Source organism: Adiantum capillus-veneris, chromosome 7, assembly GCF_014529385.1.
Source record: "Adiantum capillus-veneris isolate H3 chromosome 7, ASM1452938v2, whole genome shotgun sequence".
Taxonomy (NCBI): Eukaryota; Viridiplantae; Streptophyta; class Polypodiopsida; order Polypodiales; family Pteridaceae; genus Adiantum; species Adiantum capillus-veneris.
This window is the reverse complement of record NC_140937.1, coordinates 13,573,908-13,718,086: the sequence shown is the minus strand read 5'-3', so window position 1 is coordinate 13,718,086 and position 144,179 is coordinate 13,573,908. Positions and strand designations below refer to the sequence as shown.

General features: G+C 43.5%; 2 protein-coding genes across 4 annotated transcripts; both read right to left on the bottom strand.

Annotated features, from left to right (window-relative positions):
* Nucleotides 1-42,614: 42,614 nt before the first annotated feature.
* On the bottom strand, nucleotides 42,615-137,757 carry LOC147453460 (uncharacterized). Of its 3 annotated transcripts, XM_086515647.1 has the most exons (13): nucleotides 137,550-137,637; nucleotides 137,266-137,299; nucleotides 136,688-136,877; nucleotides 74,892-75,019; nucleotides 74,407-74,550; nucleotides 74,181-74,288; nucleotides 66,398-66,508; nucleotides 65,604-65,712; nucleotides 65,467-65,519; nucleotides 65,349-65,392; nucleotides 62,452-62,749; nucleotides 44,472-44,908; nucleotides 42,615-43,599 (listed from the first exon to the last, which is right to left on the bottom strand). In XM_086515647.1, exons 4-13 carry the CDS (start codon nucleotides 75,009-75,011, stop codon nucleotides 43,287-43,289), a joined length of 1,737 nt encoding a protein of 578 aa, XP_086371773.1. In that variant the 5' UTR covers nucleotides 75,012-75,019; nucleotides 136,688-136,877; nucleotides 137,266-137,299; nucleotides 137,550-137,637; the 3' UTR covers nucleotides 42,615-43,286. The 3 variants fall into 3 exon arrangements, with proteins under 3 accessions (XP_086371773.1, XP_086371772.1, XP_086371774.1); XM_086515646.1 differs by lacking the exon at nucleotides 136,688-136,877 and having other exon boundaries at nucleotides 137,550-137,757; XM_086515648.1 differs by lacking the exons at nucleotides 136,688-136,877; nucleotides 137,266-137,299; nucleotides 137,550-137,637 and having other exon boundaries at nucleotides 74,407-74,546.
* LOC147453461 (uncharacterized) lies at nucleotides 122,705-123,895 on the bottom strand. Its single transcript, XM_086516900.1, has one exon. The coding sequence runs from the start codon at nucleotides 123,893-123,895 to the stop codon at nucleotides 122,705-122,707; it is 1,191 nt and encodes a 396-aa protein (XP_086373026.1).
* Nucleotides 137,758-144,179: the final 6,422 nt, after the last annotated feature.

Sequence of the window (144,179 nt, the reverse complement as noted above, 5' to 3'; positions counted from 1 at the left end):
CGTAGTAGACCTCAATGGGATGTTTCTAGCCATGCCCTGCCTACTGCCAATAGCCCTTTTGTTCACTACATATCTATAGGAGCTGCTAACGTTTGACAAAAAAGGGTGAGCAACATCAACAATAACGAGATGGCCAGCCATGCAATCGTTCTAGCAAAATTGTCGAGCGGGGAGTAGGAACCAATGGTCACATCAGCAAACTTAAGGCTAGTGAGGGTCAGGGATGATGGCCTGCAAGACTAGTTGTTTCTTGGCTCATGTCGGGGCTAGCTAGATTGCAAATGGATACACAAGGCTTAAGTTGTGGTGAACAACAAGGTGACACACTATCTACCTGTTTATGGGTGATCCCAGGCAATGCAGGGCCGTGGAAAGGCATATGCCATAGGGGTATAGCCACGGCAGTTGAAGGAGGACTAGGGACCACAACGGGTAGTGGAGTTGAGATAGTGGTAGCAAAGAGCATGGCACAATACACACATGCAAAAGTGATGGTGTCAAGTTCGACCCCTAAAGCAATACCTCTTCCTCCGCACCATTAGCTTGATCAATGTACCTCTATCTATGGACTCTTTAAAGGCACAAGGGTCGACTCTAGATATGAAGCATGGGCTAATGAGGTGGGTAGTGCACGAGTTGATGAATAGTCGATCTTCAAGCATCCAATTCAAAGAGAGAGAGAAAGAGAGATTTTATTATCGTCCTCGGAGAGAGAATGCCATCATCCTCAATCATCAATCTAGGAGATTCCTCTTGTAGTGCAACTCCCCAAAAAATTGTAGGCTCGCACCTCACAACTCTCTGACTAAGGAATCTCTCTCTCTCTCTCTCTCTCTCTCTCTCTCTCTCTCTCTCTCTCTCTCTCTCTCTCTCTCTCTCTCTCTCTCTCTCTCTCTCTCTCTCTCTCTCTCTCTCTCTCTCTCTCTCTCTCTCTCTCTCTCTCTCTCTCGTGTGGGCAGGTAGTCCCCAACATGGCTACAACATGTCAATGAAAAACCTACACCTTATCTTTCTGAGGTGCTTCAACTAGATCTCACAAAGTTGTGGTGTGTTTCCATCACAACATGATATGTGCGCAACGACAAGGATGATGCTCTCTCTCTCTCTCTCTCTCTCTCTCTCTCTCTCTCTCTCTCTCTCTCTCTCTCTCTCTCTCTCTCTCTCTCTCTCTCTCTCTCTCTCTCTCTCTCTCTCTCTCTCTCTCTCTCTCTCTCTCTCTCTCTCTCTCTCTCCGCCTCTGCATGGCACCTATGAATAGCCGAATGCCAAGGCATTAAGTTAAACAAACAAGTGCTCTCACTGTGCCACACTAACAAGGGGAGGCTATTCATAAAATTAGGTGCAACTTTGAAATTGTGATGTTACAAGTCGCATGACGTCAAAGATGTGGTTGCAATAAAAAAGGAAGAGAGTGCAACCAGTCCAAATCATACAACATCAAATACTGACTAAGTGCCTTGGGTGCTTATGAACTGAACATCAACCTTGCAGGTGGCGGTTATGTTGAGCTTTCTCCATGACCATAACCTACGATGGCAAGTTGAGAGTGTACCACCCATAGTAGCACCACCAATAAATGTTGCTATGAGAGTTAAAGTTGAGTGTGAGCAGTGGTTTTTGCGTGGGAGTGTTGCAAAAATGGGGGTTGACTCAACCCATGAAAAACCTCTCTCTCTCTCTCTCTCTCTCTCTCTCTCTCTCTCTCTCTCTCTCTCTCTCTCTCTCTCTCTCTCTCTCTCTCTCTCTCTCTCTCTTCTCCCCCTCTTACATTGTGGTTGCTTTAGTGCTCCCAACTAAGAGAGCATTCACGTGGCAGAGTTTTAACTCTGCTCAATGAGCTCTGTAACAAACTTGAATAAAGCTTTCACTTCCTAACGCCACCAAAATTGGCACAATTTCCTCAATGAAGTCATTCTCTTTCTTCTTGGATGTTGAAGCTGCCTCTACATGACAACCTCACTCTCCTCAAATTGCTGTTATTTTTTATTTGAAGTAAAAATGATGAATTATATAATGTCCCCATCAACTCTGCCTTCCTCACGTGTGAAACGTACTTAAGAAATTATAGGGACCAATTATCAACAAACATAACAGGCTTTGTAGATGAGTAGTGGATGATCGCAAAGCGAGAACACAAATTGGGGGCATTGAGTAGCAGCTTGATGCCACTGTTATTGGGGAGGGAAGGTGATGCAGCGAGGTACGTAGCTCCAAACATGAATCATACAATAGAGACAAAAACTTGGAGTTTTGATTATCAATGAGATGAGTAGCAACTAATGGGGTCACACTTGAAAACTTCAATTATAGAGGGGGATCAATCGAGTTTAATTTGGCACTCACCTTTTTATAGTACTATATTACATAGAATGAAATTCAAGCACGCCACATGGCTCTACAAGAGAATTTTAGGCTCTCCTTCTCTCTCCACCTTTTCAACCCAATGAAACTAAAGCGGCATTGATACATGCTAGAGGAGGCCAAGAAGCCGTGTGTGTGTGTGTGTGTGTGTGTGTGTGTGTGTGTGTGTGTGTGTGTGTGTGTGTGTGTGTGTGGCAGTTCTAAATATATATACCTAAATATATACGCAAACGAACACTACAGTTCACAGACCACTAATTCTAGGACAATACAATGGATTTGTACAATAATTTATTTGCAGTTGAAAATAAATTTTGTACAAGGAAGTAAAGATATCAAAGAAAATCATGGGAAGCAGTCGTCCCCAATTTTGGAGTAATGTTGCTTCAAGGTAAGCGAACATCTACGAGTCATCCATAACTAAGAACTGAATGAAGAAGGTAGCCCTCACCTGCACCCATAGCCACAAGAAAACACTTCGTTAGCACGTGACTGTACACAGGTGATGCTGGGCATCTCAGGTGTTATCCATGTCACTTTAAAAAAAACACACAGTTCTGAACTAGTATCTTGTTTTTAATGAAAAAAGATTCTTGGATCAATGCCAATCCAATAAGGAAAGTGAAATCCCCATACTGCAGCTGTTTAATTTTCGGATTAAAACTTTTAAATTTTTCTTTGCATAACCTTAGTAGGTTTTATAGGCAGATTATCAAAGCCAAAAAAGAACTACTTTCTTAATCAGACAAGAGAGAACTACATTCTATATGCCATCACGGGCCAGCTTTCTGTTACGGACAACTCCTCCTTCGAAATTAGAAGTATAGAAAAATCAGACTTTCGGACCAGTTCCTAATCCAAAAAAGTTTCCCTTTATTTATTTTTTTAAACTTGAGATATCCCATTACCTACTTTTCAGACCAAAGCCCTTTCTAGTTATATTCACAATCTTTATCAAAAACTGCCTCTGTCATTATGCAATGACTGACATACTTTTGTCCAAGCTGGTAATAAACCTAGATATCATACCATAGTATCTTAGACAACTCCGTCAATAGAGCAAGTCCAGACATCTTCTGAGATAGAATCGAAGTAAACGTATCAAGCCAAGAACACCTATAAACTTTCCGTAGTATATATTGCATACTAGTAGGCAAAGAAAAGTTCAAATATATAAGAGAGAGAATACGAAGCAAGTCAGATGCTGTAAAGTTTATCTTATTTGTATTACTCAATGTCAAACCAGCCACAACCAGAAGAAATCAGTCGATAAGCTGAATCAGTGATTAGCAAACAGACCCTCCACTAAATTACCCATCTTGTGATGTAATATTGTAAAAACAAGCGAGAGAAAAAAACCAATTTCCAGCAAAATAGGGTATGTGATGCCATTTACTGCCTTCCGAGCATCATCCAATTTGGCAACACCTCAGAAAAAGGTTTCCAGTTTAGTCAAAGTCTCTTTAGACTATTCAAAACATTAGGTATATGTACTAAGGACCGAGTCAGTCTGAGGTCAGCAAATGTACCCAGCGTAAACCGAACCATTAGTTTTACAACTTATCAAGGAATCCGACAATCTCTGCTCACAGTTTTGAGCATTATATATTATTTTTTTGAATCATCAGCCCGATTCAAATCCCTGCAGTATCAGATTCATACTTACCTTCTTCTAAAAAATAAGCATCATCAGCCAGTCATACCTACCTTTTCCTATTAGACATAATGCCTTCCAAAACACAATACAGCCATATAGATAGATCAACAAGAGACCTGGAATTTCTAATCCAACAGGGTCAGATTTATCACATCACAAAAACAACCAGATTATAGAACCTGGAATTTGTTCCCACAATCTGTTTATTATACGGAAACCTTCATCTTTAGTCAAAGAGAATCATATCTTCCAACACTCCAGAAGTAAACATATATCTCCATTCCCTTTTTATCAAATATACCAGATAAATCAATTCCGGAACAGGTTTTTTAATAATAAAAAATTCTACTTACCTTCAGTCTATATAGTAAGCTGGAGAGAGTAAAAAATTTTATATATTCCTGGTGGGAAGCACCCATACTCCCAAGTACAGATCAAAGAGAGAAGGAATATGTCAACATTGAAATAACCATCTTTAGGGTTTCTTACCGTTGGTGAATTACTACTTTTTCTAAAAAAAAGTTGCATTTAGCCTCCAAATTACAACCAGTAAGCAACAACCCCGGCAAAAACCATGTCAGCAGAAACTTTCAAGTTTTATAAGCCTCAAATCAAAAAACCGTTTATTGATATGCATATCTTCAATATCCTCAACACATTAAATCCAACTTGGCTGCCCTAAAGTCATCAGCCCGAGACACATTATTTTAGTCTCTAAATCTGGTAGCAATATGCCCCAGGCATGATACCCAAAATGACATCAAGTAACCAGTCGAATCAATTCCTCAAGCCATAGAAAAAACAGTTAAATTAACCAATGTTAACAAATACCGCCAATCAGTTATTTGAAGCATAATTTCCCATTAAGAAAAAGGCAAATTCAGATTCACAATTTCCCCCTTTTTTTTATAATTTTAGAAACCTGAAGAAATAGATAACCTATAAATTTGATGCAGAAGCCTCCATCACAGCTTTCTCACTTTTTTCCGGCATGATGAAGTCACCACAGCAAAGCAGAATTGAATGCAAAAACAGAGGTCACAGATCACAGTGTTAAGTGAGCATAGGCGCTCACCTTATGAGGTATTTATAGGCCAGATACTGTCACGCTTCAGAAGGGCCACAAAATTTGCACGCTTCCCCCCCCATCGAGGCCGGCCTTCAAGACCTTCCACTCTGGGATTACACTCAGCAAGAGATCAGGGAATTTGAAGCAAATATAGAGCTCAAATAAGTATCAGCACAAGCAAGCTAAGGCATACCTTACAAGCGGCAGAACGCTAGCGTGCGATATAAACAACAGAGACAGTACTGCAGCGAGTTAAAAATACGAAACCTAAAACAGGTAAAAGGTTTTTTAAAAATTAGTCTTTAGTTGAGCTTTAGGTGAAAGGCAGTCCCCCTTTTTTAAAAAATAAAAAAACTTCAAAATAACAAAACACATTATGTGTTTAATTGAAAGTGGCAGTAGACATCCAATGTTTATTTGCCATTAGTCGTAATACCGATACTCGTTCATCATACGAGCCAATGCTCCCGACCTAGGGTGGATACAAACTGACGGTAAACCATAAAACCTGCATCACACCTGATGAAGTCGCGGAGCGGAGCGTGGGTCGACTCTCTCTCTCTCACACACACACACACACACACACACACAGTGAGCTTACACAGTACAGTACGCAGAGAACTGTTAGAAGGATTATCTCTCAATACCTTAGTATTCACAAAGTATATGTGAGTATATACAAAGAGTTAGAGGTAAGTGAGTTAGGCGGGCGGGCGGCCATATCTGCATAAGAGGCCACTTGGGCTTTAATCCCAACAACCTCCCACTTAAAGTCCAATGTGGCACTTTAAGTAACTGTAAATCTATGAACATAAATGTACAAAGATTTACATGGCTGCCATCTATCCAATGCCCAATAACTCACGACAATGCACAAAGCCCTCTCCTGGAAGTCCCTTTGTGAGTAGATCAGCAGAATTGTCCTTGGTGTGGATCTTCAGCAGTTGTATCTGCTTGTCTTCAAGTACTTCCCTAATGAACTGATATTTGACATCAATATGCTTAGTCTTCGAATGGAACACTGGATTCTTTGCCAATTGTATAGCACTTTGACTATCACAATATAACTCTGGCATATCTACTTTGATTCCCAAGTCTGCAACCAATCTACCAAGCCAAATAGCTTCTTTGCATGCCTCATTTGCTGCAACATACTCAGCTTCTGTAGTAGACTGTGTAACACAATCTTGTAATCAAGATCGCCATGATATGGCACCTCCAGCCAATGTAAAGACATAGCCTGATGTAGATCTCCTCTTATCCAAGTCTCCTGCATAATCTGAGTCAGTGTATCCTCTGACACTCAAATCCTGACTACCATAGCATATGCGCATACTCTTTGTATGTTTTAAGTATCTCATGATACCTTTCACTGCCTCCCAATGTTTCTTGCCGGGATTTGACATATATCTGCTAACCACTCCCACTGCAAATGCAATATCCGGACGTGTAGCAATCATTGCATACATCAAACTACCCACTGTAGACGCATATGGAATCTTATCCATTTCAGCCTTTTCTTCCTCAGACACAGGACAATCTTGTTTGCTAAGTTTCACATATGGTGGCAATGGAACACTCAATGCCTTTCCCTTCTCCATATTGAAACGTTGCAAAACCTTGTCAATATACTCTGTTTGAGATAACCAAATCAACTTCTTTGATCTGTCTCTCTCAATGCGCATACCAAGTATATGACTTGCCTCACCCATGTCTTTCATGTCAAACGATTTTGCCATCTTTGACTTCAAAGCTGAAATTTCTTCCAAGTGTTTGCCAGCAATCAACATGTCATCCACATACAAAATAAGGATCAGCCAACTGCCATCCTTAGCCTTCTTTGTATATAGACAATGATCGAACTCACTACGTTTGTAGCCTTGAGAAAGCATAAACTGGTGGAACTTATGGTACCATGCCCTCGGTGATTGTTTTAAGCCATAAAGACTCTTTAACAACTGGCATACCAAATGTTCCATGCCTTTCTCAACAAACCCTTCTGGCTGCTGCATGTAAATTTCCACATCTAAATCACCATGCAAGAACGATGTCTTGACATCCATTTGGTGCAACACCAAATCCAATATAGCAACCAATGCAAGAAAGCATCTCAATGTAGTCATCTTGACCACTGGAGAGAAGACTTCATCAAAGTCAATGCCTTGTTCTTGCTTAAAGCCCTTGGCAACAAGCCTTGCTTTGTACTTTGGCTGACTATCATGAGCGGTGATCTTATACCTGTAAACCCATTTACAAGGTAGAGCCTTTTTGCCCTGTGGTAATTTAACCAACTTCCATGTCTGGTTTTTATGCAGAGCTGTCATCTCTGTCTGCATGGCCAACTGCCATTTTTTCGAGTCAACCACTTGTAATGCTTCCTTGTAACAAGATGGTTCTCCGCAATCTGTGAGCATGACATAATTTAGAGATGGCACATAACGATCAGGTGGTTTGGAGACACGCTCAGAACGTCTCACCACAACTGATTCTGCCTCTCTAGCCACTATAGGCTGTTCCTGAGCCTGACCATGCTGTCTTGATGTGCTAGCACTAGGTCCATCTTCCCTGAAGACAACTCTTTTGATCTCCTCTGTCTTCTCTGGCTTAGCGTGAAACTTGGCTTCATTGAAATGCACATCATTGCTACGAATAAGCTTTCTGGATTCAAGATCCCAAAGCCGGTAACCCATCTCGCCCGATTCTCCGTAGCCAAGAAATATACACTTCTTGCTCTTTGGTTCTAACTTTTTCCTGAACTCCTTAGGAATATGGCTATAAGCTTCACAACCAAAGACTCTAAGATGCTTATATGAAGGTGCCTTGCCTGTCCATAGCATCTCGGCCACTCCACTCTTATCCAGAACCCTACTAGGAGACCTGTTGATCAAATGGACTGCTGTAGCCACTGCTTCCGCCCAAAATCCATCAGGCAACTCAGCATCTGACAACATGCTTCTGACCTTCTCTTGTATGGTCCTATTCATACGTTCTGCAACCCCATTATGTGAAGGATTATATGGTGCAGTAAGTTCCCGCTTAATCCCTTTTGCTTCACAAAAGTCTTGAAAAGCTTTGGAAACGTACTCTCCACCATTGTCAGTTCTCAAGCACTTCAGCTTCTGACCACTGTGATTCTCCACCAGCTGCAAGAATGTCTTAAAGACCTTGAGCACCTCATCCTTGTGCTTCAAGAAGTAAACCCATACTTTGCGAAAATAGTCATCTATGAATGTACAAAAGTACGCTGCTCCCCCTAGTGACAAACTAGGCATTGGTCCGCATAGATCACTGTGTACAAGAGCTAACCGTTCGTCCCTACGATTCCTCTTTGATCTGTGCGGTTCCTGTGTTTGCTTACCATAAACACAATGCTCACAAAACTCGAAATCTTGAAATGAAAAGCCAGGCAAATAACCATAATGAGAAAGTATTTCCATTCCTCTTTTTGACATATGTCCCAACCTACGATGCCACAGTGACACACTTGGCTGCTCAATCACATTAATTACATGGTTTTTAACCTCTGAAACATGTAAAGTGTACAAAGTTCCTGACTTGCTGCCATGTGCTACAGTCATCAAATCTTTGGAGATCTTCCAAGCGCTGTTCCCAAAAACTGTCACATAACCCGCATCATCCAACTTCCCTGTACTAATCAAGCTCTTTCGGATTGCTGGAACATGTCTGACATTCTTGAGCCATAAAGAAGAGCCATTCTGAAACTTCAACTGTACATCTCCCACTCCAAGTATGTCACAAACCTGCTCATTGCCAAGTCTGACATAATCTTTAGTAGCCACATATGATGTATACCACTCTTTGTGCGGAGAAACATGTAAAGATGCCCCTGAGTCGATAATCCAATCACTCATAGCATGTCCATCCTCTGCAGTCAAGAAAACAGAATCAAGATTGCTTGTAAGGAAGATGTCACCAGCTGCTATACCAGAATCATTGTCTGAACCAGATCCTGTGACATTCACCTCTTCAATCTTCACTGAACTCTTCTTTTCATCTTGCTCATAACTCTTTGTTTTTCCTTTTTCTTGTTTCCACTTTGTACAGTCTCGCTTCATGTGACCCTTCTTGCCACAATGGTAGCATTCTATGTCATCCTTTGACTTCGAATCACGAGACTTACTTCGGTTTTGTGCCTTCTTACCCTTCTTCTCTTTAAACTGTTGTCTCCCTCGAACGACCAAAGCACTATTGCCTTTGCCTTTGTCAATGTTCTTCCTGTTCACTTCCTCTGTGAGCAAGCTGCCTTCTACATTGGCACTTGTAAGACCTTCTGGCGCGACAGAATTACTTAACGTTGTACAAAAAGTATCCCAACTGTCTGGCAAAGTGATTAAGAGAAACATAGCCTTCACTGAATCTGGAAAGACTATCTCCTGTGCTGTTAACTGGCTGAAAATTGTGTGAAATTCATTCAGATGATTTGACATGGCTGTCCCTTCCTTCATCTTCAAATCCACCAATTTCTTGAGCCAGTAAATCTGAGAAGCAGCACTTTGTTTCTCGTACATACCACATAGCTTTTGCCATACGCCATACGCTGTAGTCTCTTCTACTACGTTGAAGTAAACATTTTTTGCCAGTGTCAGCATGATTGTGGAACAAGCTAACTCGTCAAGCTCTTCCCACTCATCTTCAGCCATACCTTCTGGTCTCTCCCCTTTGAGCTTCAGTGGCTTCACTTGTTTTTTCTGCACCAAAACCTGCCAAATCTGCTTCTTCCAGAATGGAAAGTTTGTGCCATCCAGCTTCTTTATGTTGTAAAGAGTCTCACTTTGAGAAGATGCCATATCTGCCAAACTGCTTACTCCTGAGAAAAATCCGGCAGAGTTTCCCCTGTAAACTGGCCTCTGTACACAGTAAACAAGCTGTAATCAACAAGCTGAACACCTCTCCTCAGGAACTGTCAGTATTTTGAAAATTTTTGACAGAGTCTCCCCTGTAAACTGAGCTCTGGGAACCAAAAGATAGCTCAAAAAACAATCATAAATAGCTGACCAGTGACAAATCTAAAAAATCTCTGTAATATGCTGTCCTGTAAGCATACACTGTCTCCTCTCTGGGCGATGACAGAACCTGTATCTGTCTCAAGACTGAACCCTGAACAATGCCTCAACGGCCTGACGCATAAGATGCAATCCAGTGTCTACACAAAGTCATACATCCTAAGGGATAAAAGTCGCCGAAGAGGATGCGTGTAGAGGGGAACTCCAGCAACCTAATCCACCTCACACTGGGTAACCCAGCCCCCAGTGCTTGGCTTCAAAAAACCTCACACACGACCCTCTCAGATGGCTCAGCAAACTGCCTAGAACTAGCATACATCCTATAATAGACCAATCACTGTCCTATGACCGCTGCGGCAGTCTGTCTGCTAGCGTGACTCACAACTAGCAGACCCACAATCACAGTACATCAATCTACAATACATGCCAGTGGTGTCAAGCCGTCGTATGGCCACACCTCCCCTGGAACCTGGCAAGCACAAGAAGTATCAATGCAGACTGCAATATATATATCTGATTATATATATGTGTACGTGGTCTATAGATGATGCTCTGAAGACTAATAAGTGATGTATGTCGATGCCGATATTGATGTCGACCACCTCCTGCTTGCCAATCTACACAAGACGGATTTCTTTGCGGCTGAAATCTATATTCTGCTGTAGTGCTCAGAACGAAATTCTGAGGGCATAAACGGCTTCGAAAGGGGGGTAAAACTGCAGGGCACCTGCTGGAAACGCTCCCGGAACGCCGAGTGTGAATTTTCGAACTCCGGATCCAGAATCTGCCAGAAAAGTGCGCGCGCGCGATTGTGCAAAACCGCACTGAACCAAGGCTCTGATACCAATTGAAGTCGCGGAGCGGAGCGTGGGTCGACTCTCTCACACACACACACAGTGAGCTTACATAGTACAGTACGCAGAGAACTGTTAGAAGGGTTATCTCTCAATACCTTAGTATTCACAAAGTATATGTGAGTATATACAAAGAGTTAGAGGTAAGTGAGTTAGGCGGGCGGCCAGCCATATCTGCATAAGAGGCCACTTGGGCTTTAATCCCAACACCTGAGTCTATGGTAAAAGATCAATCTACTAGGACAAATTTAGAGACAGATGCTAAAGCTTACTAGATGAGGCATACGAAGTAAAGTGCTTTAAAAAAAATAACCATTGGGTTCAGGCACCAATATGTCTATAAAAGACGAGAATCTTTTTATCAAACCAGTGCATAGCAACTGTCAAGAGTAGCTATTGGAGAGTTAATAACAAACATCTCAATTTGTCATCAGGTGTATTCTACATATTTATCTGCTATGATTCATAATGGGGATCAGGTTTTAGCTATATCTATTGCACACCTTCAGCAGTCGAGTGAGTCTACTAAGCGAGCCACACTCCTCCGTTATGAATGTCTTTTATTTCCGCAATTAGGCACATCTGTTACTCAGACGAAGTGGTGGACATATCAGAACCGAGTGACAAGGGTGACTCTTTGGGGTCGAGAGCATTTTAGGAACAACATTCGTCTGGCGATGGTAACTGAAGCAATGGGCATAGGGCCACGATACTATTATGTAGAATATTCAATGAAGCGAGGTTTTTCAGAACGATTATATCTGCTAGCGCAGTTTCTTCCATCGCAAAAGATTTTTTTGTATCGCAGCTATGGCCAGCCACTCAGAGGGTATTTCAACAACACGCCACGTACCATGGAGTATGGTGTAATCTTAGCAACCCGTATCCTACCTTTGTCAGATCGTCCAAACACCTGTTTTTACTGTGACAGCTATTTGTGCAATCATGTAATGGATGGTCTACTCGACATGTAAAGGTGAAGAGCAGGGAGGGTTTTTTTTGTAAAAAACCAAGTTTTTTTCAAACTAAATAAAGTGGTGAATCTTGAGTAATGACTCGTGTATTTTAGTGTGTGTGTGTGTGTGTGTGTGTGTGTGTGTGTGTGTGTGTGTGTGAGAGAGAGAGAGAGAGAGAGAGGGAGAATGAGGGAGAGAGGCAGGCCCTTATTCAAGCAAGCTGAAGTGGAGTGTCGGGGACGGTGAGCCAGGAAGTCGATGCAGGACGTGAGCTAGGAGACCAAACATGCACATTTATGGAAGGCAAGGGGTCGCTACACATGTGACCAAGGGAGAATGAATAATCAAGAAAGAGAGAGTCAATAGGCAATACTATGGGACACACACACACACACACACACAGAGCTACTCCTTCCCATGGCCACCTGAGTAAATGGAAGGGGTAGCTTGCAGCATCAGTGAGCAATGAATACGGAGCGAGCAAGGGTTTCTCTTCAAATGATCAAATATATGAATACACCTTGAAGGCAAGTTGCCTTATGCAAGAAGTTGACATGGGCAAAAAAAATTCAGGGTGAGAAAGAGATCCTAGGGTGCTTTTAAAAAACGAACATGTATGCAAAGAATCATAGTGTAGGTATATATGTCTAAATGTTTTGGGATGTGTGTATGCACATGCCTCTCTGTCTATTTCTTTATCCATAACTTACTGGCAATGGAAGACGGGAGGTGGGATAGATCGTATTAGTCGAGTTCATTGCAAACAAAGTACTATATCAAAAATGCCAAAAGCAAACATTGTTTTGTCATCAAAGTCTACCTTGATCAATGACCAAGTCAATAATTGAAAGATAGGGCTAGACACCACCATTGACACTCTCTCTCTCTCTCTCTCTCTCTCTCTCTCAATGGGTTTTTAGCACACACTTGAAACTTTCATCATGTTTTTGAAAAAAATTAGAGAGAACTTGTTCCAAGTTTTCTTTCTGTGACAGAAAGAGAGAGATATAAAACTCTCTTTTGTGTGAAAGAAAGAGATACCAAACGAGCAAGATTTTGTAGAGTAGATAATGTTGTGAACAAAAATTTACATTCAAGTCCCTAAAATTTTATAGAGTAGATAATGGTGTGAACTAAAATTTACACTCAAACCCCTATGGTTTATCAATTAAAGTGAGACAAACGTATGGATATGAGAGGGAATAAGAAGAAGAATTTTAATGGTATAGGAACCAATTCCTCTAGAACTTCAAGGTTTATATGATGAGCGCACGCGCACACAGAGCCTCAAGGCTACTCTTATTAAGATTTGTTTCCTTTTGTTTGTATCAAGTATTGGCTTCTCCCAAGACACATGACCAACATAGGAAATGTCTAAAAATATTACGAACGAAGGATGGATACATACACAATTAGGTACATACACTCATATATATACTTACATGCATACATAGAGACATTTGAAAGTGAGAATAGAGACATGGAGAGATAAAGTATGAATGTTTTTAAGTGTGCTCATGAGAAAGCTTGAGAAGATGTATAGGATTGGACAGTTGGTAAGAACGAGTTAGACCCGCCGTAGGCAGGTGCAAGCTCGTTGCCTTAAAAAAGGTGCACCATCTCTATCGACGCCTATATAAAGGCATGGATGTTTTTAATTTTTTAAAATTTTCAAAAAGTTATTCGTGATGATCACTAGCGAATAGAAGGTACACTCTCTCACCTTCTCCATCTCGTTCCCTCTCTATATTTGGGTGCTAGTGCTTCCTCTCCATCTCTCTCTCTCTCTCTCTCTCTCTTAAGGCACTAGCGGTAAGGCACCAACTGTAGCTCTATTTTTGGGCGCTAGCGCTTAGGCACTGCCTGCATGAGGAAGAAGATAAGCACCAACACATGGCCAGTGTTGAGCATCGGCGCCTGGCCATTAAGTAGCCTTTATTTTTTTTGTTCTTATAACCTTCCAGTAAAGTGTGAGAGAGCTATATGGACTTTATGTATGCCAGAGAGAGAAATAGATAGCGAGAGAGAGAGAGAGAGAGAGAGGGGGGGGGGGGGGGGAGGGACAGAGAGGGAGATAGAGAGGGAATATAGCGAGAGAGAGAGAGAGAGAGAGAGAGAGAGAGAGGAGAGAGGGGGGGGGGGGGGGGGGGAGGGAGAGAGAGGGAGATAGAGAGGGAATATAGAGAAAGACTAGTTTCATCTTGAAGTCACTTATCTTATCCTTTGTTGATACTTGAACTTACCACTCATAAGTTTCCAATTCTCTCAACTTGATTCATTCTCTAGCCTCTGGTATCTCTCTCTCTCTCTCTCTCTCTCTCTCTCTCTCTCTCTCTCTCTCTCTCTCTCTCTCTCTCTCTCTCTCTCTCTCTCTCTGATTCTCTATCTCTCTCTCCAGGTGCATTGAGGACATAATGCTTGCTCTTTCTTTCTGGTGATCAACATTTTTTGTTTGTGGATTGCTTTGAACTCTCGTGTCAGCTGTTACGGGTGGTCTTAGTAAATGTTGGATGTTCTCTATGCTCTTTTTTTTATCTAATACTGTCCAACAAGAGACCTCCAATCACCCAACCACCATTATATAGCGATCTTTATTAATGTGATGGCACAAATTTGGGTAACAAGAGACCTTCAACCACACAACCAATTCTCTAGAGTGTCAGTAGATTTTTGGGTGATGGCCTGTGACATTCAGCAGCACCTGGCGGAGGGAGCTTTTGCATCAGAGAGAGCAATCCAACACAAAGTTAGTAAAAAGAACTTTTTCAATAAATTTGCAAGCTTCCTATAAAAAGTGTTGTAACTTGAGCTAGGGCGGGTGGAGCCGGAGGATAACCATGGTGTGGTGCTGAGCAGCAGATGAGAGAGAGAGAGAGAGAGAGAGAGAGAGCAGAGATTCGACAATGTGCGCTCCTTGCTGCACTGTCGAAGCAAGGGACTTGCCAATACACCGTATGCGAGCCACAAACGGCTCCAAGCACACAACAAGCCTAAACTAGCAAGCTCAAGAGAACAAAGGGTGTGTCACTCACCGCTCTACGCTCGCCTTCGTGGTGGATTCCTCGCCGTGATGAAGAAGAAGCTGCAGTCGTGCCGCGCTCAACCGCTTCGCCGCCGTCGTGGCTTTGTAATGCTCGATCGCACACACACTCTCCCTCTCTCTCTCTCTCTCTCACACACACACAAGGAGGTGAAGAAGAAGAAGATGGAGATGGGGCAAGAGTACTCTTCTATTGCACAAATGAGAGAATGAGTAAAAATTAGGTTTAGTTGGCTTTTATAGGAGCTCACCCCATTCACACTTGCGCGCCCATGCTTAGCCAACTAATCCCTTGAATGTCCCAGTTAGGGTGCGCCTCTCATCGGCGATCACTCTACCTTTCCCTATTGGTCCGACAAGCCCGGTACCTGACTCTACCAAATACATAATACACGTCCGTCGTAGGTGATGGGGTGTCCGTGAGCCGTGAGGGTTAACATGCCCCCCTTCCTGATGTAGATTCCATCCTCGGAAGCTATTGAGTTGAAGCTGGTTCGTCGAGGTGGAAGAGCATTTGAGATGAATGTCCTTAGCCTTCTTCAGTCACTGCAAAATCAAACAACATTGCCACAGTAATTGCATTCTCTTAAAAAGCATATGCAGTTTTAGGTAGAAAAATTGATTGGTCAAAGAATTTCAAACAATTTGTTAGCAATGAACATTAAATTGCAATGTAATCAAATGCATAAATAGATGTAAAGGTAAAAAATTAAACAAGTCCAGGGTCGCTAATTTGACGGTTGAAAGGCACTAGAGATCGAATATTAATACCATGGGTAAGCTTCTTAATTTTCTGTGGTCAATTAAGTTGTTTAATCGCGAGAGCCAAGTATTCATGTTCGAGGGCTGACTAGAGGCTATATCTAGAAAACCTTGTAGTTAAGCTACCATAAAAGGAATTTCTCATGAAATCATCGCCTGACTGATTACTTTTTCTTTGACCCCCCAAAGTCTTTTCACATTGATTCAATTATGATGTGTGTGCTTATTTTGTATGCCTTGGGTTTTTTGCTTTTCAAGGAAAATCGCCCACGCTGGGAACCTCTAGGGCTCTAGTACCATAGGCGATACATGTGAGTGAAGTACCAATTCAAGCAGGGATTTCTCTTCCAGCTTAAAATTTTACATTGTGGCACTTTGGTTTTTTGTTTGTTCATTTTCAGCATTTAAATTTTGTAACTTTGGGGGGTCATATAACACTGTTACCCTCCCCAGGCTCATCACATTAGTAAACTCCCTTTATAATACTTAAGCTAAAGGTCACTAGGGTTAAGCCCACTAGAAAGCCCTAGTACATTTCATACAATGCTGCCTAAATCGGATTAAGAACCTAAGTAACCATTAGGAAGGCATTCCCCATGGTATTAAGAGAAGATTTCTAATACCTAGCTTGGTCAAACTAGCTTAGTCGGACTGCTTGATTTTTAAACCTAAACAACTGATTATGACAAAACATTACATTGAATTAAATGTTTGATAGTAAGCAAATGCGCTGAATATTATGCTACCAATCACAATCAAAGCAGACAATCATAGATTGCAAAAAGATAAGGGCAATGCTAATGGACAAGAAACACCTGTTTGTGTCGATGGTCGCGCTTGATTTGAAGTGTGAACGAGAGAAAGGTTCCATGAAGGTCCAAATCCTATCAATAGCAACACGCTCCTGTACACACTAGGAAACAAAAAGAATACCTCCAGGAGGCACATCAGTGGGAAAAGAGAACTTCGCTAATCTCTCAACTCTAAAACAGAAACACTCCTATCGTACTAATCTTACCTACCCTCCATCACTCAAGTGATGAGGATCAAAGGTGTTTTATGGCATAGGTTTCTGTTTCACTGTACCAGATGTGACATGTGTAGGTCGAGTCAATGTTTTGACTTTTAAGGTGCATACTCGTTTGCTAATTGCTCTTGCTCTTTATTTTTATTTTTTTGTGAGTATAAAGCTTTATATGTACATTCCCTAAGATCGGAGATTAAGAGGTCAGGGAGAAAGGTTGAGAGGGAAACAAATGAATGATGGATGTCCACAAACAGTCCCCCCTTCCTTGGGTAGATCATACCGTTTGAAATGAGCTTATCACCCTTTGAAACCAATTGTTCCAGTTGGTAATAGGTGAGGATTTTTGCCAGTAGTTTTCTATTACCCTAGGTGCCTCGTCAAGTTGCAAGGGTGGTAAGGTACTCTCCCAGGATCGAACTTGAAGTGGTTCATTAGGTGATTCTTGAACACTGGGAGGTGTGGATTCTTTTGTAGCTTCATGGAGGTCCACTACTATAGATGGAGGCTGTGTAGAAGCTTTTACCTCTATGGATGTATTACATGAGGAGCTAGAAGCTTCATGGGACTCCCCCCTTCCTGAGCTAGGTGGAACAAATCGTTCTTTCTTTGGTACCCAAACTAGCTCGGGAGCAGGTGTGTAGCATTCTGTGATTTTTTTCTTTCCACGATCATTGATTCATTTTGGAGCTACGGGATTGGGCTCACTTGGGTCAAGTGATAGGTAAGAGCACAATCTACGTTTTGGCACCCAGATTTGATCATTTCCTTGATAGTAGCCTTGGGCTTCCAATAGTCGTTTAGGGATCCAACGTAGCGTTTCTTTACATTTCTTGGAGCGAGTGGTACGTTTCTTACAAGGCTTCTGTTTTTTAGCACTAGCTATGGTCACTAAAGAAGCTTTAGGGACCCACTTGTATGTTTTCTTCCTTACCTTAGGATGAGTCTTGTCAGAAGCGATATGCATTGCTTGTAGCATATTTAAGGGTACATGCATTTCATCCCCCTCAGGTGTTACCCAGGTCGTCCCCCTATTTCCCCAAGTGTCTATGGTTGATGCTAGGTGGACCCAATCCACATTGTCCGACTCAGTCATCCCAGGTAGGATATCCATATAAGGAGAATCTTGGCCAATGTCTGTATCCTTCTTACAAGTGTAACAATATTGTAGTGGGGCCGAGTGAACTGTGGTATCAGAGCGATGATCAATAATGGTTTTACTCCCTAAGGGGTGTACCTTACCAGTCACCAAATCCACTCTAAGGACAGAGTCTTGGAATTGCAAATAGACATGATTTTTAGACCAATCGTGAACCATTTGTGCTTCCCTCATGAATGGTCGTCCTAAAATCATTTCATATGACATAAGGTGTTTAGAGAAATCCATTACAATGAACGTATGTTGTACCTTGTGTCCTAGAACTTTGATCTTAAGATCCTTGAGCATCCCCATAGGTTTGGCTATGGTACCATTTGCCATCTTCACCACAATGTTAGTAACACTGAGGCGGGGTTTTCCCATGGATTCCCAACAATCTTTTGTAACGATGCTAACTCCCGCACCACCATCAAGAATTCCCTTTATAGTTAATCCCTTGGTAGTGATGGGTAGGGTCGCATTAGACTCGTCGCCTTCAACATACTGCCCTAATTCGTTAATGGGTACCTCAATCACAGACTCGTGTCCATCTAAGTCAAGTGATTGCACATGATTTTCCTCATCAATCATAATCGAGTCAGGCCTATTTGGTTGCGCAAACTGCGGTTATCCCATTCGTAGCTCTCCGTTAAGGAATGCTCGAAGTGCAAGGAATAACTCAGGATCTCCATATAGCTTTGCTATGATCGTGGTTCGGACCTCAGAAGACATGAAGTCCACTAGTTTGGCAACATTCATTGGCGTTTTGCAGGGTGTAGGTCCTTGACTAGGAACTGGTGAGGATGGAATCTCAGATTCCTCAATGGGATCAGGTATTCCTTCGTTAAACATCCTTTCCAACAAGAAGGGTGTATGCTCACTTTCTGATGTCCCGTCCTCACTCCCTTCTTGGATGATACTAGATATGGCTAACGGTCTATGGTTCATGTGGGGTGGATGAACTTGCGTGGGAAACACTCTGTCATGAATTTTGACCTGCATGGGTTCTGGTTCTAGTTTCCTTTGAGTCTCCTCCACTAAACCTCTTAGATGTTTCACCTGCTTAATCTCGTCTACTGGGTTTGGGTACGTCCCAATCTTCTTTTTACGATTTTTCCCTTTTTGCCCCTGCGGTTTATCTTGGGGGTCTTGGATTGGATTTGGAAACACTTGTGGTGTTTTCAGAGGCTCTTTATGATTTTCTCTTATTCGGTTTTCATTTGGTTCCATGTTACGGTTTTCTTTGTCGGTCTTTCTCTTTGTGGTATTGGTTCTAGTCTCCATTGTCTCGACTGAATCTGAATCATCCTCGAGGTCATTCATATACACGGGGTCATCTCCTGTTCCTATGTTTGTTTTGGAACTTGGCTTTGAATTTCCCGTATTCTGCGATTTCTTCCTTCGTGTCTTCTTTTTCTTTGCTTGGATAACTGAAATGGTATCTCTCTCTTCGAGGATATGGCCTGGCCCTTGAAGCATGGACCGTGTAATCGCATAAGCGGGTGCGACGGGTGGTATTGGCGATGTCACACTAGCAATTTCGACCAAATTCAAGGGTGTGATTTTAGGCGCATTTGGGTTATAAGGGCATTGGGCAATCAAGTGATCTATGCCACAACGATTACATGTGAGTATTGGCATTGCAGACGTGCTCCCTTGATTCATTTGCATCTGTGCAGCATTCTTTTGCTGCCTAATAGGGCACTCCGCTACTCGATGTGGTCCACCACACTCGTAGCATTGAAGAGGTGGCCTCCTAGCCTGGGTGTTGATATTTTGACCTCTGGGTGCGAGAGCAGCAGCTTGATAAACCGGCTTGACTTGCCCCCAACAATCTTCCATGTAGTATATAGGACACTCTTCCAATGTATCAAGACCGTAGGCAATACTAGTGTCTATTTCCTCCTCACAGCCATTTGGATAAGCATTTGATGGCTCGCAACCCACTTGGTTCATAGGGGCGACCCTTGGATGCGGGGGCTGTGGTCCTATCACAGGAGGTGGTAGCGGTGTAGCTTGTACAACATTTTGAGATCTAGGGACCATGTGTTGCGGTAGTTGCTCAACAGGTGGAGCAGGCATCAGTACAGGAGCTCGAGGTGCATCCGTCCAGGCTACAGGTGGTCTATTTGCCATCATACGTTTGATCATTAAACAATCCTTAGCTTGGTGACCATACCTACCACATGCGTTGCAAGTTCCATTAAATTTTACTCTAAACGTAGGGCACTCACTAGTGCTATGTGGATCTAAGCAAATGGAACACCATTGTTGCTCCCTTCTTGGATACATGTGACTATTTTGAGGGGGTCGATTATCCTTAAGAGACTCTTGGATTGCCTTGGTGAGGTCTGTCAAGAATGTCTCAAATACCTTTGGCTCATTGGCAATGGGCTTTGCAGTCATGGGTTCATACTCAATGGCTTGTGAGCTAGTGGATCTCGTGTCAGTAGACACCCTCATGCTTGCTATCATCAAGTTGTCCTCTAATTGGATTGCATTGGCAGTGACATCTTCCCAGGTTGTGATACCTCTAATTACTAGTCCATTATAGATTCCTTCATTCCTCAACCCTCGAATGAATTGATCAAGCAGTTGGTTATTGTTGAAGCACTCATTTACAGGGCAACGAGAGTTTAAGTGCTTTAGACGACTAATGAAGTCCCTTACTGACTCTCCTTCCTTACGTTCGGCCTTCTGTAGCTGAGATGCTACACCCCAAAGCACACCTTCTCGTATGTACTCCTTTAGAAACAACCTTCGAAGGGTAGGGTAGATTGTTTTCTCGTCCACCCTTAGGGTCCTATACCAATCTCCAGCCTTCCCACTTAATGTCAAGCTTAAGGCATTGCACTTATGTAGTTCGTTGCGTTCCCCTAAGGAATCACATACTTGTTCAAACACTTCAATGTGTTTCCTAGCATCTTCATCCCCATTGAATTTTTGCGTGAGTTTGGCAATTTGTACTGCCTTACTTCTAGGCTCTCTATCAGATGCGTGACGCATATTTTCCGCGATAGATCGACCTATGGTTTGAGCAAACGCTGCCAAGTCACCTATGTGAGGAGGCAGGGCCGGTGGAGGTACTCTTGGAATCATATGTGGGAGAGGAACGGGTGCCGGTCTTGGCATATGTGTGGATGATGTAGGATATGGAACATAACCGGGCATAGGTCCACTCGGATAAGAGCTAGGAAGCGGCACTCGAGGAGCATAAGCAAGTGGTACAATTGGAGGTGTGGGGACCATGTGTGCATAAGGGGCTAGAGGCACATACGGTCGAGGCCCCATATTAGGTACTACGACACTAGGTAGTGGCACTGCGCTAACCGTAGATGTCATCGGTACATTCTCTGTCAGGCTTATCCCTGGAGTGAGCACTGTGTTTTCCTTGATAGAGGGTTGAGCCAAGTAGGGAAGCTAAAGTTTTCGCTCGGAGGCTCAGATTGCATAGAGACCCCAGGTGAAATGACGTAAGATGGGTCCATGGGGCTCATTAGAGGAGTCTCCATTTGTGATAGAGTAGGCTGTTGAGCGTTGCTCGTATCCAGAAATCTCATGGGGCCAGTTGAGAGTATATTTACCCCTCGGTTTTGCCTTTCTGATTGAATAATGCCATGGATAACATTACAGATCATTTTCTGTTGATCTTCGATGCTCGTGGCACTAGAGGTGGATTGTACAATCTCTATCCATCCTACATGGTAGGCGTGGCCAGAGTGTAGATCCGTCAACACCTCAGTGTGGAGGTCGTATGTCCAATGATCATTAATGAACAATCCTTCTAGAGTCGACGTGTTAACGGTTTCTTGTGAGGTAGAAGCAATGGTGCTCCCCGTGGTTTTACTTGTCACCAACGGTACTCTAGAGGAAACTTCTAAAGGAGGCAGCTCAACAGGGCCTTCTTGGTAAGAAGTTGGTAGGATATCCACATGGACACTCTTTGGGGGTGTGGGGTCCACTTGCGATGTGAAAGGAGAGTCCACTTCCCCACCCCCTTCGTGTGCTTCATTTGCATCAGGTTCCGAGCGAGTAGCTCTACCTAATGTTTCCATGAAACGGCTAAACATACTAGTACTAGGCTGTGGAGCTTCGGGAGGTGCATGGCCTTCTCTCTCAATGTTTTGGGTAGGGTATGCTTCCATGATTTCTGAGTCGGAGGAGGAATCACTAGCGGCTATTTTAGGGTCTTGGGTGGTGCTACCTTGTGTCCCCGCTGAGGGTCTAGAGCTTATCGTGGATGGGTAATGGGTGTCTGTATGAACAGAGGCACCCTCAATATGCTCGTGTTCTAGCACCCGCCCAGAGCGTAAGTGCATGTGCTTTTGATACCCTAAGGTGACAAAAAGCTGCTCTAGGAGGCCTTGTGACTAGTTTTTAGCATGTTTTTTGTTTGTTTTTTTGCTAGATTTTTTAGAGCGTGTCGTGGAATGGGCCGTGTGATAGCTCGAAACGAGCGTATCGGTCAGAGGGTCGTGCCGTGCTTTACAGCCCTCCGTTTGGTCACTCTATGCCCTCGGAATCCCTAAAACTGTCAATTTTCAGTAGAGAACTAGGCCCAAACTAGAAAGTCTAAGGGTGCAAGTGGGAAGAGAAAGGAGGAGAGTGGAGGACTTGTCCCACATGCTCTCATTCTCTCTTGAGGGAGTAGGGTATATATATAAGAGTGAGTCTAGTATATATCATAAGACTGAGGACTGAGGCATGGGCCTGGGCTTGGGCTTGGGCTTGGGCTTGGGCTTGGGAAACCGATCCCGATCTATCTTTTATACAAACCAACCCGTCCGTTTTAAGAGACACGTTTTTTATTTTCGAAAAAATTCGCCGCCCGCTTACTCGCGTTTTTATTTTCCGATTTTTTTTTTTAGTTTATTTCAGAAATTGAAAATACAGAAATTGAAAATGCAAAAAAGCAGAAAATTGCAGAAATTGAAAACGCCGAACTTGAAAATGCAGAAATTGCAGAAATTGAAAAAACGCAGACAATAACAGAAATTGAAACTTGACAGAAAATGCAGAAAACGCAAAAAACAGAAATCTCCACACACTCCTTCCCTGCCTTTCCTATGATAGAAATTGCACCACAAGGAAGCGTAAAGTGCTAACCGAGCTTAGTGTAGGGCATATCCCCGGCAGCGGTGCCAAAAATGTGCGCTCCTTGCCGCACTGTCGAAGCAAGGGACTTGCCAATACACCGTATGCGAGCCACAAACGGCTCCAAGCACACAACAAGCCTAAACTAGCAAGCTCAAGAGAACAAAGGGTGTGTCACTCACCGCTCTACGCTCGCCTTCGTGGTGGATTCCTCGCCGCGATGAAGAAGAAGCTGCAGTCGTGCCGCGCTCAACCGCTTCGCCGCCGTCGTGCCTTCGTAATGCTCGATCGCACACACACTCTCCCTCTCTCTCTCTCTCTCACACGCACACACACACAAGGAGGTGAAGAAGAAGAAGATGGAGATGGGGCAAGAGCACTCTTCTATTGCACAAATGAGAGAATGAGTAAAAATTAGGTTTAGTTGGCTTTTATAGGAGCTCACCCCATTCACACTTGGGCGCCCATGCTTAGCCAACTAATCCCTTGAATGTCCCAGTTAGAGTGCGCCTCTCATCGGCGATCACTCTACCTTTCCCTATTGGTCCGACAAGCCCGGTACCTGACTCTACCAAATACATAATACACGTCCGTCGTAGGTGATGGGGTGTCCGTGAGCCGTGAGGGTTAACAGACACAGTAAAAATAACGCTTCTTGTGTATTACTTGTAAAAACTAACCTTACATATAAAGGGTAGCCTTGCCATGCATAACTTGGAGTCCAAGTGAAGTCACCTGCATGCTTCATAAAGGGAATTTCCCATAGGCTAGACACTCAAGATAACTGACCGAGGGCTTGAACCCAACAATCCCCCCCTCAAGCCCAAACTGGACAGACCCTCTCATGAAATACCTCGAGTTTTTGGTGTACTCGTCAACCGTGAGTTTTAGGTTTTCTCACAACCAAGGATTTTTGGTTTATCCATAACCTGGTGCTAGGTGAGTAACCCCCCCTTGAATAGATAGGGTGTAGGTCAAAAAGTTAGCTACCAAAAATGGAGTTTTTGGTTCACTGCCAAACCTTGGGTTTATGGTGTACCCAGTAACCACATGAGAAGTGGGACAAAAATGGGACTTGAGAACAAAAACTGATAATTTGGGAGGTCTTACCATTTATGGATAGCAGAGTCTATATCCCGTACAAATTTTTTGATATGATGAAAGCTGACAAGCATGACAATGACTGAAAACAAGGCTTTGACTGAAAAATGTATGTTTGTTTGAACAATAGACAAAAGCTGGCAAATCTATGACACTAAAGTGGTAAAATAATTTGTGAAAACTTGTAGTGCAATCTCGAAGGAGATCTTGATGTTCATCATCTGTTGAAGTACCTCTTGGTTCTCGAAGCAAACTGTTGGTTTATGGATGTTTTTCATCTTCTCCAAATCAACATGTAGTATTGGATCAATCTCCATCGAGCTATTCTCTGTCCGATCTAGTTCTCCGGTACCATATAGCTCTTGATAACCACCGTGGTTGACAAGGCCCAAAGCTTTGTTTAACTTCTTCGTTGTCATCAACAAAATCTCCAATAGCTGCATTTTTTTAATACGCAGGTAGCTTGCCTTCCACAATTTGGAAATTCGATCTGCTAAGAGACTATGAGCATTGACGAGCATCCGGTTATTAATGCTGAGTGCCGTATTGCAGGGTCGAGGATGCTCGAGGTGGGAATAGTGCCTTGCTTAAAATAGTAATTGGGTGGCCACTTTGTTTTCAGTGTGAAAATCACAATAAAACATTACCAAAAAAGAAGCACATTGTCTGTAGCAGCCGAAACAGACGATGGCGAGCAAGGCAGTTTTACTCACAGCGGGATGAGGAGGCTGAACCAGGGCTTGCTCATGTGTCGAGAAAGCCTTACAATAGCAGGGCGATCAGGTTGATGCCGTTTTTGATCGTTTTGGTGCAGTTCGACAGCTTGCTTTCCCTTCTGCAGGCAGTCGTTCCCGCGCGCCGACTCGAACCGAGAAGCACTAGCTTTGATACCAGTTGTTGTAACTTGAGCTAGGGCGGGTGGAGCCGGAGGATAACCATGGTGTGGTGCTGAGCAGCAGATGAGAGAGAGAGAGAGAGAGAGAGAGAGAGCAGAGATTCGACACAGTAAAAATAACGCTTCTTGTGTATTACTTGTAAAAACTAACCTTACATATAAAGGGTAGCCTTGCCATGCATAACTTGGAGTCCAAGTGAAGTCACCTGCATGCTTCATAAAGGGAATTTCCCATAGGCTAGACACTCAAGATAACTGACCGAGGGCTTGAACCCAACAAAAAGCTCCCTCCAAAAGCTCTTGACCTCGCCGCGGTAGAAATAAGTTGCTCATTAATATCCTTGACACCATCAAGGAAAATGTCCATCTCATTTTCCTAATGCATAATCTTTGGCTCTAGCTCTTTACACACCAATGAAATTTTAGCCTCAATGCGAATATAATAAAGACCATCCAAAATATCCCAACCCTGTTTGTAAATCTTACTGAAGGAATGTGAGGAGTAATAGTGTGTTTCACAGACAACGCAATCAATGCATGAGCGTGCACTCAGCTGTAGGAAAAACAGCTTTGACAGAAGCAACCCCGCCACCAAAACGTGCAACATCCTCAACATCACCTACATACTCAGAACTAGGACGCACATCAATGCCTTGCACAATATTCCAAATTCCCTTTGACACAAGGACATGTTACATCATGTAATCCCACATAGGGTAATTGTCTTCATCCAATCTGTCCTCGGCAACAAACACCTTGAACACATCTGTGTTGTTGTCAACCATGGAAAATGCCTGCACCAGATGTGAAAATTGCTCGAAAAGAGGAGAAAAGGAGCGAGACCAACATGTGCTATATAGCACAGCCCATAAAGGACTATAAGGGACTTGTTATGCAAAAAATAGCATTGACAAAAATTATGCACAAAATGACAAAATTGCCTATGCAGCACTGCATGCAGTGGAAACGGAGGGTGAAATAGCCGAATAAAAAATCTGAACAAACTAAGCTCTACAGTCTATCCCAACGTATTTGTCAATCTGCTACAAAGCTCACAAAAATCGGAGAAAGTGAAAAGGCATGTGCTAGAGCTATTGGTGACTAAGCGCAGGAGGACGCAAGCTGCTCTAATACCAATTGTTGGAATTAGGGCTGGAGGGAAACACACACAACTTGGAGAAGACAAAGGAAGCTCAAGGAACACAATAAAGAGTGTATACTTAGTGTGCAATGGAAAGATAAGATAGCCCTAGAGTGATGGGCGTATATACAATCACGTGAAAAAATCCTCCTAGTGAGGGGAAAAATGCCCCGGTGGTCCTAAGTGTGTTCACACACATCACTAACACATGTATATGGTAGCACTTTTTTGGCTAATTTTATTGCATAGCCAATCTGACTATCACTAAGTTTTTCCTTGCGGTGTGATCTATGCATAAGTTTTTGATAGGTCCATTGATGTAGCTCCTCAAAGCTATTGGTTTTTTTGCACCACCTCTATGGTGGGTGTGGCCAAAATAACAAGTGCGAGCTTGGTAGTGAGTTTTCTCCATACTTGTAGAGACCAAATAGCCAAGCTTCCATATTGCTTAGCAAACCAAGGCATATGAGTTCATATAATGTGCTTCACAAAACACCACCGCAAACTTTATATTAAAAAAGAAGATTTTGATAATATCAATAAATTGTTAAAATTATCATGTAATGAGTAATGTGTTAATCTATTCATGCGAATATGAAAGATTTGTGGATGGTCTCCAAAGCATTGGTCCATCTGTTGAGGTCATAAAACTTGAATATTGTATCCAAGCTTTTTCACACCTTTGCCTTGTAAATCCTCATTGCACCATTTCATGGTCAACCATTGCATTGTGCAATTTTTTTCACCTATTTTTATCCTAGGGTTTACCTTTCTTGTGCTTTTTTACTTTTACATTGTCTTCCAATTGTGGTTATTGATAGGAAGAGTCGAGCTTTCACACTACCAATTGAGAGCTTCTTCAAAATGTCCCGACCATTATCAGACCTCTTCTCATCCTTCTCCATGCAAGCCCATATTTGAGAAAACTATTTCCAAGTCCGAGGTAGCCCTCTGCTTTGCAAAGGCGGGTCGAGTGGTACAAGCAAAACATATGTAGAGAAACGCAAAGTGCATGCATTGTGCATATGTGAACCCTAGCTAGTGGGACATCCAAAACAGGCTAGAAGTCTAGGTCTTGTAGATTTTAGTCTCACGCTCTCCTCCAATACCATTTTTCAAGACCGTGGAGCCCTCTATGTAATACAAGCAAGGGATTTTCTTGTAGTTCATGGACCCCTCCATGCAATACAAGTAAGGGATTTTTCTTGTTGGTGCTTTGAAGACGTTGTCATCTTGAATGTGGCACAAGTTAAAATATGTTGTTCTCAAATTTCAAGTTGAGGTTTCTAGGTTGGTCGATTGCAATGCTTGTGTTCATGAGTGTTAATACTATGTTCATGAGTGTTTTGTGTTCACCTTTAGTCTCTTTGACAAGCTCACACTGATTTGATCTAATAACAAACTTGAGAACACCATTTCACTCTTCAGGAGTAACTTCAAATAATTGCACAATGTATGTCTGCAAAATTATCAAATCATAGAATATATTGTTGTACTTGTCATGTACCACTTCGTTCATTGAGGGAAATCTATATGTCAATTCAATGTGAAAAGGGCTCCCTAGTGTTTACAACACCTATTCGATGACCTGTTGTTTTGTTTTTTTTAATATAGAAAGGGTTTGGCAGTAGCGTGTGCTTGAGGTGAACTTCTTGACGTGTTTTTGCATCGACTTTAAAGGAGACTTTAGTTGAGGCCTTTTGTAGTGATGCGCACTACATTACACTACATACCTGTAAATTGTAGTATATTCTCTATTCAATGTACCACCTTCATCTAAAATAGATTGAACATCTTGTGGTTCTCTTTCAAAAGATTTTCAAGTTTTTTTGGCAAAGATCTTGCTGTTGGACGGAGAGACTCACACACCCATGAAGTGGATGCAAACACTACCTAGATCAACATAATGTCAATTGAGGACACAGATGACACGATAGGCACACGGAGGAAATCTCTTTAGCTTGTCAGGCTGAGACCATCCTACACATACAACACTCTAGAAGGCCAACTAAACCACAATCAAGAACCTCACTGCTCTCAACTACACCACCTAGCCACATACACACATACGGAAGGTAACTCACCTAATCATGCCAAATTTGTACGAAACTTAAGGAACACCATCCCCTCACTAGGATACACCTCTCCCTAAGCTTCTACACTCAAAACCCTCACTCTAAACCCATCTGCGGAAAACGCGTAGGATGACAGAGCAGAATTTTGAAAGTGCCCGAAACTGAAATTTATGAGTACCTATGCGTAGCTTATGTCGCCACGATTCTATAGACTACTAGCACGCAGAAAACAGACATCGTTTGATACACTTACGACCACAAATAGCTCGTAGATGCGTCGGCGTGTGCGCTTCGTCTCGCATGGAATGCTTGGCGTTGTCGCGTAGCTCTCCTCGAGCCTACAGCAATGGTGCAGTCGGATCTCCAATGTGTTGAGCGAGCCGGGCGTAGCGAGAGGATGAAGCTCACGCTCACTCTCTTTCTCTCTCACACACAGTAGACGGCAGCGCTCAAAGTTTTGATTATGAATAAAGTCCTCTTTTACAAAATGACCTAGGTACCTTATATACTAAGGCTACCTTAGGTTTAACCAAAAATGGGGTTGAAAGGGTCAAATGGCTTTGTATTTACAATCTGGAAGTGCCATTGCACCCCGGCTTCTGAAACTAGAATAACTACTCATTACAAATGACGTTTATAGCCATAATCCGCAGCATTTCATAACTCGCAAAAGATCAGACTTTGGTATGAAACTTGAGTTATGTTGTGTTGTTGACCCAGCGGTCAACATTCCCCCCTTCCGCGTTCGTGTCGTCCCCGACATGACCTGATTGTCGATGGCGATGTGGTCTTTGCTGTCGTTTTGTTGTTGGAAAGAAAGTATAGACTATAGCCTTTGTAGTAGCTTGTCTTGTTCGTCCAATCCGATGTACATAGTCTTCACATGATTCAGGAAAATCATAATTGATGACGAACTTTATGTCTTTCACATCCACGCTCCGAGCTGCAGCATCTATTTCTGTCATTATAGGTCTACTGCCAGATCTAAATTCAAAAATAACTCAATGTCGTTTAACTTGACTCTTATCATCATGGATAGAGAAAGCTCCATCCATCATTTGCTCCAGCAAATCTGTCAATTCGGAGTATTTGTGATTCTCATAAACAACTTCTACAATTTGTAGAATTGAGTGATTGGCTTTCTGATCTTGTGAGCCAATGACAACTTTGTAAGGATTTTGTAGAAATTGTATGGCTAAACCCTGAACTTCTTTAGGCCAAGTTGCTCTCCAATGCAAATTCTGTATGTCAGGCCGAATCCAGGACTTAATTATTCTAATTTGAGGTTCAAAACCCTGCTGAGCATTCGATACGCATTATCAAGGACAAGCTTTTGAGATCCTCTGATTACCCTTATGTCTGCTCTTTGTCATTGAGGACTTCTTTGTTCCTGTGCAATCATGTTGTTAGTGTTGTCTGCAGCTTCGTCATTGTAGGCCATTCTTCGACTCGCCATTGAGGAGAAGTATGCTATGATCAGAAATTGGTGCTCCAATTCATTTGTCAATTGATTTGAGTAGCATTTCCTTATTGTTGATGTAGAAGGAATATGTACAAGAGGATGGTGATAGGTGTCTTTAGATTAGGGTCTAAAACCTGGATGACCAAAGGGAAAAAACCCGGTGGGAAAAAAATGCCTTTGGTATACGCCCTTAGTGGAGTTGAGTAGTTGAACGTGAAGTACATGTTCATGAAAGGTGAGTGCTTGGGTGAAACATGGAAAGAGTGCCTGATGCAAGTGCCAATTATGGGACACTCTATATGCATATGAGAAATTTGTCACCAAAAGCATGCAATGTGACAGAAGGAGATGATGGGTGTTTTGAGGAATAAATGTAGCACATGTGACATCAAAAGATGTCTCAATAGCTTCCACTTTTCCAAGAAGGGTTTTCGATGTAGAAGTTTCTCCACTCGTATCTCACTGTGCTCAGTACGTGAGTGTCTTTTGGACCTTCTCCTTCACTTCACCAGACTTAAGTACTTAGACTTCGACTCTTTTGCTCACCTATACTAGCATGAGCGACACAACGTAAATATGCTCAACTCTTCCTACTTGAGCAATACCTAGAATAGCTGAGATGCTTAGACCACAGAGAATATTACTTGAAGCTTTGGGACTAACACCTCACTCATTTTGTGGCTTAGCTACTCGACTCTGACTTGTATGACTTGTCGGTTGCATGTTGACACTGCTTTGTGACAAGTTCTTCGGCTGTTGTAGTGGCTGCTGAGACATACTTCATGAAGTTTCATCGTTTTCCTGTACCTTCTTCTCTTTGTAGTGCTCAGGGCTCTCGACAGTCTTTTCTTCATATGGATTATGGATTTTTTATTTATTTTTTTCTTAATAATAAACAAAGAAAATCTTAAAACAACTCAACAAAAGAAAAATCATTCAAATAGAAATCTAAGTGCTATGTACACTATACACATGTCCCTAGGGGCTCATATATGGATTTTGTCCCCATACTCCTCTATAACACTACTATGAGGGCATATACTCTAAATTTCGTCAAAAAATTAACACAATAAAACGCAAAAATTCAATGCATCTCACAAAACATTGCCCTCTAATAGTCATAATGTTAGGTCCGCATTCAGAATGCCTCCCCCCTTCCTATTTGGAGTCATCCTTTACGACAGGGTATCGCAAAGGGTATGTGTTGTGCTTGGGCAATTAAAAGTTGTGCCTATGCAGGCCTTGTAATGTAGCCCTATTATGCATACACAGTCAATGCATGGAAAAGATTTATGGTGTGCAAGATGTGGGTATAAGCAATTTTCTTATTGGCATTTGTTAGCGAGGCTTCCTATTCTAAGCAATGTAATGGTCTTTGAAGATCCTGTATCGTTGCTTGATTGAAGCGACTTGCTCTCTTCTAACTGTACTGTAATCGTAGGAAGAATTGTAAGAATTCAAGCGGCGATGCACTGACAGCAGTTTTGTTGTTCTTCTTTGGGACCCATTTCTTTGCGATTATTGGTTGTTTTGTTGCTGACGCTCGTTTGGGAACCCATACTTGCCCGTGCTTTGTTTGTGTTTGAAGAGACTTTTTTGGGATCCACCTTTTTGTTGTGTGAGTCGACAGTGGTCTTTGCTTCAACCCTTGTATGCTTGGTTGGGGACGGGATTTAGGCTTTGAAAGTTGATACTGTGGTTGTTTTGGAATCCAAATGAATTCCTGACTTTTTTGTGCTTGAATCAACTTATTGGAGCCCAAACTTGAGTTGTGAAAGCTTGCGACTTTGTGATATTCTTACCCGTTCGTGCACGCTTTCCTTGTTTTTGTTTTGGTGTTGGATCTTGTGATTTGTCATTAGAGATCTTTGTCTTCTTGATCCGTATCTGTTTTTGGACGATCTGGCTTTTTGGTATCCAGATTTGTTGAGCTTTTTGGCTTTGACTTGTTGTCCTGTTCTTTTGACCTGTCATGGTTGTTGCTGAAGGGGTTGGTGATAGTGATGGCCTGAGTTGATGATAGGGGATGTCGTAAGATTCATCACTATCGCTACTATCCTCAGCAAGGTTGACTTCTTGTACTTTCTCTTAATTTTTTGGCTGGTAGTGGAAAGTTACTGTCTGTTTGCTCGTGGGTGGTAGTTTCTTGGAGGACTTTTCTAGCCCATTGATTAGAGCATTGTTAGTTCGTTGCTCTGGTCATATTCCTCCTAGCTGAGTCTTTACATCCTTATTAGGAGCCATGTATGAGGATGCTTGTGGTGGCTGTGTCTTCACTGAGGACTTTGGAATCCACTTTTGATGCACTTTATTCGTGTAGCAATGACATTGATTCCCGGGTCGTTGATCTTCTGGAAGCTCGAAGTGTTCTACAGAGTCATAGAACTCATCGTCTTCTTCATCTTTTGATTCTCCACATTTCTTTGTTTGCTCCTTATTTCGAGAGCTTGTTGATGTCTGGTTTTCTTTGTTTTCCTGGATTACACTCACTGCAAAATAAGGAACGACATCATAGCCATTTTCATCACAAAACTTTGTTGTGGGAGCATCCTCCACGGCGCACACGTCCAAAGTAGCCAAGATGCGTTCCCATCCAAAAGGCTCTAACTCTTCTTCAGGAAATGGTTCTGGGATATAGTTGCTATCCTCTATAACCCGCTCTAGGATACATTCCTCACGTTTCAAGCTACCACATTGTGAAGCTCCATACATCCACAGTTCTTTAGGCTTACCTAACCAAGCTGGAAGTTGTGATCGTGCTACTGTGGCGGAATCAAACTCCTCAATCGGTGTTCTCGTCACATCCCTATAGCTATGGTCCCTCAAGTTTATCTTTGTTATGGTTTCCATATGTCTCAGGTATATATGGTCATAACCCCAATCTTGAACCATTTTCAATTGTCGCATGAATGGTCTTCTCAGAATGATGTCATAGTTGTTCTTCTTCCCAAAGTCAACAATAGCAAAAGTGTGTTCATATTCAATGCCACAAGAAGTAACAAGTACTTTTTCTAGCAGTCCTAGGGGCTTTTCCTTGTGACCGTCTGCAAGTTGCAGGGACATTCGTGTGGATATCAAGGCAGGTTTTCCCCATTTTTTCCAAACCTCTTTGGTTGCAATGGCCACACCAGCTCCACTGTCAAGGATTGCCATGGTTTTTACATTATTGAATTCCATAGGAAGGGTGGTGTTTCCATCTTCTCCCTCGTAATACTCGCCTACCTTGTTTAATGGCACTGGCCTAGTATTTAGTTGAGGCATTTCAAGCTCTTTGATGCCTTCCTCGATTTGAGTCATTGGGGTTTTTACACCAAATTTCTCTAGACATTTACCCACATTAGCCCACATGTTTGGTCTTATTCTGAGCAACTCGGCTAACATTATTGTACAGGTGACTAGGGTAGATAGAATATCTACTAGGCCCTTTGAATCGATGGCCTTGTTGGGAGACAGTCTCTTTGATGGGACTGCAACCAGATCTGACTTGGTCTCGTACTCTCCCATGTAGAACGGTAGTGTTCTTAGCGAATGGGGTTGACTATCCATAGATTGTACAGATCCTTTGTCGCCCCAACACGATTGCACGTCTAGATTCATTTGAGATCCACTCTCAAATTCCTCTATTGGTGGTAGAAACACTCCTCGTTCATCACCAGTCTTGTCTACTCGTCTTCTTGGGTCATCGGCTTCATTGGCCTCTCTGACTTGTTTCCACAATTCATCAAAACCATCTATCTCTGTAAAATCCTTAGGTATAGCTTGGTGAAATCCCTCAAAAGAGTTATCCGTGGTATTAGGTACTATCCTTGGTTCTAATGTTGGGTCTTTGAGGTTTGGTCTGTGCTTATGACTAGAATCTGGCTCTTTTAGTTCCTGGTTTGGTGGGATTACATGTGTAGGCATGACACGGATCACATCCTCAGGTTTTGCAACTGGTGGTTCTAGTAAAGACTGGGCTGTTTGAATCATTTTCTGGCACATTTCAAACCTTTGCTTTTCTAGTTCCGCATAGGGATATGTCATCCACCTGTGTTCTTGGGTTTGGTTGTTTTTGAGTCTCACATCATAGGCTTTCAAGAGGGCATCTAATGTCTCATTAACCTTCTCTGCCAACACAGATCCTCTTGAACTAGCACTTCTCGGTTTCTCATCCGTGGATGGTTCTTCTAGAGGTTTAACCATCTGTGTAAGAGAAGGTGCCTCCTTTTCCTCATATTGTTTATCTTCTCCTCGGCTTCCGTAAGCTTCTCAGCTAGGGATTTTTTCTCTCGTTCCCTGCGTGCTTTCGTCCTAGTCTTTCTAGCTTTCCAACTATTTCGTTTGCTCTTGGTTTTCTGACTAGGTGCGTCTGTCTTTGGTCCATCATCTGTCTTTGGACTCGTGTCACTTTCCGTGTTCTTTGTCTCTGGATTCTCATCGGCTTTCTTTTGAGCTTGTGCTCTCATAAACACTTGAATTGGTACGACATTTTCATTTTCTGAGCTACTAGGTAGCTGAACAAATCCTAATACATTTGTCGTGCTTTTCCTGATTTGGTTTGGGTTTTTCGGGGAATCGGGGATCAAGTGAGTGATGCCACACTCAAGACAATAGGCATTTACTTCAGTGATCTCCGTATGAGGACATTGTTTGAACAAGTGGTTGTCACGACTTTTGTGACAATCTGTCTCTAGTTGAGGAGATTCTTTTAGCATTTCCTCTTGGCTATAGGCAAGCTTTGACCTAGATAAGCCGCTATTTGCAATGAATCGCAATGTCCTTTCGTCCATTTCATACCTTCTTTCTTTCGACTGAAACCCAGGAGGTGGAGGTTGTACCCACCTCACCACTCCATGTGTTTCTCTTACATTTTGTTGCTCCGAAGGGTAGTACTCACTTTGGTTGCAATACCACATTGTAGCGGGTACTGGCGTTGGTTTATTTAATGCTTCCATCATTGGCATGTATCTCATGTCTACCGACATTCTAGCACCTGGCAGCGGAGGTTGTTATCCTAAGACAAGTTGTGGTCTTAAAACTCCTACTGGTCCTGGCGCATTCCCCGTAATGTATCTAGGTGGAGTAGGTGCTTCTGGAACAGGTTGTACATACCTCTCCCTAGCATTTTCCATGCTATAATAGCACTCTTCCCCTGTATGGTTCGTCCATTTTCTCTCAATTTCACACCACTTCGGCTCTCCCGAATCAGACCTTACAAGAGGAATCAACCTCTTGACCAAGTCGTCGACAAGCTTTTCTTGATCAATAGGTGCCATTGGCTTGGCAATGGACTCACTTATCTCTGAAACGCTATGCTGAGAGGATGTGTCATCTCCTTGACTCTTTAAGTCCTTTTCTTTGTATGCCTCACAGTTATCCACTGGATAAAGAGCTTCTTTGATCAACTCGTTTAGCGTCATCCTCCTTATCATATGCAGATCCTTCTCAAGGCCCGCATGTCTCATTCCCTGGATAATCATCAGCATCAGTCGTGCTTGCGTAGGTAATTCCGCGCTCGAACAGAGCTTAACATATCTCTTGAGCCGTAATGATGCTTTGCGTACTGATTCATCCTCTTTCTGTTTGAATCTATGGATTTGCGAGACCGTGTTGTGAGCAATGCCTTTTGGTGAGAATTCTTCAATAAACTCCTCAAACGGCTCATCTAGGGTCTCAAAATCCCATTTTTCCACCGAGTCGAACCATGTAGCTGCATCATCTTCTAGAGTCAATCCAAATCCCGCAAACTGTGTCGCAAAATCTGAAACTTCCTCTGCTCTAATCACTCTTCTAAAAGCCGTTACGTGATCTCTCGGATCTTTATCTCCGGAGTATTTTCTGTTTACCCATTTCTGGACTTGGGATGGTCTAACTCGTCGATTGTCTACAAGTCTAACCAGAGACTCTCCCAATCCTTCTCTCGTTATCGCTCTTGAAGGGAATCCTGGTGGCTCTCTTCTTGGAATTCCTATAGGAATTCTCGTGTTTGGTGGAGGCATTTGTGGTCCTTCATTGACCAAATATCCACCTCTTTCTAGTACAGTCTGTGGATTTGTGCTTTCTACAACTCTATATTCTCGTCCATACTTGTCGACAACTATAGATCTCCATTGACAGTCGACTCCGTATGTGTAGACATATAAGAGCTTGTAATCCGTTATCTCTTCTAGGTATGGATCTGAGCACCTGTAAAGATTGACCTTATTGTCGTCAATGTATCTATATAGTCATTCACTCTCATGACCAATCATCCAAACTCTCTCAACAAGATGGATCTTTATCAATTGCAAGTATGGAAGATCCATTGTGGGAGGACATTCCTCTATCATCCGGATCTCCAAGCTTGTGTAAGCTGCATTTGAATCTAGGGTAGACATGATTTCTGGGCTTAAGAGCTTTTGCTTGGTTCAAGTAGACTTAGTCCACTGTGTTCAAGTGCTTTGGTTAGGGAAAAGTCGAAACTATGTCCAAAACCGCAACCGTTTCGTCACAATTCTCGCAAATTGTCGCTTTCAGACACCCCTAACTTGCGGATGAATTTTGAGGCCTCAAACGATGTTTTTTTTCAAAGTTGAACTAAATGGTTGCGTTTTGATATAAAAACTTTTCCGATCCGATACCGTTTGTGAAAGTTATGGCCAAAATAGTGAAATGCAGTTTAGAATGGTCAAAATGAGTCCAAATTCAATTTTAAAAGAAGATTTGGGATCTCTGTGACACTGTGAACACTCCTGTATGGTCAAAAGTACATTTGGACCCTAAAACTGGCCTAGAGACATCCTACGCGTAGGATGTCTATATGCTCAGAATTTAACAAAATTTGGTCCAGAGACTCCCCTTAAGTCCAGCAACACAATGGTATGCTCAGAATTTCATTTGGACCTAAAAATGGCCTTGAGACATCCTACGCGTAGGATGTCTTTTTGCTCAGAATGACTTGAAATTTTCACCCCAGCTTCTCCTTGATGTGCTGATCACAGTGGTGTGCTCATAGGTTGGTTTGGAGTCCTAAATCAAGCTGGAGACATCCTACCATAGGATGTCTTTTTGCTCTGTTTCAGCTCAAACTTGCACTGTAGCTTCCCCTTGATGTGCTAAACTCACAGCTATTTTTACTTTTTGATTCTGACACCTATAGGTTGGTCAAATGATCAAGAATCTGTTCCAAAAGCCTGATGTCTGTTCTGATGAATTCCCAAGTCAAATCAGCTCCAAATTGGACCAAATTTGCCTATGAGGCTTGCCTAAGGCTATATGACAGCATGGTATGGTCACAGTAGAATTTTGGTTTCAGAATTATGCCTTAGACATCCTACGCGTAGGATGTCTAACTACTCAGAATTGCCCCAAATTTAAACCACAGACTCTCCTTAAGGTGCTGATCACTGTGGTATGCTCAGAATTTTGTTTAGAGTCCAAAATCACATAGAAGACATCCTACGCGTAGGATGTCTTTTTGGCATGTTTGACCCCAGACTTGTCCCACAGCTTCCCCTTGATGTCAGCAACCCAGTGGTATGCTTAGATTTTGGTTTGGATTTCAAAAGTCCCCCAAAACTAGCTATTCTTGCCTTTTTCAGTCAAAAATGCTAAAGTCTGTTCAATCTTCACTTTCACTGACCCAAATGAGATGAAATTTATCACATGCACTCAATACAACATTTAGAACATGCCTGTGGAGTCATCCTATGGTTTGGTCTCAACATTAGGCCTTGGACACAATTTGGGTAGGATGTCTGGCAATTCTCATCTTTTGGCTTTGATCTGTCAAAATTTGGTCAAATTTCCACTTTCCAGGTGAAAATAGGGTACCTACCTTCTAAACACACTGGTAGCCTCAGATTTTCAAAATTTCCACCAGATCACCCTGTAGACATCCTACGCGTAGGATGTCTCCTGCTGGTTTTTTGAGACTGAAGTGTCCCTGATGCTTCCTTATGCTCTCAGCAAGTGCAAGTATGCTTCACAATTGCAAAAAAATGCAAAAATCACTCAATTAAAGCCTTTTCTGAAATTTTACGTTTTCTGACTCCGCCTTTTGGCTTTTGGTCAACAAAAATAGGGAAAAACACCCAAGTCAATATGAAAATAGGGTAAAACCTACCCTCTGAACCCACTGGTGCAGTCAGAATTTTCAAATTTGGTCTCCAGAACCCCCTTGAGACATCCTACGCGTAGGATGTCTATGTTTACAGAATTGCAGGTTTTCTTCACAGAACCCTTACAAATGCTCTTTTATATGCACAGCATCAGTCAGTCATACAAAAATATCCACAAAAGCTTGTTTAATGTATTTTTACCCTCAAAAGCACACTTTTTCGTGATTTAAAATTTAATCAAGTACTTTAGCAAATAATTCATTGTTGAATAGCTCTAGATCAGAACCGGATCACTTACCTAAAGCTACCCCTACAAATCATATGGGGTTTTGCATCTATGAGTAGAAAAATGCTTCACTGCTACATACGGACTAGTAAACGCTTTTATCACCTCACAAATCACTCGACCACCAACAACTACTCTAATCCACAGATCCTAACTAAACCTATCTAGTCGCAGACCCTCGGCAAGACACACGCTTCCTGGCTATCCACTTGATCGCGGAATATCCTATTTCGGATCCACTTAAGAAAAACGCTTTCTTTAGCGGAAACTAAATCAAGCAACCATCACACGAGTGTTAGTAGGAAACCTACTTAGGTCCTTGTGTCCCCGGCAACGGCGCCAATGTTGGACGGGAGCGACTCACACACCCATGAAGTGCATGCAAACACTACCTAGATCAACATAATGTCAATCGAGGACACAGATGACACGATAGGCACACGGAGGAAATCTCTTTAGCTTGTCAAGCTGAGACCATCCTACACATACAACACTCTAAAAGGCCAACTAAACCACAATCAAGAACCTCACTGCTCTCAACTACACCACCTAGCCACATACACACATACAGAAGGTAACTCACCTAATCATGCCAGATTCGTACGAAACTTAAGGAACACCATCCCCTCACTAGGATACACCTCTCCCTAAGCTTCTACACTCAAAACCCTCACTCTAAACCCATCTGCGGAAAACGCGTAGGATGACAAAGCAGAATTTTGAAAGTGCCCGAAATTGAAATTTATGAGTACCTATGCGTAGCTTATGTTTCCACGATTCTATAGACTACTAGCACGTAGAAAACAGACATCGTTTGATACACTTACGACCACAAATAGCTCGTAGATACGTCGGCGTGTGCGCTTCGTCTCGCATGGAATGCTTGGCGTTGTCGCGTAGCTCTCCTCGAGCCTACAGCAATGGTGCAGTCGGATCTCCAATGTGTTGAGCGAGCCGGGCGAAGCGAGAGGATGAAGCTCACGCTCACTCTCTTTCTCTCTCACACACAGTAGACGACAGGGCTCAAAGTTTTGATTATGAATAAAGTCCTCTTTTACAAAATGACCTAGGTACCTTATATACTAAGGCTACCTTAGGTTTAACCAAAACTGGGGTTGAAAGGGTCAAATGGCTTTGTATTTACAATCTAGAAGTGCCATTGCACCCCGTCTTCTGAAACTAGAATAACTACTCATTACAAATGACATTTATATCCATAATCCACAGCATTTCATAACTCGCAGAAGATCAGACTTTGGTACGAAACTTGAGTTATGTTGTGTTGTTGACCCAGCGGTCAACACTTGCCATATCGCTTGTCATCCCTCGATATTTTTTTGATTCAAGATGAGACATAAGGAGCATAGGAAGTGATTTTGCTATGCTCGACATCTTTCTCAGAGTGAAACAACGATTTAGACATGTAAGTTTAAGCTAATAAACATGTTTGAGAGCCTATGCGATTCAAAGAACTTACTTGATGGATTGCACTCTTTTCTTAATTCCTCGTTGCAAGACAACCTTAATCTCCTTAATGTGTCATAGTGTCTCTTTTTATCGAGTACTTAGTTCAGTTTTTTCCCTCTAAGCTTCTATGTAAGCTCCTTGATGTTATGATTCTTGCCTTTGAGTGGTTGAGCATAGCGTGCCACATTCTGGTTCAACACAAATCCTATTTGCATACATTCTCTCTGAGTTGTGAAACAACATTACGAGCAGCTAAGTGCTTGGTGTAGCTATACAAACCGTTATGGCATCTCCCACATAGTTCACCAATCAAGTTAAAAGGTGGAATGAATTTTGTGAGGGGGTTCTTAGAATACATCCCACCCAAGGGTCCACATTTTTCATGCTCTCTACCCGTAAAATTCTCCTTCAAAACTTCAAAAATGGTGTGTTGTTTATTCTTATTGTTCAAGGGCTCATACTCTTGAGAGATCCCTAAATGCAGATGATACACCTCTCCACCTCCCTGTAGAATTTCTTTGTAGGGAAAATACCAACATTGCTTGAGACATGACAACTAAAAACTATTAACACAGTGAAGCAAATCCAATGAAGGTGAGAACTATCAAGATGCGCACCTCGGAGCACGGAGGGAAACTTGAAAGGGGGGAGAGAAAACATACGATGCAGGATGACTAGTGACTCTCACAAAAAAGAGCTTACTTTTGAAAAAAGAAAAAGATTAAGATATGTGGCATCCAAGTTCAAGCCGCCTCAGAACTAACACATTATCATTACCTACATTTTTTCTTTGTCGTTTTTATAAACATACCTTGTAATATGAGAATTTTCATATTTTTGAAAGAAGGGGTTTGAAAAGGAAAAAATGGATTTTCTATTCTCTCTCTCTGTGGTGACATGGTATTTCTTACAAGGCTCGAATTTGAGTCCAAATTTTTCCTAATGAACAAGCTACGTATGGCCTAGGAGATAGCGACAGGCATTATTGCATTATGCTATGGATCCAGGGTGATTAATTGCTTCTTGAAGTTGAGACACACGATAAGCATGTGCCTTGAACCAATTACAAGGTGAAGCATTTACAATATCTCTTCTCTTTTACTCGCTAGGTAGTCTTGTAGCCGTAGCGTATGAGGATTCACAATCATGTGAGGACCACAAAAGAAAAAGAAAATGGCATTCATGCAAGGCATTATAACACTCAAAATAGACACCAACCCTAAGGTGGTCATGAAACTATAGACTAACATAGTAATCTTGAGCTAGAAACGGAGTCCATAGATAAGCTAATTTGGACATCATTTCAACAAGAACACTATTGCTACCACATCCATAGAATGTGTGCCTATAATTTGCATAGCCAACCACTATTGGAATGGCCTAATAGTGATTTGTGACTTACAGATGGATCCATTTCAACATGGTTCATATATGGATTTTCTTCATTCTTTATAGACCTTCACCGGAAAAGCTTGTACATGGTACATGGAATCTATATAAGTGGAACTTGGTACATGGAATCTATATAGGTGAAATTTGATATTTATTGGCCCATTCAACCAATGCTCGCAACATATGACATTGGGTTGTAGTTTCTATTCATCCAACTTTTCACCAGTTAATGAGATAGCATCCAAACATTGGCTTCACACAATTTTTCTCCAGGGATATGGTCCAAATAAGTAAGAGTTAAGAGTCATAGATGGCTAGAAGCCACAAATTCTTGAAAAAGGTATAGGGGGGCATCATGGGGTTCTTGAAACTTGTTGTAATTTAAGCTTGCTATATATGTAGCATTCAAAGTTTGATTTGCTTTTTTTGATGCATGCATGACTTAGATCTTATTACATTAAGAATCTTTTCCGTTCTAACATCTAGACATTAGTTGTGATTAGTTTAACACAAGTACCACATAGGCTACCTTTTAGCCATCATACCCACATATGGTTCAGACTTACAGTATTAGGTAGACTTATATTAGTACGAGCATTCTTCAATAATACATGAGGCTCTCATTGGCACCTAGTAGGATGGTAGTGTTGTTGGTTATATTGAAATGGCTACATCTTTGTTCTCTTTTACCAAGCTTTGATTTCACAAACTTTATTGTATGCTAGTTGCCATGGACTCTTCCTTGTCCATCACTTGGGCGGGCGGGCGGGCGGGCTTCGTTACAATATTTCAAGAAAGAAGAAAGAATAATGGTTTCAATCATCGTTCTCTAAGTGAGGTATTTCACTCTTATATTCGAGAATGAAAACTCTTCAATAAAAGGGAAAGTGATGTCAAGAAAAAGTTCTTACCCCAAGAAAGTAGATTGCATATAGGACGAGCTTATATTTAAAATGGTTGGATGGTGATTCGCTAGAATCTAGCCTATAGTTTAAGGTTTAGAGACAAAGGCTCAAGGAAGCCGCTCGAAGACCATGACCATGGAGATGCATAGATGGCGGTCTCGTGCTTCCAAGACTTATTTGTATTTAAGAAGATATGGCCACATGTCTGCTAAGATCACAATAGGTCTGCTCTCTATCACAAGTTCCCACGTTAAGACAAAAGTGTAAGAGTCTAGTAGTGCATCGAGATCTTATTGTACAAGTGAATTGTGAAGAATGAGCTCAGAAATCAATTGGCTCTTGACGTCTTTAATCTCTAGACGATAGAATGCCAGATGGGCTTTGCTCTCTTAAGTCATTCTCAAGTGGGGCTCATGCACAGGAAATAAATGGACATCGTCCCAAAATTTTCGAAGTTGGATTTTTTCGAAGTTGGATAACAGGCCCTTTTTGTGATATGTTTTTGACAATGTGCCCTTACCCCACAATCTATGTGGTTGGGAAGCCTATGACTCCTCCAAGAAAGCAACAAGATTCTTTCAAACACAACTTCTCAATACCAACAAGCCAGGATGAACAATCGGCTTAATACAAATTACTGGAGCAATTGATTTAAAAGATGATTCTCAAGAATGTTTTTTTTTGGAGGGCAGGCGGGCGGGCGGGCTATGTCGCATTTCAAAAAGCTTTCTCAAATTATACCAGAGAGCTCCAGTGACCACACAACCTGCAAACCTTGATAATTTATCGCATTAAGAAATAGTGACAAGGCCTTATTAGGTCAAAAATTGAAATGAATAATTTGGCTCTCTTTTGATGCTATCACACAACATGGGACAATGCCGCCCCTTGACTACAATTAGCTTGGCCATTGGTCTCACCCTTTTCCACCCCAAAGTTCGTTTATCCAGCCATACAAGCAATTGAGCTGCCTTGGCCAATTCAAAAAAATTATATACATATACAGCCCTTTTTAAGAGAGTATCAGCTTGTTTGTACATTGACATCACTAAAGTACAGGAGAGTTACCCTCCCAACATCGAGAGGGAGTTCCATTATCTGTGTAAGGGGGTAAACTCTTCAATATGGCATCTGTCTCTGCCTGCGTTATCAGAAAACGTGTAACCTGGAATCTCTCTGTTGTCTGACCTTTCTATACCTCCTTGCAAGACCAGCATCCCAAAAGCTCAAATCTTATACCCATCCATGTTCTGCTACACTGCAACATAGTTAAGTTCTGCACTTCTTTGATTGCCTATTCTTTTTAAGCAATGGTATCCCATCTCCAGAAACTCTCGTGTTTGAATCCTACATGAGAATATTCCTTGATCTCCAATCTCCAGAATAGTCAGCTACCGCTGTTGAACAAGAAAAAGGCCTGCAACCATAGCTGCACAATCCAGTTCTCCATGCTTAAGGGGGTATTTCCTCTTTCAGAGGATTCGATCAGGCGAGCGAAGATAATATCAATCGCCACCATTAACGCTCCGCAGGTTAGAGCTTTCTACACTGATCGATTCTGGTTTTGGGTGATTGTTCGCATTGCCTACTGGTGAAGAAACTGCATTTGCTAGACGCATTACCTGTGCATATAGGGCAGAATCGTCATCCTTGACAGTGTAATCTGAGGTAGAGCTTTTCCTATTCAAGCACTGGAGTGAGTGCACTGCCTCTGCCAACAACTTCTGTGTTTCCAACAGCGGAGCTAAAGCAGCCTTATCTTTCACTGCCACAGCTTCGAGAGCCTTTGCTGCCTCTTGTGCTTGAGATATAAGTGCCCTTTCAAGAAAAGGAATTTTAGTCAAGCTAAAGCCGATATATAATATATTGACCTTTGTGAGGTCAGAAAAAGATCTAATTGCAAATCACGACAATGAAAACCAGAAACTTTAGGCAGAAAAAGGGATAACCAAGGTTAACCAAAAAAATAAAACCAACTCGAAGGAAAAACCAATAGGACCAAAGAAACCTGAAGCAGACGAGTTCAGAAGACACACACAAATTACACAGAAGATGGTAATTCTTGTTCTGGAAGTTAGGAGGTAATATTACAAATAGGGAAAATTACCAAAATACCCTTGAAATTTGTTGATTCCATCAAATTTTAAAATTCTAACATACCCTTGCATCCTTTAGCGGTGGATTTGCACCAGTTTTTGCATAGTCTAATGTTTACAACGTTGGAGATCTATCTTTGAGTGTCTTAGACAAAACTATTCACCAATGAGCTCACAAGTAGAGGCATCTATGTCTAAAAATGATCAATGATTTCATCTTAAGAGCCCACAATACCATCTAAAATCCTACTTCTGTCATCTTCTATTGAGGGAGAACCAATCTTCCTATGAAGAGTTGCAAAAAAAATTGCTTTTGGAGATGTTTGTGAGGTTACTGAGGGATATTTTGAAAAGTTTGGAGAAATTGAAGGGCATTTTGGGAATTTTGGGCCAAATATGAGGAGAATTTCCACAAATTTAAGGGATTTTGAGAATTTTGGGCCAAATATGAGGAGTATACTGAGAATTTTTAGGGGTGTGGGGTATTTTGAGAATTTCCACAAATTTAAGGGATATTTTGGTAATTTCCCTATTAAAAATAGCACAACCCCTGAATAAAAAAACTGCATATTCCAAATGAATCAAATTCATTACCTTGCTCGTGCAGTTATTTCCTTCTGTTTCTGTGCTTCCAAGTGCATTCGACGAGACCGCATTGACTTGAGCTTCTCAAGTTTCTTCTCAGCCTCTGGATCTTTGTAACAAGGCACGTCAGCATTTGGTGAAGGGGAACCTACCTCCATGATGTCTGCTCTCAAGTCACCCTTCACACTGTGCACAGCATGCCTCACAATAGCAGGGTTCTCGATGTTGTCAGAACTTGATAATCTTTTCCTTGGTGTGCATCCCTTGGGAGCACTCTTTTGAGTGGCCTTCTCTCCACTAATGTGTGACGTATGCGGTGTGGTGGACCTCTGTAATGCTCTAGAGAAAGTCCGACGAGGTTGGGTCCTGGTTCTTCCTTGGCTGGAGATTGGAATTCGTTTGGACACGGCATTCCTGATGCCCTTCTCCACACTTATCCTGTAATCCTGCCGGCACAAAGAAAGAGGATATTCGATATTGTCCATAAACTTACAAGTAAAATTCGCTTGCCTAGCCAATTCAGTGAAGAGTGCAGAATCGCTCATGCAGCATTGTCCACGTCTGACAGGGACGGGCTGTCCAGTCAAAAGGGAATGTTGTGCGCACTTGATTGCCCTTGACTGGCAGTTTCTAGCCGTATGGGGCAACCTTTGTGCCCGTTTCCAGCACCCTTTTGGGCCTGTTTTGAGCCATCCTTCCACATGCTTTGGCCCTTGGGGCTTATCACTTTGGGCCCTAGGGCTTTGACCATGTGTCCCCTTGGCTTCTATACACTTGCCCTACTTTGCTACACTCAAAACCTCAAGTGCTCAAGAGTCAAGCTCTCAACCTTCAGGAGCTCAAGGCTCACACTCCCATCCACACTCCCAACCTCTCCCACTCTATTCCCACCTTTCAAGCTCTAAATACACAACCCACTGCCACCCCTATCTAGCCTCTTCATCTCTAGCTTTGCTCCAGTAAATTCCTCTCTCAAGTAAACCAATATCCGTTCACTACCTCCCCTCTATCTAGATTCTACTCCATCTCCTCTCTAGCGGTCAAGACCCATCACCCAAGCTGCTTGTCTTGAGTCTTGAAAGTCCATGCTCTATTCACTCCCTAGTCTCGACTCTCTGCACGTAATGCCAAGACTAGAGCAACTTGTCTTGAGTTTCGACTCTTTAGTCTTCTCTGTCTTATGATCTTCTATGTTTTGTCATTAAGGTGAAGGCTAATACTTACAGATGAGTACAATCAATTTTCTGAATAATAACAGGATATGATCAAACGTGTCAACCCTGGCCATTACCTATTGTTGTCAAGCATACACATCTCACATTCTGCTTTGATAATAGCACACAGCATACACACACACAACCCACATGCACACCTCATAGCACCATATACTTCACACAAGATCTCTCTGATGTCTAATCCCACCATGCATATGAGTGCATCTACCGCTGGACACCTCAGCACCATTAGAAAGTCAAGACGTCCACCACTCAGCTATCCTCCTCCTTACACACCAGCTAATAGCAGCTTCCCCTACCCCACACACAGAAAGCAGTGCACCTTCTGCAACATTGCCCCAAAACAAATGGTTTGATGATGAATGCAGAGAGCTATACAGACAGCTCACTACATGATGTGCATTGGGAGAAATCATAGAGTGCCACAACCACACCCACCGTAAAAAGCAGGAGTTTGAGGAGGCTCACGAGCTACAGTTGTACCACTTACTCATGTAGCCATAGCCTATGTTGGGAATTCGGCGATCTTCTGTCCATGTCCCATGAAGAGATTCCCCTAGAATGAAGTATGCCCTGTACATGTATGCCTATGAAGACTTTACTTCTATATAAAGGCCCAGCCTTTGTACGCAATAGAGTGATGTATCTTGATGTTATGGAATAATGAGACACTCTGCTTTGCTATCCATCTTTGCACTCTTAGCTAGATCATTAAGAACTCTCTTCTTATCCTAATGATTTTCATTAGTTGCTATTCAATGGAACAATAGTAATTTAACATAAAGAATAATCTCATTGCTTTCAAAAAGGTCAATTTCTCCTCCTCCATTCTAGAAAAAGTAGATACAGCCCACCTTGGATTCTCTAGCTCAATCTATGGCAAGCCTTGTAGTGGAGTACAAAGAAGAAGGGTGCAGTCACGCTAGGCGAACCATCCTGCACCATCGATTGCTCAATTCAGGTATCATTAACCCAATTTTCTCTAATTAAGGAAAATAAAGCCTGCTGCACGAGTTTGATGACTTGTTCTTCTGAAAAAGAAGGAATTGGGTCAAGCGCTCCTATCTCGACTTGCACTGTCTTACAGAAAAAGCTGTAGCCAATGGTCCACTGAGCCGTTCTCATTCAGGTCTCTATTCTCTGGATACCACTAAGTTTTTCTCATTGAGGTCTACATTCTCTGGAGTCTGCACTCTAGTATGGAAAGAAGCTGTGAGTGCTTCACAATGTGGATGATGCCACCATAGCTAGGGAAGCATGGTAACGACTTGCAAGACCCTTTGGAGCCAGAACCAAGAACTCTAGAATTTCCTTAAAAATGTCTTTCTTTGGTTGAAGGAGAGCCAGAACCAAGAACTCTAAAATCTCTTGTAGAATGTCTTTCTTTGGTTTAATATTGCACGAAGGAGAAAATCTTGATAGCCTAGTCAGTAGGCTCAAGTCTATACGTACACAATTGGTCTACATAGGGTGTATAATTTGAAAAGATAACAAGGTGGTTGTTTTGTTGAAGGCACTTACAGATTATGAAGATTTACAACAAATTGTCATAAAGCTGGAGAAGGGTCTGTGCCTAGCTTGGAGGACACCATCCACTAATTATTACAAGAGGAAGAAAAGAAGAGGACGAAGAAGACCACCACCACCAAGAAGACCAATGAATCAAGTGGGGCCTATGTTCACCTCAAAGGTGAAGAAGCGCCATGAATGTGGCAAGTTCATCATTTTGCAAAAGAATCCAGTGCTCTCATTGTAGCAAGACAATTCATCTACCATCCAAATGTCACTTCAAGGACAAAAAACAAGAGGGTAATGGAAAACTCCATATTGTTGAAGAGTCCAGTTCCAACTAGGGAATGATCTGATGAATGAAGAAGAGCTCTCGACATTTTAGATCTACCTCTCATTGTTGTCAAGGTAGCATGGATAGCCTTGTTATTGTTGTAGGCTGGTTCATTTGTTTGTTGGCCTTTTGTTTGAGGGGAGGCACGTTGTGTCAAAAAATCGTACTGTTGTTGTTGTGAACATACCCAAAAGCCCTCTTTTGCTCATGTCCCATGGAGACAACCACCTAAAATAGATGTATCTCCCGTGTGAGTAATATGTATGCCCATGGGAGCCTACCCCCCTAAACCATACCGCGGGCCAAGATGCCCTTAACCAAATGTAGTGAAGCCAAAAGCTTCCTCATTTCTGAGTTTCCAGCCCCTATCCCACAACCTGTACCTCCAAGCTTTGATGGCTCCAATTTTCCCTCTCAATCCCTCTATATAGGCCCAGCCGTTGTACACAATAGAGTGATGATGATCAGCCACATTTTGCATGCCCTATGGGGCAATCCTTGAGGCAGATTTGACATCATATGCATTAGGACCAGCGTGCCCGCGAGAGGTTTCAACCTGAAACGCTGTGTTTCAATGCAAAATTTTTCATGCTCTCATCCAACACTCAACAAAACAGGGACCCGAATCGCCTATTTGAAATATTGTACATTTATTAAAAGTGCAAGCATGTACGAGGATCCGAAGCGCCTATATAAAATATCATACATACATATGAGGTACGAACATGTTTAGTATGAGATGGATCATGTAAACATCTACACCCTGCACTTGACCTGTTTCACAACATGTGTTTCACCGACTACCAAAGCGTTTCAAAAGTTTCATCGTTTCGTGTTTCAGCGATGCAGAAATTGTAACAAACTTGGACACCCCAAGTCAAGATTCTACCGCGACACGACAGAGAGTCACTTCAAAACAGTTCCCAAAATTGACACTTTGAAGTTCCCAAGATTGACACGGCTCGGCGTAGTTCCGTGCCCAGAGGTATTGGCCCCAAAGACTGGCGCCCATTTCGGTATTTCTTTTTGTATTAATCTGTGTTCAAAGTACAAGAGAGCGGGTAGGTGCTCACTCTCAGCCTCTGCGTCCAGATGCCCTCAGAAGTGAGGCCCTGCCCACTTATTTAAAGGTACAAAGGATGCCCAAAAGCATTAGACTCAAAAGCTTTTAATTCAAAAGCAACTGTCTCAAAAGTTGCTCACTAATTCAGCCAGCACAATTAACGGAAATCTGTACAGAAATGCCACGTCAGCACTGCCAGCGTATTCTGCGCTGCAATTTCCGGAATTCCGTACAGTTGGCCACGTCAGCCTGCCAGCGCATTATGCGGGGGTCTGTACTGCTGCCACGTGGCATTTCTGCCGCAGTCACCGTGTGTGCGTGTGTCTGGAAGCCTGCCACGTCACTAGTTTGTGATAGAAATACCTTTTCCGGTTATGCTAGTTAAGACAACACATACCTTGAGAAAGACCCTAAGCGCAAGAGCTTGTAATTCGAGTGTTCCAGCCCCAAAGGTTTCCCAATAGTTCACCCCCTCTTGCAATCTTTTTTCATCATTTGCTATGGGGCAAGCAAAGTTACCACTTTTGGCTTTGTACTTATCCAACCAATCAATAAGCTCACCTTGCAGCTCTAAATCACCATGTATATAACTTTCCAAGAATGTCATCCAACCCTCGGGGGCATTGCCACAAACTGTTGACCTATCAAGCCACTCAAGAACAGAGCCAACCTTTAGATCCCGGCCAAGGGGCCAAAACCCTAAGAAGAAGCAGCAAAAGAAGAAGAAGGAGTTTTACAGACTTACAAAGTCTCGACGAGTGGCCTATTTTTAAAGAAGAGTTCCCACCAACTTACGGGACCCCGTTTGATAGGGCCCAAGTGACATAAAGGCATTAAAAATAAAGCAAAACACACTCAGAAGTAGCAAAAGAAGAAGAAGTTTTACAGACTTACAAAGTCTCGACGAGTGGCCTATTTTTAAAGAAGAGTTCCCACCAACTTACGTGACCCCGTTTGATAGGACCCAAGTGACATAAAGGCATTAAAAATAAAGCAGAACACACTCAGAGGACTTTACACATCAAAATATGATGACGTGGCACATGTACGGATGTTCCGCAATTTACAACGGATTTTTAGGAAAATCCTGAAATTTTAGGGAAGTGTGTTTTTGGGTTCAGCTTTTCATATTTGATGTTTTTAGGCTTTGGGCATTTAAATATGAGCCTTGGGGGCCCTCTCTGGCACTCTTTAGTGAGCACATTGCAGAGGAGGTGCTCCCCGGCTGTTGTACTTTGCGAATCAGTATTAATAAAGAAATACCAAAAGGGGCGCCAGCCTTTGGGGCCAGTACTCTCTTGGGGTGAAACTTCGCCAATCCCATCTCGTGTCGTGCTCTCTCTCCCCCTCTTTCCGTTCGGTTGTTATTGAAGTGCTAAAAGTCTGTTCAATCTGATCTTTTCTATTGGCACGTGATGCTCATCTTGTGACAGTGGTATCAAAGCATCAGGTGTGTGCTTTTCTGAAAGCATACCGGTCCTACAAAAGAGGAGACAGAGCAAACCGGCACTTCCAAAGTCTATTAGAATCTTATTTGAAGTATCTTTAGGTCCAGACCCCGGAGTTATTAGCAACTCCCACCCTTACTTCATCGCGCATCGGGCGCGCTCCCGTCTTCACCGCTCATGTCTTACAGGGCATAAGCGATTAAGATCACCTGCAATAGAAGGATCAAGATTTGTTTCAAGTTGTTTTCTTAGATACAGTGGTGGATGTCTATAGCTACCAAGCCGCTCACTCCAAAGACTTGGCAAGCTTTCAAGAAAATTTTTGCCCGAAGTTATATGGTTTCTGGCACCTTCTGGCAAAGTGGGATATCTTGAAATGCTTGCCACGAAAACCCTAGCGGATTACGACTTGAAATTTTTGGACATCTCTCACCATGTGTGTCTTCACAAGCTGATAACCTTGGAGGTCCAATGTGATTGGTATATCTTGTCACTGCCATAGAAACACTATCTGTTGAGGCTTGTTTCGACTATTCAAGCGCTTATGGACCATGCTACAATCGGCTACGACCTTATGGAAAGAACCTAACACTAATTTTTGGTGCAAGTTTCAAGATGGAAAGTCAGTCGACTTTTCGAGCTCAATGATGTCGAGATTGCTTTTCAAGTTTGAATTTTGTTTGAGAATCTATTTGAGAACTTGTTTGGTGATCCTGATTGGAATTTGTTTGAAATGGATGGTGTCTGTTTTGAACCTGTCTTGGTGCCGATTTGAAATGGTTGACTTTGGTTTCAATGATTGGTGATTTTACTCCCGAGTGGAGTAGTGAGTAATGCTGTTTTGGTATTGTTTGAAGCTCGGAATGACGCAGACCGGATGTCTAGGGAGCGTTTCGTTGTATGCTTGAAAACCTCAAAACGACCCAGATGGGATGTCTGGGGAGCGTTTCATTGTATACTAGAAAATCTCCGAACGACGCAAACGCGATGTCTGGGGAGCATTTGGAGTTTGCTTCAATCTCCAAGCGATGCAGACTGCGGTCTGGGGAGCGTTTGGTTGTACAGTCCTCTGAGCTTATGGCCTGGACCTTTTTAGGTTATTTGCGGGGGGAGTGACGAGGTAGTCGTTGAGTAGCTTCATATCGCAGATCGTTTGTCTCGAGGGAGTGCTTAGCGGCACTGTTCGTTGTGTCTTGTAAGATGCATATGTGAGCATTTGTGTTGCATTGTGATGTGCCAACCACTGAATTGGATGAGATTGCCTGGGTATGTAATTTTAGTGCATCAAGACACCCGTGGAAGATCAATGCGATCTGGGTGTGATGGCTAATTTTACTACGCCGGAATATCAAGAGTTCCGATCTCGACGAAAGGAGAAGCCAACTCCTTGATCAAAAGAGCCGAAAGGAGAAGCCAACTCCTTATTTTTAAAAAAAGAGCAAATTGATTGTCGCTCGGAATGACCCTTGGAAATTTTTGAGCTAACTTGAGTTGTTTTGCAGATATGTTGTAACCGCGGACGATTACTTTCTTTCAAGAAGGGGGGATATCACAAACTGTTGACGTATCAAGCCACTGAAGAACGGAGCCAACCTTCAGATCCCGGCCAAGGAGCCAAAACCCGAAGAAGAAGCGGTAGAAGAAGAAGTTTTACAGACTTACAAAGTCTCAACGAGTGGCCTATTTTTAAAGAAGAGTTCCCATCAACCTACGGGACACCATTCGATTGGGCCCAAGTGACATAAAGGCATTAAAAATAAAGCAGAACACACTCAGAAAACTTTGCACATCAAAATATGATGACGTGGCACCTGTACGAATGTTCTGCAATTCGCGGCGGATTTTTGGAAAAATCCCGAATTTTAGGGAAGTGTTTTTTTTGGGGTCAGCTTTTCATATTTGATGTTTTTTTAGGCTTTGGGCCTTTAAATATGAACCTTGGGGACCCTCTCTCGCACTCTTTAGTGAGCAGATTGCAAAGGAGGTGCTGCCCGGCTATTGTACTTCGCGAATCAGTAATAATAAAGAAATACCAAAAGGGGCGCCAGCGTTTGGGGCCAGTACTCTCTTGGGGTGGAACTTCGCCACTCCCCGCCTCATGTCGAGCTCTCCCTCTCTCTGTCTCTTTCAGTTCGGTTGTTATTGAAGTGCTAAAAGTCTGTCCAGTCTGTTCTTTTCTATTGGCGCGTGGTGCCCGTCTTGTGACAGGCACCTCCAACACAAGATGCAAGATATATCCTACACCATGCAAGGGTTTGTGCATCATGTCCCATCTACCAATGCATTACCTAGATGACGGCTATTTTAGTGGGCTCAACACTTTCGCATCTTTTGTACATACTCCACTATATGATCTACAAAAGGCCCTTCGTAGAAAATTCCTTGTCAAACAGACGAAGATCTTCAAGATGGCTCCTTTTCACCGTATGGTCATATGGTGAAGTACAAAACGGTTTCGCATGGAAAAATACAATGTGTTTCAATTTATATCGAATGGTTAGGGTAAGTACCCTCTGTTTTCTGAAAGACAAACAAGATCTTCAAGATGGCTCCTTGTCACTATATGGTCACATGGTGAAGTACAGTACGGTTTTGTATGGAAAAATACAACTTGTTTCAATTTATATCGTATGGTTTGGATAAGTACCCAGTGTTTTAAGAAAGATCTTTTAAAAGCCATCAAAAATGTGTATGAATTACCTCATGACTTAGGGCTATGCCTAGGTCTAAGGTTAAAGGGCCTAAAAACTTATGAAAATGACCTAGGGAGTGGGTACCAAGACCAAAGACACAAGGCACAACCTGCAAAATTGTTTTTTGAATTTAAAAAGGTGGACCGCATTTGTATCTGGCTTGTACAATGTACAAAAACTTCCATAATAGGAGCACCTATCTATCCTTGCCTCTTGCCAAAGCGAGCGAGAGAGTCGATGCCTTTGTTGTCACAAACTTTTCATTAACCAAAAGTTTGCGAAGGCCTTGCATATATCTATTATCCAAGAGATTGAATGCATAATGAAATAGTATGCAAAACAGGTTGTTGCAGATTTCATCAAGTCCTTGCTAAGATTTCTAAACAACCGAAGAAGTGTAGACTTTCCTGTGACAATAATTGATGCTTGGTTCTATAACAAACTTAGGTCTAGAATCTGTCGCGACACGAGAGATAGATTCACTTTAAACACTTCAAAACTTTAAAATCACAGTTCAATTCGAGACGACACGGCACGGGGGGGGGACTAGTGCCCCTTTCTTTTTGTATTAAAAAAAAATGAGCAAGTACACTTGCCCTGGGCTCTCCTCTGCTCACCAGCTTGTCAGCTCTATATGAGCCAGAGAGAGGCCCAAGGGACTTATTTGAAGGCCCATGGCCTTGGAAAAGCAATTTACTTGAAAAGCTTCAGTTCAAAAATCATCTGGTGCCAGAAGCTGCCGCCCAAAGCAATCAACAAAATTCACGGAATTTCGTATGGCCTGCCACGTCAGCAGCGCGACTCGCGGGCATTCATACAGCAACACGTCAACAATCTCTACGCGATTTTTTTATGGCTAGTGTCATTTTAGGCCCCGTCGACAATAGTCCATAAGTTGGAACAACTTTATTAATCTAAAGAGTCCTTAATTTATGTCCTCAAGTCCTGCCACGTCATCAGTTTGTGACATACCCCCCTCTTGAAAGAATGGTAATTGCCCTCGATTACCCCTGCAAAACAGACAAAGGCCATAAACTAGTTCAGTCGACACTGACTCTACGTACCGACGCACTAGACCCACACAAATCTAGCACTTGCACATAGTTGACAGTCACATCACATGAACTCAAATCAATCACATAAAAGTTCATTCTTAATCTCAGACCCATGACTGCCAGCAACGTATTTAGTAATCGCATCTAGATCCATCCTGGATCTCACTGATGTCGGATTAACTAATCCTTATTGCGATCATGTCTATAGAGATTGTCGAGACAGAAATGCTGCACTCATTTCGTCTTTCAGTTCCTGCACTCAAACAAATCACATGAGAGAGTACAAATTATTCAATGTTCAATTTCGGGAATTCCATTTCATAAAGTCATACAACAGAATACTATCAACAGGGCAGTATCCCTGAAACCCAAAGGGATATCAGTGACTCTATTCAATCCAGGTAGTCTGTGACAAAGGAGCGGAGTGACTACCCTCTTGTGCAATCCCTCTGCACTAGATTCAACCCTGCTAATCTGCGAGATCTCTCGGAGTAGACACATTTAAACCGAATGCCTCGAGGTGAAGTTCCAAAATTTGAGGAGTATCTACTAGATCCTCCTCCTCCATCCACTTTGCATCCAATGCCAGATAGTTTAATTATCTCAAATGGTGCTTTCCTCGTCAAAGAGTGAATTGTGTTATTGTAGGCAAATTTCACCAAAGGAAAATATTTTTCCCATTGAGTCTTCTAATCAGAGATGTAAGACTTCAACAAATCCAAACCAACTGAATTTGCGATCTCAAATTGTCCATCTGTCTACGGGTGGAAAGATGACGAGAACTGCAGCCGTGTGCCAATATCCTTCCAAATAGCCCTCCAAAACAAACTCATGAATCGGGGATCTCTGTCGGAGACGATTGTCTCAAGCATGGCATGTAACCAAAATATTTGTGCAATAAACAGTCTCGCTAAATGGTCCGGCTTGACTGTTTTCTTCACAGTCCAAATGCCATCGTGCCCACTTTGAGTCTTCGGGAGATCAAAGATGAAATCCATTGCAATACTTTCCCAGGGGTGGGTGGGAATGGGTAAAGGCTGTAGTAATCCCTGTGCCTTATGCCTATCAAACTTGACCTTTTGGCATACTAAAAAGCTACAAACAAAGTCGTCCACATCCTTCTTGAGTCTCGGCCAAAAGAAATAACGCTCCCACCCCTTCAAGGTGGTATCGATGCCGCGGTGACCCGTAAATGGTGGACAGTGGCACTCTATCAAGACCTTCTCCCTCAAAGGCTGTGTGACACACAACATCGTTTTCTTCATCAAGTAGCCATCCCGTATGGAATATCTTGGAACTGTCTCCCCATTCTGTATCCAAGTAAAAACATCGGTAAAGTCCGGATCTGTGGTGTACTGGTCAACCATATCCTCGAAGCTCCTCCGATGTATCGCGGAAATAGCCAAGACGAGGGGCTTCCAAGACAATGCATTTGTCACTAAATTTTATGTCCCTGAACATGGACAATCTGGAAGTGAAACTGTGACAAGATGTTAGCCCACCGCATCTGCTTTTCCGATAACTGCTTCTATGACAGGTAGCGCACACTCGGATGCTCTGTAAAAACTGTGAAATCGGCTCTGAGTAGATTATGTCGCCACTGTGTAAGAGCATGGATCACTGCAATAGCTCTTTTTCTCATAAATTTGGGCTACCACTTCTGGCCTTGAAAAACATTATGCTTTCATAAGCAATCACATGGCCTTCTTGCATCAATACCACTCCCAGACTACAACCACAAGCGTCACAATAAACTTCGAATGGCCTTTGCAATCTGGCAAAGCCAACACTAGTCCAGTAGTCAATTTTTCCTTAAGTGTCTGAAAAGCAGTCACCTCTGTCAGACTCCTTTCTGAGTCTATAAGTGCAATGGCGAGGCTATCTCTGCAAACTTCCGAATGAACCGCCGATAATAAGAGCACAAACCCAGAAAGCTTCGGACTTCATGAACATTCTTTAAGTCACAGTCCAATTGCGGATAGTCTCAATTTTGGCCGGTCCCATCTGTACTCCTGCTGCTGAGACGGTGTGTCTCAAGAAATGTATCTCCGGCAAGAAAAACTCGCTCTTTTTGGCATTAATAACCAATCTATGATCGCGCAATGCCTGAAAGACCTATAGCAGATGTGTCGGTGCTCTGCTTCATTCTTGGAGAAAAACTATAATGTCATCAAAGAAAGTGCCCACAAAAGATCGATGCTCTCGGTAAATCCTAAGCATCATTTGGTTGAAAGTTGCTGGAGCATTTGTAAGTCCAAAGGACATCATCAAAAATTTGTACAAACCAAAACTTGTCCGAACCATAGTTACCCGGAACGGGAACGGGGAGGAGAAGGGGGGGCCGGCGAAACGGGAACGAGGCTGGATCGGTCCACCTAAATTGAATTACCTCCATTCAGCTTAGTCCCAAATAAACTCCTAAAACAGCCCCAAATCTGCCCCCTAACCTGCTCTCAAACTGCACCAAATATGTTCCCCGAACAGCCCCAAATCTGCCCCCAAAAGCCCACTTTTTTTCCCCCAAATACCTACTTTTGCTCGTTCTGCCCCACGTTTCGTTGTTCCGCCTTATGTTCCACCCATTCCGGATACACCCCGTTCCGGAACGGCGTTCCGTTCAATTGTCCGTTTCGGGAACGGGACTCGTCCGGAACACTGTTTCAGAACGTTTGGGGTGTGTTCCCCCGTTCCCTGTTAAAGAGGTCCGAAAGGCTGTATTGTAGACATCTCTCGGAGCGATTTTGATCTGATGATATCCGCTTTTCAAATCAATCTTGCTGAAACAAGAGGATCTTTGATCCTCGGAATAGGGAATCGATTCTTGATGGTGATTTTATTGAGAGCTTTGTAATCAATACACATTCTCCAAGATCCATCTTTCTTTAGTACTAAAAAAACCGGAGAACAATAAGGTGATATACTAGGTTGGGTAAGACCCTTTTCTAACAGTTCTTTGACTTGGTGCATGATCTCTTCATTCTAGGCTCGGCTAACTCGGTAAGGTGGCTGGTCCGGTGGTGTGCTTCCAGGAATCAAATCAATGGTATGGTCCTCGGGACGAGGTGGAGGTAACTCGCATGGTAGGCCTTCTCAGAAACAATCAGCATGGGTGTGCAGAAAGTTTGGTCGTTCTTTATCCAATTCAGACATATTGGTTCTTTGTTCATCATTCAATTCTTTCGAATAAACAAAAAGACTGGATTTCATTAATTTTGAAATGGCCGAAGCCGATACAATAGGGACGGACTCTCCCTTCAATTTTACATCAAGTACAATTATCCTGCCCTTCTCATCAAAGTCGCTTTCTTGGCCCGATAGTCGACCACGGCATTGTTCTTGTGGTACCAAGGGATTCCTAGGAGGATGTCACACCCTTCCAAAGGCATGATGTAAAAGTCCTCGTGTCCTAAATACCCCTGACAATGCAAACGAAGTTTGCCAATGATAGGTGTAATGGCAACATCCCGTCCGGGCGCCACTAGAACTGCCTCCGCCGGGGCCCAATCCTGTCGAGCGTAATCTCAAGTCAAGCCGCCAATTCAGATGAAATGAAGTTGGCCTTGGCTCCTCCATCAAAAAAAATGAAGGCTTCCTGATCCTTTACTTTGTCCCAAGTGCGGCAAAGTTATGTACTTTTGTCCATCTGACTTGGGTCGGTCCCCATGCAATCGGTACCAATCTTGCTTTCATCTTGCATTTTCTGCCACGTTCTTCCGCTACACTAGAACTCTCAAGCCTTTCTTCAGTTTGTCCTCATTGTGCCTTTTTGGGGCACTTGACGGAAATGTTTCCTTGTTCCCCGCAACCAAAACACTTCCCCTCTTTGAGATAGTCAGCTCTCTGTTCCATAGTCAATCGGGGTTGTGCATCCTTCTTTTTCTAGTTCTTCTTTCTATTCTGGTCCTTTGTGTCAAAACTTCATCAGTGGGGTAGGTCAAGTTACATGAATGTATCGAGAATCCCCGCTTAGCATGTCCCATCAGTTGTTGTATGGACTCAGACTTTTGCTCAAGGTAGTAATCTTGGATCTCTTTAGGGAGTCCGCAGCAAAACCACTCAGTCTATACCTTTTAGGGACCTTCTTAAACGAAGAGGTCAGTAGAAAAGAATCCCAGAACCTTTCACAATATGCGTCCAAAGTGTCACCCTTGGTCATCCAAAGATAGTTCCAAGCTGTTCTCACATCTCGTTCATACTCCTGGGTCAACCAAGAAGAAATAAAGAGCTATTTGAACGTCAGTCATTTGGTCAGGCCTTCTCTCCTTAGAAGAAGAGTGGACCACCACGTTCGTGCGTTTCCCTTCAAAAACATGCTGCCCTCTTGATCTTGGAGTGCTCTGAGTAGTGCCCTCCAGAGAAGGCTATATCAAACTGTTGAATGAAAGCCAAAGCCTTCGAAGAATCTCGGAATCCGGAAAAGGATTCAAATTTCACTGACCGTCCACCCTCTTTAAATTCCTTTGTCTTTTTGTTCTTATCTTGGAGGAAATCATACTGGTTGGCTCTGTAAAAGTGTTTCTTCTTTGCATAAAACATGTGATCGTCGGAGTCCGAACTGCCAAAGGATGACTCCTCCGTTGAACTGTCAGAAACTGGTCGGAATCTGATCTTCTTTGCCTTTTTCTTGTTCTTTCCAAGTTTATGTCCCCGGGTCATGCCACGTCATCAGTTTGTGACAATTGAGCACTATTGCAACCCATTCAAGTTCTCCTATATTCTCAAACAAGAGGTCAAAGCAATGGCATGCAAGACTAGTGTAGAAAAAGATTGACCACTCTTGCTCAACCAACTCCCCAATTGAACGCACCTAATTTTTCTTCGCCACAAGAGTCCTGCAAGAAAATCGATGATAGGTTTGATTCTAGTTTCAAGTCATCCATCAACAAACTAAAATGCATCCATGTATCTTCCACTTGTTGTGCACACCCATGATCTCACAATCAATACATTTAACTCATCATCCAAATGCTTGATGCGCAAGGCATCATAAGATGGAGGCATATAATAATCTCTTGCGTGTCCAATTGCCTTCACCTTCTCCAAAAAGTAAGGACTACTTACTTTCCAATGAGCAATGTCGTCTACATATAATAACTTGTGTAGAGCAATGTCTGCTTGCTTGTGTGCTTGCAGGTCCCAAGTACGTGCCAAACCCTCTTGCCCTCCTTACTCTTACATGACGACACCACATTTACATTGTCAATTGCATGTAAATGCTTCCCAATATGCCCATGGATGCAAACCCGTCAACCCACACCTTGAGATACATATGCACCCAAATCATCACCTAAAAAGATTGTAAAACGATGCAACAATACCACAATCAATGGAACGGACTAGCCCTTTGATTTTATATCTAGAATGATTCTCTGTCTTTCTCATTCTTCAATGTTGCCTTCCTTGCCCAATAATCGACCACGACACGGTTCGTGTGGAGCTAGGGTACCCTCAAGAGTACATCACACCCCTCCAATGGCATGATATAGAAGTCATCATGCCCCTAGATACCCCTAACATTGCAACTGTAGTTTGCCGAATCTCCATTGATTTTCTCCGCTAGAATCAAAGTTCTCTTCATCGCACTGAAGTCGGGTTGTCAGTGGAACACTTTCCTCTTTGTCGGATTCACTGCTAGAACCCATGTGTGCTGCAGGAAAAAGGAACAGATCCTCCGTAGGAGAGGAATCGTATGGGCTCTAATACCATTGTAACAGGCTTGGACACTCCAAGCGAGAAATCTACAGCAACACGTGAGAAGTACAATTGAACTTGGAGAGAGAGAGAGAGAGAGAGAGAGAGAGAGAGAGAGAGAGAGAGAGAGAGAGAGAGAGAGAGAGAGATGAAATGAAATGAAATGTGATATTAACGTCTTTAAAGGCCAAAATGACCTATGAGACCAAAAGGTTACATGTGGTGAATCTAATACCAGGTCTGGATAGAAAAAGTACAAAAGACTGAAAAGAAAATAGTGGGTAGGGGTGGGGTGAAAGCTGATACAAAGGGGAATACAAAGGGTGAGCTGATACAATGGAGCTCTCTGACAGTCGAGGCATCATATACATATACATCAGTATCCAGGACGGCTCCTATGTCGCGCCAGTATGGTATGGATCCTTTGTCGAAATCTGCGTCAATGTCGAGAGGGCCCCCTCATCCATGGGTGACGGGACCGCCCCAACTCTATCGATCAAGCAGTATGCCTCTGGTGCCTCTGGTGTTGTTATGCTATGGGGGCTGCTCAAACTCCTCTATCTGTGACTGAAAGAAATCTATAATCTTCCGCTGTCTCTAGATCTCTCTCAGTGTGCCCCTCTTCAAGAGATCCTCTCTGTGTTTGCGAATCTCCAGTAAGTATAATCCGAGGCATCTCTGATCCTGGTATCTCATGACTCTAGAAAGTGGCCCAAAACCCTCTTTGAATACACACTGAAAGCGGCCTCGTATCTCATAGTATACTGGGCAGTGACATATGTAATGTAGCTCTGTCTCTGGCTCTATTTGGCACACCTGACAAATCTTGGACTCAGCGGGTACTACTCTAAATCTGCCGGTTTAGAAGAAGAAGAAGAAGAAGAGAGTTTTAACGTCGTAGGAAACTATCCCAAGAGACCTTAAAGATCTAGCCGACGAGGAGTTGAACTCAAGACCTATTATTCAAGAGGGAAATGGCATAACCAATCTACCACACTTGGGTGATAGAAAGGTTATACCATTTTCCTCTTTTTATTAGCGTGCACACACACACACACCCGAGAAGAAGAGAGTTTTAACGTCGTAGGAAACTATCCCAAGAGACCTTAAAGATCTAGCCGACGAGGAGTTGAACTCAAGACCTGTTATTCAAGAGGGAAATGGCATAACCAATCTACCACACTTGGGTGATAGAAAGGTTATACCATTTTCCTCTTTTTATTAGCGCGCACACACACACGAGAAGAAGAGAGTTTTAACGTCGTAGGAAACTATCCCCAAGAGACCTTAAAGATCTAGCCGACGAGGAGTTGAACTCAAGACCTATTATTCATGAGGGAAATGGCATAACCAATCTACCACACTTGGGTGATAGAAAGGTTATACCATTTTCCAAGCGCGCACACACACGCCCACACACACACAGGAGAAGAAGAGAGTTTTAACGTCGTAGGAAACTATCCCAAGAGACCTTAAAGATCTAGCCGACGAGGAGTTGAACTCAAGACCTGTTATTCAAGAGGGAAATGGCATAACCAATCTACCACACTTGGGTGATAGAAAGGTTATACCATTTTCCTCTTTTTATTAGAGAGAGAGAGAGAGAGAGTCGACATGGTATGGCGGAGTTCCATTCCCCAATGCACTCACCCCAAAGTGTAGCGCCCCTTTTGGTATCTTCACAAAGCCACAATAGCCGGAAGGGCTCTCGCTTTGCTTCCGCAAACTCGAAGTGCTAGAACGAGCCCCCCAAGGCCTAAAAGCATACAACATGAAAAGCTCCTGCCCAAAAAGCTTTCAAGCCAAAACCTGGCGCCCCAAAAGGTGGTGTGGATCGCCGATTTCCGTACAGCTGCCATGTCAGCAAGCGGCCCACAATTTGCGGATGTCCGTACGACTGGCCACATCAGCAGGGGATCCGCATTGCTTTATTTTTTAAGGTTTAGTCCCCCTCTGGAGAGAATTGCCCCTCAATAGGAACCCCTTGCGGCATTTTGTTTTATTTTAATGAATTGTCACAGTTGCGACTGTACATGTCATCGCACTCGCACAATCTATGTACAATGGACACCCTGGCCTCTTACTTATAGGCCCCTGGCCCCCAAAAGCACTTTAAATCACCTGCTATTTATAATGGTTCCCTTATCTGCTATTACAATAGTTCGCGCCCAAAAGCTCTCCAGCGGAAAAATTGCCACATTGGCAGCCATCCCAAGTCATCTTTTGTGGCATCCCATCACAATTTCCTCTCAACTCATTTGAGGCATGTGAGAGTGGTGTTACGGTCATCTGGAATAGTGGGAGTCAATCCATTCTCAGCTCATGTGAGCTAGCAAACAACCCCTCGACTGAAGCATATCATGTTGCCTCCTGCTCTGTGCAGCCAAACCTAGTGAAGCCTCTGTGCTCTATCAGTGATCCTGTCCCTGCTTGTCTCTCGAAACTTGTGTATGGAACAAACTGTTTAGAAGAATCTTTCAAGCACTGTAGGATGTGCAATCGTAGGACAAGTCAAAATAACCAAAGGTGGACATTGAAATGGTCTTTATCTGTGGAAGATACGTGTTCAGGATAAGGTAAAAAATCGCCAGTGAAAACAACCGTTGAACCAAAACATTCCAAAACTCTTAAAAGGGCCCCAAAAATGGGCGTCCTTCCATGATCTTTGGAACTACGAACCAAATGCTCAATAATACCTTCCTGTTAGCAGCTCAAAATGTCAAAGATACGTCAGTTCATATGCTAAAGGGAAACAAGCTCAACAACTACATCTCATGCACAAGAGCATCACAACATAATTAATATCACTTTTAAGTAGGAGCGGCCATATGAGTGCTGTGAGAGGAATAAGACTTACAGGATTCAACAACTACATCTCATGCACAAGAGCATCACAACATAATTAATATCACTTTTAAGTAGGAGAGGCCATATGAGTGCTGTGAGAGGAATAAGACTTACAGGATTGGACCACTTTGCTTTGATTGCAGCAGATATACGCAGCCTATGTTCTGCTGATAAATTATCAGGCCTGGGATTGGGCTCCCTTTTTTCCCTTGGGACAGCTTCACGTGGTTGTTTTCTTAGCATAGAAAAACTATTCCATTGATACTCCAGATCCCCGTCACTTCCTCTTCTAGCAGTTTCAGCAATCACCTCCCTCCATTCTAGTAAACAAAGCTCCTGTTTGACTCTTAGTTTTTTCTTTGCGACCCAAGCCTTTATGATTCCAGTCCTGATTTTCATCTTTACTTCTGGGCTGGACACAGTCATATAACATTCGACCATGAGAAACGAAAAATGACAAAGTTTTACAAATGGAATAGAACAGTCATGTTGTGAGGGTTCAATGAGACTGTCAACATACAACATTTTACCAACAAAGTATCTCTCAGTATTGCTAGAATGAGGCAGATAAGAAGCTATATTAATTTGAGAGGGCATAAATGTAGAATCATAACCAAAATGAAAAGTTCTTCAAAGGTGACACATATGGAAAACCATTCCAATAATAGAAAGGACCAGTCAAACTTTTTGTCACATTCCATGCACAGGTTGTCTATGAATGTAAAACCACTCCTTGTAAAAGTGGCCTCATAGCCAATTGCTTACAAAGCTCTGCAGCAACTGCTGCAATACTTTCTCACACAACACCAGGCATCCATCGGCCTTGACGATGTTGAAGATGATTTTTCTAGTCTTTTACTTTACTTCATTTTATTTTTGTACCTCGGAATTGGATTAGATCCACAAGGATTGTAATTTTGGCCTTTTGAAGACTGTTAATATAACCTTTCATTTCATTTCTCTCTCTCTTTCCCCCCTCTCCCCCTTCCCTTTTAGTCAATGGTCGATGGCATGAAAGCCTATTGGCTGCTAGCCGACCGTCTGATGCCTCCATGAGTACCACATCTTAAGAAACCCATAAAGTAGCAGAACCACAGGGCTTGATCCAAACTCCGCAACGTGCATGTTGATGCCATTTGTATGCACCCATTGCTGACACATTTGCATTCATAGCAAGCTGATGTTGGCCGTCATTAGCAATAACTTCTTGCAATGTGATGGCCTTATACCGAACCTTTGAAAATGGTAGCATCCACATTCAGGGTGCTACCTCATGATCCACGATGCACATGATGCTGTGTAGGTATATTTAGAATTACAAACCATGAGACATTGAATTATTTCAGATTATTTAAGACATTTGAAGCACAATGCACAAAAAATTTCGCAAGTATAATTCCATTTTACAAATGGAATAGAACAGTCATGTTGTGAGGGTTCAATGAGACTGTCAACATACAACATTTTACCAACAAAGTATCTCTCAGTATTGCTAGAATGAGGCAGATAAGAAGCTATATTAATTTGAGAGGGCATAAATGTAGAATCATAACCAAAATGAAAGGTTCTTCAAAGGTGGCACATATGGAAAACCATTCCAATAATAGAAAGGACCAGTCAAACTTTTTGTCACATTCCATGCGCAGGTTGTCTATGAATGTAAAACCACTCCTTGTAAAAGTGGCCTCATAGCCAATTGCTTACAAAGCTCTGCAGCGACTGCTGCAATACTTTCTCACACAACGCCAGGCATCCATTGGCCTTGACGATGTTGAAGATGATTTTTCTAGTCTTTTACTTTACTTCATTTTATTTTTGTACCTCGGAATTGGATTAGATCCACAAGGATTGTAATTTTGGCCTTTTGAAGACTGTTAATATAACCTTTCATTTCATTTCTCTTTCTCTTTCCCCCCTCTCCCCCTTCCCTTTTAGTCAATGGTCGATGGCATGAAAGCCTATTGACTGCTAGCCGACCGTCTGATGCCTCCATGAGTACCACATCTTAAGAAACCCGTAAAGTAGGGCTTGATCCAAACTCCGCAACGTGCATGTTGATGCCATTTGTGTGCACCCATTGCTGACACATTTGCATTCATAGCAAGCTGATGTTGGCCATCATTAGCAATAACTTCTTGCAATGTGATGGCCTTATACCGAACCTTTGAAAATGGTAGCATCCACATTCAGGTGCTACCTCATGATCCACGATGCACATGATGCTGTGTAGGTATGTTTAGAATTACAAACCATGAGACATTGAATTATTTCAGATTATTTAAGACATTTAAAGCACAATGCACAAAAAAAATTTGCGAGTATAATTAGAATTATGGTCGACTACTAATGCATTTCTAAATCTTATGTTGGACTATTTTAGGACACTGAAAGCTTCTGTAAAATACATGTAAGCTACAAATCCATATGATCTTGACACAGGAACACTGCAGGAACAAAAGCCATAGCACATAAAACCCTCTTTTTCTATATTTGACTCACACAGTAAAGATGAAACAGGACACAGCAGTCAATGATAAAAAATAATTAGCAAGAAACATATAACCAATTTGCAGCATGATATATGAATCAGAGTAAAACTCAACAATGAATCCAAAAACCAGCGTGCTTCTCAAGTGCTCTTACAACACCAAAACGCTTTTGGGGGTGATAAATTTCTCACTCATAAAATTAGGAAACTTTGAGAAGGATGAAGCTATCCTAGAAAGAAAAAAGCAATCATGCTTGTAAGAAAAGAAGAATAGAACAAAATAAGTTACCAGGGATAAGCAATGAGCCTAGATAAACTGAAGTACAGGGCAATTTTGACGTTCTTGTTGTAGCAAAAATTAGGTTGACATCCACATGCATAGCCTTAATAAGAAGCTATAAAACCCATTCTCAGAATGATCGAATGCCAACGCAACCATAAATGACAACCTGAGTATCTTTGATTGTAATAACAAGGCAAAAAAACAAACAAGCTCAAAAATTGTGCAATTTACTTTACCAACCTTAACTGGACCGCCTCAGCTTGCAACCGAAGCTTCTCCCTGATCTATTCAGACCCATGAAAGAGGTTTAACTCCGTATCACTTTGAAAATATCATTAAATTTTACAAGTTCCCTCACCTTTGGATCTTTCATGCGTTCAATTACCCCCGCTCGAATTCGCTTCTTTGTCTCTGATAAATTGGGGGACATCTGAAGCAAATAAGCATACAAAAAACAACAAAATGACGTGAAAGTCTTAAGAGTGCATCAATTACCAGAAGAATGTTTGCCTCCCTTGTTCCAAGGAACTTTCCCTTTATTTGCTTGACTGATTCGCTGCCTTCTCAAATTCTCTTTTTCTTCGTCAGTAATAAATGCTTTGACCTGTAAACACCAAGCAAATGTCTCCAGCTAAATTTCTTAGAATAATCAAACGTTACTGGGCTCCTCGCGTGAGCGCAGAGAAAAACTTACACAGAAAACATCAAAGCGATGTCACACGAACTTAGAGAGGAGTATTGTCTACTTAAGACCCATGGGAAAATTTGTGCTCTGACATCTTTAGAGAGTAGGAATGTCTATTCAAGACATTAATGACCCGTGGGACAAAATTTGTGCTGCTGAACAAGATGTATCCTAACACTTAAGACTCCTAGAGAGGGAGAGAGAGGGATCTCATGGCTGACGTATGATTTATCTGAAAAAAAGTCAAGATACTAGGATCACTTTTTCAGCGATAAAGCCAACCAAGCTTTTCCTGGCTCTTCCCCTCGTCAACCACCTTAATTTCCTGATGTAATGACATAGGTTAATGGGCATTAATCCTTTGAAAACAGCCATTCTTAATCATAATTTACCCCATGTATCCTACTCCTCTGGGAGCACACATTTGCTTACCCCATTATCATAATAAGCATTTGAGACATATGTCCCTAGTCTTCTCTTATCCTCTATGCTCAGCATTGAAACAGGTTGATTAAATTGCTAATGTATTGGTAAATAAGCCTCAAATGGCTGTGTCATTACTGTGTTGAGCACCTGCCTAGAGATAATCGTTTAGAATGCTCACTTGTTTCTTTCCATTGCCTCCCTTGTTCCAAGGAATTCTCCCCTTATTTGCTAGACTGATTCGCTGCCGTCTCAAAATTTCTTTTTCTTCATCAGTGATCAATGCATTGACCTGCAAAACCAAGCAAATGTCTTGAGCAAACAGGGCTTAAAATACTGACAATACAAGCGCAACATTTGGGAATCGCATGCGAATGCAAGAAAAAAAGAAAAGAACTCATACACAAACACACGAACCTAAAAAGAGTACTACACAGTTTTTGGATCGGGGTACTGTGACAATCTTCAGAGAGGAAATTATGTCTATTAAAGGCAACAATGACCCATGGGTTGTGCCCAAACATTGTGGAGTTGTTTAGACTATTTCTTAAAGAATGAGGTAGCTCAAGACTGAAAATCTGTTTAATAGAGAAAGTCTCAATGCTACGGGCTCCTCTCTATGCTCGACGAATTGCTTAATTTGATAATCCAACTTCATTTGGCTTCACTATGAATGGATCTTGAGATAGTTGTTCAGCATGCTCACCTTCTTTCTTTCAATTGAACACTTCGACGAAAAATCTATTTCTAAGCATACCCTTGCCAAAAAACATGATAAAGGCCTTGAGTACAACAAGGTGATGCATGTAAGTCCAACATTTCTTCTCATCACGTATGAGCTAACCTTAAACTCTTCTAGAATAAGTTCTACATTGCTTAGCTTTTCTACGACTGCAACACGTCACCGTGAGCCAGCAGCAAGGGTAGACGGGTTCTTGCAGTCGAATGCTTAAGCATTGTCAGGAGCAAAGGATAATAAATGTGACAAATACTTCTTGCTTGGTTGCTTAGCTACAGGGTTCTTTTCCCACTTATTCTTATTCCAAAGATGGAGAGAGACATACAAAGAGAGGTACAAGTCATCTTAGGGAGAATGCGAGAAAACAAGAAAATGACCAACACCACCATAAGGTCCAACCCACCCTCTTAAGCCATATCAAAATGATACTTTCTTCTTCATTCCATAAATCATGTGTTCAAGACATCATACCTGATACTCGTGGGAGAGTACTCGATTAAGATTCTACCGATAGATGGCTTGACACAACTGGAGAGATAGTTGCAGGTTATACTATCAAGGAAGGTTATATAATGCAAAAGACCTTGTTATGCGTCACTAAGGATTTGCGGATAAAGGTGTTGACAGAGTGCCATAATCCACCTTTTGCTGGGCATAAGGGCATCAAGAGTACCTTGAAAGGAGTGGAAAAATATTTCTACTGGCCTCAGCTCAAAAAGGATGTGGATATTTTTGTACGCACTTGTTTGGCATGTCAAAAGGTCAAGTTTGACAAACATAAAGCACCAGGAGTCCTACAGCCTTTACCCATTCCAAACCGACCTTGGGAGAGTATAGAAATGGACTGTATCTTCGATCTTCCTAAGATTCAGAGTGGGCACGATGCAATTTGGACAGCCATCAACAGATTCAGAAGCCAGCTCACTTCATCCCGGTAAAGAAGACAAAGAAAACCGATCACTTTGCTGTTTGTCTCTCAGATTTTCCGATTACATGGCATGCCATCTATAGTGTCGGATAGAGACCCCAGATTTAAGAGCTTGTTCTGGAGAGCAATATGAAAGAATATAGGCACTCGCCTTGACTTCTCGTCCTCGTTTCATCCACAAAAAAATGGGCAAGAGGAGATAGCCAACTCAGTGGTTTTGGACTTATTGAAGTCTTATATCTCTGATCACAAAACTCAATGGGAGGAGTGCTTGCCTCTGGTGGAGTTTGCTTACAATAACACAGTTCACACGTCTACGGCAAAGGCGCATTTGAGTTCATCGAGGATGTCAGAAAGGTTCCACCGATTCCAAGCACCAAGCACAAGATTTTTGAAGTAGATCAGTTAATATACACAAGATCTAAACACTGCTTTTGCCAAGGTAAGGGATGCTTTGCAGAAGTCTCAAGCACGGCACAAGAAGGCAGTAAACAAGCATCTATGTGACTTGCACTTGAAGGAATATAATTGGGTGCTACTCCGGTTTGAGAAAGCACGCCTACAAAAGCGGAAGGGTAAGGAGAGGCTTTTTCCAAAGCTTAGTATGCGATACTATGGGCCCTTCCACGTACAAGAAAAAATTAATGATGTATCCTTCAGGCTAATGTTACCAAATAGATGGAAGATTCACAATGCGTTCCATGTGAGTCTCTTGAGACCTTTCAAAGGTGAAGTACCACCGGACAAGGAGCCAGACAAGCAACCAGAAGTGGAAGAGATAAAAGAGATTCTCATTCTAGAACAAGTACTAGCATACAAGGAAAGTGAAAGGTAAGCTGGTCCGCAGATATTTGGTCAAGTTCAGGAATTATCCGGCTCTTGATGCCAAGTGGATGGAGGAGGAGCACTTAGCAAATTCTCCTCAAATACCGGAGCTTTACCTTGAAGCTTTCTGTTTGGCATCAAACTATTCTGATGAATCAGCAGGTTGAATCTAATGCGTTGCGGATTGCACAAGAGGGGAGCCACTCCACTCCTTTGTCACGAGTTACCTCAATGGGAATAAAGTCAGTGATTTCTCTTTGAGACTTCAGAGATACAGATAGGCTCACAGTGTTCCGCTAAATGACTTTATGAAAAGATGTACATTGAAATCGGAATTCCTAAAATGAATTTGTTACATGTGCTTTCTCATGTGTGTATTGTTTGAGTACGTGACAAAAAGATGAAATGATTGAAGCATTTTATCTAGTCACCTGACGGTGATGTGAATGTGATAGTAACGAGATTTAGTAGATCAAGACATCTGTGAAAAGATCAACGCGGTCTAGATGTGATTGCTAAATAAGTTACAACAATTATGATTCACATTTGAGATGTCGATGGGGATAATGATGTGACTTTTCAGTGTTGCGTCTTCGTGCAAGTGTTGGATGTGTGCAGCCTAGTACGTGTGTACTTAGAGCCAATGTCTACTGACTAGTTTTTTTCCTATGTCTGTCTTGCAGGCGTGATCTGTCACGTGCGCATTGCACTTGAGCCACGTGGACAAGCTACTGCTATAGGTCAGCATCCGTTTTAGTTAGCACCTTGTGAGCCTCTTGAAGGACGTGCATGATCAGGCACGTCATAGTGGCATACCCTCACTTGCACAGTAGAGTCAATTAAGCCATATGGACAATCACAAATCATTTATTAATAAATCACTTTGACATGACATTTATAAAGAGTAGGAAGTAAGAAGGACAAATAGCAAATAAAGCTATAAGAGAGTGCCTTCAGTTTTTAAGCATCTCAGAACCTCAAGCTAGACCCATCGCCAGCACCCCTTGGGCAATGTTTTGCAAAGAACCAACGTTTCTAGCAACGGCTTGGCGTTGGGCAGCTGATCAGCCCCTCGCCTACAAGTGGCCAACAATGGCCCTCCTACTTGCGTTTTCCAAGAAGTACCATCAGCAGTAGCAGATCAGCACCTTGGCACCCTAGTGTTTGCAGATTCCATCAGTCCAGCCTAGCGTTTTTCCATGAATTCAGCCCCACATTTTTGCACAAGATCAGCCAAGAATTTTGTTACCATATATGTAGTAGTGATGAGTGTGAACACACTTAGGACCGCCGAGAGGGGTCCTGTAAGTTGGTGGGAACTCTTCTTTAAAAATAGGCCACTCGTCAAAACTTTGTAAGTCTGTAAAACTTCTTCTTCTTCTTCTGTTGCTTCTTCTTAGGGTTTTGGCCCATTGGCCGGGATCTGAAGGTTGGCTCCGTTCTTCAGTGGCTTGACACGTCAGCAGTTGGTGACATCCCCCCTTTTTGAAAGAAAGTAATCGTCCGCGATCACAACATATCTGCAAAACAACTCGAGTTAGCTCAAAAATTTCTGAGGGACAATCAGTTTGCTCTTTTTTTTTTTGTTAAGGAGTTAGCTTCTCCTTTCGGCTCGTTTGTTAAGGAGTTGGCTTCTCCTTTCGGCTCTTTTGTTAAGGAGCTGGCTTCTCCTTTCGTCCAGATCGGAACTCTTGATATTCCGGTGTAGTAAAATTAGCCATCACACCCAGACCGCACTAATTTTCCACGGGTGTCTTGATGCACTAAAATTACATACCCAGGCAATCTCATCCAATTAGGAATATTCAATGGTTGGCACATCACAATGCAACACAAATTCTCACATATACATGTTACAAGACACAACGAACAGCGCCACTGAGCACTCCCCCAAGACGAACGGTCTGCAGTATGAAGCTACTCAATGACTACCTCGTCACTACCCCCGCAAATAACCTAAAAAGGTGAGCTCAGATGATTGTACAACCAAACGCTCCCCAAACAGTCTGCGTCGCTTGGAGGTTCAAGCATACAACCAAACGCTCCCTAGACATCGGTCTACGTCGTTCGGAGGTTTTCTAGCATACAACGAAACGCTCCCCAGACATCGGCCTGCGTCGCTCCGAGGTTTTCAAACATACAACGAAATTTCTCCAGACATAGGCCTACGTCGTTTTGAGGTTCAAACAATACTAAAAAAGTATTTCTCACTTCTCCACCCGGGAGTACAATTACCAATCAATGAAACCAGTATTGAAACCAGAGTCAAACAATTCAAATCGGCACCAAGACAGGTTCAAAACACATACTATCCATTTCAAACAAATTTCAAACAGGATCACCAAACAAGTTCTTAAACAGAACTTAAACTTAGCAATCTCGACATCAGTCGAGCTCGAAAAGTCCAGTGACTTTCCATCCTGAAACCTACACCAAAAATTAGGGTTAGATTCCTTTCATAAGGTCAAAGCCGATCGCAGCATGATCCACAAACTCTTGAATAGTCGAAACAAGCCTCAACAAGCAATGTTCCTGTGGCGGCGATGGTAGTCCCAAGACCTGGCAATCACACTGGACCTCCAGGGTTATCCTTGAAAAAAGACACCTCGTGAGAGATGTCCAAAAACTTCAAGTCGTATTCTGCTAGGGTTTCCGTGGCAAGCATTTCAAGATATTCCACTCTGCCAGAAGTTGCACTCCAAAGGAAGATGTAAAAAACCATATAACTTCAGGAAAGAATTTTCTTGAAAGCTTGCAAAGTCCTTGGAGTGTGCGGCTTGGTAGCTATAGACTTCCACCACTGCATGGCACTACATCTGAGAAAAACAACAACTCGAAACAAATCTTGGATCCTTCTCTTCCAAGTGATCTTTATAATTTATGCTTTGTTAGACAGAGCGATGAAGACGGGAACGCGCCCAATGCGCGATGAAGTAAGGGTGGGAGTAGCCAATACACTCTCTGTTGTTGTGTGCCTTGAGCTTCTTCATCTTCTCCAAGCTGTGTGCGCATCCCTACAACCCTAATTCCAACTATTGGTATCAGAGCAAATCATGTCCTCGTGGTACTGTTGCCAACACCCCTTCGCGCACGTTCTTAGATTTCTGTGAGCTTTGGCGAGTGTTAGTAGGTCAACTAATACATCAGGAGAGCTTGTGTAGCTTGTTGTGCTCAGAATTTTGATTCGGGCTCATTTAGGCCTCCGTTTCCACTACAAGCAGTCGTGTGCATGCAATTTCATCCTTTTGTGCAAAATTTATGTCAATGCAATAAAGAACAGGTCCCTTACAATCCTCTTTGGGTTGTCTATATAGCACGTGTTAGTCCTACTTCGTTTTTCCTCTTTCGGGGCTCACATCGGGTGCAGTCACTCACCATGGCTGACAACAACACAGATGTTTTCAAGATATTTGTTGTTGAGGACAAATTGAATGGAGATAGCTACCCAATGTAGGCTTACATGATGACGCATGTTCTTGTGTCAAAGGGCATCTGGAGTGTTGTGCAAGGCATTGATGTACAAGCTCTGCTGAGGATGTTGCAAGTTCTAACTAATCTCTTGCTCCTAGTCTTTGGGATACTCTGGCAAGTCTTTATGTGAGTCGCAATGAGGCTAAAATTGCATTGCTGCGTAAAGAGTTGGAGTCGAAGATTATGCAATAGAAGATGACATGGAGTCTGGACACTTCTCTAACTAGTATCAAGGATATCAATGAGCAACTCATTTCTCCAGGTGAAGTTATTTCTAACAACTCACTTGTGCAAACTATTTTCGATGCGTTGCCAGACCCTTACCAAACATTTGCTAGTACTTGGAGACTTATGACATAAGGAAACCCTCAAGCTGTCAAGTTTCATGCATTATGCACATTGCTATTACAAGAGTCATTTTCAAGAAAGAACACGGCTAAATAGTGTGCAGTTAAACAGGCTTTTGTTGTTGCTCAAAGAGAAGGTAGTAATAGCAATGTAGCCACTTCTCGTGGTTCTTCTATGAGTAGTAGATTGTCTACGTCTAGTACCTCTGCTAGCAATAACTTGTCTAGGAATTCTCGTAAAAAAGGCAAGAAGAAGATGTGTTGCCATTATTGCAAGGCTAATGATCACTTGATTAAGCAATGTCATAAGTGGAGGGCAAAAGAAGCCAAAAAGAAAGAGTTTGGATCTACTACCAATGCAACTATTGTAGAATCTTCTATAAATGGAGATTGTGATGTTGATGTAGATACACAGTGGGCATTTCGCGCAGAGTGTACTTATGATCCTTCTATCCATGATGCATGTATGTCAATTGTTGCGAAGTCAAATGTTTGGTACTTTGATAGTGGTGCTACAAAGCACATTACTTCGCATCATGACTTGTTTGCCTCACTTGAGGGTGTCCTCACGGGAATACGGTCACTAGTACCAACAATGCCTCTTATCCGATCAAGGAGTTGAAAAGATTGTGCTAACTGCTGCGCACACTTGTTGATGCACTTTATGTACTAGGAATCAAAAAGGACCTTTTGTCTGTATTTGCACTTGCAAGCCTTGGTCTTGTTGTCAAATTTGTGGATGACAGATGTACAATTCATGATCTCAATTTTGGTGATGAAATTGTTGCATCTGGCATTTTGTGTCGTGGGTTGTATAGGCTCACTTTGTCTGCCAAGTGTGGGTAAAATCCAGCAATAAAGTTGTGGATTCAAAGTCTGTTTCAAATGCTAAACTTTGCCATGCACGTTTTGGGTATCTGAATTTTGCCAGTTTACTGCGTTTGCAAAAATCTGATATAGTCAGTTCTTTGCCGCCTCTTGAAGCACCTTCTAAGCATGTTTGTGAAGGTTGTATTTTGGGTAAGATACAACATTCACTATTTCCAAAGGATGGTTTAGTACGGGCTACACCGAGTGTCCAGGTCCATAGCACGATAAGCCTTAAGGAGTTTGAATCTTTCCTTAGCTTCATGTCTTCTTTACTCAAAGCATGAGCTGCTAATATCACCACAACAGCCACGCACACCACCATGTAAGGATACAGAACTAGGTTCCATACCAATCTCATATCTAAACAAGGAAAGGACCACCTCCTTCAAGATTTGCCCAAGACTACAAAGAAATATGATCTGAAGGCCATGGATACTCTTCTTTAGCCTTCACTTCAACTGACTGCGTATCATTACGCAATATGAGTGCCTTGAAGGCAAGCCAGAAAACTAAATCCTTCCAACGATAAGATTATTCAAGCAGTAGATCCTCCCATTTCACACTCTGTAAATAGGGTTCTCGCCAAAAATTAACAATCATTCTACTTGTGGCAGAGCCAGTGTACAATGTGTCCTATAGGGTTCTCGCCAAAAATAACATTCTATTTGTGGCAGGGGCAGTGTACAATGTGCCCTTGGCTTCTGACAAGCGTCAAGGTTTCTTTCAGAACAAGCCTTATCTTTGAACAAAACAACAATGCAGATTTCTGAGATGCCTGCAGTACCTTCATTTGAACCGACCTGCCTATGAGCTCTGGAATGTAGAACTGATGAGCATTGAAAACTGGTCTGTCTGCATCTTTTACAAGGATGGTCCCTACAAGCTCTGACGCCTGGCCATAAACCTCCACAATTTACAATTCAGATCTTGCAAACCATGTTATTTAGCTGAAAAAATCCACTTAATGTGCTTCAAAAGTTGTGCTTTACTGTCCTAGTATCCTAGATTACCTTTTCCTTAGAGTCAACATCTTCAAATGTTAGAAGCCAAGCAGAATCCTTGCCTTGAATTATCTTCCTCCCGCATAAAATTTTGATCTTGCGTAGTCCCACCAACTTACCCATTCGATAAAATCCAACCCGGCGGATTCCTGGCTGGACATAGAATGCCACAAATAAGACAATCAGAACACATGCTTAATCATTGCAATGCAGATCGTAGAGATGATAAGATCATAAGACAATCAGATCATGAGCTTTGTAGCAATAGACCATTAAGACTTCATTAGACAGCTTAAACATGGGAGATGAATAAGAAATCAATAACAGCTTATACATGATCTATTTAAATCTGAAGGAAGAAGACACAGGTCCAATAAGTCAGTCAGTATGAACCACAATAACATGAAAAAGGTCTTCAACTACCAGAGAACCGATACCAAATTGTAGAATTATACAAAAAACTCTTTGTTTTATGATGCAAAACAAGAACATACCCTGTCAAACTGCTGCTCAGGAATGTCTGTGAGAAACATCACTTTCAACTCCCCTTTTATACCATGCGTGCTGCATATAACCCCCACTTCCGCAAAATTGTCTCGGGCCTCCATAACCATAGTGACCCCTGCAATGACAAGACTTACCATTACTTCATAAAATACATCTTTACTGAGGTAAAACTTGCAAAATAGAAACAAATATGCTGCTAGCAACCTTAAACTCTACCTTTGTCTCAGATGCAAATAAAACGCATCTGTAATAGGTAGCACTGCAAAAATTTCTTTTTAAGCTGCAATATTTTTGTTAACCGTATACCTACTTTTTTTGCCTCCTTCTATAAAGGGGAATTGTGTACAAAAATACTGCTTCCCTTGTCCAAATCATATTGCATGTCTACGAAGTGGATCTTTGTCACAAACGGGAGCGCACATGGATAATCAACAAGCCGCAAATAGAAAAGCTCTCAACCAAAAGAGACGAGGGAGAAGATTGACACAATATTGGAGACCAGAAGATGGGCTGGTTCCCCCCGGTCCCCCCCCCCCCCTTCCAGAGAATCTTTTTACAAGCACAAGAACCAGAATAACCCCTCCGTTCTAATTCTCAGACTCGATGGTCGAGTCCTTCCCATGTTGCAATTTTCAATAGGCAAACTCTTAATTCTTTCTACATCCAGAGCATGAAACTCCGGAGACCGTTCCAAATTCCATTTCCAGAATCCCCGAGCATAGGCCAAGGCCCCCTTGCTCCTTCTCCGTGATCGAGTACCTACAAAAAGCACAAACGCGAAAACAACTCCTCGAAGAGCGTATTAACAATCTGTACCTGTCGCTCCAAGTGCACAAACCCAAAAAGCTTCAAACCTTATGAATATTCTTCAAGTCTAGCCAATCTCGGATGGTCTGAACCTTGGTTGGATCCATTTTGATACCCTTTGTAGAGACGATGTGTCCCCAAAAAGTGGATCTCTGATAAGAAAAACTCGCTCTTTGTCACAGTACGGGCACCACATGCCAATAGAAAAGAATAGATTGAACAGACTTTTAGCACTTCAATAACAAACGAACTGAAAGAGAGAGAGAGAGAGAGAGAGAGAGAGAGAGAGAGCACACGTGACACAGAGTGGCGGAATTCCAGCCTAGAGAGTACTGGCCCCAAACCTTGGCCTCCCTTTCGGTATTTCTTTACTCGGTACAATGTTGGTGTCACAAGACGAGCACCACGTGCCATAAGAAAAGAATAGATCGAACAACTTTAAGCACTTCAAATAACAATTGAACTGAAAGAGATGCATGGCACGGTACGGGGAGTGGCGAAGTTCCACCCCAAGAGAGCACTGGCCCCAAACGCTGGCACCCCTTTCGGTATTTCTTTATTATTACTAATTCGCAAAGTACAACAATCGGGGAGCACCTCCTCTGCAATCTGCGCGTTGAAGAGTGCCAGAGAGGGCCCCCAAGGCTCATATTTAAAGGCCCAAAGCCTAAAAGCATCAAATATGAAAAGCTGACCCCAAAAAAGCACTTTCTTAAAATTTCAGGATTTCCCTAGAAATCCGTCGGGAATTGCGAAATGTCCGTACAACATCATCATATTTTGATGTGCAAAGTCTTTTGAGTGTGTTTCTGCTTTATGTCTAATGCCTTTATGATAACGTGGCAGTGCAACCCAGACACACACACAGCAAAGTGATGACGTGGCTGATTGTACAGAAATCCTTGATTTTGCGTTGACAGATGACGTGGCAGTATTGTATGGATTTCCGAGTTTTGCGCTGACATGCTGACGTGGCAGATTGTGCGGATTTCTGCGTTTCACGCTGGCTGCTGACGTGGCACGACAATACGGAATTCTGTAATTTGTGATGGCTGATTTTTTCTAGTTTTTGAGGATCAGTTGCTTTGGGAACTTTTACTTTTGAGTTTGACTAATTTTGGGGCTCTGCTTTTGGCATCCCTTGTGAGAATAAAAGTGCCCTAAGCCTAAGGGCCTCACTCTTCAGAGCATCTGGACGTAGAGTTTGAGAGCAAAGGTCCCTCGGGACTTGTACGTCGCTCAAAGATTAATGTAAAAGAAATACTGAAAGGGGCACTAGTCTTTGGACCAATCTCTTTGGGCACAAAACTACGCAGGGCCGCATCGACAGATTCTAGACTTGGGGTGTCCAAGTTTGAAGTATTTTAAGTGATTCTCTCTCGTGTCACGATAGATTCTAGACTTGGGATGTCCAAGTTTGTGACAGTGGTATCAGAGCATCAGGCGTGTGATTTTTTGAAAGCATACCGATCCTACAAAAGAGCAAACAGAGCAAACCAAAGGCTACTGGAATTTTGTTTGTAGTATCTTGGGGTCCCAACCCTGGAGTTATTAGGCACTCCCACCCTCACTTCATCGCACATCAGGTGCCCTCCCGTCTTCATCGCTCATGTCTTACAGGGCATAAGCCATTAAGATCACTTGCAATAGACAGATCAGGATTTGTTTCGAGCTGCTGTTTTTCTCAGATGCAATGGTGGATGTCTATAGCTACCAAGCCGCTCACTCCAAGGACTTGGCAAGCTTTCAAGAAAATTTTTGCCCGAAGTTATATGGTTTCTGACAGCTTCCGACAAAGTGGGGTATTCTAAACCGCTTGCCATGGAAACCCTAGCAGATTACGACTTGAAATTTTTGGACATCTCTCACCAGGCGTCTCTTCTCAAGCTGATAACCTTGGAGGTCCAGTGTGATAAGTATATCTTGCGGCTAGACTCTCAGTCTCACGCACCTTCATTCACAGTGTTTATCCACTTTGTTTGTGTCCATTGCACTCTCTCACTAAAGGAACGGAAGGGTCTCCCTTCCATAAGTAAAAGGAACCCTTGAGCACACTTCGGAACACTCATCTTGAGCAAAGTTTAACATTCACTTCCGCTGCACCTTACATTGGTATCAGAGCTTTGGCAGTGTTCTGTATCACTCAAGGAAAGAACCACAAGAATTTATTTATTTTTCGCTTGTTGCGGTCGCACGTAACCCAAGTCCTCCTGTGCGTGTCGATTCCTAATTGTGTTTTTGAAGAGTGACAGGAAACCCAAGAAAGAAGGGCTTGTCCAGCCTCCCCTTGTTCTCTTTTCACTCATTGAGAGCGGACCGTCCACTCTAACACAGATTGCAAGCAAAAGAAGAACCTCAAGAACCTCAAGACTCCAGAACCTCAAGAACCTCAAGACTCAAGAACCCAAGACCCTCAAGAATCCAAGTTCATCGTGAACTTAAGAACCCAAGACTTCAGTGTATGGTCATTACCCGAAGCGGTATGGATACTTCGCATGGAGGTAATGAGCATGGAAGTGAAGAAGAATTTTCCCCACCAAGAGGTTTTTCTGACCCTCCCCCTTCCCCATCTACGCCAAGAATTGCACCAACTTCTATGGAGGCTTTCGACAAGATGATGATGGACAGGAAGTTAGAACACGAAGCAAGAAAAGCAGAAAAAAAGGCAGAATTAGATCATGCACACAACGAAAGAATGGCAACCATAAAGCATGAGCCAAGAAAGAAAAGCAGAAATGAATCGCGAGCACCAAGAAAGAAAAGGAAAATTGGCTCGCGAGCGCGAAGAAAGTCGGTTAGCCTTTGAGCGTGAGCGTGAGCGTGAGCGTGAGCGTGAGCGTGAGCGTGAGCGTGAGCGTGAGCGTGAGCGTGAGCGTGAGCGTGAGCGTGAGCGTGAGCGTGAGCGTGAGGCGGCCAAACAAAGAGCACAGCACATGCAAGAGTTGTTCCGACTCTTCTCTAGTGTGCATGGCAGATTGAAGAGAATCAGGAAAAGGAGACTCTCTCAGTCTCTTCTTTTCCCAAGCACGACACACAGATAAGCATGATGAATTGCATGATAATGATAAACATGATGAATTGCTTGATAATGATAAGCGAGATTGCAAGCATGATAATTTGCATGATCAAGATGTGATTATTCACGAGCATGATGATTTGCAAGATAATGATGTGGTTGTTCACAAGGATGATGGTTTAGTTGATACTTTGTCTAGTGACGCTAACCTCATTGCAGATTCGATCAATCACAAAGAACCGATCTTGGCCTCTCACAAGGCTTAGTAAATTAAAGCATAGGCTCTCTCTCTCTACTGCCTTGCGTAAATTAAAGCAAGCTTTGCGTAGATTTCAGCCCAATTTTTATTAAGGAAGGGAGAGCCTTCCGTTCCTTTAGTGAGAGAGTGCAATGAACACAAACAAAGTGGTGAACACTATAAATGAAGGTGCATGAGACTGAGAGATAGAGAGAGAAGAATACGACACCAGAATGTTGTCATAACCCTCCTCCGAAGGCCCCACTCTCTATGGCGAGAGCGGTCTACTATTGATTGCACAAATCTCTACAATGCTTTGGACTTGCCGACGATGTCAGCGACGATGAGGACGGCGGGCTGAAATCTGAAATCGCTAATGGCTGAAATCTGCAAATCTTTATCTGCTGAATTCTGACTCTTTGTCGGTGACGATGTCGATAGCGACGATGCGCTGAAAACGCAGATGCTGAAATCTGCGTTTTCCGGGCTGAAACTGCAAACTATGGCTGATCAGACCGTGCAGCGAGGATGTGCTGCGGGAAGGTGAGATCTGCGAGGTTCGGGACTTCTTCTGCAAAGTCTTGATGCTGAAAACTGAAAACGCTGGTCTAGATCTGGGTTCCATCGCGGCAGATCTGCAAAACACTGGATGGCTATGTCAATGCAAAAATGCTAGGGCTGAATACTGGTTCTGATGCAAAAACGCTATGGATCTACTGATGCAAACTGCTAACGCTAGGGTTGATTTGCTGTGTTCTGTTGCCAGGTTGCTGCAAATGCAAAAACGTTGGGCTTGTCTGCAATGCTGAAAACGCTAGCTTGCTGATGCAGAAAATGTTGAGTGTCCTGCTCCAAAAATGCTAGTGTCCTATGGAGGTTGTTGGGTTAAAGGCCCAAATGGCCAGCCCAAATGACCCCTTTTGTGTATAAAGGTTACTAACCTTTGGCCAAGATCACATTGAACTCAGCCAATAACTTAAAAATGGTCCTATACTTTAATAAAGAGAATGAGAGCCCAATTCACTTTCAACTTATTCCCCTTGGAAGAATCGTGCAGCCTCTCTCTCTCTCCTACTTCAACCTCTCACGTCCCCATCTCTGCACACCAACACCTCCTCTCCAAGGCTCAAGTCTTGCACATCTCCTCGTGCTCTATCACTTGCACACATTGCTACGCACTCATCAACTGGTATCAGAGCCAAGTTTAGGGTTTGCTTCCAAATCTGCAAACGCTGATTTTCAGCCAAGGAGGTCAACTTTCACGCGAGGTTTTGCAATTTTATCGCCAAAGGACTCGTCCCCGAACACTAAAGGGCTCCCGGCTAGTCAAATTGACCTAAAATAGGCTGAAATTAGGTAAAAATCAGCAAATTACAGGTTATGACAGGAAAATACAGATTTTGCAAATCATGTATTAAGGTGAGGGAACATCTTTACTAGGTCCCCGCTACCCGAAAACAAAGAAATTGCTGAAAAACAAGTCCCAAAACAGGTATTTTCAGCAAATTTCAGATTACGTAGGTTTTTGCGAGTGTATTTTTTATGCATCTACATTGAGGAAAGTGCAAATTGATGCAATTTGACAAGTTTTGGCTATGTATGACCATTTGTGGCTCAATTTTCTGCAATTTGATGCTACAAATTGGGGCTTTTGCTCATACATGCTTCTAAAGGTTGTGCATTAGCCTTATGTATGTCCTGTGAGGCTAAAAACAACTAAAATTATTGTTTTTGAGCACAAATTCACTTGCTGAAATTTCCTGCGCAAAAATTTCAAAAATTGTTTTTTGTGCCTAAATTGACCCATTTTGCCCTAAATTGCTCCTGTGACCATTTGGAGCTGTAGTGCACACTTCTGTGAGATTATACTCCGGTTTTGGTGCATTTTGCCCAAAAATTCAGCGTATTATCCCTCTTATTCGTGCATTTATTCGTGCATCTATGGCCTCATCTTCTTCGGATGTGAAGAATCTCTTCGAGATTAGGAGGTTCGATGGAACAGGTTTCGACCTTTGGAAAGACAAGATCCACGGAAGTCCCATTTTTAAGGATTGTGAAGGGACACTTGAACAGGTAAAGCCACAGGATATGTCGGATGAAGCATGGGTTAACCTGAACAGAAAAGCAGTTACATACATCAAAATGGCCATGACCGATGAGACAGTCATTGATTTGAAAGGTCTCACAAATACTTTTGATGTATGGGAGAAGTTAAAGGCGATGTATGAGAATACAACACCTGTCAACCAAGTGCATTTGATGCGAAAACTTGTTGGCATGCAACTAGATGAGTCCAAGAGCGCTGCAGAGCACTTGTCGTTGTTTACAGATACTTTGTCGCAGTTACTGGATTCAAGTTTGCCTCCTTCTGATGATAAGCTAAAAGCTATCTTATTGCTTATGACCTTACCTGATTCATGGGAAACATTGGTGGTTTCATTGTCGAATAACCCCAATTTGACCTTTAATGGTGTTAGGGGTTCTATCTTGAATCAGGAAATCAGGAGGAAAGCAGGTGGAGAGGGAGGCAGCTCTGCCAACATGGTTAGAGGCAAGACAGAGAAGAAGAATGTCTATGCACAAAGGAGTAAGAGTAAGTAAGGCAAGGGTGATGTGACTTGCTATCAGTGTGGCAAGAAAGGTCACAAGAAACCCGATTTGCAGGTACTACAAAGCCGAGTTAGAACGGAAAAAGAATGGCGGATACAAAAAGAAAGAGAAGAAGGAAGTAAAGACAGATCCACGGGACAGCTCAAAGGACAAAGAGAAGGCCAAGGCTTCTAGTGTTGTGATTGAGTTGTCAGATGTAGAGGACATCTTGTGTGCCACTTTGTCAGATGATGATGCTTATGACCTTGATGTCTCTCTTAATGTTCATTCACAGGACATGCAGATCACCAAGAGTGATCTTATTGATGCTTTGTTGACTGTCAATGATGCATTATCCCAGACTTGGATATACCTAGATGAATCCAGGATAAGCCCAGATTCACCCTTGAAGGAAAGTGCAAGGTATAGACCCATGGTAGTCACCCACAAGACGATATAACCATCAGCTCCATCATGCATAGTATCGACTAAATACCACGACATCCCCACTAACGTCGTCAGTGCCCAATAGTGGGTGTAGAACTAGGTACTAACATATGCTCCCCAACACAACACACACCACACGCACACACACATGAGCATACATCAAAACAAAGTTCAACGTACTGAGTTTCTGTCATGACTCCGGAGATCAAGGGCAGACTTAGCCATAATGAAGCCTAGCACTAAAAGAAGCATGAAATCGAAAAAAATTAGCACAAATGAGGTAGTTGATAGGGAATACGCACCACAAAAGATAGAAAGAATTAGCACAATATAAACTGGTCGTAACTCGGACAAAAACTTCACAATGTGAAGTCTGCATGTCCGCTATACGACTTGGATAGTTGATTCCGATGCTTCATTTCATGTGACTCCTATCAAGGAGTGTTTCTCTACTTCATGGCCATGTATACCTTGGAAACAATCATGCATGTTCCATTGACGGTATTGGCATTGTGCATCTCTCCATAGATGGCACAAATGAGCTTGTCTTGCATGATGTTAGATATGTGCCGGGAATCAAGAAGAGTCTGTTTTTTGTTGGTCAGATGGATATGCATGGTTACAGCATCTTGTTTGAGAGAGGATCATGGAAAATGACTAAAGCCTCAAGGCTGATTGTAAAGGGCACAAAGAAAGGAACACTTTACTGCATGCATGGAAAGGCCATGTTGGGCAATTTTATTGCGTTGGCTAAAATTAACTCTCACATGGAGTTATGGACAAGAGGCTTGGCCATATGAGCCAAAAGGGCCTTTCTAAGCTTTGTACTTTGAACAAGCTTGATGCTAAAGGCACAAAGCTTGACTTTTGTAATAAATGTCAATATGGCAAGCAAGTAAAACGTTCTTATTACTCCGGTGTCTCTCGTAAATCTTGTGTGCTTGATCTTGTACATTTTGATGTATGTAGCATGCCTCCTAAGTCTATGGGAGGTGCATGCTAATTTGTCGCCTTTGTTGATGATCATTCTAGGAAAATTTGGGTTTATTTGCTTAAATCTAAGGATGAAGCCTTTGCTGCGTTTAAGAAATTTCATGCATTTGTGACCACCCAAACAGGTAGAAAGCTGAAATGCTTGCGTATGGACGATGGGAGACAGTTCACAAGTGCTGAATTTAATAAATTGTGTGAAAATTTGGGCATTAAGAGGGAGCTTATTGTGCCATACAGCCCCTCTTCTAATGGTGTGGCTGAAAGATTCAATAAGACACTTTGTGAGAGGGTGAGATGCATGTTGTCCACAGCTAATCTCTCTCATGGATTTTGGAGAGAAGCTTTGAAAATTGCAGTGCATATATGCAATCGATCCCCTCACATGTCTTTGAAAGGTGACATCCCTGAAGAGGTTTGGTCTGGCAAGCCTGCTTCATATGATCACTTGCGCATTTTTGCTTGCGAAGCTTTTGTGCATATTAGACCTGAGTTGAGAAGCAAACTAGATGCCAAGTCCATTAAAGGCCTCTTCATGGGATATGGTGAAGAAGGCGAAATGGGTTACAGGATTTGGTTACCTCAGCTCAAAAGGGTTGTACGTAGCCGGGATGTTTTTAATGAGGCAAGGCTGGTTCAAAACAATTGTGCCTCAAAGTATGACCATAAAAGGGTCAAATTTTAGCATGACCAGCCGCCTATTAGGCCTAATCTTGACCCTCAGGATGCACCACATATGGCTGAAAATGTAGATGATCCAGTGGTGTTTGAGCCAGATGATGTTGGTCAACAAATTGAGACTCTTGAAGGGCATTTGCAGCCACAAAACAATGCTGAAAATGGTGCTGAAAATGATATACAGCAGCCCATAGTTGATGATTTTATCATGCCACCTGATGGAGACCCATTCCCTGATAATGTGGATCATTGGGTGAGGCGGTCTACTCGTCCAAGACGGACTGTGAGTAGATATGATCCCTCTTTGCATTACCTATGTTGACAGATGAGGGAGGGCCTCTTACGTATAAAGAGGCAAAGACATGTGAGCACAGCGATAAGTGGGAGCTTGCTATGCAGGAAGAGATTAAAGCTTTGCATGCTAATCATACTTGGGATTTGGTGGAATTGCCCAAAGGTAGGAAGGCTATTCCTAACAAATGGGTATATAAAATCAAGACAGTTGATGCAAAACCCAAGTATAAGGCAACGCTGCTTGCAAAGGGATATGTTCAAACCAAGGGCATAGACTTTCAGGAAGTGTTCTCTCCTGTAGTGAAGATGACCACTTTGCGTGCATTGTTTGCCATAGTGGCTGCCCTTGATTTGGAATTGGACCAAATGGATGTACATACCGCTTTCTTGCATGGTGATGTGGAGGAAGAGATTTACATGAAGCAACCCGAGGGTTTTGTTATTCCTGGTAAGGAACATTTGGTATGTATGCTCAATAGAAGCTTGTATGGGCTGAAACAATCATGTAGACAATGGTACAAGAAGTTTGACCGCTTCATGCTCAAACATGGTTACAAAAGAAGCCATGCAGACCATTGTTTGTATACCAAACGTGATGAGGATGGCAGCCCAATCATTCTTGTGCTCTATGTGGATGATATGTTGATAGCTGCAAAGAAAAGAAGCATTGTTGATGCTCTTAAAGAGCAGCTGAAATCTGCATTTTCAATGAAAGACCTTGGGGCAGCTGAACATATACTTGGAGTGAGGGTTAGAAGGCAAAGGGACCAACGTATATTGTATTTGTCGCAAGAAAAGTACATTGAAGAGGTGCTGGACAGATTTAACATGGCTGAAGCAAAGCCTCTTGGCGTGCCATTACAACCATATGTCAAAATTTCCAAGGATGATTGCCCCAAGTCAAAGGAAGAAGCCAATGACATGCAAAGCGTGCCTTACGCTTCAGCTTGTGGTTCACTTATGTATGCTATGGTTGCTACTAGGCCTGACATAGCCCATGCAGTGGGAGTTGTGAGCCGGTTTATGACTAATCCAGGCAGGTTGCATTGGGATGCAGTGAAGTCCATTATGAGGTACTTGAAAGGGACAAAAAACAAATGCCTCTGCTATGGTAAAGGACCATTGGAGTTGAAGCGATTTTGTGACTTTGACATGGCTGGTGATGTGGATACAGGGAAATCCCCAAGTGGTTATGTGTTTACTCTTGCAGGACGTGCTGTTTCATGGTGTTCTAGATTGCAAAAGATAGTTGCATTGTCTACTACAGAGGCTGAATATATTTCAGCCACTGAGGCTTCCAAAGAAGCCATTTGGTTAGCACGTCTATGCAGTGATTTTGGTTTGCCTGACAAGGCACCTATGCTTGGTTGTGATAGCCAGAGTGCCATATGTCTGGCAAAGAATGCCATGTTTCATGCACGCACAAAGCATATTGATGTGCGGTATCACTTCATTCGAGAAGTGCTTGAGGATGGCCTTATTACATTGGTTAAGGTCCATACATTACAAAATCCAGCAGATTCTCTCACTAAGTGCTTACCCAAAGCACAACATCAGCGATGCATACAGATGGTGGGAGTCACGTAGCTTAAAGCGCCATTTATGCCTTTAAGTGGGAGGTTGTTGGGTTAAAGGCCCAAATGACCCCTTTTGTGTATAGTTTTTAAAGGTTACTAACCTTTGGCCAAGACTCAAGTTCACATTGAACTTGGCCACTAACTTCAAAATGGTCCTATACTTTAATAAAGGGAATGAGAGCCCAATTTACTTTCAACTTATTCCCCTTACAAGAATCGTGTAGCCTCTCTCTCTCTCCTACTTCGACCTCTCACGCCCCCATCTCTGCACACCAACGCCTCCTCTCCAAGGCTCAAGTCTTGCACATCTCCTCATGCTCTATCACTTGCACACATTGTTGCGCACTCATCAGGGGTCTGTTGAGAAGGTGTCTGTCGAACACGCGGTTCCTGCTACCTCTTCTACCAGAAATGCTAGCGCTAGGGTTTTCTTATATAGTTCACTTGCTGATTTGCCCTACCTAGTTCCCAACAAAAGTCACTTAAAAATAATAAGCGAAAAACGTCAAAAATAGGGAAAATAGGTCTATGCATTGTAAAAATGCTCCGGATGGGTTGTCATGGAAATCTGATGATCACGTTGTGTGCAACCAGAGTATATGCATCTAATTCAAGTGTTTGGACATGCACGATCTGCGAACAGACGCCAGATCACTTCCTAATCTAATTGAACTTAACTGAATTGAACCAATGTCGTGAAGTAGCTTTTCCACGTACACATAGGGTTAGATGTGCACGTGACACTTTTCTTCCACGGTCCTCAACTGCTCTCGAACTCTCAGGCCTTTCGTCGTCCTTGTCGTTTTGTTCTTTCTGTGCCTTTTTAGGGCACTTCGCGGAGATATGCCCAGTTTCCCCGCATCCAAAGCACTTCCCCTCCTTTATGTAGCGAGCCCTCTCTTGAGGAGTAAGTTTGGGTCGTGCATCCTTTTCTTTCTATTCTGGGTTTCTCTTTCTCTTTCTTCTTTCATTTTTCGAAGTCTATTCGGCTCTTTGCGTCATGATCTCATTTGTGGGGTAGGTCAGACGGCCAGAGTGAATGGCAAAACCCCGTTTCGCATGACTCATCAACTCCTAAATGGAAGCTGACTTTTGTTCTAAGCAGTGATCTCGGATCTCTGTAGGAAGACCCAAGGTAAACCGCTCAATCTGTTCCTTGAACGAGATCTTCTTAAATGAAGAGGCGGGTAGAAAAGAGCTCCAGAATCTCTCGCAATAAGCGTCCACTGTATCCTTCTTGGTCATCCGTAGATGGTTCCAAGCAGTCCGTATGTCACGTTCATACTCTCGAGTCAGCCATGAAGAAATAAAATGCCTTTTGAATTTCAGCCATTTGACTGGCGCTGTCTTCTTTAATAGAAGGGTGGACCACCAAGTTCGAGCATTCCCCTTAAAAGTAAGAGGCAGCTCTCCGAATCTTAGAGTGCTCTAAGTAACGCCCTCCAGAGAAAGCTATGTCAAACTGTTGTATAAAAGACAACCTTCAAAGCATCTCTATAACCGGAAAACGTGTCAAATTTAATTGACTGTCTACCTTCCTTAAACTCTCGGACTTTCTTGCTTTTGTCTTCCAAAAAGTCATACTGGTTGGCTTTATAAAAATTCTTCTTCTTTGCATAAAACCTGCTATCATTAGAGTCCGGACTGTCTGTAGACGAGTACTCTGTAGAACTGTCAAGCACGGGGCGAGATTTAGGCTTCTTTGCCTTTTTCTTGCCCTTTCGGAAGCGTTGCTTTTTGCTTCGCTTTTTGCCTTTTTTGTCTTCTTCGATCGAGTCAGAGGAGCTAGAAGAAGAAGAAGAAGAAGAAGAAGAAGAACTAGGTACTCCTTCAAATCGAACACGCTTCTTCTGCTTTCTTGCCTTTTCAAATGTAGACCGACGACCCACATAACCCAGGAAGTGAGCGCCTTTTTTCTGCTCTTTGTCGTGCTTTTTAGCTTTGTTCTGCGCGTCAAAAAGCTGAGCAATTCGTGCATCAACCACCTCTTCTAATTCTTGTTGTGTACATTTTCGGACTAGGAGGTTCCTTCAGGGTCGGTTTGAGGGGTGGCTCTGTGGTCTTCCGCCACTACGCATGCACCTCAACCAAAGAGGTCTCGCTCATATATTTTGCAAATTTTGGGTCCTTCGCAAAATTGAGCATCATCTTTGTTGCGTCGCCGATCAATCCTTGACGCTCCATCTCTTCGAGCTCCGCCTGAGTAGGCCGAGGCGGCGTAGGCCAAGGCGGGCCGTACTTGTTATGTCCCGCTCTTAGGAGAGGGGATCTAGCCCAAACGCCGTCGGGATGGGCGTCCTGTGTCCGGACGGACGTAGTGTGAACCCAGCCAGTGTGGCCAGCCATTATTATAAAAGGGAGGCCAAGCCCTCATTTGCAGTTATCGACCCCCACTGGCAGAGTGCCAGTGGTTAGCACACGAGGCTATGTTGCTAAATTGGCTTTATCTTACAGAAAAATAATTCTAAATGAATTATTGGAATTTTAAGTGAGAGGGCTTTTCTCACTGGAGACATCCGAGTACAGAGTATTCCTAGTGCGTCATTCAAAGTAATGACGGGAGCACTGAGAACGGGAATATCTGTAAGGCCACCAGGAACGGGTGCTTCTGATGCGTCACATCGGATGGGTGACACGGAGCATCGGAAAGGAGTATCCGACCATCCGAGAACGGACATTTCTGATGCGTCATAGGATGGGTGACATAGAGCATCGTGAAGGAGATTGTACCGTAAGTTCGGTAGGAAAGGACTAGGTGATGGGTATTCCTGATGCGTCACAAGGTGGGTGACGGGTGCATCGGAAAGGGAATATCCATAGTCGGGAGGAAATTCCGAACTGTGTTAGAATTGTGCACAAGGAAAAAGCAAGCACTTGAATGAAGATGGGTTCAAAGGAAACTTTGAGGAAAAATAGATGCTTTCCAAGAAAGCGGGATTGCTTTTCGGAAAAGCAGATGCTTTCCCGCGAGGAAGTCTATGTCTGCATTGCAACTGTGCATGTGATTGCATCCAAGGACGCCTGGGAAGTACTGTGAAAGCATTGTTTTAAACTTATAAGGTTTTATTCAGTTTTTGGGCAGGTTCATACTATTTTTAAAATACGCCGGCCGCCCACTTAATAAGGGGGCAGCCATCTGATAAATAAGGCAACAGATCAGCCAGCGTTTTCTCTCTCTTTTTTTGGTAGAACAGCCAAAAAGAAAATGAACAAAAAAATTATGAAAAAAAAAAAACGGCCGCGATCTCTATGCGAGCAGCTATTCGTGCCCGTGGCTAGGAGCTATAAAAGCATCACATGCTCTCACTCAAAGGGGAGGATCGGTTTTTGCAAGAAGGAGATGCTGCTGCAGAGTTCACCCGCAAAGAAGACGTTTGTCGGTGATGCCCATGGCTGCCCCAAGTGTACTAGATGTCGCCAAGACCCAGTGCGCGAGTTCCCTCGCGAAGAAGTGCTTACGGAGCGTGTTTCCATCGCGACAAGCTGCTGTTTTTCTCTGTTTTCAGCCCATAAACGTCGTAGACGGGGCTGATTTACGAGAAGGAACCCGAGAACACACCTCTTTTGTGTGTAGGAAGAGAGGATTTTCTATGCAAAGATCTCTTCCGGGGAATTGCTTTTTTTCGAGAACCGAGTTGCGTTACAAGCATCGCGACTTTGAAGGTACGATTTTTATGTTATGATCTCTAAGTATTTGATTGCAGGTGTACTTCCTCTTCGTGAGGGAGTAGGAGCAAAGGAAGGCATGAGCCTCTGCAGGATAAAAGCGCTCTGAGGAACTAGAGCCAGATCAGCCCAAGGGTTTCGTACCCTAGTTTGGGAAGCAGATCCACAGATTGAAGAGAGGTAGACTCTCAACATGTGATCCGGAAGTGAAATTCCCAAGGGAAGGACTTCGTGTCCAAGAAAGCGGAGTCATTCTGCAGGAACAAGACTCTGGAAACAGAGTCGGAAAAGAGTTGCAGGGATGCCATGCCCCGAGTCTGGAAGGTGTGATCCAGAGGCGAGAACCTTGGTTCTCAAGGATTTGGAATAAGGAACGGAAGTTCCTTGGAATAGGGTTTTGCCCTAGGAATCGGAAGCCGAGGCTTTTGGGAACCATCAAGTCTTATTCTAGAACGAACGTGGTAATACGTTCGGTTCAAGTGCTTGTATAGACTTCTCCTCAATAATAAAGATACTATTACGGGGGGGGGGCAGCCCATCTTCTCTCCCCAGTACTGTGTCGATCTTCTCCCTCTCTATCTCTCTCTATCTATTTCTCTCTATATCCTTTGGCTTCAGTATTAAGTGATAAATTCTATTTATCCGAGTATATTTTACCTTGTTATGCGCTCCCGTTTGTGACAGTGGTATCAGAGCATGGTCTCCTCTCTTTCTCTGTAAAGGAGGACGACTCTGGGAAGATACGGGAAGAAGCTATGACAAGCCAAGAGAGAAGTAAGCAGGTGGAAACCTAAGTCTTGCAGGAAAAGCTCGCAGAGTTGGGATTTTTTTTTTTCTCTCTGCAAGAAGTCGACACAAGACTTGGGATTCTCTGAGAAGGCGACAAGATGCATGATGCTCAAGAACCTAGAGAATCCAAGGAGCGGAATGCTCAAGATCCTTCAGAATCCAGAAAATATCCATGAACATCAAACCATAACCATAGCCAAGAAATCCCGTCATTTCAAGAAGGATATGAAGAAGGTCTTTAGACCTAGGAACACTCCAGTCAAGTTTGATACTTTTGACCGAAGGGAAGATGTCCTGAAAGCTACTGCTTTCATTCGGACAGTTTGAAGTTGCCTTTGCAAACGGCAATTTCTGAGAAGCATCGAAGGTGAGGTATTGTGACCAATACCTCAAGGGGATTGCAAGTACTTGGTGGTATACCAAAGCTCTACAAGGAACTTACAACAAAACTTGGATTCAATTCAAGGCTGAATTTTCGAACAAATTCTTTTCCTCTACGCTTTGAGGAAGGCATTCAAGAAGATTGGGATTGGTTTGCCTAATAGGAACACGAATGAGTCAAAGCAGGTAGTGGTTCACTCTTGCCAAGGTAGCTCCACTCTCGACCCCCTCTAAGGGAGGAAAGATGAAGAAATTCAACAAAGGAATTTTGCCCGAATTTTGTAGACGCATCTGCAAAATACTTTGCAGCAGATGGTAGAGTCAGCAATAAAAGCTGAAAATATACACCTTAGTGTACATAGAATCCAATCCCCGTAGTGGGACGGGAACCCTTGAACACAGAAAGTCTGGAATAAGAAAATTCAATCTAACTCCAGAGTTCTTGAATAGAAGACCCTCGAACTTTAAGTGAAGGGCAGGTTTTTGATCAAAGTGCGGGTAGGAAATTATGAAGGAACCATTCTGAGCTTTCCAGCAAAGAAAACCTTTCTTTAAGCATAAATACTCTTTAAGCCCACACCCCCTACCCGGTCAGGGAAGAAATGATAGTGCTTTTCGCACAAGTGAATGAACACTCTCTTTACGCGGGAAAGAACAAGCGACGACTACGGCCTGTGCTCGAGAAATCCAAGGATTGAAATCCTAGATTATTTGATGAGCGGGTTTTGCTCTAAGATCGAGCCAAGGGATCGTCAAGTTGAGCGTCTTCGCTCTAAGGATACTTACGTCTTCGCTCTAAGGGAACATTTCCCAGGTTCACCGAAACTCTAACACAGCTTAAGAATTATGTACACCTTTGAGTACATGGATAACACACGAAGATGCAAACCTATGACAAGGAACTGGACGAGAGTTTGTTACACTCTCTTGAGCGCGTTTTTGTGCGCAAGGATATTCCGACACAAGAATCTCTATTTGAGATGTGTTCGGTAGAAGGAATTTGAGTTTCTCTACGGAGAAGAGGTTTTCTTATGGTCGTCAATCATTGAGTACGCTATGTGCCTTCCCATTACAGTAGTAACTTTTGGTTGCGGTATATGTTTCCCCATGAGCAGGTCAAGTAGCATTTACACGCTGTTGAAATAAATTCGAACTATTATGTTCGTAAGAATATAGTTCACCAACCATTTCAAAATGGTAAGAATTACATATGGAAGAACATCCCTGAGAATCAAAGAGGGTTCGCTCTATTGTGAACGAGGTTTGAACGTACGTTCAGAAAATGCTATGGCTAGAATCCTATCTACCTGAGATTTTGCAAATCGTCATTGATGCTCGCAAGGTGAATCATTTTTTATGATTTTGTAAGGAAGAGACGCTAATGGGCGTCGGGAAATCACTGCTAGTGGTAATAACTCACAGGAGGAAAAGATTGGAAGGAAGTGCCGCCGTGCACAAAGAATCTTCCGATTGGATCCACCTACGTTGAGCAACGGCCCGAAACAAGAACCTTCTTTAAGGTGATTGCAAACTTTGTTTGTGAAAGAAAGACATCGAGCTTAATGCTCTATGACTTGAGCATTCCCTATGTGGGAGGACACAAGAGGTTTAATACCCTCTAGACTAACAGCGCAGGATCATGCGCAAGGACAGATACCCAGATTGATTTCTAGGAGGATTATTCTTCTCGGATTGAGAAGGTGGATTTGAGTTAACAGACTCTCGAATGAGGGAAACGTTCGATCTGTTGAAAAGACGCAAATGACGAGTTCTTCCACGGCTCGTAAGTTTGATGATTGGTGAAGGATATCCTCGAGGTACTAGAGGAAGGACATGAACTCGTAAGCTAAGTATTGAATTATTAAATTTTTGAATTTTTGTTTAATTTAATTTTTAAGTTCTCCTTTGAGAAGGACTAGCTCAACTCACCATTGAGCAAGATTTGGAATCTTTCCGGTTTCTCCCCGGCAGTTCAGTTGGACCTCCACAGTTGAGGACAACTGTTTATAAGTGAGAGGGATGTTGCTAAATTGGCTTTATCTTACAGAAAAATAATTCTAAATGAATTATTGGAATTTTAAGTGAGAGGGCTTTTCTCACTGGAGACATTCGAGTACAGAGTATTCCTAGTGCGTCATTCAAAGTAATGACGGGAGCACTGAGAACGGGAATATCTGTAAGGCCACCAGGAACGGGTGCTTCTGATGCGTCACATCGGATGGGTGACAGGGAGCATCGGAAAGGAGTATCCGACCATCCGAGAACGGACATCTCTGATGCGTCATAGGATGGGTGACATAGACCATCGTGAAGGAGATTGTACCGTAAGTTCGGTAGGAAAGGACTAGGTGATGGGTATTCCTGATGCGTCACAAGGTGGGTGACGGGTGCATCGGAAAGGGACTATCCATAGTCGGGAGGAAATTCCGAACTGTGTTAGAATTGTGCACAAGGAAAAAGCAAGCACTTGAATGAAGATGGGTTCAGAGGAAACTTTGAGGAAAAATAGATGCTTTCCAAGAAAGCAGGATTGCTTTTCGGAAAAGCAGATGCTTTCCCGCGAGGAAGTCTATGTCTGCATTGCAACTGTGCATGTGATTGCATCCAGGGACGCCTGGGAAGTGCTGTGAAAGCATTGTTTTTAACTTATAAGGTTTTATTCAGTTTTTGGGCAGGTTCATACTATTTTTAAAATACGCCAGCCGCCCACTTAATAAGTGGGCAACCATCTGATAAATAAGGCAACAGATCAGCCAGTGTTTTCTCTCTCTCTTTTTTTGGTAGAACAGCCAAAAAAAAATGAACAAAAAAATTGGAAAAAAAAAAAAAAAAAACGGCCGCGATCTCTACGCGAGCAGCTATTCGTGCCCGTGGCCAAGAGCTATAAAAGCATCACATGCTCTCACTCAGAGGGGAGGATCGGTTTTTGCAAGAAGGTGATGCTGCTGCAGAGTTCACCCGCAAAGAAGACGTTTGTCGGTGATGCCCATGGCTGCCCCAAGTGTACTAGATGTCGCCAAGACCCAGTGCGCGAGTTCCCTCGCGAAGAAGTGCCTACGGAGCGTGTTTCCATCGCGACCAGCTGCTGTTTTCAGCCCATAGACGTCGTAGACAGGGCTGATTTACGAGAAGGAACCCGAGAACACACCTCTTTTGTGTGTAGGAAGAGAGGATTTTCTATACAGAGATCTCTTCCGATGAATTGCTTTTTTTCGAGAACCGAGTTGCATTACGAGCATCGCGACTTTGAAGGTACGATTTTTATGTTATGATCTCTAAGTATTTGATTGCAGGTGTACTTCCTCTTCGTGAGGGAGTAGGAGCAGAGGAAGGCAATGAGCCTCTGCAGGATAAAAGCGCTCTGAGGAACTAGAGTCAGATCAACCCAAGGGTTTCAAACCTAGTTTGGGAAGCAGATCCACGGATTGAAGAGAGATAGACTCTCGACATGTGATCCGGAAGTGAAATTCCCAAGGGAAGGACTTCGTGTCCAAGAAAGCGGAGTCATTCTGCAGGAACAGGACTCTGGAAACAGAGTCGGAAAAGAGTTGCAGGGATGCCATGCCCCGAGTCTGGAAGGTGTGATCCAGAGGCGAGAACCTTGGTTCTCAAGGATTTGGAATAAGGAACGGAAGTTCCTTGGAATAGGGTTTTGCCCTAGGAATCGGAAGCCAAGGCTTTCGGGAACCATCAAGTCTTATTCTAGAACGAACGTGGTAATACGTTCGGTTCAAGTACTTGTATAGACTTCTCCTCAGTAATAAAGATACTATTACGAGGGGGGGGGGGGGGGACCAGCCCATCTTCTGGTCCCCAGTACTGTGTCGATCTTCTCGCTCTCTATCTCTCTCTATCTATTTCTCTCTATATCCTTTGGCTTCAGTATTAAGTGATAAATTCTATTTATCCGAGTATATTTTACCTTGTTATGCGCTCCCGTTTGTGACAAGCTAGGAGCGTGCGAGGTCACCTCGAGGAGGTGAGGCCGGGTGCTATGGGACGCTCAGTCTTACAGGTGCACGCCTACGTCCTCAGACGCTGGCCCCAGCACGGGGGAGCTGCCGGATGGTGGCTATCGTCGGGTGGTTCGCCCGACGCGTGTCTGTAGGCGGTCCGTGTAGCCGGGAGATCTACTCTCCACGTTCGTTTCATGATATCAGAGCCGGCTTGGCTGCACGAAGGACTATGTGCACACCTACGGGCTGGTTAGAGTCGCATAATCACTATTTCATGTAATTTTTGATGAAATAACAGTTTAATCGATCACTTTCTTCTCATGAGCATGTTTGCAGGTGAAATCTAATGTGCTTCTCCTTGATTTTTTATAAAATTCAGGAATTTAGCAGGTGGATGTGCTAGAATTCGATGAATTTTTATTGCTTTTGCTGCTTTTCGATGAAAAATCAGTACATCTCTGCTGAATTTAGACTAAATTCGGCATAAGCGCACACACACACACACACAGAGAGAATTACCTCTCTCTGTGTTCTCTGCTGGGTGGATCGAAGAGAGAGAGAGAATCCTTGCGCAGGGGAATTTGCCAGCGTGGATACCCATCTTGCAACGTAGGTGTTGAATTGGAAGCTGGGCGCGTGTGTGGCACGGGTGTGTGCAAGCGGTTCCCCTTCCCAAGAGCGCGCTTGCGATGCCTCTCTCTGACCCCACGCGGCATCTGACAAGCAGCCAACGTTAAATTTTTACGCTGCCTCATTTTAAAATATGGCCAAGTGACCTTTTTTTAGAGTGGCTTGGTCACTTGGGGTTTTTTTAAAGAGGGTCAAGACACTTTAAATTTTTTAACTAAGTGTGAACCCTGCATATTATCAAAAACTCACTTACAGAGACTTGTAAGTTGGCAGAGAATTGAGTTTTGGACTCTCCTGCTTCTCTCCCGAACCTGCTCTCTTTCATATGTTCACACTCACGCACCCTTGCCGTTACCTGCACGCCTCCGTATGTTCCTGTTGACGCGGTCGAGCGTGAAATTTCATTCTTTTCGTGACGCGAAAAATCTGAATTCAGCCGAATTTCGATGTGTCTCTGAGTTTCCCGCAATGGAGTCCTCTAATTTTCATTCAGCAGATGAGGGCACACCAGGTAAGAAATTATTTTCTATTTTTGTGTGCCATTCTCATGGAATACCAACATTAATATTTGTCATGTCGAGGGGCTTTACATGGCCTTTTGATACTCATATTTTGCTCCCGAAAACACAACTCAGTCGACAACTGTGACGTTTTTCGTGAGCGGATTTAAAAGTCGACAATTGCAGATGCAAATTGCGACAATGTGCGTCCACAAGTTGGACCAATCACTCAATTCTCTGATGGGGAGAGAGAGTGTACAGAGGTTGCAGTTAATAATTGGCCTCGCCAATGGACAACTTATGTTGATTTCCATATAGAATCAGATGTACAAAGGATGCAGATGCTTCCTCGGTACTTGAAGGATGCCGCATTCATCTGGTGGTGTAACATGACAGAAAAACCCGCAACATGGGTTGATTTTTGTGCGAAGTTCTTTGATCACTTCGCCAGAAGGGATCCGTTCAAGGCATACGCTAGGCTTCAGAGCCTGTCTATGAAAACAATGTCATTTGACCAATATACTACCGCCTTCAAGGAACCCCTCTGCCTTACTAATTTGGACTCCAAACATGTTGTCCATATGTATATCCTCGGTTTACATGAGGAGTACCGTTGGGCAAAGCTCAGAGGTAAACCTCCGACAGATGTCGAAGATGCTGTGGCTAAGGCCACAATGCTCTACAAGATAAGAGAAGAAAGTAATATTGTACCCACCCATCCACAGGCAGCCTTTCCAGCAATTAATTTTCAAATTTTGGTAAGCTCATTTCAATTTGAAATTTGTTATTTTAGCGCACAGTTCATGCATTAATTGTACTTTTAGCACCAAAGTGTTTGGTAAGCACGATCTTCTCCGTTTCCCCGGGAAGATCCATGGTCACCACGTAACCGTACTCCTTGATAATAGAAGCTCACACAATTTTGTGGATGCAAAATAAGTGCAGAAACTGAGCTTGCGGACGCGGGACAGTGACCATGAGTATCACGTGAAGATGGCTCGTGGCGAGGACACGGATGTATGGAATCGGATGGTTCCAGATTTGTCGCTCGAGCTAGCTGATTACAAAGAGAACCTGGATTTCCACATCATGCGCCTGGACAAAGAAGATGTTATTTTAGGAGTTCCATGGTTTTATGATAAACAAGACTCATTGTATATAGACTATGTACATCACTCTCTTGTTTTTGTTAAGCAGGACATGCCTCATGTATCTGTGTCGCTTTGTAATCAGAATTCTGTAAATAATGGTTTTGCAATACCAATGGTTACTGCTTTGGAAATGTATAAAGATACAAAGTCTTCCGATGTTGACTTTTATCATTGTGTACCATCTGTTTGGTTTGATTCATTAGTGCTTGGTACTTCAGTCACAGAATTTCATAAAAATGTTTCATGTTCTTCTATTGAACTTGGGGATTCCGATGAATCCAACCTTATCCAAGAAATCATGACTGATTTCAAGGATGTTTTTCCTGATGATCTACCTCCTAGCTTGCCGCCTTCGAGAGGAGTAGATCATGGCATTGAGTTGATGGCTGGTAGTCAGCCCTTCTCAAAGCAACCCTATAGGTTTAGTACCACCGAGAAGGACGAGATTCAGCGGCAACTGAAAGATTATCTCAACAGAGTTTTGTTCGGCCAGGTAAATCCCCATGGGGAGCGCCAGTGTTACTTTCTCGAAAGAAGGAAAACAGTATGCGCTTCTGCGTGGATTACAAAGGGTTAAATAAGCTCACTGTTAAGAATAAGTATCCGCTCCCGCGCATGGACGATCTGATAGATCGGCTCCATGGAGCGCTGTATTTTACGAAGTGTAAGGTGCAGCGGAGTAAATGTTTGAACTTTGCTCAAGATGAGTGCTCCAAATTGTTGCTCAAGGTTCCTTTTGTTCTTATGGAAGGGAGAGCCTTCCATTCTTAATGAGAGAGTGCAATGAACACAAAGTGAATGGACACTGTGCGAGAAAGTGTATGAGATTGAGAGATAGAGAGAGAAGAGAATACGACACCAGAGACGACATAAAACCCTCCTCCGAAGGCCCCACTCTCGTTGGCAAGAGTGGTCTACTATTGATTGCACAATCTGGTACAATGGCTGATGCAATGAGTCTACAATGGCGAGTCTACAATGGCTAGCTATGCCGATGTCGACAATGGCGACGACGAACCTAGTCTATGGCTGAAAACTGAGTATCCCGATGACTGCGGTGTGGCTGTCCAAAAACGCCAATGAGGCTGAAATTTGCTGATGCAAAAACACAGCCCCTTTGTAGCATAAAAAACGCTGCCTTGCTGCTTTGAAAACGCTGATTTGCAGCCTTTAAAGTCCTCCAAAAAATGTTGGTTTGGCTGGTCCTTTATTGCTGAATTTCTGATGCTGTGGCGACGCTGAAAACGCTAGTGTGTGGGAGTCTAGGGCGATGAGGATCTTGCTGAAAAACGCCAGCAGAAGGTGGTCACTTACTTGGAGGAAAATCGCCACAAGGGGGAAGGTCTTGCTTGAGAGAGAGGGGGAACTTGCTGCCTTTGGCCTGTGTTCTCCTTGCTGTTCTGCCAATTAGTGCTAGCCTAGGTTTGTTTATATATTATCTTACCCAATTTGCCCTACTCAGTTCCCAACAAAAGTCACTTAAATTAATGAGTGAAAAATGTCAAAAATAGGGAAAATAGGCTAAATGCACTAGAAAATTCCCCTGAAGGATTCTGATGGGAATGCTTATGATCATGCAGTGTGCAACCAGAGGATATGCATCTACACTAAGTGTCTGGGCATGCACGGTCTGCGACCAGACTCACAAAAAGTGCCTGAACACTTGCTAATCTAGACTGACTGGACTGACGGAACCACCCTTGTTATGAAGTAGCTTGTCCACGGACACATAGGGTTGGATGTGTCATGTGACATCTCATCTTGAGCAAAGCGCAAACATTCATTCCACTGCACCTAACAACAACGAAGAATTTGGCAAGGAGTATGGCCGGCCTCGGCCTACTAAGGCGGAGCGTCGAGAGATGGAGCGTCGTCAATTGATCGGCGATGCAACAAAGATGATGCTCAATTTGCCAAGGACCCAAAAATGGCAAAATATATGAGCAAGATCACTTTGGAGGAAGTGCACGCGCAGTGGCGGCAGACCACAGAACCACCCAAGAAACCTCCTACTCCCAGGATGTACACAGAGCAAGAATTAGAAGAGGTGGTTGATGCACGAATTGCTCAGCTTTTTGACGCGCAAAACAAAGCTAAAAAGCATGGCAAAAAGCAGAAGAAAGGCTAAGCTATTTGGGTCGTCAATCAACATTTGAAAAGGCAAAGAAACAGAAGAAGCGTGTTCGATTTGAAGAAGTACCCCATTCTTCTTCTTCTTCTTCTTCTTCTTCTTCTGATAGTTCTTCTAGCTCATCTGACTCGAACGAAGAAGACCGAAAAGGCAAAAAGCGAAGCAAAAAGCAACGCTTCGGAAAGGGCAAGAGAAAGGCAAAGAAGTCTAAATCTCGCCCCGTGAGTGACAGTTCTACAGAGGACTCGTCTACAGACAGTTCAGACTTTGACGATGACAACTTTTATGCAAAGAAGAAGAATTTTTACAAAGCCAACCAGTATGACTTTCTGGAAGACAAAAGCAAGAAAGTACGAGAGTTGGTGGACAGTCAATTAAATTTGACACGTTTTCTGGTTATAGAGATGCTTCGAAGGCTTTGTCTTTTGTACAGCAGTTTGACATTGCTTTCGCGGGAGGGCGTTACTCAGAGCACTCTAAGATTCGGAGAGCTGGCTCTTACTTTAAGGGGAATGCTCGAACTTGGTGGTCCACGCTTCTATGAAGCAAGACTGCGCCAGTTAAATGGCTGAAATTCAAGAGGCTTATTATTTCTTCTTGGTTGACTCCAGAGTATGAACGTGATATACGAACTGCTTGGAACCATCTTCGGATGACCAAGAAAGATACAATGGACGCTTATTGCGAGAGATTATGGAGCTCTTTTCTACCTGCCTCTTCATTTAAGAAGATCTCGTTCAAGGAACAGATTGAGCGGTTTACCTTGGGTCTACCTATAGAGGTCCGAGATTACTGCTTGGAATAGAAGTCAGCTTCTATTCAGGAGTTGATGAGTCATGCGAACGGGGTTTTGCCATCCACTCTGGCAGTCTGACTTACCCCACCGATGAGATCATGACACAAAGAGCTGAACAGACTTCGACAAATGAAAGTAGAAAGAGAAAGAGCAACCCAGAAAAGAAGGATGCACGACCCAAGCTTACTCCTCAAGAGCGGGCTCGCTACATAAAGGAGGGGAAGTGCTTTGAATTCGGGGAAACTGGGCATATCTCCGCGAAGTACCGTAGCAAGGCAATGAATGAACACGATGAAGAAAGGCCAAAAAGTTCTAAAGCAGTTGAGAGACGTGGCAGAAAAGGCAGATAAAAAGCAGAACTGGTACCACATCGCGTGGGGCCTGAACCAAATCAAATGATTAAAAGTACAAACTTTGCTGCTTTTGGGCAAAGTGAAAGATCAGGAAGCTCTTTTGAAGGAGCCAAGGCCAACTTCTTGAATTGACGGCTCGATTTGGAATTATGCCCGATAGGCTGAGGCCATAGGCGGAGATAGTTCAAGTGGCACCCGGACGGGATGTTGCCATTACACCGAGCATTGGCAGACTTCATTTGCAATGACAGGGGTGTTTAGGGCACGAGGAATTTTACGTAATTGTCTTCGGAGGTTGTGACGTTCTACTCGAAATCCCTTGGTACGACAACAACAACGCCGTGGGCGACTACCGGGCCGAGAAAGCGACTTTGACAAACGAAGGGCTCAGAGATTGTACTTGATGAACTTCAGTTTCTTTACTCATTTCTTTTGGGAGAGAACTGAACAATAGGTAAAGGTCGAATATGTTTTGGACCTGAATAAAAGAATGCCAAGATTTTCTCCACACTCATGCCGATTGCTTTTCAAAGGGCCTGTCAGGCAAGTTACCACCCGCTCGTCCTGAGGATTATATTGATGCCAGGAAGCACACCACCGAACCGGCCACCTTGCCGTGTGAGCCGAGCCCAGAACGAAGAGATTATGAACCAACTGAAAGACCCTGGGAAAAGGGTCTTGTCCAGCCTAGTAGTTCACCGTTTTGCTCTCCGGTGTTGTTGGTTTTGAAGAAAGACGGATCTTGGAGAATGTGCATTGATTATAGAGCTCTCAACAAAATCACCATCAAGAACAGATTTTCGATTCCTAGGAGCGATGATATGCTCGTCAGATTACAAGGATCCTCGTGTTTTAGCAGGATTGATTTGAAGAGTGGATATCATCAGATCCGAATCGCGCCGGAAGACGTCTACAAGACAACCTTTCGGATGACTTTTGGGTTATTTGAGTTTTTGGTGATGCCTTTTGGCTTAACCAATGCTCCTGCGACATTTATACGGATGATGGACAGGATTTTTCAAGAGTACAGGCTATTTGTTGGCACTTTCTTTGACAATATCATTGTTTTCTCCAAGGATGAGACAGAACACTGAGATCATCTGCTTCAAGTCTTTCAAGCATTACGAGATCACAAGTTAGTGATTAATGCAAAGAAAAATGAATTTTTCCTACCAGAGATACACTTTTTAGGACACATTGTGTCAGCAGCAGGAGTGCAGATGGATCCGGCCAAGATAGAGACTATCCGTGATTGGCCCGATTTTAAGAATGTCCATGAAGTTAGAAGCTTCTTGGGATTGTGTTCATATTATAGGTGGTTCAATCGGAAGTTTGCAGAGGTTGCTTCCGCTTTGCATATCTTGACACAGATAGGAGTCCCTTTCTCGTGGGGACCCACAGAGGTGACTGCCTTTCAGACTTCGAAAGAGAAATTGACTACGGGACCAGTTTTGACTTTGCTGGACTTGCATAAGTCGTTTGTAGTATATTGTGATACTTGTGGTGGTAGTCTGGATGTGGTCTTAATGCAAGAAGGCCAATGTCATTGCCTACGAGAGCCGATTGTTCTCAAGGCCAGAATTGACAGCACAGATTTGTGAGAAAGAGCTTTTGGCGGCTATCCATGCACTTATTCAGTGGCGACATTACCTACTTGGAGCCGATTTTACGGTTTTCACAGATGATGTGAGTTTACGCTACTTCTTGTCGCGGAAGCAGCTATCGGAAAAAGCAAATGCGGTGGACAAACATCTTGTCACGATTTACTTCCGGATTGTCCATGTGCAGGGACAAAAGAAATTGGTGGCAAATACTTTGTCCCGAAAGCCGTTGGTTTTGGCTATTTCCACGATACATCATAGGAACTTCGAGGATATGGTCGGTCAGTACGCCACAGAACAGATTTTGTAGATGTATTCAGTTGAATACAGAAAGGGGAGATACTAGCGGATTATTCCATTCGGGATGGCTACTTGATGAAGAAAACCATGTTGTGCGTTACACAGCCGTTGAAGGGAAAAGGTTCTAACCGAATGCCACTGTCCGCCTTTTACGGGTCGCCGATGCATTGCTACCACCTTGAAAGAGGTAGAGAGATACCTTTTTTTGGCCAAGACTCAAGAAGGGTGTGGACGAGTTTGTGCGCAGTTGCTTGGTATGTCCGAAGGTCAAGTTTGACATGTATAAAGCACAGGGATTGTTACAGCCATTTACACATACCCACCCGCCCTGGGAAAGTATTGCAATGGATTTCATCTCCCGAGAACACAGTGTGGGCACGATTGTTTATTGCCCAGGTCTTCAAATTACATGGCATGCCTGAGACGATTGTCTTCAACAGGACCCCAGGTTCACGAGTTTGTTTTGGACGGCTATTTGGGAGAACATAGGCACGCGGTTGCAGTTCTCGTTCCACCCGCAGATTGACGGGCAATCAGAGATTGCTAATTCAGTGGTATTGGCTTTGTTGAAGTCTTCTTGGTTGGATCAGAAGACTACTTGGGAAAGGTTTTTACCTTTGGTGGAATATGCCTACAGAAACACGTTTGACTCTTTGATGGGGAAGATGCCATTTGAGGATTTTGAATTTGCTACAAAGGTTCTACCTTCCTTAGCGTGAAAGATAAGATTTTTCTTTGAAGGCGACCAGTTCACGAGGGACTTGGTCCGGAAGGCTTTGCAGAAATTTCAAGAAAGATAGAAAAAGGCAGCAGATTGCCATTGTCGCGATTTGAAATTGAAGGAGAAGGATTGGGTGCTCTTACATTATGGGAAGGCATGACCGAGAAAGAAAACAAAGGGGAAAGGAGCGGCTTCTTTGTAAGCTTAGGATGACGTAGTGTGGACCTTTCCAGGTTTTCCGAAAAGATGCTAAATATGGACAGCTTTTTGGCACTTGCTTTATTTTTATAAGCAAGAGAGAGAAAGAGCCTTTGCTTTATGGGAAAGCTTTTGATTTTCAGCTTTTGGCACTCTGCTTTTGTCATCCCTTATAACTTTAAATATGTGAACAGGCCTCTCACAACTCAGAGTATCTGGACGTAGAGTCTAAGTGTGAGCGCATGCCCGCACTCTTGTACTTTGAACTCACATTAATACAAAAAGAAATACCGAAAGGGGCGCCAGTCTTTGGAGCCAATATCTCTAGGCACGGAACTCCGCCGGACCAGTGTCGAATAAATTGTGAACTGTGAACTGTTTTGAAGTGGTTATTTGGTGCTGTCATGGTAGATTCTTGACTTGGAAAGTCCAAGCCTGTTACAGATACAACGGTCGTGTATTGATTCGACTCCAAGAGTTTTGTAGCACATATCCTCGTCCAGGAAACCCTCTCTTTACAATTGCAGATTGGTCACTCTAGCTTCCCGGTTCGACTTTGTCACAAGCTGATGACGTGGCAAAACTGTTTGGACGATCGGGAGTTGCGCTAGCATGCTGACATGGCAGCAGTACGGACCTTCACGTTTTGCACTGACATGCCATGTGGCGGGTTGTACGGATTTCCGCTGGTTGCTTTTGGGCGAGTTGCTTTTGAGTTTGCAGCTTTTCATGTAACTGCTTTTGATTTTGAGACCAAGGCCCTTTAAATAGAACCCAAGGCCCCTCTGTCCCTCAGTGTGCTGACGAGCAACTGAGCAGAGAGGGCCCGCGGGACTTGTAACTTTGCTCAACCATTAATATAAAAATAAATACGAAAGGGGCGCTAGATTTTGGGACCAATACCTTTGGGCACGGAACTACGCCCGAGCCATGTCGACTCTGTTTTAAAAGTGTGATAAAATTGTTTAAGTGATTCTCTCGTATGTCGTGCCTGATTTCCGACTTGGGGTGTCCAAGTTTGTAATAGTGGTATCAGAGCTCAGCCGATTTCTCTTCTACAGGGAAATCCGATCCTTTTACCGTGGCACACATAGATTCAAACGACGAATCTTGCAAGAATCGGAGGAACCCACCCGACAATTCCGGATCGGGTGAAAGTAGGGGAAATTCAAATGGACAATCGGAACAAGAGTATGGGCTTCCACGGCCTACGGAGTATGAACGAATGGATTCTTGTGCCAAGCAGATGCTACAATTTTTGTTTCCAAAAGAGTCCTTAGAACCTTTAGAATGGACACATATTCTAGCAACTTTAGATGTGTGCGCTATTGCGGAGGAACCCACGACTAAGTTTTGTGACCAGGATGGTTATGATGTGGTTCCATACTACATGATTGAGTTAATCGAAGGTGCTCATTACCAAATCTCAAGACAATCAAGAAAAATTAAAAATAAGCAAGATGTAGATGGGGAGCTGTTCCACAATTCTACAGATCATCTTGAACGAGATGATGATACAGATAATGAATGTTCTGACAACCCCAATGAGCTAGAGGAAATCATACCTGATGTAAGGTTTTACAATTTCCCAAATCAAAAACCTAAACTTCAAGCACATTACAACAAAAAAAGGAGGACACAAGAGGCAAGGGATAACCTAATGCCCAACATAAAAAACAGAACAAAATTCTTCTCTTTGGTAAAGGCCGAAGACTCCATTAAAAACGAGATATCAGGCCAGTTCTCTCGATCGAGACCCTAGGACAAAAGACAGTCCTAGGGAGGTAAAAAAACAAACTCAGAAGTTGAATGCGGAAACTAAATCCAAAAGAATGGAAACAAAATCAAACAAATTAGAAGAACCAAAATTGACAAAAGTTGAACGTAAGAAAAGGTACCAAGAGCTCAAGAAGAATCTGAGGGAAGTTTGGACAACGGAGAAGATAAGAAAGACAATAGCGAAAACCATACGAGTATACCATCCCATTACAAAAAGTTCACTATTCAAGATCGGAAGATAGTGCTGACACAGCACTGTAACAGGGAACGGGGGGAACACACCCCAAACGTTCCGAAACAGTGTTCCAAACGAGTCCCATTCCCGAAACGGAGATGGGAACGGAACGCCGTTCCGGAACGGGGTGTAACCGGAACGGTGTTCCGGAATGGGTGGAACATAAGGCGGAACGAGCAAAAGTAGGCATTTGGGGGAAAAAAAGTGGGCTTTTGGGGGCCGATTTGGGGCTGTTCGGGGAACATATTTGGTGCAGTTTGAGAGCAGGTTAGGGGGCAGATTTGGGGCTGTTTAGGAGTTTATTTGGGACTAAGCTGAATGGAGGTAATTCAATCCTTACTTTAGGTGTTCCCGTTCCAGCCCCGTTCCCGTTCCGCCCGCCCCCCCTCCTCCTCCCCGTTCCCGTCCCGTTCCGGACCCTCCCGTTCCCCTTCCCCATTCCCGTTCCGTGTAACTATGTTCAGACACAGCCCAGAAGAGAACGACGGGAGAAGGAGTCTTATGATGGACCGGAAGATGCAAAGAAAGTGGATGTAACCGAACCTGGAGAGAAACAACAACCTACCTATATAGCCACCGATCTGAGCCAAGAAGAGGAAGATGAACTTCTCAGCATTCTTTAGGAATATAAGGATGTGTTTGCATGGTCTTACAAGGATTTAAAGGGAGTGGATCCAACAATATGTCAGCATACTATGCCTTTAAAACCTGATGCGAAACCTAATAGACAAAGGCCATACACGTACAATGACACCTTTGCTAAGCGTATCAAGGAAGAGATTGATAAACTGAAAGAAGTGGAGTCCAGTACGCGCAATTTTTGACTCGGCATCGGATTGATGAGATCATCGATTCACCATTAAAATCCGCATTGAAGAAACCGTTTGCAAAACAGACAGAGGCCATAAACTGTCTTAGTAGACACTGACTGTTAGTACCGACGCACTAGACACTACACATCTAGCACTTATACAAAGACGACAGTCGCATCACGGGACATCACTTGACATCACAGGACATCACTTCACAAATCACAAAAAAATTCATTCCAAATCTTAGACCATGACTGCTAGCAACATATTTAGTAATCGCATCTAGATCCAGTCCGGACCTCACTAATGCCCTATTAACTAATCCTTATTGCGATCATGTCTATAGAGATTTATGAGACTGAAATGTTGCAGTCATTTCGTCTTTCAGTTCCTGCACTCAAACAAGTCAAGTGAGAGTGTACTGTCACAAACTGGTGATGTGGCTGCCCAGTTGGTGACTGTTGGCTGTCCATCGTACACACATACACACACTCTGGCTAGGGTTGGCTGAACTGCCGACAACTGAAATGCTGACATGTCTGGTTGGCCGGAAAATGCAGCGTACTTTGTGGATTGCCACGTGGCCATGCTGTCCGGCACTCTCCACAATTCACGGACAACGCTGATGACGTGGAAGTAGATTTGCGACAGCTTTGCTTTTTGGAAATCTCACGCAATTTTGAAAGCTGCTTTATTTTATTAAAGCATAAGAGAAAGAGAGAGAAAGAGCCTTTGCTTTATTTTATGAGGGCTTTTAAAAATACCCAAGCTTTTGATTTTTACCAGCTTTTGGGGCTCTATTTTTAGCATTCCTTGTAATCTTTAAATATGCGGGGAGGGCCTCACAACTTAGAGCATCTGGACGCAGAGTTTGAGAGTGAGCGCCTGCCTGCACTCTTGTACTTTGAACACAAATTAATACAAAAAGAAATACCGAAAGGGGCGCCAGTCTTTAGGGCCAATATCTCTAGGCATGGAACTCCGCTGGTCGAATCAATTGTGAACAGTGAACTGTTTTGAAGTGATTATTTGTGTTGTCGCGGTAGATTCTCGACTTGGAGTGTCCAAGTCTGTTATAGTGGTATCAGAGCACGGCTGATTTCTCTCCTACGGGAAATCCGATCCTTTTTCCGCGGGACCTATGGCTTTAGGCAAAGATCAGTCGACTTCCTCTGCATCCGGCGATGCGGGAAGAGATCACAACGAAGATTCACGCGAGGAGTACTGAAACGAACGTGGAGAGTGGATCTCTCGGCTACACGGACCGCCTACAGACACGCGTCGAACGAACCACCCGACCATAGCCACCATCCGGCAGCTCCCCCGTGCTGGGGCCAGCGTTCGAGGACGTAGGCGTGCACCTGCAAGACCGAGCATCTCATACCACCCCGCCTCACCTCCTCGAGGTGACCTCGCGCACTCCTAGCCTCGCGGGCTAACCACTGGCACTCTGCCAGTGGGGGTCGATAATTGCAAATGAGGCCTTGGCCTCCCTTTTATAATAATGGCCGGATTCACACTACATCCGCCCGGACATTGGACGCCCATCCCGACGGCGTTTGGGCTAGATCCCCTCCCCTAAGAGTGGGACATAACATACATCCCCCCTTAAGAACCATTGATGTCCTCATCAATGAAGTGGGGATACTGAGCTTTCAGAGCTCTAACTGGTTCCCAAGTAGCAAACCTTTCAGATTGACTCTTCCATTTAATTAAGTACTCGTCATAAGCCTTTTGGTACGAATGACGGGTACGATGATCTAAGACTGCATCTTGTTCTCGAGGAATATACTCAGTTTGCATCTCTTGCCATACATTTTCCTCAATAGACACCCAATCTCACTTTAAGGCGGCTGACATGGAACACTGGATGTACACTAACATCTGAAGGGAGAGCCAGTTTGTAGGCAACTTGGGCAATTTTCTTTGTGATCAAGAACGGACCACAATATCTAGCTGAAAGCTTATAATGCTTTCCTGTTCGCATAGTCTTGGAATCCTTGGGTATCTTCAGATAGACCCATTGTCCCACATCGAGAGTCCTTGGAGATCTCTTTTGATTAGCATAAGTAGTGACCCGATCACGAGCCGTTCTTATACTATCTTTAGCCAATTCGAGCATTTCTTGCATGTCATACAGGAAATCACGAGATTGGCGTTCCTTGACTTTCTCTAAGCCAATAGCAATTGGGGATTTAAGCTCAAATCCATACATCAACATGAACGGGCTAAATCGAGTAGCAGAATGCTTGCTATTATTATAGGCAAACTCAAACTGTGGAAGATACCTTTCCCAATCAGACTGCGTGTGAGAGACATAGGCTCTTAACATCTGATTCATCCTCTCACTTTGTCCGTCAGACTAAGGATGGTCAGAAGACGACATACTCAACTTCGTCTGAAGATGAGCAAACACATCTCGCCAAAATCGGCCAGTGAACTTAGTATTACGATCATTGACGATATCCTCTGGCAAACCATACAGCTTATAAAGCTGATCGACAAATAAAACCGCCAACTCATGGCTTTTTACTGTCGACTTCATTGGCATAAACTCTATCGACCACAACCCAAATGGCGTCATTGCCCCGACTAGTATTTTGGCAAACCAACGATGAAGTCCATGGAAATACTCTGCCACTTGGCATCTGGGATTTCCAATGGACGTAGCAGGCCAGCTTTCCAAATGCGTTCTGCCCTATTGACGTGACACTGAGCGCATCTCTTCACATAGCTCTCTATGTAAGAGCGCATCCTTGGCCAATAGAAATATCGCTTGACCAAAGCCAAAGTTCTTTGAATGCCTGGGCGCCCAGCGCTAGGAACATCGTGGCATTCGCACAAAATCCTTTGTCGAACCTCATCGATTTCCGGCACGTAGACTTTACCATTTCTAAACAATAGTCCACCTCTTATGGAATATTGTCGCTGTCTCGTCTCTCCAACACGACTCACTTGGGTCTCCGGATCACCCAAGCCTGTACGCAAGTCATGTCCCGCCTCGCACTCGTTCCATATCTTGCCAAAATGGCCATCAGAATGACATAGCCCTCGGAGGGAGAGATAGAAATCCGTCGAGATTTCACCCATAGACAAGGCATTAACCTCAGGAATCCTGCTGAGCGCATCGGCAACTCGATTGCTGGATCCTTTTCTATAACAGATCTCAAAGTCAAACTCTTGCATAAGCTCAACCCATCTAGCCTTTCGGCCTCTAAGATCACCCTGATCACAGATATAGTGCAAGGAGTGATGATTTGTCCATGCAACAAACGTAGAGCCATACAAGTAGTGTCGCCATTTCCTCAGGGCGTGGACTACGGCGTAAAGCTCCTTCTCATACGTTGGATAACGCATCTTAGCGTCAGAAAGTTTCTTACTTTCAAGCGCAACAGGACGTCCATCTTGGTATAATGCCGCACTGATGGCATAATCACTAGCATCCGCCTCAACCACAAATGGTTTGCTAGGATCCACAATGTGCAATATTGGCGCAGTAGTCACCAAGTGCTTTAGTGTCCGAAAGCTCTCGTCGAGACGCTCATTCCAGACAACAGGGGGATTATCTTTATGATGAGGACCCGAAGTCTTCGGCCCTTTCACCCCAACTTTTTAAAAGTTGCGTAAGCGGAGCAGCAACTTTAGAGTAATCCTTGATAAACTTGCGAAAGAATCTAGTAAAGCCTAAAAAGGACTTTACTTGGGGCACATTCTTCAGAATGAGCCAATTTCGCACTTTATCTAACTTTTGAGGGTCGACGCGAATTCCATCGCGAGTAATGATGTGACCCAAGTACAAAAGCTTTCTTGAAGAATTCACACTTAGAAGCCTTAGCATAAAGCTTCTCAGTTCTCAGTATTTTGAGAACAACGCGTATATGCGCTAGGTGCTCAGACAAACTTCGGCTGTAGATCAAGATATCATCGAGAAATACAACAACGAAGCTGCCTAAAAATGGTCTCAGCATATCATTCATCATCTGTTGAAATGTGGCTGGAGCATTGGTCAAACCAAAAGGCAGGACCAAAAACTCATAGTGACCATAACGCGTATGGAAACCAGTCTTAGGAATACCTTCCAGTTGGATCCGTATCTGATGATAGCCTGATCGCAAGTCTATCTTCGTGTCACGTGACACATCCAACCCTATGTGTCTATGGACAAGCTACTTCATAACAAGGGTTCCGTCAGTCCAGTCAGTCTAGATTAGCAAGTGTTCTGACACTTTTTGTGAGTCTGTTCGCAGACCGTGCATGCCCAGGCACTTAGTCTAGATGAATATCCTCTGGTTGCACACAGCATGATCATAAGCATTCCCATCAGAATCCTTCAGGGGAATTTTCTAGTGCATTTAGCCTATTTTCCCTATTTTTGACATTTTTCACTTATTAATTTAAGTGACTTTTGTTGGGAACTGAGTAGGGCAAATTGGGTAAGATAATGTATAAGCAAACCTAGGCTAGCACTAATTGGTAGAAGAGCAAGGAGAACACAGGCCAAAGGCAGCAGGTTCCCCCCCTCTCTCAAGCAAGACTTCCCCCTTGTGGCGATTTTCCTCCAAGCAAGTGACCACCCTCTGCTGGCGTTTTTCAGCAAGATCCTCATCGCCCTAGACTCCCACACACTAGCGTTTTCAGCATCGCCACAACATCAGAAATTCAGCAATAAAGGACCAGCCAAACCAGTGATTTTTGGAGGACTTTAAAGGCTGCAAATCAGCGTTTTCAAAGCAGCAAGGCAGCATTTTTTATGCTACAAAGGGGCTGCGTTTTTGCATCAGCAAATTTCAGCCTCATTGGCGTTTTTGGACAGCCACACCGCAGTCATCGGGATACTCAGTTTTCAGCCATAGACTAGGTTCATTGTCGCCACCGTCGACATCGGCATAGCCAGTCATTGTAGACTCATTGCATCAGCCATTGTACCAGATTGTGCAATCAATAGTAGACCACTCTCACCATCGAGAGTGGGGCCTTCGGAGGAGGGTTTTACGTCTCTGGTGTCGTATTCTCTTCTTTCTCTATCTCTCAGTCTCATACACTTTCTCGCACGGTGTCCATTCACTTTGTGTTCATTGCACTCTCTCATTAAGAACGGAAGGCTCTCCCTTCCATAAGAACAAAAGGAACCTTGAGCAACAATTCGGAGCACTCATCTTGAGCAAAGTTAAAACATTCACTCCGCTGCACCTTACATTGGTATGAGAGCTTTGGCAGTGTTTTGTATCACTCAAGGAAAGAACCACAAGAATCACAAGATTTTTTTAGCTTGTTGCAGTCGCACAAACCCAAGTTCACTTAGGCGTGTCGATTCCTAATCGTGTTTTTGAAGAGTGACAGGAATCCCAGGAAAGAACGGCTTGTCCAGCGTCCCCTTGTGCCCCTTTTCACTCATTGAGAGCGGACCGTGCACTTAGTGGCCGGCCAATCAACGTGAGGTGGGAAAAGGCAACCTTGGTGTGAGCGCAAGGCCGCCAAGGGGTGCGCCCGTGGAAAAGAGCAGAACTTGGGTGAAGAGAAGATCCTTCTCAAACACAGATTACAAGCGAAAGAAGAATTTCAAGAACCTCAAGAACTCAAGACCCTCAAGAACCCAAGAGGTTTTTCCGACCCTCCCCCCTCCCCATCTACGCCACGAGTTGTACCAAATCCTATGGAGGCGATGGTCAAGTCGATGTTGGAGATGGTGGCACAACAATAAGAAATGAATCGCGTTGCGATGGCACAACTAGAAAGAAAAGCAGAACAACAAGAAGCGACTTGCATTGCGTTAAAACGCGAGCGTGATGCACGAAAAGAAAGAAAAGCACAAAGAAAGGAGGAAGCCGAAGCAAGACGAGCGGCCTTGGAGGCCGATCGTGAGGTTCAAAGAGACCTCCGCACTCAAGAATTGGTTCGACAAGTTCTTGCCTCGAAGTCCGAACCAGCCAAAGAGGTTGGTAGTTCCTCAAGTGGTGCAAGCCGAGATGCGGACTCCAACAACCCAGTCACAGAGAAGTTGACTTTCAGTAGTATGATGGTAAGATGGATGCTACACTTATTCATTCTTGGTTGCATCAATTTAATGCTTATTTTGCGACAACTAAGAAGACTGGAAATAGCAAAGTTTTGACGGCAACCATGTACCTTGCTGGTGATGCCATAAATTGATATCCCGCATGGTAAGAGGCACAATTGGCCGCGCACCTAGAGGAAGCCGACGAATTCACGCCCCTTTCCTTCAGTTGGGTTGATTTCCAAGACAAGCTCAAGGCGCGGTTTATGCCACCTCAGTACCTCGCACGATTGAAGGACGATTGGGGCGCTCCCAAGCAAAATGGTATGCCGGTTATGTCTTTCTCTAATCGTGTTTTGCAGCTTGGTACTCAATTACGCAAATCGGATACGGAGCGCAAGGAGGCATTGCTTTATGGATTGGACGAGTATATCAAGTTTGATGTGGAGGTGCTTGATCCAATCGACCTCAACAAGGCGGTAGCGATTGCTCTCGCACAGGAGATGAAGCACAATAAGGGAAAGCCTAAGGAAAACAAGACTTCTCAAGGAACCTCTCAAAATTCTCACAACACGCAGAATGATAAAAACGGTAAGAATGGTAAGAATGGTAACGCTTCTAGCCCATCTTCCTCTAACTCTTCAGAAAAGAACTCTAACAATGAATTTAAGGGTAAAGCTAAAGTGCCTGCAAAACCTAAGCTAACCCAAGGTGAAAAAGCTGCACAAGGAATTATAGGAGGATACATCACGGCTGAAGAACAAGTGATTTATGCTAAGGAAGGTCGATGTTATCGATGTCACGTCAAAGGTCACATTAAGAAGGCTTGTCCTAAGACAGCCCCACCTAAAGAACCAAACCCACAGCAACCACAAGCACTTTAATGAACCAAGCTGAATCTTCTCATGTCTCTGACACACACATTGATGAGTCTCTCATGAAGTGTTATGGTCATGTAAAGGGTTAGCGTTTTATCATATTGTTTGATCCAGGCAGTATGCATGATGTGATTAGTGCCTCTCTTGTTGAGAGAGCCCGCCTAGAGGTCAGTCTGAAAACTCCTCTCGAAGTTTCTGGCTTCGCTCCTGGTATGGACTCTCTCATCACAAAAGAGTGCCTTGATGTGATGTTTAAACTTTACCGTTCAACAAGCTGCTTTCCGTAGGAAATTTCTCGTGTCTCCTCTTTCAGAATGTGATATGCTTTTGGGCATAAGATGGTTTTATGAGCATAACCCTCTCATTGATTGGGAGGCTAACACTCTCACGTTAAATGCCAAAGTTGACTCCCCCCTCATCATTCGTGTTGACGAGGGCTTGCATTCTTTGCCTCTCATCTCTCATGTGCAGGTAAAGCGTGAATTACGACGAGGAGCTCAAGCGGCATTCATCTATGCTGCTCCAGTTTCCCAGAGCATTCAGGCTCCAGCTAAGTGTTCAGATTTGTTTACCAAGTTTAAAAATCACTTTTTGCAACACGATCTTCCACCCCGTCTCCCACCCGAGCGGCCTGAGGACCATCGCATTGAGCTTATGGAGGGGACACAGCCTGCCAGTAAGGCTCCCTATCGTTTGAACAAGACACAGGAGGAAGAGTTAGAGAGACAACTCACGGAGTTAGTGGCTAGAGGATTCATGCGTCCTAGTGTAAGTCCTTTTGCTGCTCCTATTTTGTTTGTTCGCAAGAAGGATGGTTTGTCTCGTTTGTGTGTTAATTACAAGGCATTGAACAAGATGACCGTCAAGAACAAGTTTCCGATGTCTCACATTGAGTTTATCCTTGACAGGCTTAATGGGGCAAAGGTTTTTAGCAAGGTTGATCTCAAGAGCGGATACCATTAGGTACGGGTATTCAAAGACGACATCTTCAAGACTGCTTTTCGCACCGAGCAAGGGCAATGGGAGTATATTGTTATGCCTTTTGGATTGACAGGTGCCGTGGGTACATTTAATCGTCTCATGGTAAGTCGTTTCGGCGATATGGTCGGTGTATGTGTGTTCATCTTTTTGGATGATATTATCATTTTCTCTGCATCGTGGGAACAACATAAAACTGATGTCGAAAGGGTACTAACCCGTTTGGATGAGTATCAGTTGTACATTGCAGCTAAGAAGTCTGAATTTTTCTTACTGAAGTCACTTATTTGGGTTATATCATTTCTGCAGAAGGCGCAAGCTAGATCTCACGAAGGTGGAACAGTTCGTAATTGGGATTTGCCCAAAACTGCATATGATGTGTGTTATTTTCTTGATTTATGTCAAGCATATAGTACGCACATAGAGAATTTTGCACGCATTGCTACACCTATGACTGATGTTTTGAAAGGGGTAAAGACTCGCCGTCAGCGCGTAGACTTGCCCGAAGCAGCCATTGAGGCTTTCGCAGCTCTCAAGGTTGCAGTGACAGAAGCACATGTCTTATCCTTGCCTCTTGGGATGATCCCTTTGAGGTATGGATGGATACGAGCAATGTCGCCATAGGCGCTGTGCTTCAGCAGCATGGTCGTCCTGTAGCTTTTCTTAGCCGGAAGCTCAATAGTGCGGAAAGAATTATTCAGTTTATGATAAAGAACTTTTATCTATCATTCACTCTCTTAAGCATTGGAAGAATTTTCTTTATGGTAGAGAGTTTACAGTTCGCACAGATCATCAAGCCCTCAAGTAGCTCCAATCTATACCTAGTGCACATTGAAGTGACTGCTAGGCACGGTGGTCACAAATTTTTGAGCAATTTGGAGGTTTGATTAAATATGTGTCTGGAAAAGCTAACCCTGTTGCAGATGTGTTGAGTCGCAAAGGACAGATTTTGGCTCTTGAGTCAAGATCCACATTTTCTATTCAGGGCGTGTCTTTCGACAGCATGAAGAATCAATATGCGGATTCCGAGTTTGATAAGCATTGGTTGCAGGCTCTTGCTTCCCAAGGGCTAAGCAACTATCTCATTAGTAATGGTTTATTGTATTTTTGTCAACGTTTATGTGTATTGCTCTCTCTCAGGCCAACCATATTGCATGATGCACATGATTCTCTCACGGGTGGGCACAGGGGAATGAACACCACTTTGGAACAAATAGAAAGATTCTTTTATTGGCCTAAAATGCGAAAGGATGTGTTTCATTATGGCACACAGTGCACTATATGTCAAAAGGTAAAAGCTCCTCGGGGTAAGCAGCAAGGCCTCTTGCTTTCACTGCCTATTCCCGATGGACCTTTTCAAGATATTTCCATGGATTTTGTGACTAACCTTCCACCAAGTTTGCATTCAAGGAACATTCAACCATATTGCATGATGCACATGATTCTCTCACGAGTGGGCACAGGGGAATGAACACCACTTTGGAACAAATAGAAAGATTCTTTTATTGGCCTAAAATGCGAAAGGATGTGTTTCATTATGGCACACAGTGCACTATATGTCAAAAGGTAAAAGCTCCTCGGGGTAAGCAGCAAGGCCTCTTGCTTCCGCTGCCTATTCCCGATGGACCTTTTCAAGATATTTCCATGGATTTTGTGACTAACCTTCCACCAAGTTTGCATTCAAGGAACACTCAAATGTTTGACAATTGTCGATCGTTTCAGCAAGTTTTGCATGTTGATTCCTTGTAAAGCCACAGTTACAGCACACGATGTAGCACGGTTGTTCAGTAAGCATTGGTACCCCCTCTGTGGTTTGCCAAAATCAATTGTTTCAGTAGGGATGTTAAAAGTTCACGTTCAACTTTTGGCGTGCACTCTTTGAAAATTTTGGCACTAAGTTAAATTTTTCATCGGCTTTTCATCCACAGTTAGATGGTTAGACAAAGATTTACAATCAATTGGCTTTTGATGTTTTAAAGTCATATCTGCATGATCAGCAGTCTCAGTGGAAGCTCTATCTCCCATTGGTTCAGGCTATTTTGAATGACTCTTTTTCTTCTGCCATTGGTTGAACTCCGTATGAGGCAGCTTTTGGCGGTCTGTTCCAGTCACTTTTGACTCGCTCGGTCAGTCAAATGCCTGATGCGAATGCTGAAAGTCAGTCATTGGATGAGATTTCTGAGAGTGTGAAGCTTCGGCTAAGCAAAGCTCATGAATCTTATTCACGGTAGGCTAACAAGCATTGTCAGGATGTTTCGATCAAGGAAGGGGATTGGGTGTATTTAAGAATCATGAAGCAACGTCTTAAGCAAGTTGGAAAGAAGTGTCCAAAGTTGTCTTTTCGTATGTATCGTTTATTTCCAGTCATTAAAAAGATAAATCAGGTTTCAATGAAATTGCAGTTACCTAACTCATGGTCAATGCACAACGTTTTCCATGTTTCTTGGTTGAAAGTGAACACCTCCACATGGCATTTCGGCAGAAGAAGAACCGCAGATCATCGATGAAGCTGAAGTCATGGAGCCAGAGCAACTGTTGTTGCATCAGTTTCGACATGGTTCGAAGAAGCAAGTGAGACAATACTTTTTGAAGTTCAAGGATCGAGGGGCCCACGAAGCGGTGTGGGTCGACGAAGAGTTTTTCAAGGACTATCCAGAGTTATTGACAGACTACAAGGAAGCCATGCAGCTCGGATGCTCAAGGTTCCTTTTGTTCTTATGGAAGGTAGAGCCTTCCATTCTTAATGAGAGTGCTATGATCACAAACAAAGTGAATGAACACTGTGCGTGCAAGTGTATGAGACTGAGAGATAGAGAGAGAAGAGAGATACGACACCAGAGACGTAAAACCCTCCTCCAAAGGCCCCACTCTCGTCGACGAGAGTGGTCTACTTATGATTGCACAAACCGGTACAAACTGTATGCATGAAATTGATGCAAGTCTAGGCTATGTTGACGATGACGACGGGGATGACGAGGCCGACACTAGGGCTGAAATTTGCAATCTTTTATCTGCTGTCCAAAAACGCTATGGACTGAAATCTGCGGCTAGTCCAAAAATGCTGATTTTGGGGCTGTTTTCTGATGATCTTTGTCGCTGAAAATCTGCAGGTGTTAGGGCTGAAAACTGAGGTTTCTTCCGGGCTGAATCTGCTACTCTTTAGGGCTGAATCTGCTATGACCAAAAACGCTAGTCGTGGGGGTTCTGCTGGCAATGGCAAGGCTGAAAACGCTGGTGTTTTGCAGCTTGCCGCAGTGACTATTTGTTGCAAAAACGCTAGCTGATGTGTCTCCAAAAATGCTAGCTTGCTGGTCTTTCCGGGCTCATACAAAACGCTAGGGCAAGGGGGTACTGTGGGCTTGTGTCTGATGAAAAACGCCAAGGCTGATGCAAGGCTAGGGCGATGCTTGATGGAGGAAACGCTAGGGCTGATTCTTGCTTGGAGGGAAGTCCACCAAGTTCTTGTTGAGAAGTTGCCTGCTGAGCTTGGCTCCTATTGCCTCTTCTGCCAAATAGTGCTAGTCTAGGTTTGCTTATATACAAACTTACTGAATTTGCCCTGCCTACTTTCCAACAAAAGTCACTTAAATAGTAATAAGCGGAAAATGTCAAAAATAGATAAAATAGGCTAAATGCACTGGAAAATTCCCCTGAAGGATTCTGATGAGAATGCTTATGATCATGCTATGTGCAACCACAGGATATGCATCTACACTAAGTGATTGGGCATGCACGATCTACGAATAGACTCACAAAAGTGCCAGATCACTTCTAATCTAGACTGACTGGATTGACTGAACCCTTGTCGTGTTGTAGCTTGTCCAAAGACACATAGGGTTGGATGTGTCACGTGACATCCCCTCCTTTTCAAAGTGAGGTACTGGTACCGAGCTGTATGGCGTCGAGGGAGATCGCCAATAGCATCTGGAATCCTAGAAGGGACTCTTCGCCGGCCCACTCTGATGTGTGCGTCGTGCGATACTTGAACTTCATAAAGGTCTGCAACGCTTGCTTCTTTGGGCCACGCCGAAAGCAACACAAAGTCTTGTGTGGCTCCTTCAATGCTTCAATTACTCTGATGTGTGCGTCGTGCGGTACTTGAACTTCATAAAGGTCTGCAACGCTTGCTTCTTTGGGCCGCGCCGAAAGCGACACAAAGTCTTGTGTGGCTCCTTCAATGCTTCAACTTCGTCGAGTGTCATGCTTCTTTCTTCTTCAAGAATCTCCATGGCTGAAAATTCCTGAAACCACCTCCAACACAAAACCATGAACATACCTATTCCATGTAAAGTGACTGGAAAAAATCTTGACTTCCTCAAAGACTGTGCATGCAATGTAGATGAACAAAGAGACGGAGTGCCAAACCGTTCACCACACACACGCAAACAATGAGATCGAATCTTTCTCTTCTGATCTAAAGAAATCAACTGTGGCAATTCACAACGGAAATGCCCATGCTTGGTGCTCATACTTTCATGTGCTCTTTCTACGAACGTGTCATGCCAAGGAAGAGACATGGAATGTGACTTCCTTGAATGCATACTTTTTAGCTTTTCATAAATAATCCGCATACATCCGTGCTCATTCATAAGTGAAACGTGCTCAACGTACAATATGTCATGCCTAGGAAAAGGGATCACATAAAGACGCTGACTAAAATACAGGAAACGATCACGAATGAAACACTCGAACAATGCGTGCATATCAATCATGCAAACACATAATACTTCCTGTGAGGGTTCTTTGGACCTAGGCTCAAGAGCCAAGATCGGTTCTTCTTGAGGGGGTTCTTTGAACCTCGACTCGAGAGCCAAGATCGATCCTTCGTGATTGATTGAATCTGCAACGAGGTTAGCTTCGCTAGAAAAAGCATCAACTAACACATCATCCTTGTGAACAATCACATCTTCATGTAACTCATCATGCTTTTGGGAAATCACATCTTGATCATGCAAATCACCATGCTCATCATTATCATCCAAATCATCATGCTTATTATTGTCATTCAAATCATCATGCAAATCCTGTGTGTCATGCTTTGGAGAAGAAGAGACTGAGAGAGTCTCCTTCTCCTGAATCCTATCATTCTTGTCCTGCATATTGGCAATGAGAGAGGAAGAATGAACAATGTCCTCTCCACGAATGACAATGAGAGAATCACTTTTGGCATAGAGAGTGAAAGTGTTAGCCTCCCAATCAATGAGAGGGTTAAGATCACGAAACCATCGAATGCCCAAAATCATATCACATCCTGAGAGAGGAGAGACAAAAAATCTTCTAGTGAAGGCAGCTTGTTGAATTGTAAACAACAAACCAAGACACTCCTGCGTGATGAGAGAGTCCATACCGGGAACAAAGCCAGAGACCTCGAGAGGAGATTTCTGACTAACTTCTAGGCGGGCTTTCTCAATAAGAGAGAGACTGATCACATTATGCATACTACCTGGGTTAAACAATATGACAAAACGCTGCCCCGACACCTGACCATAACATTTAATGAGAGAATCATCAATGAGAGGTCAAGAGATACTTGGGACACACTCCTGTTATCAATAATTGCATTGACACAGGAAGTTGGTTCTGTGGATTCTTTAGATTCATTCGATTCAAGCTTAGGACATGTTCTTTTTATGTGACACTTAATGTGACAATGAAAACAACGACCTTCCTTAGAATAAGTGCTTTGCTCTTCCGACGTGATGTATCCTCCTACAATTCCTTGTGCTATCTTTTCATCTGGAGTAAGCTTAGGTTTAGCAATTGTATTAGCCTTACCCTTAGGTTCATTGGAAGAATTCTTTTGTGAGAGACTATTGGAAGATTGGTTAGAAGAGTTACCATTCTTACCGTTCTGAGGGTTCTGAGAAGTCTGCGAGGAGTCTTGTTCTCCTTAGGCTTTCCCTTGTTGTGCTTCATCTCCTGTGCGAGAGCAATCGCTCCCGCCTTGTTGAGATCGATTGGGTCGAAGACTTCTACATCAAACTTGATATAGTCGTCTAACCTCAAGAGGAATGCCTCTTTGCATTTATCATCCGACTTGCGTAATTGGGTACCTAGCTGCAAAACACGATTAGAAAAAGACATAACAGGCAAACCATTTTGCTTTAGAGCGCGTCAATCGTCCTTCAATCGTGCAAGGTACTGAGGTGGCATAAACCGCGCCTTGAGCTTGTCTTGGAAATCAGCCCAATTGAAGGAAAGGGGCCGGCTTCCTCTAGGTGCGCGGCTAACTGTGCCTCTTGCCATGCGTGGTACCAATTGATGGCATCACCGGCAAGGTACATGACTGCCGTCAACTTTGCTATTTCCTGTCTTCTTAGTTGTCGCAAAATAAGCATTAAATTAATGCAACCAAGAATGAATAACCGTAGTGTCACAAACGGGAGCGCATAACAATATAGAATATACTCGGATATATAGAATTTATCACTTAATACTGAAGCCAAAGGATATAGTTAGAAATAAATAGAGAGAGAGAGTGAGAAGATCGACACAGTACTAGGGACCAGAAGATGGGTTGGTCCCCCCCTTAAAGAGAATCCTTTATTAGGGAGAATCTTTTTACAAGCACAAGAACCGGAGAAAACCCCTCCGTTCTAATTCTCTGACTCGATGGTCGTTCCTTCCCGTAAGGGAAATCCGAGAGACGAGCTCTCAATCCTTTTTCCGTCTGTACTCGAAGCTGAGACTCCGCAGACAATTTCCGAATTCCGTTTCCGGAATTCCCAAGCATAGGCCGAAACCTTCCCGCTTCTCCTTCGCGATGAAGTACCTGCAAACACACACACAAACACGCGACAACAATTCGTATAGAGAATCCACAATAGATACCTGTCACTCTTGCGTGGGAAAAGCGACTTCCGTGCTTCATAATCTCGTGATCTCTTTCGTTATCTGGCGGCAGAGTCTTCTCTTGTTGTTCTACCCGAAATGGCGAGAGAGAATTCGTTGGCTGGTTTTGTTGCTTTATTTTCTAAGTGACTACCCACTTATTAAGTGGGCGGCCGGCATATTTTAAACTTGGTCTGAACCTGCCCAAAAACTGAATAAAACCTTATAAGTTTAAAACAATGCTTTTCACAACACTTCCCAGGCGTCCCTGGATGCAACCACATGCACTAATGCAATGCAAACATAGATTCCTCGCGAGAAAGCGTCTGCTCTTCCCGGAAAACTCGTTAAAATATTCCGCTTTTTAAGAAAAGCTTCTCAGAACCCATCTTTATTCTTGTGCTTGCGTCTTTACGCGTATTCCTCTTTTCCAGTTCGGATTTCCTCTCGACTATGGATATCCCCTTTCCGATGCACCCGTCACCCACCTTGTGACGTATCAGGAATACCCATCACCTAGTCCTTTCCTACCGAACTTACGGTACAATCCCCTTCACGATGCTCTATGTCACCCATCCTATGACGCATCAGAGATGTCCGTTCCTGGATGGTCGAATACTACTTTCCGATGCTCCCTGTCACCCATCCGATGTGACACATCAAAAGTACCCGTTCTTGGTGGCCTTACAGATATTCTTGTTCTCAGTGCTCCTGTCATTACTTTGAATGACGCACTAGGAAAACTCTGTACTCGGATGTCTCCAGTGAGAAAAACCCTCTCGCCTAAAATTCCACTAATTCATTTAGAATTATTTTTCATGGTGTTCCAAGCGAGAAAACCCTCTCACTTATAAATCCAATAATTCATTTAGAATTATTTTATGTCAGATAAAGCCAATTTAGCAACATCCCTCTCACTTATAAACAGTTGTCCTCAACTGTAATGTCCAACTGAACTTGTAAGGTGCAGCGGAATGAATGTTGTATTTTCTCAAGACACTAATCTTTATTGCTCAAGGTTCCTTTTAGTTCTTAGGGAAAGAGAGAGCTTTCTGTCTTGTAGAGTGCTGTGGTCACGAACAAAGTGGGTGGATGTTGTGCGTGCAAATGAATGAGACTGAGAGGAGAGAGAAGAGATACGACACCGAGGGGTTGTAAAACCCTCCTCCGAAGGCCCCACTCTCGTCGGCGAGAGTGGTCTACTTGATTGCACAAATACGTACAATGCTAATGCAATGGACTGATGCAACTTGGTCTATGCCAATGACGACGACGATGACGATGGCTGAAATCTGAGATCTTCTAATCGCTGAATTTCAGGACTGTTTCGGTGGCTGAAAATGACTGTTTTGGCTGCGTTTGCTTGGCTGAAAAATGAGGTTTCTTAGGGCTGAAAACTGATGGTCTTTACGGGCTGAATCTGCTACACTTTAGGTGAATGATGCCGGTCTTAAATTGCTACTGAAATCCAAAAACGCCAGGGCTGAAATTGGTCCTTCTGTCGCCGGGGTTCTGCAAATGCAAAAACGCTAGGCTGATCTGCTGTGTCGTGATGACGCCGGGGCTGATCTGCTGTGCACAAATCGCCAAGGCTGATCTGATGCAAAAACGCTAGGTCTTCTGTGGAGAAAACGCCAGAATAGTCGCGGGGGTTGGTCTTGCTGAGAAGTTGCCTGTTGAGCAAGGTGCTCCTGCTGCCTCTTCTGCCAGAAAGTGCTAACTTGGGTTTGCTTATATATTAACTTAGCAAAATTGCCCTACCTACTTTTGTTGGAAAGTCACTTAAAAATAATAAGTGAAAATACCAATAAATAGGAAATAGGCTAAATGCACTAGAAAATTCCCCTAACTGATGCTAATGGATTCTGATGGGAATTCCGATGATCATGATGTGTGCAACCGGAGGATATGCATCTATGCTAAGTGACTGGGCATGCACGGTCTACGAATAGACTCACAAAAGTGTCAGATCACTGCTAATCTAACTTGATCGAATTGACTGAACCCTGTTGTGGTGTAGCTTGTCCACGGACACATAGGGTTGGGATGTGTCACGTGACATCCCCTCCTTTTCAAAGTGAGGTATTGGTACCGAACTGTATGGCGTCGAGGGAGATCGCCAACAGCATCCGGAATCCTGGAAGGGACTCTTCGCCGGCCCACTCTGATGTGTGGGTCGAGCGGTACTTGAACTTCATAAAGGTCTGCAACGCTTGCTTCTTTGGGCCGCGTCGAAAGCGACTCAAAGTCTTCTGAATCTCCTTTCTTGCTTCAACTTCGTCTAGAGTCCTGCTTCTTTCGTCTTCAAGAATCTCCATGGCTAAAAATTCCTGAAACCATCTCCAACACAAAACCATGAACATACCCATTCCATGTAAAGTGAAGGAAAAAAATATTGTCTTCTCTAAAGACTGTGTATGCAATGTAGATGAACATAGAGACGGAGTGACAACCCATTCATCAAACACATGCAAACAATGCGCTCAAATCTTTTCTGTTTGATCGAAATCAATCAACTGTGGCAAATCACAATGAAAATGCTCATGCTTGGTGCTCATACAATCATGTGCTCGTTTGGAAACTGTGTCATGCCAAGGAAGAGACATGGAATGCGACTTCCTTACATACAAACTTTTCAACTTTTCATGAACAATCCGCATACATTCGTGTTCATCCATGAGAGAAACGTGCTCAACATACATTATGTCATGCCTAGGGAAAGGGATCACATAACGATGCTGACTAAAATACAGGAAACCTTCACGAATGAAACACTCGAACAATGCGTGCGTATCAATCATGCGAACACATAATACTTCCTGTGATGGTTCTTTGGACCAAGGCTCGAGAGCCAAGATCGGTTCTTCCTGAATGATCGAATCGTCCTGTGGGGGTTCTTTGGACCTCGACTCGAAAGCCAAGATCGGATCTTCGTGATTGATCAAATCTACAACGAGGTTAGCTTCGCTAGAAAAAGCATCCACTAACACATCATCCTTGTGAACAATCACATCTTCTTCATGCAACTCATCATGCTTGTGAGAAATCACATCTTGATCATGCAAATCATCATGCTCGTGAGAAATCACATCTTGATTATGCAAATCATCATGCTTGTCATTGTCATCCAAATCATTATGCAAATCATTGGCATCCAAATCATCATGCTTATCATTGTGCTTCAAATCATCATGCAAATCATTGTCAATCAAATCATCATCATGCTTCACACAATCCTGCAAATCCTGTGTATCATGCTTTGGAGAAGAAGAGACTGAGAGTGTCTCCTTTTCCCGATCCTGTTGAATCTGTGCCTGCATTCGAGAAAAAAGTCGCAACATCTCTTGCCTTATTGCTTTGTTCTCGCGATCAAACTTGGCTTGCATTTCTTTGTTCTCTCGATCAAATTCTGCTTCTCTTGCTTTGGCTTCCAAGCGTGCTTGCTCGCTCTCACGCGCTATGGCTGCCATTCTTTCTTGATACTGGCGCTCTATGGCTGCCATGTCTTCTTCGTAGGCTTTTCTTTCTGTCTCTCTTTCTTGGTCCAACTCCTCCCTAGGAGTTAGCGCAATCCTTGTCGTAGATGGTGAAGGGGGAGGGTCGGAAAAACCTCCTGGTGGGGAAAATTCTTCTTCGCCTCTCTCATGCTCATCACCTCCAAGTGAAGTATCCATTCCGCTTTGAGTGATGACCATTCTGCAATCATGGGTTCTTGTGGGTTCGTAAGTTCACAAGGAACTTGCGTTCTTGCGGGTCTTGGGTTCTTAAGTTCACGAGGAACTTGGGTTCTTGAGGGTCTTGAGGTTCTTGAGATCCTAGATTCGTGAGAATCTTGGGTTCTTGAGGTTCTTGAGGTCCTTGATTCGTGAGAATCTTAGGTTTCTTGAGGTTTTCTTTCGCTTGCAAATCGCGTTGGAGAAGGATCTTCTCTTCACCCGAGTTCTACTCCTTTCTGTGGCAGGCGCACCCCTTGGCGGCCTTGCGCTCACACCAAGGTTGCTTTTTCCCACCTCACGTCGATTGGCCGGCCGCTAAGTGCACGGTCCGCTCTCAATGAGTGAAAAGAGACACAAGGGGAGGCTGGACAAGCCCTTCTTTCTTGGGATTCCTGTCACTTTTCAACAAAACACGATTAGGAATCGCCACGCCCAAGTAAACTTGGGTTCGTGCGATCGCAACAAGCAAAAAAAATTCTCGTGGTTCTTTCCTTGAGTAATGCAGAACACTTCCAAAGCTCTGATACCAATGTAAGGTGCAGCGGAATGAATGTTGTATTTTCTCAAGATTAGTGATCTTTATTGCTCAAGGTTCTTTTTAGTTCTTCGGGAAAGAGAAAGCTTTCTGTCTTGTAGAGTGCTGTGGTCACGAACAAAGTGGGTGGATGTTGTGCGTGCAAATGAATGAGACTGAGAGAAGGAGAGAGAAGAGATACGACACCGAGGGGTTGTAAAACCCTCCTCTGAAGGCCCCACTCTCGTCGGCGAGAGTGGTCTACTTGATTGCACAAATACGTACAATGCTAATGCAATGGACTGATGCAACTTGGTCTATGCCAATGACGACGACGATGACGATGGCTGAAATCTGAGATCTTCTAATCGCTGAATTTCAGGACTGTTTCGGTGGCTGAAAATGACTGTTTTGGCTGCGTTTGCTTGGCTGAAAAATGAGGTTTCTTAGGGCTGAAAACTGATAGTCTTTACGGGCTAAATCTGCTACACTTTAGGTCCAAAAACGCCAGGGCTGAAATTGGTCCTTCTGTCGCCGGGGTTCTGCAAATGCAAAAACGCTAGGCTGATCTGCTGTGTCGTGATGACGCCGGGGCTGATCTGCTGTGCACAAATCGCCAAGGCTGATATGATGCAAAAACGCTAGGTCTTCTGTGGAGAAAACGCCAGAGTAGTCGCGGGGGTTGGTCTTGCTGAGAAGTTGCCTGTTGAGCAAGGTGCTCCTGCTGCCTCTTCTGCCAGAAAGTGCTAACTTGCGTTTGCTTATATATTAACTTAGCAAAATTGCCCTACCTACTTTTGTTGGAAAGTCACTTAAAAATAATAAGTGAAAATACCAATAAATAGGAAAATAGGCTAAATGCACTGGAAAATTCCCCTAACTGATGCTAATGGATTCTGATGGGAATCCCGATGATCATGCTGTGTGCAACCGGAGGATATGCATCTATGCTAAGTGACTGGGCATGCACGGTCTACGAATAGACTCACAAAAGTGTCAGATCACTGCTAATCTAACTTGATCGAACTGACTGAACCCTGCTGTGGTGTAGCTTGTCCACGGACACATAGGGTTGGGATGTGTCACGTGACAGAACTACCGGGGAGAAACCGGAAAATTTCAAATATTGCTCAATGGTGAGTTGAGCTAGTCCTTTCTCAAAAGAGAACTTAGAAATTAAATTAAACAAAAATTCAATAATTCAATACTTACCTTACCAGTTCATGTCCTTCCTCTAGTACCTCGAGGATATCCTTCACCATTCATTAAACTTACGAGCCATGTAAGAACTCGTCATTCGCGTCTTTCCAAGAATCTATTAACTCAATTCCACCTTCTCAATCCCGAGAAGGATCATCCTCCTAAAAATAAATTTAGGTCTATGTCCTTGCGCATAACCTTGCGCTATTAGTCCTGAGGATATTAAACCTCTTATGTCCTCCCGCATAGGGCATGTCGAGGGCATTAAGCTCATGTGAATCTTTCACAATTTGCGATCACCTTAAAGAAGGTTCTTGTTTCGGGCCGTCGCTCAACGTAGGCGCACGGTTCCAATCCGAAGCACTTCCTTCGAATCTTTTCCTCCTTGCGAGCATCAATGACGCCTTGCAAAATCTCAGGCAGATAGGATTCAAGCCATAGCATTTTCTGAACGTACGTCCAAACCCAGTTCACAATAGAGCGAACCCTCTTTGATTCTCAGGGATGTTCTCCCATATGTAATTCTTACCATTTTGAAACGGTTGGCGAACTATATTCTTACGAACATAATAGTTCGAATTTATTCTAGCAGCGTGTAAATGCTACTTGACCTGCTCATGGAGAAACATATACCGCAACCAAAAGTTGCTACTGTAATGGTAAAAGCACATAGCGTACTGAACGATCAACGATCATCAGAAAACCTCTTCTTCGTAGAGACTCAAAGTCCTACCGGACACATCTCAAATAGAGATTCTCGTGTCGGAATATCCTTGGCGCAAAAAGGCGCTCGAGAGAGTATAACAAACTCCCGTCCAATTCCTTAGCATAGGTCTACATCTTTGTGTGTTATCCATGTACCCAAAGGTGTACATAAGTTTCAGTGAGCCTGGGAATTTACCTTCCCTTCGTAAGATCCTTAGAGCGAAGACGCTTAACCTGACGATCCCTTGGCTCAATCTTAGAGCAAAACCAGCTCATCAAATAAACTAGGATTTCAATCCTTGGATTCCTGGAGCACAGGCCGTAGTCATCACTTGTTCCTTCCCTCATAAAGAGAGTATTCCTTCACTTGTGCGAAAAGCACTACCATGTCTTTCCTTACCGGGTAGGGAGTGTTGGTTCATAAGGTACTTAAGCTTGATAAAAGCTTTTCTTTGCTTGAAAGCTCAGAATGGTTCCTTCATAATTTCCTACCCGTAGTAGCAGGCAATTTGTTGGTGAACTACCGGATACGAGATCAATAGTTGACCTTCCGCATATTTGAGCAGACAAATCCATCCCATAAAGCAATGTTTCAACTCAATTCTACTCTCATAAACACGAGAGTGATTGTTCTGGTTACAGACATGCATATCTCGTGCATAAAAGCAATACGAAGTTGATGAGTTCCTCAAAGATTTAACTTTGATCAAAAACCTGCCCTCTCACTTAAAGTTCGAGGGTCTTCTATTCAAGAACTCAAGAGTTAGATTGAATTCCCTTACTCCAACTTTCTCCGGATAGCAGCAACGTATCCTCCGAGGAGAGGTAACAAAAATTCATTGTTTCTATGTTCAATGGTTCCTGTCCCAATGCGGGGATTGTATTCTATGTACGCTAAGGTGTACACTTTCAGCTTTTATTGTTGACTCCACCATCTGCTGCAAAGTATCTTGCAGATACGTTTATAAAATTCGGGCAAAAGTCCTTCGTTAAATTTGTTCACCAGAGGATCAAGAATGGAGCTACCTTGGCAAGAGTGAACCACTACTTGCTTTGACTCGCTCTTGTTCCTTTAGGGCAAACCGATCCCAATCTTCTTGGATGCCTTCCTCAAAGCGTAGAGGAAAAAACATTTGTCGGAAAATTCAGCCTTGAATTGAATCCAAGTCTTGTTGTAAGTTCCTTGCAGAGCTTTGGTATACCACCAAATACTTGAAATCCCCCTTGAAGTGTTTGGTCACATGCCTCACCTTCGACATTTCTAAGAAATTGCCGTTTGCAAAGGCAACTTCAAACTGTCGAATGAAAGCAGTAGCTTTCAGGGCATCTTCCCTTCCGTCAAAAGTATCAAACTTGACCAGAGTGTTCAGAGGTCTAAAGACCTTCTTCATATCCTTCCCGGAATGACGGGATTTCTTGGCTATGGTTCTGGATTGATGTTCATGGATATTTTCTGGATTCTGAAGGATCTCGAGCATTCCGCTCCTTTGGATTCTCTAGTTTCTTGAGAATCATGCTCTTGTCGCCTTCTAGGAGAATCCCAAGTCTTGTGTCAACTTCTTGCAGAGAGAAAAAAAATTTCCAACTCTACGAGCTTTTCCTACAGGACTTAGGGTTCCGCCTGCTTACTTCTCTCTTGGCTTGTCATGGCTTCTTCCCGTCTCTTTCCAGAGTCGTCCTCCTTTACAGAAAAAGAGAGGAGACCATGCTCTGATACCACTGTCACAAACGGGAGCGCATAACAATATAGAATATACTCGGATAAATAGAATTTATCACTTAATACTGAAGCCAAAGGATATAGAGAGAAATAAATAGAGAGAGAGAGAGAGTGAGAAGATTGACACAGTACTAGGGACCAGAAGATGGGCTGGTCCCCCCCTTAAAGAGAATCCTTTATTAGGGAGAATCTTTTTACAAGCACAAGAACCGGAGAAAACCCCTCCGTTCTAATTCTCTGACTCGATGGTCGTTCCTTCCCGTAAGGGAAATCCGAGAGACGAGCTCTCAATCCTTCTTCCGTCTGTACTCGAAGCTGAGACTCCGCAGACAATTTCCGAATTCCGTTTCCGGAATTCCTAAGCGTAGGCCGAAGCCTTCTCGCTTCTCCTTCGCGATGAAGTACCTGCAAACACACACACAAACACGCGACAACAATTCGTATGGAGAATCCACAATAGGTATCTGTCGCTCTTGCGCGGGAAAAGCGACTTCCGTGCTTCGTAGTCTCGCGATCTCTTGCGTTATCTGGCGGCAGAGTCTTCTCTTGCTGACGTTGGTAACCCCCTTTCAGTGAGGGCATGTGGTGCTTTTATAGCTCCTTGGCCACGGCACGAAAAGCTGCTCACATAGAGATCGCCGCCGTTTTCCTTCTTTTTTTTTTTTTTCTCCTGTTCTATCCGAAATGGCGAGAGAGAATTCGCTGGCTGGTTTTGTTGCTTTATTTTCTAAGTGACTGCCCACTTATTAAGTGGGTGGCCAGCATATTTTAAAATTGGTCTGAACTTGCCCAGAAACTCAATAAAACCTTATAAGTTTAAAACAATGCTTTTCACAACACTTCCCAGGCGTCCCTGGATGCAACCACATGCACTAATGCAATGCAAACATAGATTCCTCGCGGGAAAGCGTCTGCTCTTCCCGGAAAACTCATTAAAATATTCCGCTTTTTAAGAAAAGCTTCTCAGAACCCATCTTTATTCTTGTGCTTGCGTCTTTACGTGTATTCCTCTTTTCCAATTCGGATTTCCTCTCGACTATGGATATCCCCTTTCCGATGCACCCGTCACCCACCTTGTGACGCATCAGGAATACCCATCACCTAGTCCTTTCCTACCGAACTTACGGTACAATCCCCTTCACAATGCTCTATGTCACCCATCCTATGATGCATCAGAGATGTCCGTTCCTCGATGGTCGAATACTTCTTTCCAATGCTCCCTGTCACCCATCCGATGTGACGCATCAGAAGTACCCGTTCTTGGTGGCCTTACAGATATTCCCGTTCTCAGTGCTCCCATCATTACTTTGAATGACGCACTAGGAATACTCTGTACTCGGATGTCTCCAGTGAGAAAAACCCTCTCACCTAAAATTCCACTAATTCATTTAGAATTATTTTTCCTGGTGTTCCAAGCCAGAAAACCCTCCACTTATAAATCCAATAATTCATTTAGAATTATTTTTATGTCAGATAAAGCCAATTTAGCAACACGTAGCATCCATCTTACCATCATACTTACTAAAAGTCAACTTCTTTGTGAGTGGATGGTTGGAATCCGCATCGTGGCTTGCGCCACTTGAGGAACTCCCACGATCTTTGGCTGGTTCGGACTTGGAGGCAAGTACTTTTGTCGAACCAATTCTTGAGTGCGTAGTTCTCTTTGAGCCTCACGTTCGGCCTCCAAGGCCACTCTTTGAGCTTCACACTCGGCCTTTCTTTGTGCTTTTCTTTCGTTTCGTTCATCGCGTTCGCGTTCTAAAGCAAGGCGATTTGCTTCTTGTTGTGCGGCAATTCTTTCGTTTCTTTCTTCTCCCTTGGAGTCCTTGGCTTCCTGTTGTTCTACTTTTCTTGCTAGTTGTGCCAACACAACTCGATTCATTTCTTGTTGTTGTGCCATCATCTCCATCATCGACTAACCATCTCCTCCATAGAATTTGGTACAACTCGTGGCGTAGATGGGGAAGGGGGAGGGTCGGGAAAGCCTCCTGGTGGGGAAAACTCTTCTTCGCCACTCCCATGCTCATCACCTGTATGCGAAGTATCCGTTCCGCTTCGGGTAAGGAACATGCACTTTGATCTTTGGTTCTTAAGTTCACGAGGAACTTGGGTTCTTGTGGGTCTTGGGTTCTTGGGTTCTTGAGGGTCTTGAGGTTCTTGAGGTTTTCGTTTGCTTGCAAACCGTGTTGGAGAAGGATCTTCTCTTCACCCGAGTTCTTCTCTTTTCCGCGGGTGCACCCCTTGGCGGCCTTGCGCTCACACCAAGGTTGCTTTTTCCCACCTCATGTCGATTGGCCGGCCGCTAAGTGCACGGTCCGCTCTCAATGAGTGAAAAGAGACACAAGGGGAGGCTGAACAAGCCCTTCTTTCCTCGGATTCCTGTCACTCTTCAAAAACACGATCAGGAATCGACACGCCCAAGCGAACTTGGGTTCGTGCGACCGCAACAAGCAAAAAAAATTCTTGTGATTCTTGTGGTTCTTTCCTTGAGTGATACAGAACACTGCCAAAGCTCTGATACCAATGTTAGGTGCAGCAGAATGAATGTTTGCGCTTTGCTCAAGATGAGTGCTCGAACTGTGCTCAAGGTTCCTTTTGTTCTTATGGAAGGTAGAGCCTTCCGTTCTTAATGAGAGAGTGCTACGATCACAAACAAAGTGAATGGACACTGTGCGTGCAAGTGTATGAGACTGAGAGATAGAGAGAGAAGAGAGATACGACACCAGAGACGACGTAAAACCCTCCTCCAAAGGCCCCACTCTCGTCAGCGAGAGTAGTCTACTTATGATTGCACAAACTGTATGCATGAAACTGATGCAAGTCTAGGCTATGTCGACGATGACGACGGGGATGACGAGGCCGACACTAGGGCTGAAATCTGCAATCTTTTCTCTGCTGTCCAAAAACGCTATGGGCTGAAATTTGCAGCTAGTCCAAAAACGCTGATTTTGGGGCTGTTTTCTGATGATCTTTGTCGCTGAAAATCTGCAGGTGTTAGGGCTGAAAACTGAGGTTTCTTCCGGGCTGAATCTGCTACTCTTTAGGGCTGAATCTGCTATGACAAAAACGCTAGTCATGGGGGTTCTGCTGGCGATGGCAAGGCTGAAAACGCAGGTGTTTTGCAGCTTGCCGCGGTGACTATTTGTTGCAAAAACGCTAGCTGATGTGTCTCCAAAAACGCTAGCTTGCTGGTCTTTCCGGGCTGATACAAAACGCTAGGGCAAGGGGGCACTGTGGGCTTGTGTCTGATGAAAAATGCCAAGGCTGATGCAAGGCTAGGGCGATGCTTGATGGAGGAAACGCTAGGGCTGATTCTTGCTTGGAGGGAAGTCCACCAAGTTCTTGTTGAGAAGTTGCCTGCTGAGCTTGGCTCCTGTTGCCTCTTCTGCCAAATAGTGCTAGTCTAGATTTGCTTACATACAAACTTACTGAATTTGCCCTACCTACTTTCCAACAAAAGTCACTTAAAAGTAATAAGCGAAAAATGTCAAAAATAGGTAAAATAGGCTAAATGCACTGGAAAATTCCCCTGAAGGATTCTGATGGATTCTGATGGGAATGCTTATGATCATGCTATGTGCAACCAGAGGATATGCATCTACACTAAGTGAATGGGCATGCACGATCTACGAATAGACTCACAAAAGTGCCAGATCACTTCTAATCTAGACTGACTAAACCCTTGTCGTGTTGTAGCTTGTCCACGGACACATGGGGTTGAATGTGTCACGTGACAGTTATGATCCCTTCCCGCATCTTCGGATGCAGAGGAAGTCGACTAATCTTTGCCTGAAGCCATAGGTGCCGCGGTGAGAAAAATTGGGATCGGATTTCCCGTAGAAGAGAAATCGGCCTTGCTCGAATACCACTGTAACAGACTTGGACACTCCAAGCACTGTAACAAGGAACGGGGGAAACACACCCCAAACGTTCCGAAACAATGTTCCGGACGAGTCCCGTTCCTGAAACGGAGATGGGAACGGAACGCCGTTCCAGAACGAGGTGTAACTGGAACGGTGTTCCGGAATGGGCGAAACATAAGGCGGAACAGCGAAACGTGGGGCGGAACGAGCAAAAGTAGGCATTTGGGGGAAAAAAAGTGGGCTTTTGGGGGCAGATTTGGGGCTGCTCGGGAAACATATTTGGTGCAGTTTGAGAGCAGGTTAGGGGGCAGATTTGGGGCTGTTTAGGAGTTTATTTGGGACTAAGCTGAATGGAGGTAATTCAATCCTTACTTTAGGTGGACCGTTCCAGCCCTGTTCCCGTTCTGCCGGCCCCTCTCCTCCTCCCCGTTCCCGTCTCGTTCCAGACCCTCCCGTTTCCGTTCCCCGTTCCCGTTCCGGGTAACTATGACTCCAAGTCAAGAATCTACCATGACAGCACCAAATAACCACTTCAAAACAATTCACAGCTCTCAATTTATTCGACACTGGCCTGGCGGAGTTCCGTGCCTAGAGATATTGGCCCCAAAGACTAGCGCCCCTTTCGGTATTTCTTTTTGTATTAATCTGAGTTCAAAGTACAAGAGTGCGGGCAGGCGCTCACACTCAGACTCTACGTCCAGATGCTCTGAGTTGTGAGAGGCATGCTCACATATTTAAAGTTACAAGGGATGCCAAAAGCAAAGCCCCAAAAGCTGAAAATCAAAAGCTTTCCCATAAAGCAAAGGCTCTTTCTCTCTCTTGCTTATAAAAATAAAGCAAGTGCCAAAAAGCTATCCATATTTAGCTTTTAAAAATAAAGCAGAAAAAGTCTCTCTCTCTCTCTTTCTCCCAACTTGCGTGGGAAAAGCAAGTCCAGCTGCTACCGCAAATCACGGAGATCCGTACAGCCTTCCACGTGGCAGCCTTCCCGCGTTTTACGCTGCAACCAGTCAGTCAATCAGCATTTCAGGGTTAGGGTTTCAGATCTTAGGGTTAGGGTTTCAACAAAATTAGGTTCTGGCAGCCACGTCATCACTTTGTGATAGTATCATCCAACCACTACCCCCAAAAGACGTCCCGGAAGTACAATGTTGTCTGCTGAAAGCAAATCCAGCTCTATCAAGAATCTTCTCAGGCCAACCAACTCACAAGTCACACAACCAACATCTGCAGAAGGTACCGTTGTTGACCGCTCCAAGAGTATGCATCAAAATTGAGGGTAAAGGCATAAACTGCAGGTATCCGGATTATTTCCCAACTCTAAAGTGTCCACCCTCGAGGAAAGAGTCGGAAATCTGCACCTCCGGTCTTATACCACATGCCAAACTCCAAGCTGCGACGAAAGTCCAAGGAAAGGGACAACCGAGGCTACTAAGGAACTATATGTCAGATGACAAAGAACCAAAGAACTGCACCAACCATCATATAGAATGATGAACTGCAAAACTTCCTCGGAATTGAGAGTGAAAGGGTAACTGATCTTCAACTATCCGGAACACCACTCGAGAGAATATCACCCCACTCTCAAGGTGAATTGGGAATATACATCCAACACAAAGGAACACACATGAATACTGAGATTGCAATTAACACAGCAATATCAAGAGAAGATCCTACTCCCAAGCTCTGCAAGAGAAGAACAAGGAGCCACCAAATAGATTGTCAACCCTCTCCGCTGCACATGGAACCACAAGAACGGTATGGAAGTAGTCCCGGAAACTGACTCCCAAACTGGCTCCACATCCCCTTCTGAAGGGAGAACACCCAAACCATGAATAACTGTAATAACTCTCTACCTCTGTAATTGGATCACCAAAGGGAGGTCAATCCAAAAAGGAAAAATAATATACCTGTCACAAACTTGGACACCCCAAGTCGAGAATCCGACATGACACACAAGAAAATCACTTAAAATACTTCACAACTTTAAAACTTGAGTGGACACGGCCCGACATAGTTCCGTGCCCAGAGGTATTGGCCCCAAAAGCTGACGCCCCTTTCGGTATTTTTTTATTATATTAGTGCTTGAGCAAAGTACAACTCCCAAAAGGTCCTATGCTCTCAAACTCAGATGCTCTGAAGCTTATAAACTCAAAAGCAAACAGTTCCAAAAGCTATTGGTCCCCAAATCTGGCCCAAAAAGGATCAATGTGATTTGTGGAATTCCATACATAATGTTGGCGCTTTTTGCGGAGCTACCACGTCATCAACCATTGCAAAGTTCCGTACAGTCTGCCAGCCACGTCAACGTCCGTACTGCCAGCCTGTCAGCGCGTTTCACGGGCAGTCAGTACAATTCTGTTGCGTCATCAACTGTACTGCCGCCTGCCTGTGGTCATGCCACATCACCATTTTGTGAGATAAACCCCCCCCCCCCCCCCCCCCCTCTTAAAAGAATTGTGATCGCCCTCGATTACACTTGCAAAATCAGACATAATCCATAACTAGTTCAGTGGACATTGACTTTAAGTACCGACGCACTAGACGACACAAATCCAGTACTTGTGCAAAGACAAAAGTCACATCACATCACATTCAAATCACAGTCATATCACATTCAGTTCACAGTCAGATCACATCACATAGAATCTAGGACCGTGATTCTTAGCGACGTATTTAGCAATCGATCTAGATCCGCACCGGACCTCACTGATGTTAATTCAACTAATCTCATATCGCAATCACCTCCATGGATTCTGTTCTAATCTAGGACCATGATTCTTGGCAACATATTAAGGAACCGCATATAGATCTATCCCAAATCTCAATGATGTCGGATTGACTAATCCCGTATTGCGATCATGTCCATAGGTTACAGTCATTTGGTCAATCATTCCATCAGCACTCGAACACTGTCGTGTGCGAGTAATCATTTCCGAGAATCCCAATCCATCACACACTGAGTTCATAATGACAATGGCAGCAACAACAGCACGAACTACAAAGGCAAGAAACCTATCAAAGAATCAGTTCATGTAGTGGAGGACGAAAAAGAAGATGAAGACCAAAGCAAGAACAACATTGTCTACTGCGACGACATACTGTGAAGATTGTAGCCTCTTCAAGGGGAGGAATTTTTTGTGATCCTTTGTGGATATGTTATCCTTAATGGATATGTATTGACATCCTGAGTGGATAACGAATCTTCCATGTATTCTTCTTAGTCCAAACCTCAAGGGGAGGATTTTACGGAGTGAGCTTTGTCCTAGAGTCACTAGAGTATGAGTCAAGGAGAAAAGGTGGAATTATCCCACATGTATTGGTGCAAGGCTGCAGAGCTACTTGAAGCTCATTTCATGAATAAACAAACCATTCCCACTTCTCCTTATTGTTCGCCAACATTACTTGTTCTAAAAAAGCATGGCACTTTTCAAATGTGCATGGATTACCGATCCCTAAATGAGATTATGATCAAGAATAGATCCCTAATCCCTTGGATTGAAGATATCTTAGACAAACTACAAGGAGCACAAATTTTCAGCTATATTGACCTCAAGAGTGGTTATCATCAGATACGCATTGCTCCATAAGACAGTTGTCTAACAACTTTTGGATTATATGAGTTTTTATTTATGCCTTCTCATCTTACTAATGCTCCAAACATTTAATCGAATGCTGGATCGGATCGTTTGAGCAAATAAAAATTTTATAGGAGTCTTCTTTGAACATCCTGGTTTTCTCACAGAAAGAAGAAGAACATTAACAACACTTACAAGTTGTTTTTGAAGAGCTTCAGAAAGACAAGCTTCAGATAAACGAAGAGTGAATTTTTTATTTCTGAAATTCCTTACTTGGGACACATATCTCTCGCAATCAAGTAAGAATGGATCCTACAAAAATCCAAGCCATTACGGAAAGGCCTCAACCGACTACAGTGCATGATGTACGAAGCTTTTTAGAACTTTGTCCCTATTACATGTGCTTCATCCGACACTTCGCTCATATAGCTACTCCTCTACGTGACCTGTCACCTAGCAAAGAAAGCGAAAGCTTTTCTATTGGGAAGACGAAAAAAAAAGAAACCCCTTCTCAGTCATTGACACAAATTAATTGTTCCAGACTTACAAAAACCATTTGAACTACATTGTGATGCCTCCTCCGAATGCATTGGCTCAGTTCTAAACCAAGAAGGACACTTGGTAGCTTTTGAAAGCCGACAATTAGGATGTGTAGAACTTCATGCTTTGATCCATGAAAAAGAGCTTATGACATTAATACATGCACCCTTTCTATGGAAAGATTATCTCCTCGATGGAGACTTCGTGATTACGACAAACTATCAAAGTCTTATATGCTTTCTTTCTCAACAAAATTTGTTTAAGAAACACATGTGGTGGGCTAATTTTCTCTCGATTGTTTGACTTTCAAATACTACATACTTCTCAAAGTAAAATTGTAGAGGCATATGCTCTCTCTCGACAACCAAAAGTGAACGAAATTACAAGTATTTATCACCGAGGATTGGAATCTCTCCCTGCCATGTACAGCATGTACGGCTAATGTGTCTCCCAAGCCAGCCACCCACTACATATGCATTCACATTGCATTTGGTCCTCGCCAGCCATTTTGGCCTGGCCACCCTTTGTCCGGTCGCCTACTAGGGGGCCTTTATTATTATTATTTAGGCAGCGTTCCAAGCTGTGAGAAGCAGGTGTCAACCAAATTGAAGAAAACTACTTGAGCCCTACCCAAGAACGTGGTGCTTGTCCATGAAGCACTAAAGTCACCCCACTACTGTGCATTCTCCTTTGCAAAAGAGGCAGCTTTCTTCCCAACAGGAATGACCGTTTGTCCTCACGAGCCCCGAACCGCAACATGTCTTGTCTTCTAGCTTCTTGTTGCCGCATGTGGGAAACCATGTGAAAATATAGAGAACTCCTGTACAAATTTATTTTATGGCTAAATGTGCTTGCTTCTACATCAAAAAGCATAAAAACCCACAACCCCATAACATGTCAGGCATGCATGAATAGAACGCATGTGATGTGAGCACAAGAATCTAACTGCCAACAAGCAACCTCACCTAAGTGGCTGTACTGAGTGTGAAAAGGAAGGTCACGAGCAGCAGGAAAAAAATCCTCAACTACCTAATTTAAGTGTTAGTACCATGCAAGAAGAAATCATTCACGCTTTCTAAAAGACTAATGATTTCTAGATGCTGGATCACACCGTGGCAAATGAAGCTATCAACAGCATAGATGAGCAAAATCTGGATAAGGCAAAAACAAAAAACTGTTTATTAAGCAGATAGCAAATTTGTCCTGACCTTCTGGTACATCCAGTCCAGCACCAGCATTGTTCTGTAGAATTTGATGCCCAATATAAGCTTTAGAGAGATGTTTAAAAATGACTAAAACCAGTGACCAAAACCAGAGAAATTATAGCCATCGAAGCAATTCCTTCTCAAATCACTCTCAGACAAACAAGAGCGATCCTCTCTCTCTCTCTCTCTCTCTCTCTCTCTCTCTCTCTCTCTCTCTCTCTCTCTCTCCTCCTCCTCCTCCTCCCCCTCCCCCCCCCCCCCCCCCGCACGCACGCATACACACACACCTTGAAAGGAGACGCTGCTAGAGATAAACTAAAAGGGAGCAGCGACGGAGGCCAATGAGCTCTCCAGGCATGATGAGACCATAGGGAGACAGGGGCCTTGTTGAAGATAAGAGGGCGCGCTGCAACACCTGCCGCTGAGCTCGTGCCGTTCATCATCGTCAGCTGCGTGAGCTTTTCTGGGATACAAAATTCATTATGGCTGGGACACATCAAATTAAAAATAGGTGATTGTTAGAGGCATTGTAAACATGACACATCAAATTACAATTATGATAGAATATAATTACGGAAAATATTGCAATTGTAGGCTGGCTGTAGCTTAATCATGGCAATGCATGACGGTTGCAATTTTCTTAACAATGGTTAAATATAAATTATCGAAGATAAGGGCTTGCCTGTTGATCAATGGCAAGTTGGATACAAATTCAAGCTTGTTTAATTCTCGATTGCCCACGTTTGTGCTTGCATGACTTCCCCTTCTCTCTTCAGTAATGTGGTGACCGTCCTTCGGACCCAACCTAAGGAGGACACGAGAGTCCATGACTATCAGCCCATGAGAGAGTTTATGTGATGATACTTATAGTGATAGTCTCGATAATTGTTGACATTTTGATGAGGATGTGTAGGTTCATTCCTACTTGTCCTTCTCATGAATTAAGGTTCCTTTCTTAGTGGACCATTTTAGTACACAACTTGAACCATTATTCAAGTTGGGTGATTTTGGAGCTTGGCGGACATGGTGGCATCAGTGGGCCCAATTGAGTTGCGATTAGCGGGTATCACGCTCACAAATAAGACGTTGCACGTAATTAAAGTACATGTTAAAAATGGTGTTCCTTCTCATTTGTACCCTCTCTAATCATGGCCATGTATCCACCCATATCGTCTTCTCTATATCCATGATGTGTGCACACCCCTTTGTCGTTTAGAGGATTCATATTAACCTGCCTATTTTGAATTGTGGAGGACTTGTGTAGCTCATAAGAGAAGCCGCAAAACCCATGTTCATCTCCCTGAATTTTTTGCTTTCAGGTAAAGAATCCCTTAATCAAAGGAGACCATAGTGTTAACCCTCACGGACATTCCTATCACCTACGATAGACGCCGTATTATTTATTTGGTAGAGTCAGGTACCGTGCTTGTCAGTCCAATAGGAAAAGGGTAAGAGTGATCGCCGATGAGAGGCGCACTCTAACAGGAACATTCAAGGATAGTTGGCTAAGTATGGGCGCCCAAGTGTAAATGGGGCGAGCTCGTATAAAAGTCACCTAAACCTAAAAATCATTCATTCTTTTATTTGTGCAATTGAAGAGTGCTCTTGCTCCATCTCCATCTTCTTCTTCTTCATCTCCTTGTGTGTGTGTGTATGCGTGAGAGAGAGAGAGAGAGTGTGTGTGTGATCGAGCTTTGCGACGACGATGAAGCGATTGAGCGCGGCGCAGCGACGGCTCCTTCTTCTTCTCAGCGAGGAATTCTCCATGACAGCAGGGTAGAGCGGTGAGTGACACACCATCGTCATCTTTGAGCTAACTAGTTTAGGCTAGTTGCGTGCTTGGAGCCATCTGTGGCTCGCACACAATACTAGGCAAGGCCCTTGCTTCGATACGTGTAGCAGAAGCCCACATTTTTGGCGCCGTTGCCGGGGAATCACCCTGCACTAAGCTCGAGAGGCACTTTGTGTTGCGTTGTGGTGCAATTTCAGATGTAGGAAAGGTAGAGAAGGAGGGTGCGTGTGTTGAGAAGGAGCTTGTTTTGCTGCTATGTATTGTTTTGTTAATAAGGTATTGAAAGGTACTGTGTTTTTTCTGTTCATAAGGTGTTTTCTCTGTGATAAAGTGTTAGAATTAAGGTGGTAGATCCATAATGTTAGTTCTATGTAAAGTACAGTAAGTAGTTCTGTTAGCTAATGAGTTGATGTAGTAGTGTGTTAGTGTGTAACAGTAGCTATATTAGTTGTAAGTAGGTAGGTTAGGTATGTGTGTGCTGGCGCGCACAACACGGCAGCGGCGACCTTATCCCAAAAACAAAAAAACAAAAACAAAAAAAATTAAAAATTTAAAAATTTTAAAGGTAGGATCGAGCGCAGGAATATTTCCCAGGCCCAAGCCCAAGCCCACGCTCAGGCTCAGGCCTCAGCCCCCCTTTAAAATTACGTATTTTAGTTTCACGCGTAGGTAAAAATCGACCTTTTTAAGGACCAACGGAGCTTCAGGTAACCGAACGTTGTGCTGTAAAGCACACCACGACCCCCTGAGCGATACGCTTGTTTTGAGCTATCATACACTCTAATCCAAAAACCGATCATTAAAAAACATCAAAAAAACGAGTGAAAACAAACGCCTAAAAAAGTAAGCAGTTAACCTTCGAGGTTATTCGCCGACGCTTATAGGGTGCCAAAGGCACATGCATCTGCGCTAGAGAGCATTTCGACTTACGCGAGTTCTCAATATCCACCTACCTTAGGTTCCGGGCCCTCGGCGGGGACCAAAGGTAGTACAAACCAAGACCCAAACATAGCGGCTAGTGACTCTTCCTCTAACTACAACGTCATGGGGGTTTCCCAACGCCTAATTCCGATAGCTCAAGCCAAGACATGCATGCCATGGGTCCACTGTCCGGACCGAGCGTGCTTAGCCGCTTAAAGGAAACCTTAGTAGAGCCACTCGCTCCGAACATGGAGCTAATGATGTAAATGAGGGGGGTGGGGAAGTAAATTCGCCATTCATGACCAACGTAGACCCCATGCTCTTGGCGAGTGTGCAAGTGAATACTCCATTCACCGCACCCCCTGACTCTTCAGAGCTATTCCCCTCCCGAGGTTATATTACGTGATGGTAGAAGCCTTGCCGAAGTACAAGAAGTTGAGCGGTATATCATCACGGCTAGGGAAAAGGAAATTGAGAGCTTACGCAAGGTGGAGCAACGAAGAGAGTTAAAAGCGAAAGCCCCTATGTAAATATCTTTGCTTGGAGAGCAATCGAGTGCTCCTGAATTAGCGACCACTAAGGGTCAACCCATAGAGAGCCACATTGCATCTAGTTCAAAAGACACCCCTAGCACCTCAAGCCTAGATGGAGCTTTCCTAAATGAGAACTGGGAGTACAAACTACAAACAAAAACTCTAACCGACCTATACATAGGTCACACCTATCACGTGGGTTGGTTAGATGTCGTACAATCCACAACGGGTGCTACTAGTGACGTGGAGGATCAACAACAAAGAGTTTGTGAGGTCATCCATAGGGTTATTGAGCTAGAGAAATGGGATCCACATGCCTTCAACGGGTCTCATGAGATTCTTGGATATAGGGAAGGCTAAACAACCAACCTTATCGCAAATGGAGACTCCCTCGGCAAGTCTGATGGATCCTCCATATGTTGTTTCGCCAAGGGTCTTAGTGCAATCTGAGCCCACAAGTGATAGCTTTACTTTTCCAAGTCTAGCTCATCTTTCCCTTGATGACACCACAACTACCATGCCTACCCCAATGATGGGCATGCCAAGAAACACGCCATGGACCTTATTTGTTAGTAAAGCACCACTACATGGTAGCTCAATGCATGCAACAGTACATACAAGTGTGTACCAATCGTATACACCCATGGGTCCTCGTACACATGTAGTTCCTACCCCTCCCATTGTTTCAACAACCTATGCTCCACAACCACAACACCCAAGCTCTTATTTCCATGGGACCATACCGGCTAGCATTAGCATGTCACATCCGACGTCTGCTATGCCTAGGGCCACACATATGAACTTTGGACCGCCACATGGCACAACATCGTACCAAACGTGGAACCCAATGAAGGGGATCGGGGAGCACCACAGACGGAGAGTGAGAGAGAGAGAAGGAAACACACACACACGATGTGGGTGGGGAGACTGTGAAGTGGCAGCTCCCCCTATACAGTATACTCACTATAAGTATAGGGTAACAGTGGGCGGGCGCCCATGACCTGGGTAACCGGTCAAGGCACATAGGCCTTAACCCCAACAACCTCCCACTTAAAGGCCAATGTGCCTTTAAGCAAGATCTACTAGTGTACAACTAATAGAAGGTGAGATATTCTCTCAACCTATGCCCACTGACTATCGATGAGCTAGTGCATCCGGCTCTACTGATAGACAAACATCCCGCTGCGGAAGCCACACAGAGCTAGCTCCAAGCTCTGCAAATAGTCTACAAGAGCTCATGCACTCCTGCAAGTATCGGTCCAATACCTGAAAACCTCCCCTATGCTCTATGCCGAGATCAGTCATCGAACAACTAATGAACCCTGTTGCAAATGCTCCCATTGCAGCTGCTATGTCGGGCCTCGAGATCAGCATCTAGTACATGAGGACACCGAACGTTGATGCAACCCTGGCAACCTCTGCCACCTCCAACTCAGAACTCAACTCATGGCAATCCTGTCCCCTATCATAGAGACCATGGCACTCTGACTCCGAGATCTGGAGTGACTCCTCGTGCCCACCACATATCACATGTGTACCAAGAGTATCCATATGTCCTGAATCTGCATCAAGCTCTGGCATAAGCATATCAAGAAATGACTCCACAATATCCGACATCTCAGCATCCATGTGAGTCATCTCTGTCATCACCTCTGATGACTCATCCTGCTGTGACTCACTAGAGCTGTCCCGCTCTACCTGTGCATCCGTAGACGCAACCTTCACAACAAGGTCACTACTCTGCACTCCATGCAAAGCATCCTGCAACCCACAAGCAAAAGAGACTCGCCTGCTCTCTCGCTCTCTACCTGGCTGCATGATCACAGAGACAGCACCGTCTCTCGCGTGATCCACATGCAATGGGTAACCTGTACCACTCCTGGCACCTCTCGCAATCACTAGCAAACCCAAATGCATCACAAAATCTCGCTCTCGTAGCGAAATCTGACATCCACAATCTCTAAGCTGACCAATCGAGATCAAACTCACTGTCAAATCTGGTACATAGCGCACATGTCGTAACAAGTAAGATGCACCACTCGGTAATGACAGTCTCACATCTCCTGCACTTGCTATCGCATGCACCGATCCATCAGTCAAACATACACTGCCAAGCATCCCGCTAGAATAGCTACAAAACCATGCACGATGCGGCGTGACATGAAACATAGCATCTGCGTCTAGCAACCACTGCGAAGGGAGTGCACTATCCACATGTATAGCATCTCGTGCATAGCTCGAGGTAAAAGTGACATCCCCGTCACTAGTATACTCCGACACTACATGTGCCTCAACTGTCAAAGCAACTGAGTCCATGGCATCACTACATACATCTCTAAGACTGCCATGTCTCCTATGATGTCGCATACGACGAAAACAGCACCGTCTAACGTGTCCAGAATGACAACAATACCAACATGTCACCTGTTGGCGTGCTCGTGAATGTACATGTTTCACACGAGTCCGTGATGACTCAGATCTATCATACATATCATGTAATTTGCGCCAAAGTGCTCTCGAAGTAGTCTCATACATAACAAGAACATATACAGATTCCGCAAGGTGTAAAGAGAGTGTAGATAGTGCCATCTCCTCTAGCTCTTGCCACTGATCGTCAAACATGTTTGAAGGTCTACCTGCATCACCACTCAATGGTCGATGCAACCCTCGCTTTGTCAATGCATCAAGCATACACTCTCTCCATGTTGCAAAGTGTGACCCATCAAACATGCACATTTTGGAGAGATCATAATCTGAGCGATCACCTGTCTCTGCCATGAGCACAATGTAGCAAACTAGAAAGCAAAACCACCTCACCAACAACACCTGAAAACTGTCTACAAATATGGCCAGAAACACAATGTAAAACCTGTGAGACACACTCCAAAATAGAGCTCCCGCAATGTCAATACAAGCCTCGCCTGCTCTAGTATCACATTGCAATCTGTGAGCTAATCACCAAGCCCACACTATGCGGTATCGATGCATACACATGCACAAATCTCCCACCTGCAGAGAACACCGCACGTAAATGCTGAGTGCAACCTACAATCTCTACCTAGATCGCATAAATGATACGCATAAAACTCCTGGGAAAATTTCGCCAAAGTTTCGACGCACAATGTCTATCAACACAAAATAACCATTGTCCTGCAAGCTCAATACAATGAGCAATCAATGCGCATCAAACTACACTCAACATACATGCATAAGCTCTACAAAACTATGGCAAACAATGCTCGAGATCACAAGACTCTCCCACCTGAGAGCAAACCACTGTCTCAAGCAAAGAAAGATACACAACTCCTCACTCTTGCGAGAGTGGATACAAAAACACAAAACTGTGTACAAACTGACAAAACCTGTCAAAGTGAGAGTAAACACTCGATCACAAACTATGGCGAGAATCTGGGAAAAATCCGACAGAATTTCCCCTGAAAACTGAGCAAAAAACTCAAGTACAATCTCTACCATAAACCATAACACTACTCAATGCCAATGAGTAGAAATGCCAAAATGGCTCCACATTTTCACATACAATGGCAATCCGCACTCAACGTACATCAACGGAGTGACCGCGCATAAGCAAGCGCCAAAAGATTTGCAATCCGGAAACTTATTCAATGTGAAAACAATGCTCTCAAGAGAGCTCACCGGCACTTGAAAGTGCT

Bases quoted from the DNA above. Each gene is read 5' to 3' on its own strand.
- LOC147453460 (XM_086515646.1), bottom strand. From the start codon at position 137,705: ATGATGAACGGCACGAGCTCAGCGGCAGGTGTTGCAGCGCGCCCTCTT. The intron at 74,551-74,891 runs GTATGTTCTTGT...TTCTATGTCCAG, and splicing joins CTGAGCAGCAGTTTGACAGG to CCAGGAATCCGCCGGGTTGG. The intron at 44,909-62,451 runs GTAAGTCTTATT...TTGTGCCGGCAG, and splicing joins AAGCAAAGTGGTCCAATCCT to GATTACAGGATAAGTGTGGA.
- LOC147453461 (XM_086516900.1), bottom strand. From the start codon at position 123,895: ATGGATACTTCACTTGGAGGTGATGAGCATGAGAGAGGCGAAGAAGAA.